Source organism: Sinohyriopsis cumingii, chromosome 11 (genome assembly GCF_028554795.1).
Source record: "Sinohyriopsis cumingii isolate HCF-2022 chromosome 11, ASM2855479v2, whole genome shotgun sequence".
Taxonomy (NCBI): Eukaryota; Metazoa; Mollusca; class Bivalvia; order Unionida; family Unionidae; genus Sinohyriopsis; species Sinohyriopsis cumingii.
Genome location: NC_142971.1, coordinates 70761757 through 70905935, shown reverse-complemented (window position 1 = coordinate 70905935; position 144179 = coordinate 70761757). Strand labels below are relative to the sequence as shown.

General features: G+C 35.0%; 4 protein-coding genes across 7 annotated transcripts; 2 read left to right on the top strand and 2 right to left on the bottom strand.

Moving 5' to 3' along the window:
* Nucleotides 1–29123: 29123 nt before the first annotated feature.
* LOC149788687 (lewis-type alpha-(1,3)-fucosyltransferase-like) lies at nt 29124–40243 on the bottom strand. Of its 2 annotated transcripts, XM_089974763.1 has the most exons (4): nt 39876–40243; nt 38737–39015; nt 33046–34629; nt 29124–31653 (listed from the first exon to the last, which is right to left on the bottom strand). In XM_089974763.1, exons 3-4 carry the CDS (start codon nt 34240–34242, stop codon nt 31594–31596), a joined length of 1257 nt encoding a protein of 418 aa, XP_089830889.1. In that variant the 5' UTR covers nt 34243–34629; nt 38737–39015; nt 39876–40243; the 3' UTR covers nt 29124–31593. The 2 variants fall into 2 exon arrangements, with proteins under 2 accessions (XP_089830889.1, XP_089830890.1); XM_089974764.1 differs by having other exon boundaries at nt 38737–40243.
* A 2227-nt stretch (nt 40244–42470) lies between these two features.
* Nucleotides 42471–46498, top strand: LOC149788686 (AAC-rich mRNA AAC4 protein-like). Its single transcript, XM_089974762.1, has 3 exons — nt 42471–42739; nt 43310–43472; nt 44763–46498. Exons 1-3 carry the CDS (start codon nt 42611–42613, stop codon nt 44951–44953), a joined length of 483 nt encoding a protein of 160 aa, XP_089830888.1. The 5' UTR covers nt 42471–42610; the 3' UTR covers nt 44954–46498.
* Nucleotides 46499–50465: 3967 nt separating this feature from the next.
* On the bottom strand, nt 50466–86052 carry LOC149788685 (T-complex protein 1 subunit alpha-like). Its single transcript, XM_089974760.1, has 12 exons — nt 85905–86052; nt 81368–81453; nt 78088–78216; nt 76712–76809; nt 75338–75448; nt 73823–74004; nt 71669–71795; nt 66105–66280; nt 65042–65165; nt 60946–61138; nt 58329–58492; nt 50466–52426 (listed from the first exon to the last, which is right to left on the bottom strand). Exons 1-12 carry the CDS (start codon nt 85975–85977, stop codon nt 52225–52227), a joined length of 1665 nt encoding a protein of 554 aa, XP_089830886.1. The 5' UTR covers nt 85978–86052; the 3' UTR covers nt 50466–52224.
* Nucleotides 86053–86236: 184 nt separating this feature from the next.
* LOC149788684 (uncharacterized) lies at nt 86237–117917 on the top strand. 3 transcript variants are annotated; one of them, XM_089974758.1, is made up of 7 exons: nt 86237–86390; nt 93488–93649; nt 102644–102741; nt 105813–105957; nt 110551–110700; nt 116129–116302; nt 117787–117917. In XM_089974758.1, the coding sequence occupies exons 1-7, from the start codon at nt 86309–86311 to the stop codon at nt 117855–117857; spliced, it is 882 nt and encodes a 293-aa protein (XP_089830884.1). In that variant the 5' UTR covers nt 86237–86308; the 3' UTR covers nt 117858–117917. The 3 variants fall into 3 exon arrangements, with proteins under 3 accessions (XP_089830884.1, XP_089830883.1, XP_089830885.1); XM_089974757.1 differs by lacking the exon at nt 102644–102741 and adding an exon at nt 100500–100597; XM_089974759.1 differs by lacking the exon at nt 102644–102741 and having other exon boundaries at nt 93488–93627.
* The last annotated feature ends 26262 nt before the right edge of the window (nt 117918–144179 follow it).

The window sequence follows — 144179 nt, the reverse complement described above, 5'->3', positions numbered from 1 at the left end:
ATGTGACGTTCATACACTACCCAAGGTTACTTTAATACACTACTAAAAGTTACTTTAATACACTACACAATGTGACGTTCCTACTGTATCCATGGTTACTTAAATACACTACTGCAAGTTACTTTAATGCACTAAACAATGTGACGTTCATACACTACCCATGGTTACTTAAATACACTAATAAAAGTTACTTTAATACACGACACAATGGGATGTTCATACACTACCCAACGTTACTTTAATACACTACTAAACGTTACTTTAATACACTACACAATGTGGCGTTCCTACTCTATCCATGGTTACTTTAATACACTACACAATGTTACGTTTATAAGCTACCCATGGTAACGGTAATACACTACTAAACGTTACTTTAATACACTACACAATGTGATGTTCCTGCTCTATCCATGGTTACTTTAATACGCTACACAATATGACGTTCATACACTACCCATGGTAACTTTAATACACTACTGAAAGTTACTTTCATACACTACTAAAAGTTACCTTAATACACTACACAATGTGACGCTCATACACTACCCATGGTTACTTTAATGTACTACACAATGTGACGTCCATACAATACCCATGTTTACTTTAATATACTACACCAGGTGACGTCCATACACTACCCATGGTTACTTTAATATACTAAACAAGGTGACGTCCATACACTACCCATGGTTACTTTAATATGCTACACAAGGTGACGTCCATACACTACCCATGGTTACTTTAATACACTACACAATGTGACGTTCATACACTACCCAAGGTTAATTTAATGCACTACTCAGAATTACATTAACTGGTTTCTAAAGGTTACTTTGTAGATAATTACTGCCTTTTCTTCGAAGAAATCTTGACAGGCTGCTGCTTGGAAATAGTAGCCTTGTTATTCAAGAACATATATTCTTTCAGAAATGCATTTTGTATCCATGTTAACCAAAATAGCCTTGTCATTTTGTGTCCAGGCTAACCAAAATAGCCTTGCCATTTTGTGTCCAGGCTAACCAAATAGCCTTGCCATTTCGTGTCCAGGCTAACCAAATAGCCTTGTCATTTTGTGTCCAGGCTAACCAAATAGCCTTGTCATTTTGTGTCCAGGCTAACCAAATAGCCTTGTCATTTTGTGTCCAGGCTAACCAAATAGCCTTGTCATTTTGTGTCCAGGCTAACCAAAATAGCCTTGTCATTCTGTGTCCAGGTTAATCAAATGAGCATTAGAGTAAAACCTAAATACGCAGACAGTACTACAACAGATTTCATTTGCTAAATCCTGACTCAGTTACTATATTCCTGAAATGCGTGTCAACTGATCAAAGTCATGACAGAAAAGGTCGGATTCGAGGTGATTATATCATATATTTATGGAGCACAAAATTAAATTTAAAATATTCCACTATTTTTTTTTAAAAAAAAAAACACCCCCGTCAAAACATCTCTCTGTCATGTTTTTGTTTTCTGTTTCTCTCTCCGCTTACTTTTAACAACTAATGACAGTAAAGGTGAGATTCTCTTTTGTAGATGAAGTCAATTGACTGTGAACGGAACTGAACATCAATAGATAAAGTAAACTATGACAATAACCTGGTCTAGTCCCAAGCCCTTAGCAGTTGTTCTTTAGAACAATAAATATTTATTGTTCAGTTCACACCACACAGAACCATAAATAAAATGATTAAATACTGACAAGAGAGGAATATTAAAAAAGTAGACCGCGTGGAGTCGGCATTTTTGTTATAGGTCAAATTATCTAGCATCATTCGTTTCCTCGGCACGTACGTAAGATGAAGCCAACGAAAAACAAATTCCTCAACAGAAAGAGAATTTTACCTTTTGATGTATCTTAAGGTATTGCTTACCATATAGTATATATTGGCCAATAGGATACTCGAGACTACGTCTCAAAGTGGATATCTACTCGCCATACAAAAAAATGTGTACTATCGAAGACAAGGTGTTGAATTAACCTTCACTGGTATAAACAAATATATTTCTAAAATTTCTGTTGTCAAACACTCGAATGCTCTACATTGCACGAATGTCTCTTGACGTACTGGCAACCAGCCATATGCTAAATACAATGCAAAAAATGACAGCCTTGTACCAAAATGTTGGTAAATCTATCTTCTTTAAGAGAAGTACTTAAATCGGTTTTACCGTAATTTTGAAGGGAAGTTTAGATTAGTTGAAATAGTTCGGTCTTCTGTTTCTTTGTGGCTGTGTATATTTAAGCAATCATCGCAAGTTTTTTTTCTTCTTCAAAAGGCTTTTATCCGTAGCTACCATCTGACTAGCGCATGACAAATTACTCCTTGAGTGCTGTAGGTCATATTTGATCATACCTTTGGACCCACTGAGAAAGTATGCAACAAAGTAAATTCACAAAGTTTGCCTCGTACATTTTTAAGATTAGACAGAATGTCTTTCAATGAGAGCTAGCGCTTTGAGATTTCCCATAAACTGTATTTATATAGGAAAGCCAAGTGTGTAGGACGAACATGATATTGCGATTTGTTTTCTTTTGGCCAATGAAAGTACGATTTCCTAGTGTGGAATGCAAATATTGTGTGTATTTACTCTAATAGTGTGAATACTATTGAAAAATATAAAGGTTCAAAGAAAAAAGGTGACTGCTCCGCTGTTTCGTGGTTAGATAGCCCGCCTTGGATGCGGGAGGTCGTGGGTTTGATCCCCAGTCGAGTCATACCAAAGACTTATAAAAATAAGTACTTACAGCTGCCTCGATTGGCGCTCAGCATTAAGAAGTTAGTGTTAGGACTGGTCGGCCTGGTATCTGGTTAATGTGACTGGACACTAGACATCTCTTTAAAACGACACACTGCAGACATCGTAGCGATAAGTATGAAAAATTGTTAAAGCTACGTTAAAAATCAAATTACACACACACACACACACACACACACACACACACAAAGAAAGAAGGGAAATGGTAAAGGTGGTAGGAAACAGCTTGATATTGATAGATGAACATAAAACCCCTTTGACAGCGTAAGAATATCCAGAAATTGTATTTTTCTGTTGTTTTTGCTGTTACATCTAATAAAATCTTAGTTATTATATGTAAACAGTTATTTACAAAGTTTACTTACTGAATATCCACAAAATATGAATAGCTCTCATTATTACAATTGAATCATTCACTCTAAAATGAAAGCAATTCCATTTTTTACCAAATCTTCTAACCAATGATTGTTCCATTACTAACATCCTAGTAAACCCGTACGCCAGAGTTCTTGGGGCGCCAAAACCATGGGCGCAGAAGATCTTGGGGCACCAAACCCCTTTCGGCCATCATCGTCACCCCAGGTACCCAATTACCCTTAGTACGCCTCTGTAATAAACTTACGAAATGTATCCATAAGCTGTGAAAAAGAATAAAGAAGCAACTTTTTACTAGTGTATCCTTATCTTAAATTATTTTTTGTTTCTTTGGTTTCGTGACATGTTTTTGATTATATGGAATCTGACTAACTGGGCAATAGAAATCCCGTTGCACTAAAACATTCTACGTTGGATTCAGATCTGAATAACGCTGCCTGTAAACACGGAATAACGTTTGATCGCTTGACTAAATAAGAGTATCATTGCAAATAAACATAATGGTAGTATCTTCTCAAAAAAAATTTTTAGTCCTTATTTACTGTGTATAAACAGATATGTATGGCATACAAATGCTTCTTAAATACTGTTTTTAAAAGTATGAAATTGAATACTGTGCAATTATGGGAGGGAATGGAAAATGGAAAGTAAGATTTCAAATGGAGAGAAAATGTATTTACTTGTAGTATAGATGAAGACAGTGTTCAGCATGTGTGCGTGTGTTTTTGTCTGCTATACACGAGTGCATACAACACCGATTGAGTAACATAATTTTTTGGTGATGTGTGCTTAGTCGTGAGGGAATATGGGCTCGTATGTGCAGGCAAGGTGATGGGTACCGTTTACCCGCGGACCTGGCTTCGAATCTCCATAGAATACGAATTAAAAATCTCTAACTTGTAAGATAGTTTTATTTGTATTAAAATATTAATTATTCCAACTATTATCAAGAATTCTTATATAGGAATCCAGGGATATCACTTTCCGTTCCGTCTGGTGTCTGGCCTGTTGAGTTTCCTTTTAATGAAAAATGTATACAGAGTGGTATATAATTGATACAGCGTACATACTATACGTATATTTTATTTATATCACATACACAAATGCACATACTTTCACTCTGAATAGAGTTACGATATGATCCGTGCTACTGTGTTATGACCGAGTGAATGAACTCACACCACTGCGAGTGTATCCGCTACAAAATGTAGTTCTACAAATTTTCTTGTTGTTCACAATCACATATGCAGAGTTTAATTAGTTGAAATTCTTAATCGTTTCCGTTTATTTCATTCTTGAATTTCACCAGAGAAGAAGACAGTGTTCTCACTGGTATAAAACATAATTTTCGAATAGTTTGAGATTAATTATGTATTTTTCCACCGAATGTTTTATTTTAATTCTATTTCTGTTTCGGTTTATTTGCCTCACAACTGCTTAGGTAATAACCCCACTGCATGCTGGGAATTCTATCACAGTGAAGTTGGCGAATGCATAGATTTCAAAATTAGATCAAGATTTATTGTTAAAGTAGTTAAGCATAAAGTCAACAAAACTAGAATTCGATCTTTAACTTAAGTTGTTTGTAGTTTTGGACATGAAACCCCTGTTTTAATATTTGCTCTCTGCAATACCAAATACCATATATCGGCTCTCAATTTTGCCAAGAAAAGTCCTAAGTTAAGTCTGGATTTAAAGACATATGATTGGTCAATTTTATATCAGACTGATATGCCGTCAGACTTAAACTTAAGCCAATCCGATAACTGGAGTCTAAACTCTTTGCGGTATATTCAGATCTGTTATAATTATCAGAATATACTAATAAAACACTGCCCTTCTTGAAAGGTGTGCCAATAATACTTTAGTTTACATGAGCTAACGCGTACTGGGTCCAGTAGTATGTAGTTGATTAGTAACCGTAAATCAATATCTTGATAACTGATGACATATGATAGAGTAAGTCACGCAAGTCTTGGACTAAGTTCAGATGCAGTCAGTCATGCAATCTAAATAGATGCTGTATGACTGTTAAGTAAATACATAAGTCTATGAAAAAATATAAGTTGAGACAGAAAGTCATCCCCTCGCATCCACCTTTGCAAACAAACCCTTCCCAACAACATAAGTATTGTAAAAACTTTATAAAGGTATCACAATTTTATATTTTAGAAACATGAACTCTATTAATTTTGGGGAGGGGTTTATAAAAGCTAAGAGTTACTATATGTCCACCTATTTTGAAAATTAGGTCAATTTATGTTCCCAGCGCCATCACCCCCTGCGATCGGGCAACCCACCATTTGCATAGTCCCAAATACAAGTGACTAATAAATGTCAGCTAACCTGTACTTAACACTTGGCGTAATCTAAGCAACTGAGAGAGAGAGAGAGAGAGAGAGAGAGAGAGAGAGAGAGAGAGAGAGAGAGAATCTATTTACATGATCATCAGAGGCTCGACATGAATTCATATTAAATTATATATTTCATATTTCGTGAAACCAAGGCGACTGAAACAAAAAAGTATCATCTAGTTTAACAAATTTTATACCCGAATATCATGGTCTATGTCTCTGTCTATGTGTCTGTCTGTATGGTATTATTATTTTGCTTAAAGAAAAAATAAAAAGAAATAATACCGAACATAGAAACAGACTACTGTGAACCTTTGACATCTTTAACCTTTGCCATAGGCTTCAATAGAGCATTATTTTGCTTAGTATACCAACATTGCGTTGCATAATCTCATACTAAGCAGGATTGTAGCACACCTCCTCTGTGTTCTGTAACGTGATCCTTCGTTATACAGTCTCTCTTGAACGCTCGAATGGTCTTGGATCTATTCAACTGGTTCAATTTTGATTCTTAATTAAATCTGCATTACCACTGAATTTACTTCCTGATTGTTGAGAACTAGTTAGAAATTGGCTTTGCGCTATAAAATACCTTATGTATGTGTTATGCACTAATTTTATGAAATTTTTTTGGAACTTATGACAGTGTATGATGAGTTCACTAAGCATGCAGGTGAATGACTGTAAGAACTAAAATGAAATGAATCAACCATTGTTTGAGTTGGAAGATTATAAAGAAACAAGAAAGATTATTCATCATGGATAACAGAGACATACCATATATATATATATATATATATATATATATATATATATATATATATATATATATATATATATATATATATATATATATATATATATATTGACACGTTATCCTACATGATTAGCTGCTAATTATAACCGAGACCATTCATGAATAAATTAAAATTCACGACGTGAGGTACATAATAAAGTCCATTTATAATGAACAGGCAGGTAAGTTCCAGGAACTGATTTCCCCCGTTTTTCGTTAGAAGTAGGAGAGTGCAGTTTTGTAAAGGAAATTGTCGGCGGGTGACAAGACAGATTTAATGAATGCGTGCAGTAGATATAAAGAATCTTAAATGGGTAATGATTTAATACTGAATTTATTACACGAATTGAATAATGTCCTGCTGGTTATTTCAATGGATTTTATTTAGAAAGAAAGAAGAACTAATCATTTTTTCATTCTGAGGCTCTGCGTCTTTCATGTGTTGTGCATACAAAATAGTCCCCAAAGAAGTTAAACAAGCATTAATGTAAAAAAAAAAATGCCTCTTTACACATTATAAAACAAAGAACAAGTGTCCTTCTGAATAATCAGAACATTTTACTCAACCAAAATCATTTTTCAACAGAGAATGTCCAATGCGTGTAATGTCACATTATTTGATACAGTACCGATTAGCGTGCAGTAGACGATCTATGTTTACCCTAAAGTATCACTTTCACAACTAAAACATTACATTGTTGGGCCATTCATGCGAAAGGAGGATTAACCGATGCAGAACTTATCATATTTACTGCAATGTATTTGTGACCGGATATTTGCATTATTTGAGATGGAAAAGTAGACTACAGATGTAAAAAAAATTTCACTGGAGTCGGAATTGCATCATATATTTACCTGGTATACAAATCACCCCTACCCCCACACTTTCTTACAACTGAACAATACCCTTAGTTTTATGTCTTGATATTGTTCTTTTCTTGGGGAAAATCTACATCCCAGTTATTTCCAAATTTTTGTTAGATCATCTCAGTTATAAGTAAACATGAACAAAATGTGTGAATGTACAAATTTCTCTTGCTTTACAATGTAGATCGGTCACGTACAAAGTGTGTACAGATTCCTCTTGTTTTAATATGCAGATCCGTCACGTACAGAATGCATTCATGTACAAATCCATGTTACTTAGATATTGTATTACGTCGGCCGCAATCGGCATTCGCATTTTGCAGCTTGTCCTTGCTTCAGGCGTGCACCTCTTAAAGAACTGCTAGCTCCCAATGGTAATTTTGAATTTCTGAGCTTAGAAATGTAAATTTTAAAAAAATTCGATTCGGTACAGCAAAGAATATCGACGCTTGAACGTCGTTGTAAACACCTAAATAAATCCCGTCAGGGTCTGCGACACCGAAATCCAAATTAATCATCCGAATGGAACACCAGATCTACCATGTAAGAGATAATGGTATTTAATAATGACGTACGGTGTTGATAATCGAACAAAGACAAGGATCTAAGTACATCAAGCTCTCTACCAAATAGTTTTGGAGTTAGATCATACAAAAGTTATTGCGCAGGCAGGAAAACGGGCGAGTGAGTCGATTATGACCTTTGATTCCGCTAAATATTGATTATAAATCCTGTTTGTCAATATCATCTGAAGTTTCATCAATACCAAGCCGCTTATAAAATATGGTTAAAATGCAATAATAATTTAGTTCGGTTTTATTCAGAAATTAAATCAAACGATAAATTTCTAAAAGATGCAGGAAATAGTCATGAAAACTCAGCAAAGATCTCAAGAAATCAAGCAGTATACCAAATTTTGGTACAACTTCAATTATAATTAACGGAGTTTTTGTACTGAAACGAAACTGGGTGAGTTTGACAAATCAGGGGCTATAATTAACTCATCTAACAAGCGAATCCGAGCACGCATAATCGATTTTATGGCAGGGTGTCATGAAAATCAAACATCACACCAAGTCTGGATGAAACCGAATAATTGATAATGGCGATATTTTGTAAAAAAAGAAAGAAGAGTACTTGGCTTGTACTCCACTCAACAATTGCCCAGAGTGTTGACAATATAACTTATCCAATGCTTCGGCAATTTTAAACTGGATTCCAATTTTGATTTAAATCCAACAGTAATCAAGCGATTATTGCACAGAAATAAAAGCGAGTGGGTCTGAAAAACGGGGGCTGATAAATCTGCTGAAATAATTACGCAGTTAGCTAACAATCATCCTCAGTCAATATAGCATCAACATCAAGCGGCAAGCTAAATTTGGTGAAATCGAATGTACTGTGGCTGAAATTTCTTTAAGCGAGTTATCCTGCAAAAATGAACAGAGAGTGGGTTCGACGGTCTCATCTAAAGGATGACGCATAATGATATTAGCTAAATAACTTTAAAACTCGTCAGAACTGCAGATATTTTGAACTTCTGATAGAGTGACAAGTGTAAGGTGAAGTTGCTTACATTTCAACATTCACAATGGAAAGAATGTTGGCATACAGCTCTATGTTACTTTCATGTACTGATGCTGACATTTCTTTGCATATTGTACTTGTGGAAACTGTAAATGATCTAAGAATACAGTTAATCAAAATCACTGCTTCCATGTGCTTGAAAACTCAGCCTGAATTAATATAAAGAACACTACTTTTAGCAGTTATTAAAATAGGGAAAATAAATCTTCCAGACTAGACGATACCAGATTCTGAAAGTGCAACGAATGAATTATCAAATGTAAAATGCTACAGAACGTTATCGGCTTTATTTTACAATTTACTTCGTAAGTCCGAGAAGTGAAAAAGACCAAGCGGTCTAAGCAAGTTTTGATAGATTCACATCTGAAGTAAGGTCAAGCTGTATACTCTATAACCCATAATACGCCAATCAATCATGCAACAAAATAATGGGATTTAACAGTTATGTTAATAATGCAAGGTCTTTTTATTACTAGCCAGCATAACCAGTGAGGAAAACAGGGGAAATCCTTTTTCTTTTAAAAATCTAACCCTACGCAAAATATGAAACTGTAGCGCCACCATAACCAAGAAAACGTATTGTGCAGACAAGTAAGGGGATGCATCCGAAAATCAGGGGCTATCACTCTGCTAAAACCTGACTCGGCTTAAGTGTCATTAATATCCAGCTGCAAACCAAATTAAGTTGAAATTCAATAAGTAAAAAAATTAAGGAAGTTCGTATCCGTAAACGGTGGTGGGCGAGTCTGATAATCAGGGGCTATAGTCCCTCTAAACAATACCTCAACATACAGACACTCCAATTATGACAAGATGTCACGAAACTAAAAATGGATGAAATCGAGAAAACAATTATAGATTTGTTGTGCGGAAATGAATCAAAGGCTAAAACCCCACTAAATGATGAAACGGAATTCTGACTATATAATTCATCCAATACCTCACAGATGCCAACCTGGAAACTAATTTTGGCTTCTTAAAAATATAGCATATTAATCAAGCGAAAATCGTGTATACAAGAAAGCGAGAGCGTCCAATAATCAGGGGCTATAACTCTGAGATGCAAAGACGGAAATATCATAATCAACCACGGTGAAGGTTTCGTCAATAGTAAGCCGCATCCCGTATGTAATTTGAAATTGAATAATAATCAAGGAAGTTATTTTGCTGAAAAGATAGAGGGTGGGTCCGACAACCAGTGGCACAAACACAACTAGGCAAACTTATATCACTCAATTTCAATTAAAATCAAATTAGAATGAAGCAGTATGCCAGATTTTGTGTAAATCCAACAAAGGCGGAATGCCAGATGTTGGTGTAAATCCAATAATGGTCATATGATCTACTGTGTTGGAGAGAAACTGGGTGAATCTGATCATCAGGTGCAATAACTAGGTCAAAAATTACGCAGAAAGCCTTTTAAAAAAAAAACTGATATATACTAATTTTGTTCCAATAATCATCAGGGAATTTACTGTACAGAAACGAATACGGATGGACTTGAAAATCATGGGATACAACTCCGCTAAACACTAAGGTAGAAGGTTGGCAATGAAACGCAGCAATGGGCTCATAAATCACAAGCGGCATTCCAAATTTGGTTGAAATGAATGTGCTGAGACGAAAATAGGACAGATAAAGGGATGGACAGACGGGGTCAATTTAGTACCCCCACACACCCGTATTTCGAAGCTATACAAAAACGATTACACTAATTTATGATGAATGATTAAGACCTACTTATTATGAAGTTTGGTTCAAATCCTGCCCATATTAGCTTCAGCCTGTTGCTGCGGTGTGGATCTTAGTCCCACTTATAAGACCTACTTATTATGAAGTTTAAAAGTGGCAAGGTTCCTATTGACTTAGTTAATGTGTTTGTTGTTTTGTGTTCAACGGCATATCAGCACATGAAAGGCTCTATATTGACAAGACAATGGGACTAAGATCCACACCGCAGCAACAGGCTGAAGCTAATATGGGCAGGATTTGAACCAGTAATATTTGACGTGCAATTCCGAAATGCTAATCACTGTGCCAGCGCTTGTTCCTCGCTCATTTTGTTGGGATATGTTGATGAGGATATAATATTAGAAAATAATAGTCTGGATCATACAACAATTTGCATATTAAGAGTTTGGGGAAACGGATGTCTACCGTGCAATATAATTCTTCCTGTTTTAGCTGAATACTGTTTACCCAAGTACACTTTACTGAACTTCTGGGATTTTATATAAACAGGTTTGATTGTGAAACAGATTTAGGTACTGTGTATACCCTAATATTTTGTTGTGACGTAAAGATGAAAGAAATGGTGATTTAATTGCAAACACATTTTCATAATGGATAAATTACTCCATTTTCCTAAAATAAGTCACTGTCACTGATCTACGATTTGTGGAAGAATTGTACCCAATCCCCCCATGACATAAAAAACAAAGTTGCCAAATCTTAAAATTCAAATAATTAATGAGAACCAGTCAGACAAACTTAAAGTCAGTACATCATGGATATAAATCAGTTTCGAAGACAATGTTTTGCACTCAACAGGCGGCATCCGAGTACAAAGATGGGTGACCCTGCCAACAACATTATCCAAGCGAAAAGAAAGAAAGGGAAGAAAAGAAAAAGAAAATAAACGAGAAACCGTAATATTGCTAACGGACAGACGGATAGACAGGCAGGGTTTACAGTAAATGGTTGTTTCACTTTTTTAACATGCTAAGAAACAATTCCAGGTTCACCAACGTAACTGTAAGGGGAGTAACTCATATCATGCTTGTATTGCAGGTGTTAAGGTTATCTCTCTTGCATTCTCAAACTCCTGCAAAGTTCACTCTAGGCACGGTAGCAATTTTATTTCCATATCAAACACCATGTCAAAAATTAAATAACTTTAAATTTCTGAGTGCCCATGATCAAACCTATATTTTCAGTCTATATATCCGTCCTGGATGACAACTTCTGTGTAGAGGAAAGGATATGAGCTGTTGTATTTTCTATTGCTACGTGTGTTAGAAATGGCCGGGCGATTTTCTGATTATTTGCTATCCATCAATCGGATCATTGCTCGGCCATTTTTGTAACGCCGCATCTGTGGCCAACACGGTTACAAAATTTATGCCATGCGTAAAGTAAACGTTACTGGTGATCAAACCTATCTGATCTAGCTCTAAAAACTTTAAGGTAATCTTTATTTTAAGATGTAAATTTTGGAAGATACTAAATTAACATTACTAAACATTCAGAGTGTACAAACATGATATCAACAGATCAGTAAATATTGATTTAACAGTAAAAAAAATTTCGAAAGGGAAACCATATGTCCACCTTGCTGGTACGGACTAAAATAATTTCTGGAATTCAGAAAGTCGTTAAGCATTTTCAACCAAACGTACTACCCTCTAACGTGCAGAACCGACTGACGTGAGTGAAGGGATAGGTAAAATAGCAATATATCTGAGAAAGTACAATTTGTGATAAACAATGATAATTAATACTAACTGACGCTCTGAATCAAAGAGAACTCCTCTTAACTACCCCTGACATTTTGCACCTGTCTTGCCTGAGCAATCCTTCCAGAGCGGTGTAAACCTGGACCGTTCTCTTAGGATGTAGCTACTTATAAATTTTACAAAAGCTACAAATATCTCCGCCTATTTTGTATCCTCTCTTCCATTCAAAATAAGAATTACAGCGTGTCATTTTCTGATACGGAAACAATGTATTCAGTTGCTGACTTCATGGAGTGGAAGTCGAATATGTTGATGTATGATCCGAGGTAAATTTCCAAGCCACAATGGGAACCCGATTTCTAGACAAGGCTAGCCAAAGGTTTTCTGAAATATAGTCATAGCTTTGAGCCTTCTCCTTACAATACTTTCCACCTTCAGCACCTGATGGTTAACACTTCACCTAATTCATCATTTGTAATCAAGTCTTATACTTCCATATCTTAAAGTACAAAATATATCAATAGGTTCAAATATATTCCTAAATCCACTCAGAGAGGGGTGGAGAAGGTATAATTATCTTCGAAAATCCACTGACCCTTCCCCCACGCGAGTCGGTGTCTTCCGTGATTATTTGTTTGACATCAGCCTGGTGTTAAAACTTCAACATTATATCTATGTGCTTGTATCAACATTCAATAATTACATGTCCATATGTTCTTGTGTTTAAGGTAATTTACAAATAATTACTTTCAACGTTTATTCCATACAGTCTTGCATCATTCTTTCTAACCGAAAGATGGACAGGAGTACCCAAAAATCTTGTAACCTGGATGCGGCGTTACATACAGTCTGTTCAAAATTTAGTTCATGGTTACCGTGCAAACGCAGTTCATCTTTCGTTCACGGTTCCAGCTTTAGCTTACGAAGCTTAATCGTAGAAATACCGTAAATACACTATTTTCAAATACGTTCCAACTAATGTTCGTGGATTTTGGTGGCTAGCATTAGTTATGAATATCTACATCTATAGATGCAGTAATATTAATGATTTGTTACCTTAATCAAATTGATTTACAATTTTCTCAAATCAGAAATCATGGAAGAAAAAATGAGTAGCAGGGAGGGCGAACAGACCTAAGGATTCCGACAAAAAATAAAGCTTCCATGGAAATCTAATCTGTAGAAAGGCTTTATTTTACCAAATTAAGGCTTCCTGGGAGGGTTTTATCGCTGTTGAACCCCAACCTGGGAATAAAATCCTATTCGAAAAGGTAGCTGCAAAATAAGGTTGTATATGTATTTATTTATTATCTGCTTACATTTTTGTCATAACTATTGGTATCGCCCTCCCTGCTGCTATAGTAATTTTAATTTTTTTGTTAAAATCATTTACATTAAAATATCCTATCTAGGCCGATTCGATATCTTATTCTAGGATCACATAAATTCACAGTAACGAATCCATATGGGGTAGATTGAGCTCGACGAAAGAAATTTTTAAATTTATTCAAATCCATATCTCCGCTACACCAAGTTTGATGAATATTTCTAAGTGTATGAACATCAAATCCGTTAAATACAGCTAACATATTACAATTATCTCTTATCACCTTTGGTATTTGTGTATATCTTTGAGTTACATAAATAACGTCTGTGTTTTATGCCGTCCGCGGAAAAATATTCTGGCTGGGTTAGACTGTTTATCCAGCATTACGTCATCATAAACAACCAAATTATTAATGGATCCATCCAGATCATCAACTGATGGTGCTTCTTAAACATCTGTTATAAAAATCAATTACATTTTCACCGTTATTTAACAAGGTTGCGTTTTCATTAAGCTCTTTAAGTATCCGATAGCATCATTGATCATCTATAGATGGTGCAACCAGATACAACTTGTCCCACTCCAACCATCTCATTATCAAATTTAACAGTAACTGTGTTTTACCTGACCCTGATGGTCCTATAATTATCATTCTAATTGAATTTGGTAACGCAGCGTGATGTTTCACTGGAATAGATTTTTTAGTAGCTGAAAAATCAATTACATTCATGATATAGTTATATTATGGATTTATATTGTGTGAAATGTAAAACGCGTACTCCAACGGTAAATCTAACTACGGTTATTACAAAAAATAATAGATCAGCTGTTACTGGTACATGTGAAATATGTGGCTCAAAAAAGTTTAGATTCTCTTCATCGGGTCAGAAATCAACCAAAACAAAAACGATTAAAAAAAACGAAGAAGATACGGAGGTGATATTACAGCAAAATTATCATCGTTACCAGGAACACCCTGGGCAAAATATCCTGGAGAAAAACATCTACCAGGATATAATTACTGCGGACCAGGAACACGACTCGATATCAGATTAAATGATCAGGATCAACCGAATCCTGGTGAGGATCCCATAAATGCAATTGATCATGCGTGTCTCATTCATGATGTCGCTTATAGAAGTAAAGATTTACAACAACGGCATTTAGCTGATGTAAATTTAATTCATACAGTAAATTCTATAAAAGATAAATCTCTCAAGGAAAGATTAGCTAGTTGGATAATTAATACTGCTATGAAAGGTAAATTAGTTCTAGGTGCTGGTAATTAATATTATGGAAGAAATTTATTATTCTCCTGTTGGATTTTGGAAAGGTAAATCAGCAATTAAAAAATTAGCAAAAGCTGCTAAGGTGAAACTATCAGTAGCTGCTGCATGGTTAGCTAAGCAGGCAATTTGGCAGATTTATTTACCACCACCTAAACGAATAGAATACGCACACTATGATGTCAGCGTACCAAATGAAGTTCATCAGGCTGATATAATGTTTCTACCACACGATACAGTTAACGATAAAACCTACAAGTATGTATTAACCGTTGTTGATATTGCTAGCAGATATAAAGAAGCTGAGCCGCTAATAACTAAAACAGCAACTGAGGTTGCTAACGCATTTGAGAAAATATATCAGCGAGGTCCATTAACGTGGCCAAGATTACTTCAGGTTGATCCAGGGAGAGAATTTCTTGGTGCTGTTACTTTTTTAATGAAACAGAATAATACAAAAATAAGACGTGGAAAGGTTAATATTCACAACGACCAGGCTATTGTTGAGCGATTTAATAAAACATTAGCTGAGCGACTATTTGGTTATCAGTATGCTATGGAATTTATTCAAAATAAAAGATCCAATGACTGGGTCACTAGGTTACCAAGTGTTATATCAGCTATAAATAATGAAACAACAAGAGCGATAAATATGAAACCAGCGGTTGCTATACAAAAAGATTTTATACCAATCCGTAGGAAAGATTTTTCAACTCGACCGGTACTAGGTGATGTTATTGTCAGATATTTATATAAACCAGGTGAGGCTGAGGGAGGCAGAAAAAGAGCAACATGTTCTATTTGGAGTGTAACAACACATAGAATAGTATCTGTAACGAGATCATCAGGTAGACCAGCAATTTACATGACTGATGTATTTGCTCCTCAACGTGGTTTTACACATAATGAATTACAAGTAATTCCGGTTGATACTCGGTTACCTCCTCAATCACTTAGATAATCAATTCAGCGTCGATTACATTCTAAACACGCCAGAGTAACATTTTCTCTATTATGGCCTAGATTATTATTTATTCTGCCTACGGTAAATTGTCTAGAATCATTTTTTTGATAACTCCACGTCATAATACAATTACAACCACTACAATGGTTACCCTGTTTCTCTTTCAGTGATAAAATGATATCTACATCCAAATCAAATTCATAATTATCTTTTTTATCAAATTGTTTATAGCTAAATAATTTTTTTCTTATCATGTACTCGTTTGTTTCGTCGTTGATAATCGATCTATCTAGAATAATTCTACCCAACTGAGATATTTTTCTCACTCTAGAAACAGCTAAATATACCAAATTGGACCACTCGATGTAGTCGTCGATAATCCAAACTCTGGTATCAGAGATAGTTAATCCCTGTGAAGAATGAATAGTCATAGTATACCCCAGGGTCCAGGGTGATTTTATCGCGTTTAGTGCTTCCTCAGCTAAATTAATATCGACGGTAACGATATCATTTAATACTAAATTTTGTTTTCCTCGTCCTGGTATATCAACATCACTATTTTGTAATCTGGTATCAGCTGGTCTATAACATAACGGAACAGGCATCAATGGAAATTTTTCTTGATGTAGCTTAAATAATTTTTGTTGAAGCACATCTCGAATTATTTTTCTGCTAGCTACTATCAGATCATTTGGAGTCCACGTTAATAAAACAAAATCTTTCATTGATGTTTCTGGAATTACTTCTCTCATCACATCACATTGAATTTTATTAGATTTTAATCGAATTAGTTTTTTAAATTCACTTAATCTACCGTCGAGTGATCTGTAATCGGTATCAACCTCTTCATAATAGTCAACAAAATTCTTTAGCCATTCATGAGGTGATTCTCCATCAATAGGATTTGGTTGACCGTGATCGCCGCACATTATTATAGCAACATTTTTTGTTAGCAACCAATATAAGAACATTTTTAATACACCAACAAATACAGTACAAATCTCATCCCAGATAATAACTTTATTTATATATTTTTCTCCCATTCGAGATGGACTCCATGCACCACCGTTGTGTTTGAAAAAACTGTGATACGTGCATGAATTAACTCCTCGCTGTTTCATCTCCCGCGCTAACCGATGTGTTGGCGTCAGCACAATTACATCAGAGTTTTTAAATAATTCTATCATTCTAGTTGTTTTACCTGATCCATCTGCTCCGTTTATGTAAACCATTTTATATCTCGCAGCAGGATCATATACATTTGGTGCTGTTGATGTTTCTAACACACTATCTGAGTAGTATTTTTCTTCAGCAACTACATTCAGCGTCTTCACAGTAATGTAAAATGCATTCATCTTTTATCCTCCATGTCCCCCATGAACCATTTCCTGTTAATTTTTCTAACTCTGGTAGGTATTTTTTATCAATATAAAATGAATCAGTAGCTACTCTGACTGTTGTATCAGTGAATCTGTTTATCATAGATAATAAATTTATACTTGCATAAGCTAACATTGATGATCTTAAATGAGTATACTGCGGTGACTCTCCCTCGAGATAGCTAACCACGGTACCTAATTTTGTTCCATCTGCGATATAAATATCTTCTCTGCTACAAAATATTCCTCTCTCAGCAGTATCAGCTATTGTAAAATCCAATTCGACCTCATCCATAATCAATCTACAATTGCGTCGATGATGATCATAAGCACCACCCTGAGTAAATTTACCAATAATTTTTCTACCTAAATCCTTTGCATCATCATGCTCCGTTGGTAGCCAAACATCAAATTGTTTCTGATATGAAATGATTGCTTCACTAACTGTTAACGACGTTAACATCGCAGAATCCAACATGTACCTCAATAGCACTATTGGAACCCATCTTTGTTCTGAGAAATGTTTACCAAACCAAACGTAGCATATTTTATGTAACCCTGCAGCAAATTCAAATGATGCAACTCTAGCAAATCCTGTTAAAATAAACTCTGGCAATGGACCGTTAATCGATACACTTGTCATCTCGTCGGTAGGATGACCATATTGAGTGAAATATTTATTGCACTCGCCGTATCCTAGAAAACTACCTGGATAGCATGCTATCATATCAAACGAAATCATATTAATAAAATTATAATCTGTGTTCCATAATCCTCCATGACCGTATTCAACACAACTCTGCTGAATATCTTTAATATATTCTTTTCTAGTTGGCTTCCATGAATTTTTCTCTCTTGCTACGTGAGCAACAACAGATGGAATGGTAAAGCAGTTGACTAACAATTCGTTATTTATTGAGTATTTTTCTGCTATTGCTGTCATTGAGTCGTGTAATTTTTCACTTCGATACATATCTCCGTTGGGTCTGACAAATTGATCGTATCGCTCATCACTAGAAAATAACCAAACAGATACTGGATCTGATTTACTCACTTCATAAATAAAATCAAACATATTTCCCTTCAGAATAAAATTTAATATTACGCTCTCGAGGAAAAATTGTTACTGATTTACTCCAAGCATGAGAATTATGATCAATTATTTCGATAGGAGCTCCTTTAGATTTATACGCAGAAGAGTATAATATCTCACCCGATAGCGTTTTTACTGTTATAGGGAATTTTAATTTCGCTGATAACGCAGCAACATCACTTACTGATGCACCATCAACAACTGATTCAGCCCAATTATTTATTTTTTCTCGTCGTAGATCTGTTAAGCCGTTTCCACGTCGTGCGTTTGTAAAGTGCTCTATCACTCGCTCAGCTACACAATTTATTTTCACTGACATTTTCATCTTAGCAAGATTCTCAACAATAGGTTTATTTAATCTATAAATGCCATAAACAACAGCTGCTACAGGATAAACTCGTACATGATATGGTTTATCAATGCCTGTTAGTAATCCTGGTCTAGAATTATTACTTACCGTTACAGATTTTTTTCCATTAATTACTGGATCACGTTTATCACGTGTAATCCATACATCATTTTCATTATTCACAATAAATTTTATTCTGAATATAAATTTATCATTACTGAGTGAATCAATTATTTTCTTAGCTCGCGTATCATTCATTGTATTACCAATATCAGCTGCTCTCCACGTTGACCACACATGAGCTGCTCCATCATCGTAGAACTCTTTTTTAGCTTGATCTACTTCAAGGATGATATACTCTGCCTCATCGAGATCGAATAACATTTATTATATTTTAAACAAGTATTTGTTTAAATAAATAATGAATCAATGTAAATGGCTCATGATCGGTTCACTAGCTTGTTGTGGTAGATCATGTCGAAAAGAATACTGTGGGATACACTTAGCTTATATACGACGAGGTGGAGTTGGTCCAACGAGATGTATCAGATGCAATATTGGAATTCGAGGAAAAACTAGAATCTGCGCAAAATGTGGTGGAAAAAAATATAGAGAGTTTAAAAGACATTATGATAAGAAATCTCCTGATAGTAGTACTGCTATTAGGTGTGAGGAGGATTATTTAAATAGGTTTCCAGACAAACTTCGATTTAAACAAATGGAATATTGTATATGAATCCCATATACAGGAAACATCCTGTCTACGATAACTACGAGGCATCAGCTGATGGTGTTATCAGAAACTGCAAAACGAAAAAACAAGTTGGCAACATTAGTAAAAGCGGTTATCTCCGATTTACCATCGGTGGTGATAAAAATTATTATAATCATCGATTGATATTTGAATGCTTTCATGGACCAATAAAAAATGGTTTAGTAGTTGATCATATCGACGGAGATAAACTAAATAATAATTTATCTAACCTTCAGGCTAAAACACAAAGTGGAAATACTGCAAAAGGTGATGCAGGTGGACGTAGAGTTTCTAAAGCTGTTAAATCAATAAATACAGAAACAAATGAAGAATTATATTTCCAATCTATGTATTCTGCTGGTAAATATTTTGGTATTGATCGAGCTGTAATACGTATGGTTGCAGAAGGAATAACTAAATCAACTTTTTCATATCGGTTTGGCTGTTGGATCAAATTTAGTTATTTTCCTCTTATATTAGATAACTAATTTATTTATAAACAATGAATCAGAAAAATATTGATGAAATAATTAAATCCATTGAAATACTAAAAATCAAAGAAATACCACTATCAGATGACCTAGATTCTGATAAAATTGCTGCGGATTTTGATACCATAATACAGAACAAACAGCAAGGCAGATACACTCTATCGTCCGAATACAGATTCATCAAAAAGATTCAATCTGCGATGTATAAATCACTTATTAACATCGATGAGGCTGAGATAGCAGATTTTTCTCCGTTAGCTCGTGCTGTTGAAAAGATTCGATCAGCGCTATCTGATGAATATGAATCTAAAAAAATGATAGATACACGTGCGCGACAACTGAGAAAGCTAATAGATAGTGAAAATCAGTAATTTTTATTTTTATTTTTATAAGAATTTTTTTGTTGTAAATTTCAGAAAATTTCTTGTTTTTTGACAGAAAATTTGACTATTTTGGTCGATTTTTGACTATTTTGGTCGATTTTGCCCATTAGATAAGTTGGGTAAAATTACCTGATTCTTTAAATGATTTTATTTGAATAAAAACATAAAACCAGTAAAAACCAGTAAATCGATAAGAAATTACATATTTTTTGAGCTAATTTTACTGGTTTTTGGTATTTTTTATCAATAAAATTGATATTTTACTGATGTTTATTGATTTTTGGTAATTTATTCAAATAAAATCAATTAGAGAATCAGGCAACTTTACCCAACCTATCTAATGGGCAAAATCGACCAAATCAGTCAAATTTGCTAATTTTTTCAAGAAATTTGCTAATTTTCACTAATTTTTTCAAGAAATTTATCAAAAAATAAGAAATTTACACCAAAAAAAAAATAAAATCAATAAAAAATTTTTTTACTTATCATTTTATCAATAAATTTATGCTCAGAGTCTCTCCACGCAGATCAAGTAAATGTCCATATTGATCAGTTAGTGAAAAATTTACTCGCTGCAGCAAATTATTATGACATCGAAGATAGACAGGATTAATTGGTTCTTGTATGATCAAAAATCCTGGTGGTTCTTTTGGTGAAAATGAATATAAAACGAACCCCTGTTTAGCTTGATCTGACACTGATGCATCAGCGACGTAGCTGTTTTCAACGATATCACAATTGAGATTAACCGCGATAACATTGGTTATATTAACTATCTCAGGTGAAATATGCCGTCCGGTACCGTCTTCAGCGTTATCACGTTTAAAAATATCTGGTGGTGGTAATTTTTCTTTCCATGCGGCGTGTAATTTAGGAAACATTTCATCAATGGTTTTAGTGAGAGATGTTTTCATTTCATCTACGTTGTATCCAGGTAATTTAAAATTTGGTAATGTTACTTCAGTTAATGAGTACGCGGCTAAAAATCTATCTTTACTTCTTCCCGTTACATCAGCACCATAAATTATCATCTGAATTAATCGTGTATTAAGACGTTCCATATCGAGCGCAATTTTATTCAGTATTTCTATGTATTTGATAATTTCATCACATGAGTTTGATACATCAAAAACACACTCAGTAAAAGTTGCATCTAACATTTTTAATTGTTGCTCATGAATTTGATTCAGATATTTAAATACCTCAATAACATCATCTGAAGTAACCGATATCACTGTCATTTTTCCAATTTTTTTATGCTCATCAGTAAAAGTCCATTGAAAGGTAGATTCATTTTTTGTATTTATAAAACTGTAAAAATCTCCATCAGATAAGTGTTTTATATAAAGTAAAATCTCATGATGATTTTTTGGGTGTGAAAGATCATGATAAGATCTTCTATCTGTAATAAAATCAGATTTGTTAGGTTCTGGTGGTGTTGGTGGTGGTGGTTTAATTTCTGGCCAACCTAGTACGGTTCTTATTGAACTCGCATAAATATCAATCTGATAATTTGAATTTATTTCAATGATTGATCTTTACGTTGGTTCATGCACAGATATCTTTATTCCAGGATCGGTTCCTGTTACATTTTTTATTCTATGCATGAGCTCGTCGTTGATTTCTTCGATCTGATAGCTACCTGTTGGTAATCCAACCACATTCCAATCCGGGGTGTTATCAGGTTTATTTTTATAAGCAAAAACAAAAGAATTATTTGATTGTAGCCCACCAAATGATTTTGATCTGATATTTGGCCAGCTGTAGTAGACGCGTAGCTGAGCTAATGCTATTTCGCTGATAGAAATAGGGGTAGGAAAAATAATACTAAATTCAGGTTTAGTTGAACTAGCTGACATCATTGCTGTTCTTGTCGCGTCGTGTTCGTCGCAATCTGTTGCAGTAGCTCTGTCATTATTTATATTGGTATCTTTAATCGTTTGATTATAAATTTTAGTTATTAATGTGAACTCTGCATCAGATATAACGCCGTCATTGAGACTTTCTGATAGCAGCGAAGATAATTTTGAATACGCTAACGGTGTTGTGTTTAGTTTATTTTTGTACTCGGTTAATTTTGTGTTGGTGTATGAGGATATTTTTTTAGTTATGATGTTAAATGCACCGGCCAGCGTAGTGGTTGCAGAAACAATTATGGTAATAACCACAGGAGCTGTCATGGTTACCGCAGATAATATTATTCCAGCACCAGCTATTACAGCTGAAACAGAATAAACGGTAACATCGATGATAACTAATCGTCGTTGATATTTTTTTTTTACCTGATAGACATCGATGATACTCTTCAACGACATCTGCCATGCACGAGCCTGATTATATATGTATTTATGCGCCATTTATTTATTAACTAGAAATTCTAACACGTATGAGTAAGTTGCTCCAAATAAAATATTATCAATTGGCTGTAATTCAAATGCTACTTCAGTATCTTTTTGTAATTCAACTGTTACTGGGTGAGGAGATTCAATTGATAATCCAGCTATAATTACTCTAAATTTCATTGGACTAATTACTGATAATCTGTATATGCCAGTAACAGCTGGAGTATATTTTATTGTATTATCTGCTCTTGTCCACGTTGCAGATGAAGATGATGCTACCACACGAGCCACATTATCAAGTAAATTTTTAATTTCTGCAAGTTTTATACTAACCACAGGTGGTTTTCCCAAAAATTCAATAGTTATTTTGTTTAGTTCTAATGTATTTCTTCTAAAACTTGTAAAAGCTGCATATGTGCCTAGATGCTGATCATATTCTTCTTGTAGACCACGTAATCTTAAATCTACATCATTGTTAGGTATTTAGATAAATCACCGGTATCTAATTTTTCTTTTTCTAACATTTTTTTTTATTGTTCTTGTTAGCAGAGATCTACCATAAATATCAACCATTATATTTATTCACCTGATTTAATTTATCTGACGTGTACTCATGAACAGCTTTATGATATGGTTTACTCGACTTAGATATCGCTGCAAGAATATTTATTGCTTCGCTACCACATATCGGAGGATCAGCTAGTGTTTGTGTTGGTAGCGTAGAATACCACGCTGGAGTATTTAACTGAGATATATAATTTAAAAATTCCTCAGGTAGAGCTAATCCATATGAGTCAGCGTAGATAATCTCACGTGGATTTATAGCGTAAGCTACCCAATGAGTACCGAGTCCGGTACTCTTATCAAGATTTATAATTCCTGTTTCATATTTATTTGGATGCGCTGGTAACTGATCTCGCATAAATACTCCTCTGAAAAACTTTGTTTTTAGTTTTTTAGCAGCCTTAATTAGATCATAATTTGACATCGGTGTCATTATTTTCTGTACCATTTTCTGTACCATGACGGGGGTGTTCCTGGTAGTCGAAGGCCTTTTCCGTACCATGACGGGGGTGTTCCTGGTAACCGGTAGCCTCGTCCTATTTTTTAGCTATATCTCCCACCAGTGATTTTTTTCGAAAACTTTTTTACCCGCCGCTCCAGTAGCACCTAACGCAGCAGCTTTTGCTAGAGCCGGTGCAGCAGCAGCTGATATCGCAGGTAACGCAGCAGCGTTTGCTGCAAGTAACGCTGGTATCGCAGGTAACAGTGGGAAAATACCACCTATTTTAACCATATCTTTTATAGCACTCGGAGACAAACTAATTTGTACTCCTATGTTGGATGATTTAGCTTTACTGAAATGTTTTTGTTGCGTTTTAGTTACCGATAATTTATTTGGTCCACCCTGAATCTGATCATGCTTCAACGTTAATCTTACCCCGCATTTTTTGTTGTTTCTGATTGTAGTTTTTTATCTGACCAGGAGTCAGAGTCACACTAACATGTTCATATGGCATTTTATAAATAACGTGATTGATTTAAATCACATTTTCTCCACAGGAGCATCAATGATTCTCATTCTGGCACTGATACCCTCAAGTATCATGGTTCTATCGCTGAGTATAACAGCAATAGCTCTGTAATTTACTTATTGTAGCTTTAAAATGTATATCAACGACAGATTGTTTTATCAGATCCATGTGTTCCATTAAAAAGTAATAAATTGGATAATAATCTCTAAAATCTAACTGTGATATTTGCAATCCGGTATCAATATTTTGATCTCGTCCTAAATAACTCCACAACCTGTGATATCCACGTGCTATTGAGTTATTTGCATAATCTAAATGAATTTCTTCAACTGGTTCCTGATGTCCATTTATTCTTAGTGATACATCACTGACTTCAATATCATCAAATATCATATGGCTGTGTTCTTGATTATTTAACCGAATAACATTTTGAAGAACAATAAAGATATGTCTGGGTGCAGAAACACCTTGTTGTGATGCTATATGCCAAGTATAATTACCTCTAACATTGGTAGGAGAAGAAACATCAGTAACAGTTGTTAACCAAGATAATATTGATTTACCACCGTGTTCCATGAAAGAAATTAATTTTTCTTCTTCAAGTAGTGATGGAGTCATTGATGGCATCCACAAAGTAAGCTTAGTTAACACAGCCTTAGCATCATCACCTGCACCAGCACCTGCTTCTCTCCAGGTAGCGTCGTTACTGTCAGGTTTTCGATAAAGGACAATGGTGTGTTTAACTCCAAAAATAACTTTTCTAAAATCTCTACAGAATCCAAAAATATGTGATAGCGGAATCACACACGAAAATCTTTTTTCATCATCTTTTAACGCACTTTTAAGCACAGCAAATCCAAGGTTATAATTATCATTTTTATTTATGATCATATCTTCAGTTTGAGCAGCAACTGGATTAGCAGCACGATCTACTGGTTGTCTTATAATAAATTGTTTGTGATCAGCGACATCAGAATTATCTTTTGCAAACATCATACTAGGACCAGCTGATCTGATAAAATCATCTGAGTATCTTGCTAGACCTATAATTGTTGTAGCAACATCAACGTTATCATTAATTGATTCAATTTCTTTTCCATCAACCATGTACGCGGCGCTCTTAAATAACGCCATAATACCGTTGTTGACGAATCCGATTTTAAAATTGTCACCTACAAATGATCTAACAATAGGAGGACCAGGAATAGGAGTAACTATTTCAATATGACCAACAACCTCAATAAATGCCTCACACGGCAAAAAATACCTGGTTGTGTCATGTACATGTAATTTAATCCTACCACTAGCATTTGGTTCTCTTGCATCATACGAGTAATATTGATAATCTTGTACTGATTTATCTTTTCTTACTGGCTCTTCCAGATTAAAGGCGTCATTAGATGCTGGTGAAAACATTATTATAATAAATTATTTATCTTCTAAAACGAAGACCACCTCCGTATGCGCTAGTATTAACTCGCTGCGGTTGTGTTGGTTGTTCTGCTGGTGATAGTTGTTCTAACACCAGCGTCGCTAGTATTTGATTAGCTGCGTTATTTATTATTTTACTAACATCACTGGGCATCTCAGTGGTACTCGGTAATTTAGCAGCAGGTTTTTTTCGTCTTATTAATCTTAATATTCTATCTTTGATGGCGTCATATGCCTTGCTGGTAGCAGCACCAACAGTATCTATAACCTTATCGCGAATAACACCTATTGCTTTCATTGAAAGCTGCTTAGCTATAGGGCCAACCTTAGGAGCTATTCGAGTAAATAATTCACCTAATCCTGATCCGTATTTGAATTTATATATAGGCAACCTTGAGTTTACAACACGAACCTGTACCGGTCTCTGATGACTTTATGCACAATCATTTTATTTTATAATTCAATTATTTAATCGCTGTGATGATCATCAACAAGCTCATTAATAAGATCACGGTAAATAGCTATATCGATAATATTTCCTTGAAACAGTCTTCTGCAGATATCAGTTGCTTCATTAATTATTTCATGTGAGTTGTTTCCAGCTCGTTTCCCCCCAGTAAGAACCTCCAATCGGGATACATCATTAACAACGCTATCAGGACAGATAGAATTATATCCACTAACTGTTGTTTCAGGTTCATCTTCTTCTGGTTGTTGAGATCCAAAAAAACTAGAAATACTTGGTAACCATGAACTACTTTTTGCCGGTGGAGATTGTTGTGCCGATGAGGGTTGCCTATACCTATATATTTCTTTTCTAAATTTTATATAATCTTTATTAGTAAGATCAATTTCAGTATTTTTCTGAGCAAAAAATATCGCAGAAATCCAATCATCTTCAGTAACTTTATTAATAATTTTTTTTTCAAATAATCACCTTTATTATCATATTCAAATGCAGCAATACGATATATTTTAGATGTATCAAAATCTTTTAAAGCATTAGCAAGACAAAATTCTCTGGGATTTATACCATGTATCGTTGATGGATCCTTTGGAATATCTACGGATTGAGATGATTCTGGAAAATCAGATTCTTCTTCTTCTGGTGATAATTTTTCTGATTCTACTTCTTTAACTAATTTTTTATAATCTGGATCATCTAGATCACGTTTTTTATTATAAAAAGCAAAATATAACGCAGGACTCCAGTCAGATTCTTTTACATAATCGACATAATCTTGAAATAAATATTTTTTTCTTTCATCATAATCATGTGCAGCTATTTCAACCACTCTTTTACGATCTTTAAATAATTTAGAAATATCTGGTTTAAACATTAATAAATCGGTTCTAGGTAATTGTTGTTGCGCAGGTTGAGATTTTAATTCTTTAACAAATTCGATGTAATCTGGATTTTTAAAATTCACTTTTAATCTTTTAGAAGCGAAATATAACGCAGTAGCCCAATCACCTGGTGAAATTTCATCAATATATTCAGGTTTCATATATTTATCTCTTTCATCATATTTTTTAGTAATTTCAATTAATTTATCTTTTTCTTTGATGATATTAGGAGTCTCTTCAGTAAATATTTCATGTGGTATATGTGGAGATTTAGGTTGTCGTTTAAATCTTTTTATTGCATTAAGATATGCAACATTTCCAGGATCACTAGCACCAGCTCGATCGACATTATAATATACATAATAAATCCATTAGTACCATTTTTCACGAGCCACGAGCTCATCAGCTTACTCAGGTTTTAAAATATTTTTTCGCTGAGAAAATAAATTAACAGCAACTCTAGCAAGAGCATTAACATCCCCGGCTGCTTTTATTGTTGTGATTCCATCATCGGTAAATTTATCAATAGCACGGATCCTAACAGCGGTTTGTTTTTCAATTCTTTTTAGCATAGGGAGGATACCTTGTTTCGCATCCTCAGGATCTTTCACATCACCTAAAAGAGCTTTTTCAGTTGTTTCAGTTACTGGTTTAAATAATTCTTGAGTTGTTTCACCAATCAATTTCTTTGCTTCCTGAGCAGCACGTATTTTTCTTTTAACTGATTCTCGTACTAGTAGATACTCTTCTATTGCTTTTAATCGCTCTCGTGATATTCTGCTTCTTAATGATTCTCCCACATCATTTATTATTATTTTCAATTTGTATCTTAAAATTAAAATTAAATTTTTCATTTAAACACGACAGCAGCAGGGAGGGCGCCACCGATAGTTGGTCGTATAAAATAAAAAATAAAAATAAATAAAATCGTATACAACCCTACTCCGCAGCTAGATCTTCGAATAGGGGTTTATTCACAGGCTGGGGTTCAACAGCGATAAAACCCTCCCAGGAAGCCTTAATTTGGTAAAATAAGCCTTTCTACGGATTAGATTTCCATGGAAGCTTTATTTTTTGTCGGAATCCTTAGGTCTGTTCGCCCTTCCTGCTGCTAAAAATGTGTACACAACATTTGTTCTTGTTTCCATGTAAAACCTTTTTGCAAAATTTACTTTTAATACTCTCGTTGCTGCACGCGGCCCAGCAGTATAACTTAAAAGCGGAACATCAAAGAACATTTTTCTTGATGATTTACCCAAGAATGCAATTTTACAGCCTATCTTCGGAATTAAATGGAATGTACAAAGTCAGGACTGCGAGTGCAACTTTGTCAAGAATGGGCCCATTTTCCATTCCTGTCTAGAAGCTTAAAGTTGTGAAAATCTCTCAAAATATTTGTGCAAATGTTGAACACGGCTTTAGTGTTTCCAGATTTGACTATGATTGAAATCCGCAATTCGTTATTCGGCTTTGAACGCCACTAAAGAGAAGTTATACACTTTCGGGTTTTCGCAAAAACGGACATTTTCGTCCGGATTGAAATTATTATTGCACGTTTCGTGGCACAGTTATATACGAGGGCTTTTATTCGTTTGAATTTAGACATGAACAGACAGGAATACTGACAAGACTCGTACATCATTTCAAATTATGGGTAAGTGTTATGCGTGTACAATACCTTAGCTTGATTTTATACTTTAAATAATGATGCTTAAAATTTACAGGTCCACAATAAAAAAATAATGAAAATGTAAAATATACAGTTATTTAATTAAAACGTCTAAACACGGGTATACTTTTGGGCAAACTTAGAAACCGACCATCTCATTTTCTGACATTGTTTGAAGAAATATAAAATTAAGATCGCCGAATATTTTGTTTCTTCTCTCTTTTAAATAAAAATAAGTCTGGCTTTGGTTTGTAATAGAAAAGAACCAAGTATATAATTGAAAAATGAATTGTCTTCAGAACGAAATTCCAAAATATTAATTTAGTCATAAATTCAAAGAGCACTCTCTAATTCCAAAGTTAATTTAAATACATAAATCCTCTAAAAATTAAAAACTGAACACAACTAAAAGCATGGTTCCATTTTGAAAAATAAGATAGAAATGAGGAATTTTCCTTGTAAAGCTAAGTCTCAATATGAGGAATAGGATAAAGAATAAACAATAATTTCTAGAACATTCTACGTTGTAAATAATATTAGGTTTATTACTAAAACGTAAGTAAAGAACATAAAAAGCACCAGGTACAGCAGTTTTTATTATTATTTTGTACTGCAAACAATTTCCTGAACTGAGATCCAAGTAAACATATCTACCTCCAAGTACTAATGATCTTAAAATATAATATAAAATTATATACAAGAACTAGCTATATAATACTGTGTTTACAGAACACATATTAGTCAGTTAGGCCAAAACTCCTACCTCAGTTATGGACAAAAGTTAATGACAATTAAATATACATAGGATAATCAAGGGATGTATTGTGCAGACAAAAAAGTGGGAGAGGCTGAAACTCAGTAAAGCTGACAATTACTAAACATTCTGAAATCTGTAGATCAGTCAATATTGATTGAAGACTGAAATCCGCAAAGCAGTCAATACCGATTGAAGACGGAATTCGCAAAGCAGTTAATACCGATTTAATACTGAAATCCGCAAAGCAGTCAATACAATTTAAGACTGAAATCTGTAAAGCATTCAATACTGATTGAATATGGAAATCCGCAAAGTAGTCAATACCGATTTAAGACTGAAATCTGTAAAGCAGTCAGTACCGATTTAAGACTGAAATCCGCAAAGCAGTCAATACGGATTGAAGACTGAAATCTGCAAATCAGTCAATACTGATTGAAGACGGAAATCCGCAAAGCAGTCAATACTGATTTAAGACTTAAGTCTGTAAAGCAGTCAATACCAATTTAAGACTGAAATCCGCAAAGCAGTCAATACCGATTGAAGACTGAAATCTGTAAATCAGTCAATACTGATTGAAGACGAAAATCCGCAAAGCAGTCAATCCTGATTTAAGACTGAAATCCGCAAAGCAATCAATGTCGATTGAACAGTGTCGTTTAGAAATGGAAACCTGATGTCCACCATATTTGTACTAACTATAATCACAAAGAAAGTTTTCTTTTCGTTGATAGTAAGACCAAATGGAACGTCATAACTACCTACAGCGAAGAAAAGTAGTAGACATCTTCTTTTTTTAAATTCCCTTCCCTCACCCACATTTTCCCCATATTTAAGTCAGTTTCGAAAATGAGAAGAAGAAAAAGAAATTATCGGGTGGTATCCTTTCCCCGCCTCCAACGTGTATATTTTCTTCTGGTAAATTATAAAAAGCACCGGTTCGGAATTCTAAAGATCGCCACCCCTAAACCAGTTGCAAGGACGTGCTATTAAAAAAAAAACACGAATATATAATTTCATAATCCTGTGCGCGTTTTAAAACAAAGATAATACAAGCATGATTTTTATTTGTAAATAGTGTGTATTTTATATCAAATGATGTTTCAAAATGTTTCATTACATACGTTATTGAAATCCTCACCTTATATCCATACAAACGCTTACATCCAAATACACCATTATATCCATACACGAGCTTACTCTTAAATCCATACACACTCTCACATCCATACAAACGCTTACATCCAAATGCACTATTATATCAATACACGCTCTCACATCCATACACACTCTCACATCCATACACACTCTCACAACCATACACACATTTGCATCCATACACACTCTCACATCCATACACACAGTTGCATCTATACACACTCTCACATCCATACACGCGCTTGCCTCCATACACACTCTCACATCCATACACACGGTTGCATCCATACACACTCTCACATCCATACACACGGTTGCATACATGCACACTCTCACATCCATACACGCGCTTACATCCATACATACTCTCACATCCATACACACGTTTACATCCATACACTCCCTTACATCCATACACACGGTTGCATCCATACACATTCTCACATCCATACACATGCTTGCATCCATATACTCCCTTACATCCATACACACGTTTGCATCCATACACACTCTCACATCCATACACACGGTTGCATCTATGCACACTCTCACATCCATACACACGGTTGCATACATGCACACTCTCACATCCATACACTCGCTTACATCCATACATACTCTCAAATCCATACACACGTTTGCATCCATACACTCCCTTACATCCATACACACGGTTGCATCCATACACACTCTCACATCCATACACATGCTTGCATCCATACACACTCTCACATACATACACACGTTTGCATCAATACACACTCACATCCATAGACACGTTTGCATCAATACACACTCTCACATCCATACACACGTTTGCATCAATACACACTCTCACATCCATACAATCCATACACACGTTTGCATCAATACACACTCTCACATCCATACAATCCATACACACGTTTGCATCAATACACACTCTTACATCCATACAAACGTTTGCATCAAAAACACACTCTCATCGGGGTCCATCGGAACTATCAGGCAACTCTTTATATCCCCATCATATAACCATCTGCATACATATTGGGCATGAAGAAAAAACAACAACAAAGGCAAAAGGACAAATGACATCACACTTAAGGGCAGTTCTTAACCATTTGTCCCGGAAATCTACATGGTAGACAATATTCCTTATCCAAGTCCTAGATTGTAGAGTATGCGGCTCAGGATCGTAGAGACCAACGTCTTTAGCTGAAATGAAATAAAAATAGTTTCACTCAAAACTCAGACTTCGATTCATATGTATTGACTTCCTAAAACTTATCTCATAACTGGCATCGAACGACGAGAATGTACGGATTTTCTTTACTTTGACCGAGCTGTATTCCAAAATTTACTAAAACTATTGTACAACTATGTACATTTTTTTCTTTTAATCTCGTTTCACTGTTGCTAACCCAATAGCTCATAACCCCAAATATGTTTTGATATTGATGGACGATTTGTGGCTATGATAGCATATATTCATAACACTGAGGAACAGTTTATATACAAACCTGTCTGCAACATATCGATGTACATTGTAGACACTTCCGGTATTGCTCGCAACTCTTGAGTTAGCGTCAGTTGAAGCGTTATTTTGGCGATATGTAAGTAACATTTCCGAATGAAAGCTTATGTTTTATCACTTTATAATGTAACCCTATGTATTATGGCCGTTTTGAATTTCGTGTCAGATATGTATGTTACCAAATACCAGTAAAGCTGTCTCAGCTGTCGGCAGGTGTGTTCCGGAAAAATCAGCATGCAGCAAAATTGTATTATTTAATGAATATGTAACATCATACCCAAAAAACGACCATCAGTATGGTAGGGGTCTATCGGAACCTATTCTGTTTCAAAAAGCACACACACACACACACACACACACACACACACACACACATATATATATATATATATATATATATATATATATATATATATATATATATATATATATATATATATATATATATATATATTGGTGATTTTCAGAGTTATCCAGTTTCCTTCACCACAAAGACGAGCTTAAGCCCATTGTGTATATGGAAATCCTAGCATTATGTCATCTCTAACCTCGCGCTACCACTGAGCAGCACCTAAATATAGAAACGTTCTCCTTCTCCTCCTGGTAAAGCGTCATACCCAAATATAGCCAGCCTACTTTTTAATCAGTGTTGATGCGGTTACCTTTGCCAGGAGGAGTCCATAGTACCCATGAAAATCTAACCTTTTGTCGCAGTCCTCTCCACCGTGTCTGCATTTAGGATCCAAAAACGTTATTGCCATCTACTCATTTTTGTGCAACATTACAAATATAGCCCTCTGAATCGATGTGCATGCAATTCCTATGAAAATATGATCTTTCACCTCCATCCCTCTTTCACTAGGGGCTGCATTCGAATCCCAGAACCTATGTTGTCAGTCACGTATCCTAGCTAGGTATCTTAAACCAAGAATACCCCCGTTTAAACTGCAGAACAGACAGGCATAACTGAGGGGGACATAACAAATAACAATATATCCGTTAATGTGTGGTATATAATAAACAAATATAATTAATCCAAATTGATGTGTTTACGTATAGAAAACTCTTCTTACCCCTGTCTTTTTACAGGTGTCTTGTCTGAGCCATCCTTCTAAATCGGTGTAAACCTGGGCCGGTCTCTTGGTATGTAGCTCCTTACACACTTTACAGAAGTTGCAAAGATCTCCGCCTATCTTGTACCCTCTCTTCCATTCAAAATAAGAATTATACAGCGTGTCATTTTTTGATACGGAAACAATGTATTCAGCTGCTGACTTCATGGAGGGGAAGTCGAATATGTTTATGTATGATCCAGGTGGCGCAATACCGACAGCAGGAAATTTCCAAGCCACAATGGGAACCTGATTTCGAGACAAAGATAACCAAAATTTTTCTGTAATATAGTCCCTACAAAAACTATTCTCAAATGCAATGTAAAATTTGTACTGACCTAGACGATCTTGCATACAGTTATAATTCAAGTTGGCATTTTTGAATTCCGTACAAATCTTTCCCAAACCACATTTTCCAAAAACCTCAGTTTCCAGACCATGTTTCTGTAATTCATATATTAGTCTGTATCTGTGTGCTTGGTCATAGCAATTGCTGATCAGCGTTACCGCCATTTTCTTTCGGTTCCTTCCAAATTCAAAACTTTGATGATAGAGGTTTCGTTTCTCTTCGTCCGTCATTTCACGCACTGTACCATATGGCATTTTGATGGTGGAATCTCTTCGAAAAGACATTGTCCAATTAAAAATGTTCGGTTTACTCTCTCCCCATAGGAAAATCGGAGGTTCCATGCTGTACCAAATCCAAACCTGATCACGTGACCTGTACCGAGGCATGTCGATATAGCTTTGATATAAATATGATGGAATCCCTTTATATTTCCATACATCATTCGGATGAAATAAAACTGCATCGCTTTCAGCAATTTTAAATTTGTCATTTGTAACTTCACATTTAAACGGGCAAGAATTATTTAAACAGGAGTTTCCATCATCGTACCATTCCCATGAATCAAAGAAAGTAGTCCAAACTAAAATCTTCTTTGTGGTCTTGTTCCGCCATACATCATCAGAAAATACTGTGATGAATCTATCACCGGATGTGACTTCAAAGGTAAGTAATGTTTCCTCATGGGAAGAAAGAACAAAGAGCAATAACGCTATTATCAACACAATTATTAATATTCTCCGAATTCTCCACAGTTTTCGAGAGCGAAATAAAGTTGGGCAGTTCAAAGCAATATCTCTGATCATTCTCATGCTATCTGAGGTTTATTCTTTTAGTTTGCCAAAAGGAACAAATATTTCTCCACTGTTGTCGTAGATGTGTCATATAGTTGTGTTCCGAAAATTTCTATACAGACATGTAAGATCACTGTGTGTAGAAATAACCAGTGCTTGATTCATTAAATCAGAGGATCGAATTAAACATATCTTTATCTCGATGTCGAGTCAATTTGTCCAAAATGAATTTTAGTATCACCAAATCCAATACGTCTCGTGCATTTAACTGATGTTGGTGATGTTTTAAATCATCCCCACTTCGTTTAGAACGGTGACTTCAAATTGGCAGTTCTTGATTATCACGATTGCTGCCTTCCAATAGCCACATTCCTTTAAATTCTGTATCTGAACTGTGCATTTTACCTACAAATGAGAAATAAAGAAGAATTGAAGGGTATAACGAGACACTTTCTGAAGTGTGATTAACGCATCCGAAATAACTATAGTGCAATACGGTTTATGTGGGTATCAGTGAATAGATCTGCCACTAAAGATAGGCCCCAGTAGTTTAGGTTTTCGTTCAAAGTCCCAGTACCCTGGCAATTCAAAGTCCCAGTGCAGTGGCAGTTCAGCTGCAATTAACGAACTACATGCTTCAAATACTGTGGATTCACTTTTGTTTAATTTCTGACAAGATTTATCAAACATGTATAATGTGCTCTTAGGGTGCATTAAACCGATTATAGACACGTATCGTTTGCTGTCAAGATGCATCACAGCATATGGACATGTAGACTATGCTGTCAGGGTGTATTAAACCGAGCATAGACATGTCTTGTTTGCTGTCAATATGCATCACACCGTATAAAGACATGTCGAGTGTGTTGTCAGGGTGTATAAAACCAACTATAGACATGTATAGCTTGCGGTTAAGATGCATCACACCGCATATAGGCATGCAGAGTGTGCTGTCGGTGTGCATTAAACCGAATATAGACATGTCTAGCTTGCTGTCAAGATGCATCAAAACTGCATATAGACATGTAGAGTGTGTTGTCAGGGTGTATTAAACATATTAGAGACATCGTTAGCTTGCTGTCAAGATACATCACAACACATATAGACATGTAGAATGTGTTGCCAGGGTGTATTATACCGAGTACAGACATGTATAGCTTACTATCAAGATACATCACACCACATATAGACATGTAAAGTGTGTTGTCAGGGTACAATAAACCGAGTATAGACACGTATTGCTTGCTGTCAAGATGCATCACACCACATATAGACATGTAAAGCGTGTTGTCAGGGTGCATTAAGCAGATTATAGACATGTGTAGCTTGCTGACAAGATTCATCACACCGCATTAAGACATGTAGAGTGTGTTATCAGGGTGCATTAAGCAGTGTGTGTGTGTGTGTGTGCGATTTGGATTTTAACGTAGCTTTAACAAATTTTCAGTCATATCGCTACGATGTCTGCAGTGTGACAGTTTAAAGTGATGTATAGCACTGGGGCATCATGCCGCAAACATGTAGCATGATGTCCCACCCAGTCACATTATCCTGACACCAGGCCGACCAGTCATAACACTGACCTCTTAGTACTGAGCGCCAAGCGAGGCAGCTGTTAGTACCATTTTTGTAAGTCTTTGGTATGACTCGGCCGGTGACCGAACCCACGACCTCCCTCATCCATGGCCGACGCTCTAACCACTAGGCCACCAAAGCGGTTGCATTAAGCAGAGTATAGACACGTACAGCTTCTGTCAAGAAGCACCACACCGTGTATAGACATGTAGAGTGTGTTGTCAGTGTGCATTAAACCGAGTATAGACATGTATAGATTGCTGTCAAGATGCATCACACCGCATAAAGACATGTAGAGTGTGTTGTCAGGGTGTATTTAACCAAGTTTAGTCATGTATAGCTTGCTGTCAAGATGCATCACACCGCATAAATACATGATGCAGAGTGTGTTGTCAGGCTGTATTAAAGCGAGTATGGACGTGTATAGCTTGCTGTCAACATGCATCACACCGCATATACACACGTAGAGTGTGTTGTCAGGGATTATTCAACTGAGTAAAAACATGTATAGCTTGTTTTCAAGATGCATCACACCGCATATAGACATGTAGAATGTGTTGTCAGGATGTATTAAACCAAGTATAGTCAAGTATAGCTTGCTGTCAAGATGCATCACACCGCATACATACATGATGTAGAGTGTGTTGTCAGAGTGTATAAAATCGAGTATGGACATGTACAGCTTGCTATCAAGATGCATAACACCGCATATAGTCATGTAGAGTGTGTTGTCATGGTGCATTTAACCGAGTATAGACATGTATAGCTTACTGTCAGGCATAGATGATAAAAATGTTTTTTTGGTTTTTTATTTTACCTCGTAAAACGCGTTTTTTTTACGTTTTTTATTTTTTGCGTTTTTTATATTTGGTACTTCCAATTTTTTTATCATCAGCCATACAGGCGGTCCTCTGTCATACTCTAGATAACAAATATCGATCAATAATGAATCTATGATGCTAGCCTACGATACTTTACGTAAACATGCTACAACATAATGCTGATGTCTGGTAGTGTAGGCCAGGCTTGTATACATTTGTATCACTGAAACTTTAAAACTGGTATGTAGCGTGTAAATAAGTAAAATATTGATTTTTGTGTTGCCTAAAAACTACTGGAACGTTTTTTTTTTTCGTTTTTTATTTATTGAGAAAAAAATGCGTTTTTTTAACGTTTTTTATTTTAATTTTAACGTTTTTAACATCAATGCTGTCAAGATGCATCACACAGCATATAGAGATGTAGAGTGTGTTGTCAGGGTATATTAAACCGAGAACAGACATGTCTAGCTTGCCGTCAATATACATCACACCACATAAAGACATGTAGAGTGTGTTGTCAGGGTGTATTAAACTGAGTATAAACATGTATAGCTTGCTGTCAATATGCATCACACTGCATATAGACATGTAGAGTGTGTTGTCAGATTGTATTAAACCGAGTATAGACATGTCTAGCTTGCTGTCAAGATGCATGTCACCACATAAAAACATGTAGACGGTGTTGTCACGGTGTATTAAAATGAGTATAGGCATGTATATCTTGCTGTCATGATGCATCACACCGCATAAAGACATGTAGAGTGTGTTGTCAGGGATTATTCAACCGAGTAAAAACATGTATAGCTTGCTGTCAAGATGCCTCACACCGCATAATGCCATGTAGTGTGTGTTGTCAGTGTGTATAAGACCGAGTATAGACATGTATAGCTTGCTGTCAAGATGCATCACACCGCATAAAGACATGTAAAGTGTGTTGTCAGGGTGTATTAAACTGATTATACACATGTATAGCTTGCTGTCAAGATGCGTCACACCGCATATATACATTTATATTGTGTTGTCAGTGTGTATTAAACCGAGTATAGACATGTCTAGCTTGCTGTCAAGATGCATCACACCGCATATAGTCATGTTGAGTGTGCTGTCAGGGTGTATTGTACCGAGTATAGATATGTATAGATTGCTGTCAAGATGCATCACACCGCATAAATACATGTAGAATGTGTTGTCAGGATGTATTTAACCAAGTATAGTCAAGTATAGCTTGCTGTCAAGATGCATCACACCGCATAAATACATGATGCAGAGTGTGTTGTCAGGGTGTATAAAATCTAGTATGGACATGTACAGCTTGCTGTCAAGATGCATAACACCGCATATAGACATGTAGAGTGTGTTGTCAGGATGCATTTAACCGAGTATAGACATGTATAGCTTACTGTCAAGATGCATCACACCGCATATAGAGATGTAGAGTGTGTTGTCAGGGTGTATTAAACCAAGAATAGACATGTCTAGCTTGCCGTCAATATACATCACACCACATAAAGACATGTAGAGTGTGTTGTCAGGGTGTATTAAACTGAGAATAAACATGTATAGCTTGCTGTCATGATGCATCACACTGCATATAGACATGTAGAATGTGTTGTCAGGGTGCATTAAACCGAGCATAAACATGTATAGCTTGCTGTCAAGATGCATCTCACCGAATATAGACATGTAGAGTGTGATGTCAGGGTGCATTAAACCTATTATATACATATATAGCTTGCTGTCAAGATGTATCACATCGAATAAAGATATGTGGAGTGAGCTCTCAAGGTGTATCAAACTGAATATAGACATGTAGAAATGTATGTTGCATAAAACAGACTATATACATTTAGAATGGGCAATCGAACTATATCAAATCGATTATAGTTACGTGTAATGGGCTGCCAAGGTGCATCAAACTAACGTTTTATCAATAAAGTACTATGCAATCTCTGACAATACGAAATCACCTTATCGGCACTGTAAATTAACACAAGGAGTGCAAGCCTGACGCTATCCATCTGCTCGATTCGACTTTTGTCATGCGTCTTTTATTGCTTCAGAATCGCAAGAAGACTGAACAAAGCTACACATATCGATTCAAAAGACAGTAACATACCAATGCATAACTCTCCGCCGACTATCGCATCAGTCTAATCCGGCGAATTAACCTTTCTTTTCACCATTGCGGTCACAAAGTCTTTCTACAGGACTCCATCAGGCGGCAGAGTAGAATCTATCCGAACTCTGTTGTCATTGACATGTAGATCGCGAGATTTATGTTGTCACGTGACTCGGAATACAAATGGAGAGTTCCACCTCAAATTTCATTTTCGCTGTAGTTACATCTAGTCTGTCAGTGGATTAAAGAATATAACGAATGCTATACTCGTAATTTCTGAAAAAATAAATCATATTCTATCGATTTCATACAGGTATATCTCGATGAAAGGTCGTTAAAGTTTGCTTGGCCGGCTAGTAAGCGACTACCCTATGCTGACTTTAAATGGTGTCGGCGAATTCCAACTTTTCGATATGCAGTGGACTCTAACCCTGCACCCCAACATAAATGCCCAAATATCGAAAATGGGGTGGCAAGGGTGAGAGGAAACTCAGACTACCGCCCGGGGTCCCCAGAAAAGTACTCCTTTGGGAAGGGGCATGACTTAGGGTCATAACTAATTGAACTATTTGCGTATAAATAATCAGAATAGGAGAAAACGAAAGAAAAAATATTGATGTACTGCCAGGCTTGGAAACGGACTCAAAAAGGAGGAACATAATCCAATACGTCATCGTAGAATGCTAGCCTTCCAGGAATCCAGGCTACCCCAAGCACGGCTAAACTAAAACAACACTATAACAGGCAAAAACGAATTATGTAATAGACTCTCTCTCTCTCTCTCTCTCTCTCTCTATATATATATATATATAGAGAGAGAGAGAGAGAGAGAGAGAGAGAGAGAAGCACTTCTATTTCTAACACTCGAAATATATTCCAACATAAATTATATAATTTGCAAATGCCTACGTTATACAATATTTTGTAATACGACTGATAAGTAGATAGTTCCATCTAACCCATGCACCCTTACTCCGATCCCATAAACCTTCTTCATTCCACACTGACGTACATTTGTTACGCTCTGTCACTCCTCCAGACGTTATCTGATGGTCGGATGGTTGGGGGTATAGTAGTATAATGAGAGAGAGAGAGAGAGAGAGAGAGAGAGAGAGAGCATTATAACAAAGATTTGCCTGTATTTATCCATGAATTGAAATTCTTTTTCTTTTCACCGCGTTTGTTACATCAACACGAATCGGAAAATCAGTAGGATTTCACAGTGGCGTGCCACACACTGGCAATCACCTTGTCATACCATAGTAACAAACAATTTTGCGCAGATCCGCGCTAGTTATTCAGCGCTCAGACTACTGACGCTAGAAAATTGTTCCTTCTTTTGTACAAGCTATAGAATCGGGTTACATTACTATTGCGATCTTAAATAACTTTCGTTGCGAAAGTTTGTCGAACTGTGTTAAATTCTGAATGGATTGTGATACTATACAACAGGCTTACAAGACAATGGCTTATCTAGAATCTAGATACATGCACGTTCTTGTTGACTGTGCTTATAATATTTATCTTCATGATCAATTACATGTTCAATACCCAAGGTCGTCTATCCAGTTATTTTAATGAAGACACTAAGTTTTGTATCATTCGGACTATCTTCAACTTTTTCCGTTAAGTCGAGATAAAAACCTCAGCGCTATTTAGAACTACTTGTATATTCCAAATTATGTTTCAAGTCACATCGGAATATTCAGTCTTTTCTGCTTGTATCTCTTCTATATATTCGGTACATTCCATCAGAATGAAATCACCCAATCAATCAAATTGATGTGTATTCCTACAACCATACAAGGTTATTTAAAATGATATATCGGAAATAGCTGAAAGATGGTCCGACTGACACATAGCTCTTGGAAACTACCTACAGTAGAACTTCGATTATCCGTCAGCCTATTTATTAACCGCTAGTTTCTGTTAACCGTCAGGACCGTGTACGTCAAATTATTAAAAACAGGTACATGTAGATATTATGATTTTTTGATGACCCGGTATATTGTATACTATTTTTAATGTACATATACTATTATCCGTCTATTCTCGTATCCGTCATGGTCTCGGTCCCGCATACTGACGGATAATCGAAGTTCCCCTGTATTTTTGAAAAAATAAAATACAGTAGGTACAAAATTAATAATCATACTTACATATATCTGACCAGTACAGTGAAAGCGGAAACACTTTGTCGGGAAACGCTGTCTTTATTGAATAACAGAAAGAGTTATACAGCAATTATTTCTGTTGAGTTATGAAGTATGAACGGACACAACTACAGTTTCGACTCTCATTCCCATAGTTTCATGCATGGAAACACACAATGTACATATGCATTGCATTGTGGGACTAGATAGAGTGACAGACGATGGTAGTGGGAGGAAAATATCACAGCATCGATCATTCATCCGTGTCAATGACATATCAAAGATGTCTGGAACAGGTCTTCTCAAATGTAAAATAAAATTAATCGGAGATACATCTCTCTCTCTCTCTCTCTCTCTCTCTCTCTCTGTGCGAAATACATTTCAGTATATGCTGAGATGAGATTCAAGTTTATTATTTCGTCATGTTCATGATGGTAAGCTAAGCAAAATCGAAACAGACCCGTACATTTGAAACCTATACTCAGATTTGGGACTTTTTATTACAAAGAGTTATTTTCATATGAATTTATCTTATACTGTAGTATTTACACATATCGGAACGTTAATCTATTGATATTGTGTAGTGTAAACAACTGTCAAAAATACTGACAAAGTCCAACCTAGTACAGGCAAGAAAGAAGAAATGTTGGCATCGGCGGTTGCTAAGGTGGTATTATTAACTCCTAATAGGATAAAAGATTAAACAGTAGCTATATCAAGCAGCAATCGAAATTTTACATTGATCACTGCAAACAAGCATATGTTGTGAAGTCCATCTCTGGTTGCTACCCGCTCCGCTCCCTGATTGTTTACATCACGGTATCGCCATTATGTCAGTTACACGATACCCCATTAAGGTTTACATTTTCTACCGGGCTGTCATGCATGCTGCATTGTGACTTGATCTAATTTTGGGAAAATTTCTGTTGATCATACTATGTTGGCTGATGTTAGCTTGTGCAATAGGAATACCTAACGTTTATAAATAGAAATGAATAACGTCATTGATCCCACGGTTCGGTGATCTTATTAGCGGATATTTTTATCACAATACATTAGCAGAATAACTTCTGGTTTGATTGGCTGAACCGAATTCTTAATTTAGTATATGACGGAATCCCTCTTTTGTTGTACTTGATATAAACCCGCGTTGCAACACCAGTTTTCACCACTGTAGAAGATTAATGTGAAATAAAATCGAAAAAATTTGTATCCGGGAAAAAGGAGTAAAGTAATCATATATTCTTTTCTGTACAATTTAATTCTGATGTGAATATTTGCAAGAGAAAAATACCCGAGCCCCCTAATGACGAACCAGCCGCCACATCGCAAGATGAATCGACGACGGTCACATCATCGACACAATCATCGTCATTTTTATCGACAGTCACAAAGTTACTCCTCACATCAGAGTTTTAAAAAGGAACAGCAGGTTTTCTCTCCGCGGCCCAGACCTCGGGTCTCACCTAACTGGCCTGTCAAGCAAGAGCGGGATCGAGGAATTCCCCTCTACCGTTCATGCAAAGAATGTTTCCACGCACGTATCCAATATCCAACAGACTTGCGAACAGCAGAAGCCACGACAAAATCCCTTCAACATCTATATTGGTGAAAATTTCACTGTCCGTTTGTACGACTGGTTTAGATTCACAAGTCTTATCAATGACAATAAAAACGGGGGTATATTTCACTGTGATTTTCGACCCCTGAAGAAGCCGATGGACATGAGTCTTTCGGCCGGTGCCCTAAATATTCTACAGGTCCCTAACGCAGGGGGAAACTCCATCGTGTCAGAGGTTCTGTCCTTTGAACTGTTACAGAGATGCTTCCAGGCCAAATTGTACAAGGTAAATAATTTCTTACATTCTTTTCCTCCCTCACCATCTCTTGTTACGCACGTAGCTGAAATAATGTCTGTCTGTACGTCTGTTGATCTATTAACGAAATTCAAAGCAGTTACAAAATACAGGACAAAAGACGGATGCATTAGTACAAATCATCCACCCCAATGAAAACTCTTTAAAATAATTCCAGAGAAGAACGGAACAATTTTTAGCAATAAATACCCCACCACCAGTGTTAAATTCATCATCACCTAGGACAGCCTTAAGCAGATTGGACTTATTTTGGCCCAATCGGGCACCGCACGTTACTAATTTAATATATATATATATATATATAGAGAGAGAGAGAGAGAGAGAGAGAGAGAGAGAGAGAGAGAGAGATTGATGTTAAAGCGATAGAAGAATATTTGAAGTTCAATATCATATAAAATGCGTTAAAAATTTATACTGCCATGTCCAGGGGAGGGGGGGGGGGGCGCAAAAACTGATCCAAATCGGGCCCCGCGTTTGCTAAGGCTGGTGTTGATTATTATCAAAACCTAAACATTATTATTATTATTATTATTATTGCAGACTGAAATGGAAGTTTCCTATTTCCCAGAGGGAGGATCAATCACGGACTATGTATGTGATATGTTTAATACCAAGATCGGAGTTTCTGTAACACGAGCCATCAAATTCCATGGAGACTACGTGCATGATGATGCCGAGCACCTGTTGACGAAGAAGTTGAAAGGTATCACACTACTACAATTCCTAATTTCTCCATCCTCACCTACAAACACTAGTCGTGTTGGATTGTGTCGTTCTATCTATTATAATTGTTGTTCTTCACAGTTGTTCACGTTTTGCTTAAAATTCCTTGCAGTAGAATTAAAATTTCCTAAACCACATGCGGTTTGAACATCCATTTTTGTTTACCATTTCACTTAGGTAAACAGGGTATAACAAGTTTTGATTATTATTATTATAACGACCCTAATGGGGCTAAATTTACTATTAAAACGACCCTAATGGGGTTAAATTTACTATCAGAACGAACCCTAATGGGGTTAAATTTACTATCAGAACGAACCCTAATGGGACTAAATGTACTAATAAAACGACCCTAATGGGGCTAAATTTACTAATAAAACGACCCTAATGGGGTTAAATTTACTATCAGAACGAACCCTAATGGGGCTAAATTTACTAATAAAACGACCCTAATGGGGCTAAATTTACTAATAAAACGACCCTAATGGAGTTAAATTTACTATCAGAACGAACCCTAATGGGGCTAAATTTACTATCAGAACGAACCCCAATGGGGTTAAATTTACTATCAGAACGAACCCTAATGGGGTTAAATTTACTATCAGAACGAACCCTAATGGGGCTAAATTTACTATTAAAAACGACCCTAATGGGGCTAAATTTACTATCAGAACCAACCCTAATGGGTTAAATTTACTATAAGAACTAAAACACTAATGAGGTCAAAATATGCGGCCGACTTGACAATGTTTTGCTGCTGAATCATCTTTATATTCATGTCCTTGGATAACGAAATATATTAGCAATGGATATCTGTAACTAAATACACCTGTATCGCACGTTTAAAAACTGTGGTTAGACACAACAGTACACAGTAATGACTTTTTAACTCGTCTACAAGGTGTTGTCAGATACACCAGTACACACAACTGACTTGCAACGCATGTTTATATGGCAGTGCTGGACACACCAGCACACGAAAGTGACCTGTAGCGAATGTTTTGATGGTGTTGTTAGACACACCAATACACAATAATGACTCGTAATGCATGTATAGATGTTAGAAACCAGTATACCATAACGATTTATAACGCATGTTCATCAGGTATTGTTAGATATACCTGTGCAAGATTTTAATTTTGCCTAAGATGACATCAACTTTCGTTTGGAAGTATTCCTAAATTAGGACTTTTCATTGCCACTTACAGTGATTACTGGATGGTCAAAATTAATCGACTGACAAATTGACTAATGTTTTATTTATTTCTAGGTATTGTACAGTCCAGCAGGAACAGTCTAGAAAAATGGGCCAAACAGATTTTGCATGTATGGGCACCAAATAAGCACACAGCAAATGTTATCACCCAGGTATACTACAAGCTGCCTAATGATGTCCAGTCCAATACTGTTGTAATTGTGACAACAACACAGGCATCAAACTTCATCTACAAGAACAGATGAGCAAATCTTTAGTTTTTATAGGTTAGAGAGATTACATACGCTTTCTAATGGCAAAAGTTTGGATGGTGTCTGGGTGACACTTACTGTCCAGTTGGTGAAGATTTGGACATTGTCTTGGTGACAGTTACTGTCCAGATGTTGAAGATTTGGACAGTGTCTTGGTGACACTTACTGTCCAGTTGGTGAAGATTTGGACAGTGTCTGGGTGACAGTTGCTGTCCACATGTTGAAGATTTGGACTGTCTGGGTGACACTTACTGTCTGGTTGGTGAAGATATGGACAGTCTGGGTGACACTTATTTATATCCATCTGGATCATATAAAACAGACAGAAAATGGGAAGCACATATATGTTACACCCAAAAGATGCAGAGCACAGACACAGGTCGTAATAAGAAAGCACAGACATGTCATATCCAGAAGATGACAAGCACATAATTGTCATATCCAGATGATATGAAACAAGACGTTACAGGAAACAAACACGTGCATCATAGCAAGAAGATGGAGCACAGACATACATCATAGCAAGAAGATGGAAAGTACAGAATGCAATATCCAGAAGATGGAAAGTAGACATGTAATATCCAGAAGATGGAAAGTACAGACATGCAATACCCAGAAGATGGAAAGCATAGACATGCAATATCCAGAAGATGGAAAGTACTGACATGCAATACCCAGAAGATGGAAAGCACAGACATGCAATATCCAGAAGATGGAAAGTACAGACATGCAATACCCAGAAGATGGAAAGCATAGACATGCAATATCCAGAAGATGGAAAGTACAGAATGCAATATCCAGAAGATGGAAAGTAGACATGTAATATCCAGAAGATGGAAAGTACAGACATGCAATACCCAGAAGATGGAAAGCATAGACATGCAATATCCAGAAGATAGAAAGTACTGACATGCAATACCCAGAAGATGGAAAGCACAGACATGCAATATCCAGAAGATACTGTTCAACTATTCTATGATCAATTTGGGTACAAAACTTAGGACCTACAAACATGATGGAATCATGCTAGGAAGGATTAGTTCCTTAACAAAATATTTTAAAAATAAAGTTTAAAGTTCTTATAGGCAAATGTATATTTTAATTGAAATTGCTAAAACATTTGAATCTAGTATCAATGGTGCCTTTTGTGATTTGCAGAAATCAATTTTTAGATCTTGCTTGGACTTGTATGTGGATTATCCCCAGTCAAGCATACTGCATGTACTTGGAGTATCCCCAGTCAAGCATACAGCCTGGACATGTATTTGGATTATTCTGACAAGCAAATTGCATGGACTTTATGTGGATTATCCCCAGTGAAGTATATTACAAACACTTCAATGTGGATTATTCCCAAACATATTTTAAGACTTGTAACAACTTGTATACAGTGCTGTAACTTTTCTTTCTGATTAAAATTCATTGTGGTTATCGAATGCACTACTTTTTCTGGAGTAAGACCCAACATTACAGAAAATGTTATACATTTAATCCTGTAAAAATGAATGCTTATTTAGCCAGAATAAAAATTCCAATATTTCTTCTTTCCATTATATTAATTTAGAGCTAGATCAAGTCAACATTTCCATTGTATTAATTTAGAGCTAGATCAAGTCAACATTTCCATTATATTAATTTAGTACTAGATCAAGTCAACATTTCCATTATATTAATTTAGAGCTAGATCAAGTCAACATTTCCATTATATTAATTTAGAGCTAGATCAAGTCAAAATTTCCATTATATTAATTTAGAGCTAGATCATGTCAACACTCCCAATGAAGTTCTGCAAAAGCACAAACTAATGCGACTTGAACATGATTTTGGGTCGGTTGTGACTAAAACAAGACAATGTTTGGATGCGACTAGAGTGCATCTTGTTTCTAGTTGTGACTAAAACAAGACAATTTCTGGATGTGACTCGAGTGCATCTTGTTTCTGGTTGTGACTAAAACAAGACAAAGTTTGGATGTGACTTGAGTGCATGTTGTTTCTGACTGTGACTAAAACAAGAAAATGTTTGGATGACACTAGAGTACATGTTGCTATTGGCTGGTTGTGATAAAAACAAAAATAAAGATTCCCCTCTGAGCGATATACATCGTTGAAATTTGTATGGTTACTTGAACAGGAAATTTATATAAGCAATGCTCTGGAAATGTTTGTACAAGCCCTCATCCTTGGGGCCAATGATGTGCAGTAGTCACTAGTCTACTGATCCTTGGGACCAACGATTTGCAATAGTCACTAGTCCACTGATCCTTGGGACCAACGATATACAGTAGTCAGTAGTCCACTCATCCTTGGGACCAACAATTTGCAATAGTCACTTGTCCACTGATCCTTGGGGCCAACGATTTGCAGTAGTCACTAGTCCACTGATCCTTGGGACAAACGATATGCAGTAGTCACTAGTCCACTGATCCTTGGGACCAACGATATGCAGTAGTCACTAGTCCACTGATCCTTGGGACCAATGATTTGCAAAAGTCACTAGCCCACTCATCCTTGGGACCAACGATTTGCAATAGTCACAAGTCCCTGTCCATGCCTAGGGGGCCCCGAATGGCCGAGTGGTCTAAAGCACTCTCCATTATGGTTCATTACCATCTCACCTCTGTCTGCACCGGTTCGAGTCTCGGATTCAGCCAAGGTGGGTATTTGAGAAAGCTTGCCAGTAGCTTCTGGTGGGTCAGTGGTTCTTTCTGGGGTCTTCCCAGGTTCTTCCTCCACCATTAATACTGGCCACCATGTATAGCCCATCGTGTGCTGAAAAATGGCATTAAACCCAACAACAAGAAGTCTTTGCCTAACACAGTAAACGTCTCCATTACATGGTTCAAGATTTCACTGGAGAATCACAGGTACACCATGCATGCATATATTAAAATGGGTCAAAGCCATGAAAATTGTGTTTTACTTCATAGCTACCGAGATAAACACATCATAAGCAATGAGGTTTTAACTTTAAAAGGTTGCAGTTATACATATAGCCCTTCACTTCATGGTGGTATTGACAGTCTTTCATCACTCCTACTTCTCAATATAACTCAATACAAAATAAGCATCTTAAAAAGAAAACCACCTTTTACAAAAGTAAAGGAACCTACTCGATACTAATGATATAAAGTGCAACAACTTGTCCAGAACTAATCAAGTGGGATGCCAACACCAATGTCAGAGCAACTGCGTAAGCCCTAAACACACTTTGATTACAAAAGCTATAAATAATGACACTACTGTGTGAAACATCTTGTATGCTGATACATTTTTTCCTTTAGATTGCATTCAGATCAAATTTCCCATTTCTCTTTTATCTGGTGATATTTTATTTCAATTTAGACTGGTCCACTATGTATATGTGTATCAAAATATAATGAATGTGACGTGAGTTAACATTGAAGAAAACATGTTTGAAGTTTTGTGTACAGTTACTATAAATAGAAAATAAGGAAATTATATGGATGTCTAATGATGGATAAATGCACAGCTGCCAATGGTCACATGACACAAGCCTCAAACTGTGACTGGTATTCTGTATTGCTTGCTCCTTAAGTCTTAGATGTGAACTAGGAAACACATTTGGTTTTTAAAATATTTTTTAACAGGTACCCCATTTCCCATTATATTACCTGGGTTATTAGCAATGTTAACCCATTAACAGCTTTTGTCAATCTGCTTTCAACCTGTTTAAGGATGAGTTCTGAGGTTCAAAAATGGGCTAAAAAGAGCATTTGTAATTAATGTTGGAATGAATTTTCTATAAAGAAAATCAATGATGCGCACCACTAATTTTATATTCACACAGTACTTAAACTATTAAAGGTAATATTGCCAACACTAATGTGAAAACCAGTATTGATGAGCACAATTTTACACAAACTATAAAGAATGACACTACTGTGTGAAACATCTCTGGTTAATGGGATTGAAAGACTTGAATGTACTATACTTTTTTGTTTGCCTATCTCTGCAATAAAAATACCCCAAAATCATTATTACTAAATATTTAAGTTCTTCCAAATTGATTACACATAAAACAATACTACATAAAAATGACTCATAAAAATTATTTTAACATTACACATGAATATATATATTAGCATTTATAACCGATTCTGATATAAAAATAAATGTACAAACTAGCATTGGTTTTTATGAAATCTGGCTAAATGTAACAAACAGGGTAGTGATACCATTGGCCAAAAGTGAAATTATGTCAGTTTTCTTTCAACATCTGGGCATCAATCTCGAATGTTTTAAAATTTGTTTTTGTTCAAAAAGAAAAGCAGTATCCATGTTTAATTTTGGGTTTTAATCCAAAATTTTGTGAATTTATGTTTTGATGTCGAGATTTTTTGTATCATAGCTGCCAACTCCCGAATAAAAAATGCTGACTTCTTGTAACAAAATACAGATTTTCAGGAACAAATACTGATTTTTAAAATTTTAATGTATATGTAACTATTTACAACATATACAACCATCAGTAAAGTAGGACAGTGCTTTACATAATTATTTAATGTCAAATATGCATGTGTTGTACAATATTCCATTCGGGTGCCCATTCAGAAGTGCACGAGTGCAACACACTCAGACACATACTTTTTATAGTAGCCTTTTCCACACCTTATTTTTTCCCCAATCATTATCAATTTGAATGTATCAACTTTCATTGATGATCTCAGTTCTGCGTGATTTTCTTATTTAACTGTTTTCGTTCTAGCATATGATTAATCCTTTGCGATTTTACTGTCGGGAAAACTTGTGCGAAATAAATCACCAGCAAAACCAGTAACTGAAAGAGGAAGGTTAATTTCCAAAGAAATTTAATAAACCGAATTTCGATCAAATTACATAAAGGTTCTCTCTGGTATTTATATACGTCGTAAGTTCAGGCTGAGTTGTGTATGATGAAGCAGCTAGCTGATGTTTATTAGCTTTTTTGTACTCTTTATTTCAAAGGTGCCCAATAGCGATATCACGTTACACAACTTGCAAACTGTAGAGTTTTCTCCTTTACTATATGGTTTCACAAATCTAAACAAGACGGCACAATTTTCCTTCTAGTTCTGTTGGTTTTTTTTGTCTTTCCTGGAGAAAATTCTGAATATTCTGCTTTCCTATTTAACATGACTATAAGTTGAATATTACGAAAATGAGATACAGTGACAGCGGTAACTGTTTATGCGAAATCCAATATGGCGGATAAAGACAGGCATTGTAGCCTTGATTTCGAATGAATGGAACCAAGTGCCCATTCTAAACTGAAAATTGCAAGGAACTTTTTGAATATTTAAAAAAAAAAATAAGAAACATATTTTTTGCAAAAAAAACGTGCACCCGTATTCAGGTATAAAATACAGGACAAATACAGAAAAAATGGGACAGTTGGCAGCTATCTGTATGCATATACATATTTTGCTCATGCCTTCCATTTTTTCTTGGCACATTAAAAGAGACAGTATAGGACATATCAGAAAATTACTCAGAAGTTCTGAAGGCATTTGGTTTTTTTTAATCTTTTTATTGGCAGTTATTAAATAAAAAGTACATGGCCATGACATAAGGCTTTATGCTTTTTTTCTTAATTTACAAAGAGACAGACAATTAATGGCACATTTCTGGCCAACTAATTCAAATATGCATGACAGTAGTAACAGCATCATTACCAGGAAAATGTCTTAATTGTAATATAACAGAACTGAAAAGATACAACTTTAACTATTTTATAATTCTGATCTTGGCTCAAGATCAAGATACTCGACACTGATATAGCAAGAAGCAGCATACATACACCTCTGCTGTAATTAACAAACTTGCCTAAAAGTTGCAAGTGACTGCGTATACCACGCACAAGTCGGATCCAAGCAAGCTGCATAGACCCAGAATAGTCAATACTTAATGAACTTGCCGATGAAGTTTGCTAGGAGTAACTGGTTGAACATAGAGAATGGACTCTGATCTGTTGCCAGGTAATTATGAGGCCAGTCAGGGTCAACACTGTTTGCAGTTGTACCCAACTTATAGGTATATATGGTATGAGTGAGGAAAATATAATCTACTAAAGGTAATTTAATTGGGATCTGGATTGTGGATTTTATTACATGTACGTGAATGAGACAACATTTATAGCAACTACAGATTTACAACATAATCTGCAATGCTAAGGGTAAGTGATAATCAAAACAATGTTGCGAGATAAATCAAAATTAGATTTGTCGATGGATGACATCTATTGAATCATTACCAGGGTTGGTATACTTCTACCCAAATTTAATTCAAAACCCAACTTTCTAGATGCACAGAAATAAACTTCCATGAACTCAAAATATAGACAGTAAGATCACATACAGAATTTCTGGGGAATCAATCTTTGTTAAACAAAGCTTGAACACCTGAGACGGGCAACACAATAGCAAGATTACTGATGAATCAATTGTGCCGATATTCCAGGACAGTACTGGAAAATAGCAAAAAATGACAGGAGGAAAAATTATTTCCAAAGACTTTTCAAGGACTTTAATATGAGAAGTACCAATCTGTTACTTTTAATGTTTTACAAGGCAGTGTGCAAACTGTGCATACTGACAAATAATGACCATCAATATCATGTATTGCTTATTGTTGCCCATCAGTTTTTTAAATTTTAACATTTTAAATGTCCACTACACATTCATCCTGCCATGGAAATAATGGATGCCATACCAATCAATAAACTGTAGTACCGATGAAAACGTCTTCTTTTATCAAACTAAGAGTATTGCTATTGTAGAACATCGTCTTTTGCCAAACTACAACTACCAGAGAAAATAAATGAAATCACAGCAATTCTGAAAGGCTAAATCAAGATCAGAGCACGTTTTAAAAGGTATATTAGCAAAACTTTGTAATGGCTACAACATACATAAAGATGCCGTACATGTGAACACATTTTATTGATCACAGACTGCAATTAGAATTAAACAGATGATTCAAAGAATCCATACAAGGATACACATACAAAAGTACTTCATATTTTGCCATCTCAAAAAATTATTCAGTTTTTCTCTCCGTGTCGATGATTAACATCAGTAAAATCATCATTAATAAGAATATCATCATTATTAAGAATTTTATTGTTCATATACAATACAAACAGGCAATGTTTACAGACATGATGCGTAAAAAAGAATGTCACATCAATATGGACTATAGATATAATGCCAAACCATCTGAATTTACACCATCTTTTAGTTAAAAAGTTGTGTTTTTTTCTAAGTCTCTTAAAGTTCATCATCTCTGTATGCATCCGCATATCCACGTTCTTTCTCTTCTGGAGCTAATTTGATCATATCGTCTATCCGCAATATTGTGATCGCAGCCTCGGTGGCAAACTTGAGAGATTTGATCTTTGATATGGCAGGTTCCAGGACTCCAGCTGCTCTGTTGTCCCTGACAATGCCTTCATTCAAATCTAGGCCAACCCTGTTGGAAGGAAACAGTGGTGTTATTACGATCTGATCTTTTGAAAGTACCATGCATTCTAAAGTATTTAAAGCTAATCGTAACGAGACTACATATGCTTCTGACAAATCATCTGGCTGCTATATTATCTAAGTGCAATGTACAATACGGCTCAGTTTATTCACATACATTTATAGAGAATTGCTAGAGATGCTTTACAATAAGGCTGAAAGTAGTTTAGAAAACTAATGCATGAATGTTTTTGTATGGAATACATGGATTAGATTGTCTTTGCAAGGCAAGTGTTGTCGATCCACGTAATGCCACATCAGACCCTTGGCATATGCAACTTGTCCATATAGTGTTTTGAATGAGTCCCCTTGATGATAATGAATTACCGTCTTTAACATGCTAACTAAATCAAACAATGAATGCATGCCCATTATATATTTAATCTGACTCAAATTTTGTGAACATTTCTCAAGTAAAAAAAAAAAAAATTGTTAATGATTTAAACTGTAAAAACTAAAATGTGGCATGTATCATTGGATGTAAAAGCAACATTGATGATGTATTATATTTTTGCGTAGATGTTAATAGCAACCAGATTTGATCAAGTATAGCTACGTATCTGCAAATAGCACTGAGGCAGAAATTGTTTTGCTTAGTTACACATGTCAAAAGGTTGACATGAAATGAAGTGCATTAATGACCTCTGACAAGTAAAGATGGAGTTAAACATGAGAAAGATTAGGCAAACATGTCAAACTACATCATAGGGGTAACTGGTGTTGCAAGGGCTGCTGCTGCAACAGAAACATTTCCACAGCAATGGTCAACAGACCTTGCATTTCAATGTGTCCCATCTGTATAACCTCCATCATCAAAAAAAACTGTGAAGGCAAAGTTATGGGAATAAGAGAATAAAGTAAACAAAAAGTATATATATCAATATGGTTTTAAACATACTAAGTACAAAAAATCAACAACCAAACGTTCAATAAGCTGTTCTTTTATGAATACTGACCAATACTGACAGTATTAGGTTTCTAATTTGTCAAGTTTTTAATGAAATTGGACACAATGATAAAATTACCACTGCTATCTAAATCAGATTTCAGCACAAAAATTTTTGTGAAAGAAAATAAAGATTGCACTCTAAACAATCATGAAAGAAACAGTTATTACAAATACAAGGCTTGTATTTTTGGATAACAAGTGTAGTTTTGAAGCATTAAACTAAGGTATACTGTTTACATAGCAACAACAAAAATTAGGTTGCAAGACCCGAGGTTGGTAAATTTCCCATCTTACTTGTAGTTTTGATCATTTTAACAGTTCTATGGCAAGTACAATTTCACATGTGAACAGTCAATATTAGTACAAAAGACTAGTGAAAGTTCAGCAGGACAAGTAAATTTCTCAATCTACTAGTCCTTCTGAAAGAAAAAAAGAAAGAGGTCAAATTCAAGGACTGGTTAGGCACTTTATCTAGCTTTCAACAAGCCAAAAACTGCACATGGAAGTAAAGCTGTTCTAAGAAGCACTTAATACGCCTACGAAATGAGGTGTCAATATAGATCAAGGGACATAACCCAATAAAATCTCAGGCCCCCAACCAATGGAGGTTTATGGTATATTGGTGAACCCAGGTCTTAATCCTACAACATGTATACATGTTGTAAACAGCATTTCTATAAATAGTTACAAAATATCTCCTATAGCATTAATTTGTTTCACAATTTAAAAAAATCTATTTCAATGTTGCTTACAAGAAATCACCAAATATTTGAAAATGTGTCTGCAGAGAAAAATTGTTATATTCTCAGCCTCTTGCACATCAATTATCCACAAGCGCTGAAATGCGAATTAGGACTTCTATGAGCATCTGCTGACAACATTTATGGCTCCCCCAGATATGAATTAATAATCATTCCATTTGTTGGGAGGTGGAGTTAGCAAGACCTTCCCATCCTAGTTGCCAGTGTAACAAGCATTGAGAAGATGGAAATTAAATAAGCCTATTTCATGTATCTTTGGCTCATGCAAATGAAATGTGTTTATAAAATTTGACTTCTAGTCCACTCTCTAATCTTGACCGGTCTTCTAGACATGCTGTGATACACAGTCCTGTATCGAAATTTAGACTATGTATACTTCTGACAAATCATCTGGCTGCTCTAAGTGCGATGTACAATACGGCTCAGTTTATTCATATATATTTATAGAGAATTGAGATGCTTTACAATAAGGCTGAAAGTAGTTTAGAAAACTAATGCATGAATGTTTTTGTATGGAATACATGGATTAGATTGTCTTTGCAAGGCATGTGTTGTCGATCCAATGCCACATCAGACCCTTGGCAAATGCAACTTGTCCATATAGTGTTTAGAATGAGTCCTCTTGCTCATAATGAATTACCGTCTTTAACATGTTAACTAAATCAAACAATGAATGCACGCCCATTATATATTTAATCTGGCTTGAATTGTGTGAACATTTCTCAAGTATAAAGAACCAAAAAACTGTAAATGATTTAAACTGCAAAAACTAAAATGTGGCATATATCATTGGCTGTGAAAGCAACATTAATGATTATCCACTATCTTTCTTCATATCCAATGCCACATCAGACCCTTGGCAAATGCAACTTGTCCATATAGTGTTTAGAATGAGTCCTCTTGCTCATAATGAATTACCGTCTTTAACATGTTAACTAAATCAAACAATGAATGCACGCCCATTATATATTTAATTTGGCTTGAATTGTGTGAACATTTCTCAAGTATAAAGAACCAAAAAACTGTAAATGATTTAAACTGCAAAAACTAAAATGTGGCATATATCATTGGCTGTGAAAGCAACATTAATGATTATCCACTATCTTTCTTCATATATGTAAATAGTAACCAGATTTGATTAAGTATAGCTATACGTATCTGCAAATCGCATTGAGGCAGACATTGTTTTGCTTAGTTACACATGTCAAAGGTTGATGTGAAATGAAGTGCATTAATGAAATTTGACAAGCAAAGATGGAGTAAAACATGAGAAAGATTAGGCAAACATGTCAAACTACATCATAAGGGAAACTGGTGTTGCAAGGGCTGCTGTTGCAATAGAAACATTTCCACAGCAATGGTCAACAGACCTTGCATTTCAATGTATCCCATCTGTATAACCTCCATCATAAAAAAAAACTGTGAAGGCAAAGTTATGGGAATAAGAGAATAAAGTAGAGTAAACAAAACTTAGGTATATCAATACGGTTTTATACACACTAACATACAAAATCAACAACCAAACGTTCAATAAGCTGTTCTTTTATGAATACTGACCAATACTGACAGTATTAGGTTTCGAATTTGTCAAGTTTTTAATGAAATTGGATACAATGATAAACTTACCAATGCTATCTAAATCAGATTTCAACACAAAATGTTTGTTAAAGAAAATAAAGATTGTACTCATAACAATCATGAAAGAAACAGTTATTACTAATACAAGGCTTATATTTGTGGATGATAAGTGTAGTTTTGATGCATTAAACTAAGGTATACTGTTTACATAGCAACAACAGTCCCAACCTCTTACTTATCAGACAAACCCAATGAATTAGGTTGCAAGACCTCAAAATTTGTAGTATTTATGTAGCCCAAGGTTGGAAAATTTCCCATCTTACTTGTAGTTCTTGTCATTTCAACAGTCCTATGGTAAGTACAGTTTCATGTGTGAATAGTCAATATGATTACAAAAGACTAGTGAAAGTTCAATCTACTAGCCTTTCTGAAGAAAAAAGCCTAAGTGGTTAGGCATTTAATCTAGCTTTCAACAAGCCAAAAATGTACACGGAAGTAAAGCTGTTTTAAGAAGCACTTAATACGCCCATGAAATTAGGTGTCAATATAGATCAAGGGACATAACCCAACAAAATATCAGGCCCCCAACCAGGAGTTTTATGGTATATGGTATATTGGTGAACTCTGGTTCTAATCCTACCTGAACATGTATACATATTGTAAACAGCATTTCTATAAATAGGTACAAAATATCTCCTAAAGCATTATTGTTTTTCACATGAAGTTTTTTTCTATTTCAATACTGTTTACAAGAAATCACCAAATATCTGAAAATGTTTCTGCTGAGAAAAATGGTTGAAATGTTATATTCTCAGCCTGTCATACAGCAATGATCCAGAATGGCTGACATACGAATTAGGGGTTCTATGAGCAGCTGCTGACAACATTTATGGCTACAATTCCACCACCCCCGACAATATTAATTAATAATCATTCCATTTGTTGGGAGGTGGAGTTATCAAGACCTTCCCATCCTAGTTGCCAATGTAACAATCATTGAGAAGATGAAATTAAATAAGCCTATTTCATGTATCTTTGGTTCATGCAAATGAAAAAGTTTCCCATTTTATGCAAACTTAACGAGACTTAAATCAATTGCAAGTTGTTATAAAATTTGACTTCTAGTCCACTCTCTAATCTTATTGTGCACTTTTGACTGGTTTTCTAGACATGCTACAATATGCATCACAATACACTGTCCTGTATCAAAACAAGCTGCCACAATTCTGCATATATATATATATACACATGATCCATTCTAACCAACCTGGGTCCTGACCCATGGACAGGAATGCTGAAGGAAGAAAGGGAATGTTGTGTATGTGACGTTGTTATGGCCCAATACAAGGCCATTTTCAAACAAAACCCTAAATACTAGACCCTTTTTCAAACAAGTCCTCAAGGACTGTTGTACTTTTTTAAAAAAATATGCCATGCTTTCATTGTAATGATTCAACTTCTCCAAGCTAAAGTACTCTCGGACTGATCACTCAGTTTCTGATACATGTTCCTGAAATACTTCTGCTTAGAGCTAAGAAATCTATAATGAATCACCTGTCAAATTAAAATTGCCGAAGTATACTGGAAAGAGTGCACTGTAGACAGGATAGGTTTCAAAGTTTTCAAAGTTGTTATAGGGTTTAACGCCATTTTTCAGCATACGTTAGATTTATGTAAAAGCTGACAGCATGCTAAGCCATGATTTCATGTATGTGACTGAGGTTTATTTATAAAATTAAAAAAAGAGAAACCTTGAGTTGCAGTTTTCCTGTTCATCTACAAAAATGTTGTGGTTTGATCCCATTTTCTAGAATTACATTTTGAGAAGACTACAATTTCTATTTCAGCATCTGTCATGTGCAGTGGTATTCTTGTAGTATAATATATACATTTCCTTGCTTATGGCTGTTAAACCATTCTTGCGAGAGATTGGATTTATCAAACATGGAAGAGGTCTGATCTTGTTGCAGAAAGGCAAGCATTTCTAATACTGAATGTAGACTAAAATTCACTGGCAATAATAAAGAAACCAAGAACAGTCATTTTCAATGTCTGTACAACTTGTGAGTCAAATGTAAATTAATTAATACAATGTCCTCAATTTATGTTTATGTGAAAAAATTATGCACATTCTTAGGGCTGTTCCAGAACAACATACCTGGGACCTAGGAAAGGCACCTTTAATGTTGGGTACTCACCCATACATGCAATTTCGAATTTTCTAATAATTTGAATCGTAACTTAACAAAATCAAATTACCCTGGCATTTTTTTTAAAAAACTCCCTTCCCTGGGTACCATGTATCTTTATATGGAACAGCTCTTATTAAGAATGAGTTAGAAAGTTCACATTTTGTTAAAATTTGTATTGCTTGTGAATTTGATTTTCCTTGCTGCTTTGACAATCATACAAACCGACATGAAGTCCATTTTCCTCGACAATCATACAAACCGACATAAAGTCAATTTTCATGACAATCATACAAACCGACATGTAAACACTTTAATTTCATGCATTGTGAAATGTACATAACAATATTAAAACAAATCTAGGAGAGAACTTACCATCTTAGTTCCTTGTTTTCATGTTTAGTCTGTGCCATGTTATGGTAAGCTCTCAACTTGGCCACCAGATCTGTCGAGTCTTTAGCAGCATTCACGGCAAGCTGCTTTGGTATTACCAACAATGCCCGGGCAAACTCTGCTATTGCAAGTTGTTCCCTTGAACCCTACGGTTGGCAGTAATTGAAAAATCTCAATTATATAAATGCAAGGCTCTGCAGAAATAACGCTGTTATCTTTATCTTGATGGTCTATTTGATAAATTGTAGTGGATGATAAAATCTTACACAATTCTCTTTATTCATCCTAAACTGACATCATATGAATAAAAAAAAAAATTTGCTCCAAGAATATTAATGTCCAATGCTGGGTTGCTTGTCCCACTTTGAATCTGATCAATATGCAATGGACAGACAAATCTGAGAATGTGGAGACAAAAAATGTAGTGATGTTTATGACACCGTGTGTACTAAGATTAATTTAAAATTAAAATTAATAATGAAAACAAAGCATTCCATTAAAGTATACTGGTCAGTAAGAAATAACAATTTAGCTGTATAGAAGGCAAGTGTCTTTATGACATTCACAGTATGACATCACAATCACTTTTTCTTGAGGGATGAAATCAAAATCTATTCCCATGATACAACGCAACTGCAGAGGGGTGCAATCACTTTCTTAAGGGATGAGATTAAAATGTATCCACTTGATCCAATGCAACTGCAGTGGGGGTGAGGTGTAATCACTTTTTGCAACAGATAAGATGCAAACCAACTGCAATGTAATCACTATCTCATGAGATCAAAATTTATCCTCCTGAAACAGCAACAGTTTATGCAAACTAATTTCTGCCTATTCTCTATGGAGATTCCATTTATGCAGACTAATATCTGCCTATTCTCTATGGAGATTCTGTTTGTGCACACTAATATCTGCCTATTCTCTATGGAGATTCTGTTTGTGCAGACTAATATCTGCCTATTCTCTATGGAGATTCTGTTTGTGCCGACTAATATCTGCCTATTCTCTATGGAGATTCAGTTTGTGCAGACTAATATCTGCCTATTCTCTAAGGAGATTCAGTTTGTGCCTATTCTCTATTGAGATTCAGTTTGTGCAAACTAATATCTGCCTATTCTCTATGGAGATTCTGTTTGTGCAGACTAATATCTGCCTATTCTCTATGGAGATTCAGTTTCTGCAGACTAATATCTGCCTATTCTCTAAGGAGATTCAGTTTGTGCCTATTCTCTATTGAGATTCAGTTTGTGCAAACTAATATCTGCCTATTCTCTATGGAGATTCTGTTTGTGCAGACTAATATCTGCCTATTCTCTATGGAGATTCAGTTTGTGCAGACTAATATCTGCCAATTCTCTATGGAGATTCTGTTTGTGCAGACTAATATCTGCCTATTCTCTATGAAGATTCTGTTTGTGCAGACTAATATCTGCCTATTCTCTTTTGAGATTCAGTTTATGCAGACTAATATCTGCCTATTCTCTATGGAGACTCTGTTTGTGCAGACTAATATCTGCCTATTCTCTATGGAGATTCTGTTTGTGCAGACTAATATCTGCCTATTCTCTATGGAGATTCAGTTTCTGCAGACTAATATCTGCCTATTCTCTAAGGAGATTCAGTTTGTGCCTATTCTCTATTGAGATTCAGTTTGTGCAAACTAATATCTGCCTATTCTCTATGGAGATTCTGTTTGTGCCGACTAATATCTGCCTATTCTCTAAGGAGATTCAGTTTGTGCCTATTCTCTATGGAGATTCAGTTTGTGCAGACTAATATCTGCCTATTCTCTATTGAGATTCTGTTTGTGCAGACTAATATCTGCCTATTCTCTATGGAGATTCAGTTTGTGCAGACTAATATCTGCCTATTCTCTATGGAGATTCAGTTTGTGCAGACTAATATCTGCCTATTCTCTATGGAGATTCAGTTTGTGCAGACTAATATCTGCCTATTCTCTATGGAGATTCTGTTTGTGCAGACTAATATCTGCCTATTCTCTATGGAGATTCTGTTTGTGCAGACTAATATCTGCCTATTCTCTATTGAGATTCAGTTTGGGCCTGCAGAGCCTAATGCATATCCCACAACAGTGCACGCAAGCCTGACCTAATTTAAACACTTAACTACATTTATGGTATGCTATAGAAAGAAAAAAAATTTAAAAAATAATAAAACAGTAAATAAACTTATATTCATAAGAGTTCAAAAAAATAGCACACAGCATACTGAGTATGAATTGGGTGACATGAGACAGTTTTCCATTCACCCCTTTACCTCATGCAAGCGCCTTTGAACGCCTCTCAGACTGTATATCTCAAGTGTGAACTGGAGAACGAGATGGTTTTACATTTAAGAGAAAAATGTAAATTCTTAACAGCAGAAAGGGGTTCATCTTCTTTTAACTGATATCTTCTTCTAAATTCATATGGCAATGGTAAAAAAAAAAAGTCTTTGTAACCATACCATCCAAATTTACTTTGAGCAATTGCATTCCCATCATTCCCCTCCCCTTTAAATTCTTAACAGTCTCTATATTAAATGAAAGAATAGTAATAATAAAAACTTTGTCAGAAAACGAGAGAGAAGGAAAACATACCAAAGAGGTAGCAAAGTTTTCTAGGTATATGGACAAGGCTGCTTCCACTGCTCCACCCCCAGGGACCACCTGCTGCGATTCCAGAACCCTCTTGACCACACAGATGGCATCATGAACAGATCGCTCCATTTCATCACACATGAAGTCATTAGCTCCACGTAGGATGATAGATGCAGCTGTCCTGGCCTTTGGACTGGAAAAATACATTGGCACTTTCTTTACAAATACAAAGGTACCAATTTTTTTTAAAAAAAAGACAATGCAGACATGCCAACCCATAAGTCATACTCATTAGTGCAATCAATGTTTCTTCAAGGTGGACCAATTTTCAGTAAGATGTAACAAAATGATTTTGTTGCCCTTAAAATCATGCATTCAAAAAGCAATTTTATGTGGCGGCAGTACTCAAATTAACATTACTGGTCACCCAAAAATGTAAATGTTGACTTTCCTGCCCTTTATCAATCACGGCCAAATATCTGAATATTCCTTTTTTAGAATTTTGTGCAGGCTGCTTAGAAGCTAATTACAACTTTTCCCATTGGTTTGTTTTTCTTTAATTTCCAGATAATGCTATAACTTAAAAGCAAAAGCTTGATCATGTTGGTATTTTGTATGAAAATTACATGATCAGATTAAAGGTACGTCTATGAAGTTAGTCTGGTTCCCTAAATGATTCTAATTCCTTTTTTGGTGGACATGTACAATTTTTAAAAATTATTTTTTTCCCCAATATTTCACAATACAAACATAAAACATTCTGCTGTGAAAAGCGTTGATGATAAGTTATTATAAACTTTTTTCAAGGTTGCCATTTTTTAAATAAAACAATTCCAGTAAAGCAAAATAAAGAAAGCCTTAATACATGTATAAACATTAACACTGACATGGTTATAATAACAAGAAATGAGAAGACATACAAATATTAATCTAAGTAATTGCTATTCTGAACTTTCCACACCCACTTCTCTCTATTATTGCCAAGTTTGCCTATTCTGGCTGGAGAGGTAATTCCATCCAGTAACTAATAAGTACACTTGAAAGCAATGGAAACCTTTTATATGATCCATGATTATCACGACTTCTGGTGTGAAAAAAATGAAAGATCAAGGAATGGATATAAATGAAATGAGAGACAAGACTTCTGACTAACAAGAAATTTACTAAATGGTGGATTGGGTTATTTTAAAATAAAATTCTGGCACTGCCAACTGGGGCCCTAATTTATATAGCAGTCATTTTTGAAACAGGTTTAATTCATTTTCAGATTTTAAAAAAGGTACTAATATAGAGATCACAATTTTTTTTTATTCTTCAATTTCATGAGGTATTTAATGCAGAAGGGTATGGCTTTCATAACATCCAAGAGATTATGTGACAAAGCATTGAAACCAGCAAAAAACATAAGTCTGATCACTTTCCTTATTTAAAATGACCCTCCACCCCCAATTTTTGGGGTGCAATCCATGCTCTGGGACAACACAAAACAACCATTTTAGCAAGGCATTCTGCATTCTATCACATTTCTGAGGAATAAAGCAACTATCAGTTGTTATGCAGGTAAATATGGGGAATTATAAGTCTTTTGATTCTTATCTTAGAACATTCCAACACATCATTCAACAATGACGCACATGCATTATTATGTAGGAATTCAAGTCTGAATGCAGCAGGATTAGCATTCTCAATGTTATTAATGTTGATCTTAAAATAGCTTCAACTTGGAGTATAATGACAACCTCAATTAAACTCTGACTTAGCTCACTTTAACATATTGTTGTCTATTTTGTTCATGCAAGTGGCAGACAAGAGTCCTTTCAAGAGACTGATGAAATAAATTTCCAGTTATTCAAGAGAAGTTTGTTTCTTTTGTTTGAATGCTGAATACTGAAACCATCTCTAATAAACGTGTGCACTCCAACAGATCAAATCTGATATCAATCAACATGTTCATTATGTACCTCAGTTGTCTCCCTTTGATTAATAAACCTGTTAACAAAGAAAGGAGATCAATTTCCAGAAATATTAACTAACTAGTGTAAATTATATAAATCCATTTATGCGCTTACTCAGCCTGGAAACCCCAAGGTTGAGACCTTTAACCTTAATATCAGTGTCAGAATGCTATCAAACTGTTTCAATGAAGTACAAAACTCTGGTAAAAATTTACTTGTCACCATGCTTTAAGGTTCAAAATTCCATCTGATGACCTCCGACTTGACCTCAAGGTCAATTTGGTCTGATTGTCAAAATGACATTCACAAATTTTGTGGGTATGCAGCAGGTGGGGTGGGTGGGATGGGTGGTGGCAGATTTACATCATTTTCATACAGAAACAATTAAACACTGCAAGAAACATTTTAGTGAAAATCCCATGTTTGTCCCAAGTTTTATGTTGAAGTACTAGTGATAGCAAGATTTTCAGGATGGTTCTAGTGCCAGGTTAGAGGTCGGATAAGCAAAATTTCATTTAGAACTAGCTACATGATGTTGATGTTTAAGTGAAAATTCCATGCTGAAACAAGAATTGGTTCAGGAAAAGTATCCAATCAAGATTTTCAGGATGTCTGTCAAGGCAGCTATTTAGTTATATCAGCCTCATTTTAATATTAATAAAACAAAAGTTATCCAGTGATACATTGTGACTGTCATAAAAAAGCTTCCAGATGATCACTATGGACTTTTAACATGGTAGCTATATACATATCTGGGTCAAGAAAAGATAAGATCTAATCATAACAAAATACAGGGTAGCAAAATTTCTTTACAAAAAGCTGAGCTTTTATTGTGACATCACAGCATAATCTGATTTGTCTATTTTTAGGTTAACTTTGTCCAAAAATGTTGGGATAGTGTAACACTGACTTTGCCATATTTCTTTCTCGGGGCATAGATATGACATTTCAGTGAATATGGATGCATGAGAACTGAAACTTATGTGCAATCAACTTCTAGAAAATTACGGAGATAGTCAGTACTAAATGCCTAAGTGATATCGATGACTTGTACTATAGTGATAACAAGATTTTCAAGAGGTCAATCATGTTTGGAGGTCTGATCTACACCATTTTCATTTAGGACCAACAAGCTATCGTAGGAAGTCTTTAATGAAAACAGAGAAAGCAATGATGGCCATTATTGTCGGCACATTTCAAGTCAGATTGGCAGCCTGATTTAAATCTTTAATTGAAAACCTCATGTTGATATGGCTACGCATTCATCAACAAAATCATCTTAATTTCCACTATAGATATAAAACAAATGTCAGTAAGCAGTTTCATCGCTGATGAGCTAGACATCACAAAATGTCTTTCAATCAAAGACCCCATGTCAGTATGTCCAAGCAGAAGTAGCTATAACAAGATTTGTAAGACGGTTACCATGGTATTCCCATCTGTGATTTGTACATCAGATCAATATTAGGATAACCAAAGTTTTGGTGGGAACCCAATGCAACTGTGACCATACATTTAAAAGAACTAATACCAAGATTTGGCATCCATGATGGAGGCAAGACTGGCACCCTTTTCCTTTGGTACCAAGTAAACATCACACATGTTTTAGTGATACTACCTTCCATTCAGCAGGAGTACTGATAACAAGATTTTTAAGGGGACCACCTTGGTGGACATACTGTATGTCTTAGCGGCACCATTGTCATTTAAGAGCAACTAGACAATGTAACAAGTTCTTTGGTGAAAAGCCACATTTAAACTTTCACATCATTCCTTCAAGTATACGAGTAATAGTGATAGGAAAACTTGTGCTAACAGATGCTTTAAGTCTGGGATACCAACCTTTGGAAATTGCACAGCTATCATGGCCTGTGACTGGTTCAGCTAACAAGAAAAATTTGGTTTTCTAAATTATGTTGCAAATTGCTTTTTTAACGAAAAGATTTTCTTGTGCTGTTCTAGAATCTCTTTTCGGAGAAAGGTGCTCCATTTTATAAATTATTTCCATTGAATATTTACCTCTTAATTAGGATAAGTCCACTGAATATTTATCCTTTATGAGAAGTCCATATAATATTTACCCTTTTATGAGAAGTCCAGTAAATATTTACCCCTTTATGAGAAGTCTATTGAATATTTACCCCTTTATGAGGAGAAGTTCGTCATCACATATTCTCTCTTGTACCACCTCTTCTGCATGACCAAGCATGGATGCATCGAAGGACTCTTCGCCTTCTAGGTTGGCTAGGGTCATTAGTAAAGTACCTGCAAATAAAACAATTTTTTTAAAATTTACTTAAGAAATGTAAATCTTTTGATATGCTTCACAAAAGTACTGAACTGTCATAGAAGCCTTTACAAAAACTAATTCATACTTATTATCTGTAACAATCATTCAAGTAGTCAACACTATAAATTTTCTTTCCCTAAATCTGGCAGGGAACCAGCCCCAAAAAAACCTCAGCATATATTTTTAAAAATCCCGTAAGTTTTCATGCATCATCTGTTGGGCACTTGAAATGATTTCTTACTGAAGTGGTCAAATTTAGTGAAGACCATGTATTTTCCTATTTCAATGAATTTAAATTCTGCAGAAGCCATGAAATTATTTCAAATGATCTGGAGTGTGTGGGACATAACTTGAAATGCACAAAGAAATAAACCATGAACAATTCCTGTGTGCAAGGTTTACTTCTGGTATATGGTGTCTTTATGTTTTGTTACTTTCTTTCCCACTTAAATTATATCCAGGAGAAAAGATTCAGATTAAAACAAAAACAGAAAAAAGTCCACTGGAAGTTTTAACATAGACAAAAAATGGTCTGCATAAAAAAGAAAAAAAAAATTCCTACTAAAACCGAAAAGGTTCCATCCATACTATACTTTAATAATTCGTTAACATTTATTAGCTGTAAAGATCATAAGATATGCACAAACCAAAATTACCCCCTGTAGCCTTGGCAATTCATAAACCAAAATTACCCCCTGTAGCCTTGGCAATTCATAAACCAAAATTACCCCCCTGTAGCATTAGTAATTCATAAACCAAAATTACCCGCTGTAGCCTTGGCAATTCATAAACCAAAATTACCCGCTGTAGCCTTGGCAATTCATAAACCAAAATTACCCCTCACACCGTAGCATTGACAATTCATAAACCAAAATTACATCCTGTTGCCTTAGCAATTCATAAACCAAAATTACCCCCTGTAGCCTTGGCAATTCGCTTCAGATCAGCCTTCTTGCAGCGTCTTACTGCCATGGCACCAGCCTCAACAAAGTACTTGAGACAAAGATCATCAATTCCTCCCGTGGTTAGGATGACATTTGCCCCTGTGGCCATAATCTTCTCTATTCTTTCTTTTGTAATATCAAACTCCCTGAAAGGTAAGACACTTTTATGACTAATCTTGCAACATGCAATATCCAATGCTATACCTAAAATTACACATTCTCCAGACGCTTATTGTTAATATCCAATGCTATACTTAAAATTACACATTCTCCAGATGCTTAATGATAACTGAATTTGTGGTTCTAAAACTTGTACTCCCAGTCCAGACAGAAACATGTGGTTCAAGTGGGCTCAAAATCATCTGCCTGACATCTGCCAAACACATGTCAATGAAACACTTTCGGTGGAATTGCTTCCCCCACCCCGTGATACTGATAAAAACAACTGTACAACTATTCTTTACAGTCTGTATCTTCATACGGCATATCAGCATCAATTATCCAATACTTAATGGCCATTATGCCATTGTTCTTTATTATTTTGTCAAAGTTGGTCAAAATCTGTTATGTGGGTTTATAGATAAAACTGCTTCAATGTTTCTATATTGTAGGAACAGTGGCCACATTTGATTGCAGATGAGCACCATTTAAAATAAATTTGAAAGGTCTTCAAGCTATAATAATAATTTCTGTCAAATATCATCAAATTCTGTTCAGCAGGTTTTGGGATTTTGTTTCTCCATGCTTAGTAATATCAATCATATTTGATAGTGGACCAGCATCATTTGTATGAACTTGAAAACTCTTCATGTCTTGACAATTTTAAAGGATATTCCATTTTTTTGTAATGGTGACCAGATTTTTGGCCAACTGACATTATTTGTAAAAGCTGGTAAGCCATTTAAGGCTAAATTCTTTTTGTCAAATTTGGCTAAATTATTGTTTGATATAGTATGGATTTAAACTTTTTTCAAATGTAGCTTTTAACATTTTCAGTTATATCACTATGATCATTGGGTTTGGCAGTGATGTCTAGCACAGGGTCATCAAGCAGCAGACATGTAGCATCATGTCCCGCCGACCAGTCCTAACACTAAGCTCTTAATGCTCAGCGCCAAAGAAGGTAGTTGCCATTTTTTAATGATTTTTTGGTATGATTCGGCCAGGGTTTGAACCTGCAACCTCCTGCATCTGAGGCGAACACTCTAACCATGATGACCTGAGAAGTTGAAGTTCATGGAAGGTGTTTCTATTCTGATTAACAGAAGCCAGATTAAATGGAGATCTGTATCATTCTACAAATTTGTGATCGGCTTTTCATGATGTCAAATCGGCAGAGTTGTTTCTGAAAGAAAACTGTTTAAAGTTTAAGTGAAAGTAACCATATTCATGCATGCCATGGACAGAAATAAGCATAATTGTTACTAATATAATCTGAGCATAAAAAAAGTACCCTTTATATTGCATGCCATAATTATAGGGAACTGTATGAAAAATCTATATTTAGTTTTGCTACAAAGCGACAGTTGGTTAAAATATTTATCATGTAGATTAGTTCTAGTACACAAACACAAAATATAATAACAAATTCTTACTTTAATCTACACATCTAAGCTTAACAAAATGGTCCACAAATTCTTCAATAAGCTTGTTGATGTGCTCAATCGCTGCATCACATCACTCTCATATTCCAAATTTACAAAGCACTATTGGTTTGTTCTTATTCTGACATGTTTGAGATTTTTTTCAAAATCCATCTCCTTTAACATGTTTTAAAACTGTGCTAGACATCTCTTTTATTCTAAATATGTCAATTACAGTTGCTATAAATAAGAAATAAGTACAGTATATGCAGGCTGATGATGGATAAATGTAATCTTACGTTGTAGTCTTTCTTTTCTTAGAATACACACCAATTTAGAGGACATGTTGGACTAAAGAGATGATAATAAAAATGACAATCTTTGAATGCTTAATTTCTTTTATTTACCAAAAAAGCATCTTCTATATACAGGTGAGCATAAGATGCAAGTAGCTGGAAAAAATGTTAATGATTTAAGCCAACAGCTTAATGGTTGGCATGTATGGGTAATTGATGGCAAACAGGAAAGCATTTAGTATAGTGGCTTTAAAAAAATGTTGTCTAGATGATTAAATTTTTTTAGGAACAGCCATAATTGCTTGCATTTTTACAGTAGCCAGGGTTATCAATACCAATTCTGGATTTTCGCAATGCACCAGTTATCAACAATTGCTTGACTACTATTTATCCTTTATTGCCACTCACCCCCCCCCTCCAAATAATCAATATGAAATGGGGAGAGCCAACAGGTCAGTGATGTCATGTTCAGGTGGACATAACTTAATCCAGGTTTATGATAGAGGAGACAGGGTGTTGTTAAGTAATAAAGGGGCAAAACATGGTTCAAGACGGCATCCAAGTCTTTTAATAAAAGCTGGATGACCTTTGACTTTTTGTATTGTTCAATTAATATTGCATCACTCAAGAAGTTTACAGAACACATTTATGGAAGTCAATAACTGGTTAAGTTTAGTTCAATGTAGAATCGCAGAAACATGAGTATGTTTTCGCCCAATACCTGATAATTAAATAAATATGAAATTTGGAAATACATCTCTGAAACTATCTCCTAAGGATGAACTTGGTTTGGGAGTATTGGAGAGTCATCAGCAACTTTATTACACATACGTTCTTTCAATGATGCCAAGTTTCACTCATTATCTCCAATATCTTGAATACAATAGAATGGAAGGAAAAGTGATGGAATGTAAAATACACCTTGGACCATGACCTTGATGATAGCAACCTCAGTGCAGAATTTGACACATTCTAATTATGTCATGTTATGATGTTGAATGGAATGTATGATAGAAGAGACAGCTTTATAGAAAACTGGAAATATTTAGTTGCAATCGTCACTCTGAAAATAGGACTCCCAATGTTTGTGCTTCATCTCTTCTTCATTATAGCTTTAAAGTTCATGAGAGGAAATCAAAGTACAGTGTATGGTTATAATACATATATATATATATATATATATATATATATATATATATACACACACACACACATCAATTCTGTGCCATAACCAAAAATACTGAAAACTGCAACGAATACCTTCCAAAATAAGTTACAAGTTCATTAATCTTAAAATGGTTTTAAAATCATAGAGAAGGAAAGCATGATGGATGAAAACAATGATACTATGCTGCCAGTTTGACTTCAAAAAATGTCCAAATCAGATTAGAAGCACTAATCAGTAGAGTATATTTTCAAAATTATTTTTTGAATTTGCAAGAGCAAACATTATGCGTAAAATGGGGCACAACCCGGTCAAAATCTGATCAACAATTTCATATATTCACTTCAATGCACACTTTGGTTCAGATCTTCTAAGGAAAAATTACACTGACAATATTAAAGCTGTCAGCTGGTACCCAGCTAAAACAAAATATAGGGAACCAGGCAGCCTGTCCAGGTTCAGATCAAATACATCAGGAGCAAGCAAGACTAACGATTACAGTTCAAGGCTCGTGTGCGACAACTGGTTGTTGCACATTTATTCATTGTTATAATGCTAATTTTCTTATTTTTTTGTTTATAGTAATTGTTCATGAAACAGTTTCAAGAAAACAGACAGGTTTCTTAAATGTGAAACCAAGTGTCACATGTTCATTATAGTTTGATAATAGACCAGTCAAAATAGAAAGAAAAGAATGGTGCCAAATATTATGAGGAATGGGTTTTATCAATGTGACTCGTGGATGTTACATGACTGAGAAAAAGAATGTCAGAAAAGAGAATTTGTTAAACTTAAAAACATGCTCAAACTGGAAATGGACAAAGAGCACTTTGCAAATTTTTTGACAAGAATTCAACAGTGATGTAATACAGCATTCACTGTGAACTTCATGACCATCTGCAGAAATGTAGATCCAGGTAAGTATCAAACATAAATGTGCGATTTAATTATGGCATGTAATATATAGATTGCTTTTTAGATTATTCTTTTTTTTACTACTTTTATTGGTAATAATTATGCTCATACCTTGTGGGGTTGGAAGTTGGCATGTACACCTACAACAAAGTGGTTCAGCTTGATATTTAACATAATTTCCCTTTGACCATGTACCCAGGTAATTGATCATTAGGATCGACATGTACCCATCTGACTTTTCTTAAAATTTTCACATCTTTAGTCAGCATGTATACCCTCAAAAGTGAATGGTGTGTTCATAGCAAAACAAGGGTGAAAGGATTAGTGATGTATAAATACCACACCAGATGCTGCTAACAGGCTGTAATATAATGGACTTGTATATCACCAGTCTGCTAACAGGCTGTAATATAATGGACTTGTATATCACCAGTCTGCTTACACAGGCACTAATCATAAATATTACATAATTTATAAGAAATATTTGATAAGGAGTACAAATATGCAAACCAGTTACATAAAATGCTTATTGCACCTATGAAACATTGAATTTTCAAATTCTGTGCATATTTTTTAATACACATAGGCACCAGAATATCTAACACTATCAGTATGTTTTAACAAGACTATGACCACTAGATGGTCATGCCAGGTTTCACAGACCTGCATAAACTTACCAATGTATCCCCTGACTATCAAACAGCCTTATCACAAGCAAACAACACAGTGGTGCAAAAATGTCACACACACTATCTTAGAGGGATAGTCTACAAAACCTGCCATACTCAGTCATAATCTTGTTACAACATACTGATAAACAAACTGGTTTTCACAGTTCCAAAAACAATGCAGCCTGCATATAGTCAACTCTGCTTATATGCATTGCATCGGGACAGGACCCAAGCTATGCATATAAACGAAGTATGCATTTAAGCGGAATTCATGTATTTTTACAATGTAAAATAGAACCATACTTTCAATATGCACTTTAGCGATATGCATTTAACTTGTCTCTGACTTGATGGTAAACAGGAACAAAATACTGTAGTATCACAAAGTCCATTTCACCCACACTGTGTGCCATATGCATGTGTTTTTTCTTTCTCTGTAGATTATATTTATTATCCCTAGATTATCTGATAACCAGAAATGTTTGATTGTAAGGTGACCTTGGGATGGTTCCAAGCCCCATTGGTCAACCTATTATGGGGTTAATAAAAAAGAAAGAAAAAAAAGATATGCATTTAAGTGGAGCCAACTGTATATATAGTTGCTTATCTAAAACTTGGCCATATTGCTTGTTCTATCATAATTCCTATATTATTAGCTTAACACCTGGCAGCTAAGGTAAATCTCTATTTTCTAAAAAAATTGAATTTGTTTTGGAATTAAAGAACACATTTACCTTTGCTTTTGTAATTGAGCCATTACACAAATCCAGACCCTCAATTACAAATACAAGCACATCATAGTGGTGATGTTCAATCACAATTACAGTGTAACCGTAATTAATTACTCAATTACACTATAACTGAACCCAAGTCTGGAGAGATGACTCAAAAACATTAAACTGACCTCTGTCTTATAGAATCCAGATGATTTGGATCTGTAATCATAACCTGGACTCCCATTTTCATCTTAGTCTTTTGTAAACTGAAGTCAAGGCAGGCAATCTTGGCTCCTACAACCTTTTTAAGCATTGCTGAAAGGGAAATGTACTAAATTATGTACCTGGATAATGAAAATCAATTCTACAACTCATGCATGAAGATGGGCATAAATTTACACTGCTAATAGTAACAATTCTAAATGTCTAAAGCATAAAAAACACACAAACCCAGAGTTGCCAACCCTCCAGACTAGCAATCAGAGAAAAGAGGGATAAAATGGGTGAATTTTGAACACAGTTAGTGAAACATTATACCCTGACATTAGCTCTATCCATTTTGATGGTCAATACTGCATTATTTGAAAATCCCAAACTAAAAATAAAACATTATTTACATTGCTTACATGTGCTACTTTATCTGCAGCCAAATTTACTGATATACACAAACTTTACGCTAATTGTCATGACATGATGCTGTGGCAGACTTGAACTTCCTCAATCAGGCCTGCTTGTTAATCTTGGTGACTAAAACTGTTGCAAATTTTCAGCACTAAGGTCATATTTTTCTCAATAGTAAGAAATCGTCTAAAAGAAAACTCTCAAACAATACTCCAGCATTGGTAGTTTGCAGGTCTTGAGCATGTGGCTTAATATCCATATGCCTTTTGCTAGCAGTGTGCTTTTTCAAATCATTATGCCAATATGGGCTTGTATCGTTGCTTGCAATTTATGCCATACCTCTATTATATAATATTATTATTATATAATGCATGGTTGACAGGTAAATCGTAAGCAGAAGTACGAGCCCCAGTGCACATTCCAAATTCAAAAATTCAGGGCAATACATATCTTTTTCCTTGGGGGTGAAAACATTTTAAGTGTAGTGTAGCTTATTTTTAAAATGGTATTAATCCAAAAGATGAAACATCGAATGGTTACTGATTAGTGGTGTTGGCGCATCTGCAGAAAAATATTAACTCAAGCAAATTATGATATACGATAACCTTTCAATATTTCAAAAGATTCCCACACTTGAAAAAGCTGTCCTCATTTAGTGTGTGTTTAAAAAAAAAAAAAATTGAAGTTGCTATGAGTATGAATATGTGACATTTAAAAAAACAGACCAGATAGTCCCCAGTTTTCTTCAGGAGTATTTGTAAAACTTTTGTTCTAAATATAGGTTATATACTTTACAATGCTTGCTACATGGCAAACTGTAACAACTGAATCTAGTTCTACAATAAGATCCTGACAAGCAATACAGGACTGTTTAGTGGCATCAGTGACCACTGTTGCTATCATGACTTTTACCTAATGGGATTTAAGCCAATTAAGAATTTGGGGCTTTTTTTTTGCATGCGACATGAAGCCATGAATCACAAATCGTGAAATTCACGACAAAATTGTGAAGTTTGGCTGGTCTGCAACTTACATCCTAATAAAACAAACAAATAAAACCAGACATATGAGGTTTTGAGAAATAACAAATTCAGACATAAACAAAATCACCATGTTATTATCTCTTGTTTATTATCTTGTCTGAGAACAAGATTTGAAAGCAGGCCATGTCAGTATTATTTAGCAAAGTGTTATATTCTAGTTTTATATGCACTCTCCACATAATAACAAAAGTAATATGCATAAGAAAAACTTTTTTAATGGAACGCAAGTTGTTAGGATTGATTGTACATGTTCCCTTACATCACCTTAATCTGTTTTGCAATCCTGCTCTCACATATTATACACAAAGACAGCCACATGCAAAAATAGCCTTTGTTTGCTGCTGCTGCTTTAAAAAAGCAAAATTTGGTATCTTTAGCCAAAAATGAATGTCATTAGTACAATAATACAAGTGTAAGAAAATCATCTACCATACTTTGGCAATAAGGTGAACTTTGTCTTAAACTCATCATTTCTCTTTTTAACTTTGGCTACATATTTTCACAGCAATTTATATAGGCGAGATTTGGAATTTTTTTATGCAAAATGTCATCTGTATATAAAACACTTTGCAAGTAAAATCTAGAGGTTAATAAGATTCTTACTAAGACATCTTTTTTAAAATTTTGGGTGTAAGTTTGGATTCATTCATCAAGAAATTTCCAAAAGTGTTTTCTAACCTTGCGATGCTACAGTACAGTTGAGGGCATACCCTTGAACCAGCATGCTTTCCTTTGAGCTACGGCCATGTGCCTTCAAAATGTTCACAGCTTTGATTGGATAGCGGTACCCTCCTTTGCCATCTGTAACTCTTACAGCCATTGCTGCATCGACAACCATGTTGGCAAAGAAGTCTGCTTCTCTAAACATTGTTAAGTACAACACAATTGGGAGATGAACAAAAGAGAACATCTGTCCGACCCATAATTATACTGAAGTTATGAATCCACTAATTCCAAGGCAGAAAGATCAAAGTACTGAAAATATTGATGGTTTTGGTGGAACTGAAGTGTTACGAACTCCAAGGATACAGCTTAGAACACTGAAAGATTGCCATTTCTGGGATACTGCACAGACGCTGATACTACTATTACAGTATTATAATGATCATTCTCTAAATTTCTTTTATAATGCTTTGCTACAATATTGTTTCTCTGTCACATCACTATCCAAAACATTAGTTAAGGAATTTTTGTGATTTCCTTTCAACTGCATTTTCTTGTACAGCTCCGTGTATTACAATGTGGGGGAAACAACATCCAAGGGAGATAATTATAATGTGGTTCAATTTCCTTTACTAAGTCTGAATTGATGCCCGTCACACATAAAACTGACATGAATGGCCACTGTATCTATACTTTGTAGCAATTTTAGAAAAATCATTTAATGTTTGCTACTAACACCAACAATACTGGAACAAGAGAATGGTCATTATGCCATAAGGACCGGAAGCGGGAACATTACTACCGAATGTGATTTTGATTTTTAACATAGCTTTTACAATTTTTCAGTCATATTGTTATGATGTGTGCAGCGTGGCAGTTTATAGGCTTGTCTAGCACTGAGGCATTATTCCACAGACATCTAGCATGATGTCCCACCCAGTCACATTATCCTGACACCAGAATGAACAGTCCTAATGCTAACCTCTTAATGTGGAGCGATTAATGAGGCAGCTGTTAGTACCATTTGTGTTAAGTCTTTGGTATGAATTAACCAGGGGTCGAACCCTAGATCCCATCATCCGAGGTGGATGCTCTAACCATTAGGCCACCCTACCACTTGTGAATTGTGTAACGAGTCATCAGACAAATAAAGCAATTAGCAGTTTTTAAATTAAATGCATTAGATCACAAGCTTAATGGCGAATGATACAAATGTAGGATGACAATAGTAGAGGTGCACATCAAATATCCAGTCATACTACCATACCTCTTTCTCTTGAAGATGAGAATCTTTCCTAATTAAAAGACATCAGAGAAATTGATTCTGTCAAGATACAAGACTGAATTACCTCCATTATACTACAGCTAATTTTTTTCCCTGTCTCGCTGCCTTCTATACATGGGATTAATTTGCTGTGAAAGACATTTGTCGTTCTGAATATTCTTTTTATTTCTCATTCGGTTTACATTATTAAAACTTTGACTTCAAAATCAAAGTTATGATTTAATGACTATTACTGAAAAGGATACGATCCAATAATTTTACTGGAAATGCTGGACTTGGCACAATTAACAATGCATTCCTTTCCAAGTTCCTCTATATTTATGGTCAAATGCTCCTGTATGAATTTGCATGCTTCCCTGTAAAATTGAAGAAAAATGGCATTAGAAAACATAAAAAATAAAGGAAGAAAAGGAGAAAAAAAATCTAACAGAATAAAGCACGTACAATCACAGTTTTGTGAATAAGGTTAGCCAAGTTCTACATTGTATAACCAACAAGGAATCCACAGATGTTTAAATTACCTTTAATCCACTAAATCAGCCATTACCGATTTTGACGGTAGATCACTACCAATGGAGCCATCTCTAAGGCAAAACAAAATAACAAGTTTTTCCGGTTGCAGTGGTTTTAAAAGTAGGACAGGTAGGTCATATTAAAATAAAAAAGGATATATTTAATGATTTCTTTTATTTACCAATGGAACCGAAAACAAATATGCTTGGGTTAGCATTAAGAAACAGGGTCAGTTGGTCAACTGGACACATATTTTGTTCTCCTGCATAAACTGGAATTACTTGTATTGTGGATTCAATGTATTTGATGAGATTCGCAGGTGAGTACATGGTGCTGAAACTCTGTTCATGATATACATTAGACATGTATACATAAACAGTATACACATATGTACCAATGTGTGGTTCTCTAAATAAACTATTATATATGCCTTCTGTTTTCACTACAGATGTATTTCTCATTTAATATCAATGATTTAAGATGGTAACTGTGCCAGTGAAGCATATATTTTTGCACCTACATTTATTACCCCTCCCCCCATAAATTGTTTGGGGTACATGCATCATTTTCTTCAGCTGACCTGGTTGCCTATAACACAGTTTGGTCTATAACCTGGTCAGGTTCTATGGCTCCCAACTACCGCGTTAAAGCAGGGTCACAATGTACTTACAAAATTTAGAACAGCAGATTTAGAATGGAAATAAGGAACAGAAAGCCGGATATCATATACAAAGTACTTTGTGTATAATAAGTGCTCTAATATCCAAAAAAACCTATAATAAAATTTCAATATGGATACAAACATGCCACCCAATTGAATTTCTCTATACTGAATGGTTTTCAGTCTCACATAGTACACATGTATGAACAGATGGACAAGAGCAAATAAAGATGCCTTGGCAGGAAACTGCAGATTCATGACCCCCTTCCAAGAAAATTTGTATATACCCTTACCAGGGATCCAAATCAAAAATATTGACTGATCCAAATATCCACCTGGCTAACAAGATTAGATATTCATACCATAAATTAAGTCTAATTTGCAATTCAGTAACAGAGAATTTCAGTGTGGTTGTTGCTGAAGAGGATAATTTAAAAATACTTACTTGCAAGCTAATCTGTAGCCACTTATAACTGACGTCGGATGGATTTTGCATTTAACTAGCTCATCTGCATTCTTCAGCAACTCTGCTGCAATTATAACCTGAAAGAATGTTTCAGAACATGATCTTTACACTTTTTTCCTTAAAACTTGGATTGAAAATTGCATCATTAACTGAAAAGAATTTGGTGTTTGTAAATACCCAAGTACTTCAAATGTGAAAATCGACAGCCAGGTATGAGCCTCTTGGATGGGTCTTCTAGGGTAAACAGTCATTAGGGCAGATATAAGCTTGGTGTGCTTCTCATATCAAGTAAATAAATGCAGTTAATATTAAGATTAGAACCATGAGATATTAATCTCTAACTCATACTGATCTTAATATCAGAAGGCTTAAGTTGACTAAAACAAAGAAAATAATTATTGATGCAAATCTTACCCAAGAACCTACTCAAACGTATTAAGAGAAACCACTGGTACAAATGTCTCAAATGAACTATTTTGCCATCCCAAAAAATATACATAATATGTCTGTTACAAGTCAAATTAGCTGAACTGTGATATTTCAGTCCAACTAAAATAAATTCCTTGTAACATTTTGCTGTATCCCACTGTATATACTACCAAGTAACATTATAAAAACTTGGAAGCAAGTTGCATGGGAACAACTTCTTGTAACTGAATTATACATGTACATGATTGTGTCAGTGCTATGGAACCAACTCAAAACTGTGCCTAGTATGTAGGAAAAAGCAAGTTGAGATGCAGTGCATGACTGTACAAATATATGTTTGTCTGACCCCAAAATCAAGGGTAGCGTGATAGCTCTCCTCTACTTTGAAGGAGCCAATAGAGACCTGCCAACTCTGACAAGACGGTCTCGGTAAGGCAGTTGATTTTTTGACCAGTTTTCAGTAAGATGTAACATAATATCAAATATTTCTACTGGGTCAATTTTGTAAGCTTATGGCAAAATTGTAAGGGTTGGCAGGTCTCCCAATAGCAAAGGCATGAATAAACTGCAATTCAATGTCAACAAAATAAACAACAATCATGACAATGGAAGGTTGCTTTATATGGGGAGAAGAGAATGTATTCATACCTTACATTATTCATATGTAAGAATATTCTAAATAAATAAAGATATATACTGTATGACAAATATGTACGTCCTTGGGTGCAAGTCAGATCCAAGTGTAAACTGTACAGACCCAAGTGTGACAATGCACAATGTGCCATCTGATCTGGGTCTATGTTGTTTACAGTTGGACCCTACTTATATGTGAGTATATACGGTAACAATGTACAGCTAGTGGTAATGGAGCAATGACATGCAGATGTTTGGACTAGACATAATAATGTATCGTGGTGTAGACTCACAACAGAGGTGGTACCATCTCCGACTTCTTGGTCCTGCAGCTCTGCCAACTCTACCAAAATTTTGGCAGCTGGGTGATCAACTTCTAAAAGCTTAAGGATTGTTGCACCATCATTTGTAATAGTAACATCCTGAAATACCAAAGTGAAAATTAATTATTTATACATGGCATCCAAGTGAGACCCAATTAAAACCGCCATCCTTTCTGCCTAAATAAGATTTGAAAAATAAATACAACAGTACAATTCCAAACCCCTACAAGCATTGATGCAACAGGCATTTTTGTAATAACTGCACAACACTCAGATGATTATGGTTCAAATCTTCTCAAAATCTTTTTCTTAAAAAAATGTCTGACCCAACTTTATAAGAGTGCAGAAAAGTGCTTAAAAATGTAAAAATGAGTCAGTAAAAACAGTTTTTAGCTTTTTGGTTAGATTTGTGATGAAAATGCCCCCACCCCAAAAACATGAGGTGAAAGTTACATTGGAGTAGTGATATTGGAGTTTCAGTACCTCAAGCTTGTGAGATTTCATCTTAACAAGAATTTGCAGCCTCGAACCATTTAAATACCATACACGAACCAAGATTAATTAATTTTTCAGCAGAGCCCACATTATATACCACTTTCATTCTTTAGGACCAATTTTTAATGCATTTAACAGTTTGCTGCTACCGTATTAATTTTGAATTAGTATTTTGATGCCTATGCCATTTGTTTTCAGCCCTTTTTAAAAAAAATCTAATTCTTGTTTATATATACAGCATAGTTTAAAGCCAGTATTTGCAGTTTCTTTTGGTGGGACTGGAGATGCCATTATACTTGCTGAGAAAACTTCACTGCATTCTAAATAATCAGTCTTTGTTACTGTTGTTAATTTTACTGAAGTACTTTTCTGGTTTTGTATTGTTAGCATTGGGATAAAAGCATTATGTTTACATATACATGGTTTAAATTTTAACATTTATTGAAAAATATTTTCTCTTTAGTGGCAGGTGGTAAGAATTTTAATCCAGATATGTAACAAAACAATGATGATGCATTTTTTTTGTTTTCCTTTCTATCCTTCTGAAAGTGCGGGAATCCCAAGTTTATGCTAGGGAATCTCAGAAATAGGCTGGGGACAAGTTAGTCCAGGACTTCCCATTCAGAAACTCTACATTATCCTGACACCAGGCTGACAAGTCCTAACACAAACCTCTTAATGCTTGGCACTCAGCATTAAGAGGTTAGTGTTAGGACTGGTCGGCCTGGTGTCAGGATAATGTGACTGGGGGGGACATGATGCTACATATCTGCGGCAAGATGCCACAGTGCTAGACATCATTATAAACTGTCAAACTGCAGACATCGTAGTGATATGACTGAAAAATTGTTAAAGCTACTTAAAAATCCAAAATCACACAGTTTAAAGCCCGACACCAAAGAAATGATATAAATTAAGACAAATTGTTATGACAGCATTTTAAATATTTTACTGGCACAAGAAGTATCCACAGCAATTATCTAAACTGAGAAGTTACAAATAAAAAAAGTCATTAACTGTATCAGTGTTTCCTTTTACACACATTTGTGCACCAGGGACGCCCAGTGCAGAAAATTGACGCATGCAAAGGATTTTCATAAATGATCAGGATGTATTTAATACCCAATGCATTGGACGATGGATGGCATTGTATATACTTCGAGTATAGGCATGGACTGGTTTCCCGCTTTGTTTGCTCCCTGCCTTGCGCTCCTCTATTCGTATAGCAAAGTGCAATGCAGGGAACATATAAAATAATGAACCAGACTAGCATGGGCAATGTTATGACGGAGTAGCTTCCCCATATCTCACGATTTATATCGAGTTCAACAAGCTGTCGTCTAGATGCTTAACCTCAAGGCTTGTTGCACTAGAAAGTGATCTCCAGATTAAATCGTCATGCACTAAAAAGCATTAGCGAAGAAAGTGAAAGAAGAAGAACACAAAAGATTAACTGTGGATCTAACTTTAATGAAAAATGGAGAAAATAATTCCCTTGACTAGAATACGGCACATTCATTATGATTACTGGTGTGACTTCTGAATGTGTGATTGCAAAAGTGAATAATCCTTTCGTGACAGGATTTTATAATTTTAAAAAATCTGCCCTCGTTCGCCATAAGATATCTGGAGAACACATTATAACCGAAGACATTATTTCACAACAAAGAAATCAGTAAACTTGCAGATAAATGCGTTTATTTGGATTACAAAGTCAGTGGGTCATTGCAGATTTTGTTGGTTTTTAACTTTTGCTGCAATAAAAGAAAGATCTTCAAGTTCAAGTGTACCTTATTAGAAAGATGATGAATCGTTATCCTCCTTGATATTTGGATAAATGTGTTCTAGGACGAAGTACAATGAAACCTATGATAGTACACATTTTATTAAAGACAGTATATTAATTCCCATTTGGTTAAAAATATTTATTTGGCTTTTATACTGGCGTTATTGTAATGTGTTGGGCTATAATATTGCTTGAGGAGACTGTTAAAAGTACAATTTTAAAATAAAAATTAATAAAATTATTCTTTGAATGGACAAAGCATTTGTTTGTTACTTGTGGATATTGGTTTATTTGTATGTTTTGAGAGAGTATCTTGTGCAAGTTGCAATATCCTATTTTCAAGCTGAAAAAGTATGAGTTGTGTGAAAATTTGGCTATATTTTTGACCCCGTATATTTTTTTTTGTACCCTCAATTTTACACCCCTGGGGGATACACCAACTGAATGTAGATCAAGAAAGGAAAAATGTTATGCAATCAAGAATTTTGTTAACCCTCAGTCCTGTTCTTTCATAAGGTGTAACAGTTGGCCATTTACCTATCCATGATTTCTGTATGGCTTGTATGATTTACCTATCCATGATTTCTGTATGGCTTGTATGATTTACCTATCCATGATGATTTCTGTACGGCTTGTATGATTTACCTATCCATGATGATTTCTGTATGGCATGTAAGCCAAGTATGCAGCTGGGACAGCGTTTAAGTGCAAAAAATCAGTTTATGCTTGATGACTAGGAAAAATCAAGAAAGTTTTTGGAAACTTTTAGTGACTGAAGAAATAATACTAAAAGACTATCTGATGACCAAATTAAGGTTTACTATCAAATTAAGACCAACAGCATTTAGTTGCCACGGCAATCCATATTCTGAAACTCTACATCAAATGTTCCAGTTTACTTTAAATGCTAACAAATGAAGGGCAAGTCTGAAGAATAGAAACATTTGTATTTTATAATTATATTTTTACCCCAATATCATCTACCAGCATCTTGTCCAGTCCAAGTGGTCCCAAGCTGCTTTTGACAATATTGGCGATGGAACAAGCTGCCAACACTGAAATGAAAACATCATACTTTTACTGGAGACAGAAGCCATCACAATATCTGAAAACATTTTTATTTTAGACTACAATCCCCTATGAAATACTGGTGTCGGACCAGTGATGGCCAATTTGGAATGTGTTTTTGATCCGTTTAGTCTTTTAAATACAGATATGAAACACACTATAATATTAACTTAGTAATATGGATAATATTTTACGATTGAATTCAGTCTTCAGTGTCAGATTCACGACCAGCAATGGCCAATGCTATACCTACTGAAAATATCCATACACATCATAAACTTCTGGCAAATTTGGGCGTTACCTACTTTATCAATTAACGATTTAACAAATTATATCGTAAAATTACACATAAACATGTTATACCTGCAGCATATACATTTCTCTTTCAAAACATTACAATATGGTCATTGCATGAGCTTTTTACCAGGACAAAATTTTGCAAAGAGGGTATGCAAAGGGGGTACTCAAGTTATTGTGCACAAAATGAAACATTCCATGAATATTTATTTTACTTAGATCTTACATCACCATTGTGTACTGAAGCACTGATAACAAAAAAAAAAAAGGTCATGCTTCATAAAATCACATAATTCATGGACAATTAGCAATTTATTGCAAATAATTCTTTAAATAGTTGTTTGGTGGGGTAATTTAGTAAATATTATTGATTTCCTAAGAAACAATTTTAGCTTTTTAGATTGGAAATATACAAGATTCTCTTTGAATATGGTTTATATCATATCTGCATTATATGAAACTGTAGATGTTCTTTTTATTCAAAGATTCAAGTTTTTACAAGATGTTTTCCTAGACAAGTATTTTTTAAACAAGATTTTATAAGTCAATGATTGGTGAAGGACAGAGAGATGTACAGGCGTGTGTGTGTGTGTTTTGTATGTGAATGTGTGCAGTGATGTTAGATTTGCAAGAACTAAAATGATTTATTTTTATTTCATTCAGACAACCTATACATAAAATATTAATGGAAGGGACAGAAGGAGATATATTATCATGATTTAAATAAAGTTGTATTGTTCTTGCATAGCTGCCAACTTTCCAGGCTCACAATTAGTTGTTATAGGGTTTAGTGCCATTTTTCAGCAAAAGATAGGCTATACATGGCGGCCAGTATTAATGGTGGAGGAAGAACCCGGGAAAACCCCAGAAAGAACCACTGATCCACGAGAAGTTACTGGCGAGCTTTCTCACATATCCACACTGGCCGATCCCAAGAATCAAACCCACGCAGACAGAGGTGAGATGGCAGTGATCCGTGATGGTGAGTGCTTTAGACCACTCGGGGCCTCCTCGCAATTAGTGAAAACAGGGATAAAAGGTAGTGATTAGCTCCATCAACTCTGACCGTCAATGCTACACTATATCAAGATCGCAATATAAAACTAAAACACTACATACATGCAGAAATATGTCTGCATTTATATTTATTATGGTATTCATAAACTTCACTTGTTCTTGTGGTTATTTATCAAGACATGATACTATGGCTGACTTGAACTTCCTCAACTGCTTGATCGTATCTTTGTTTTTTTTTTAATAGTTCAGACTTTTTGCCTGCTGGTTGATCTTGGTTACTAAAATTGCTGACAAATTTTCTGCAGCTAAGGAGGTCCTAAAGTCTGTCTTATTTTTCCTCACTAGAGAAAATACTCTTTCACTGTCACTGTTGCTATGAGGAATGCACAGGAGCTGCAGCACTTTTGGTACTGCCGTAGGAAAAATTGGAAACGATTTTCGAGTCTGGGAACATTTGTCAGAACAAATGTTTAACATGGTTTCCAGGTGATAAGGTAGATTGTGTTCAACAAGAAAACTCAAATAATCTTCAGAGTTGGTAGCTTGCAGGTCTTCCGTCAATGGCTTAAAATATTCCAGAGCTGAAATGTTTATTACATCACTGCTTTTTGTTTTCTTGACGAGTCTGGTTCCTGTAGTGGGGTTTAACATTATCCTGCCAAATCAGAAGTCCCCAGAGCAGGGAACTAGAATAACTTTTGATACACTGCCCAAAAAGATTATTTTCAAAATCACGTGACATTCATTTGGCAATAGTATGCGTAGGGCAAAAAATTTTTGTAGTGTATCCCCTAGGGGTGCAAGACTGAGTCAAAAATCACCTTAAAAACAAACTTGGTACTAAAAATGGGGGTCAAGTTAAAAATCTGGGGGGTCTCTGAAGCATAAATGGAAACACTGTCTTGACATGTCCAAGTTGGGTTTTGAAAAGGGACAATACTCAGTTTCAAATAATGAAAAAGTCTATTGCACAGAAAAGATGCAGTTGGTATAGGCAGAAAACATGTTATAGAAGCAGACAACATGACAATATGTGATATTGGAATTTATAAGATAGAAAAGAAACAAATGTCATTATTTATTTCAGGATATGGCACGAGTGAAGGTAAGATATTTACAAATGTTATATCATTCAATGTGACAACAGGAAATATATACTGACTAGCCGTGTCAAAGGTCATAACCCCTCAATGACAGGATATATACACAGAGAATAGTGTTAATTTCTTTTGTTTTTCAGCATACTTGTTGAATTTGGAGCATGTATTTCTAACAAGTACCAGTCGGAAGTGACGTAATGTGCGCACTCATGGAAAAAAAAGATATTGACCATCAGTAGACTGATACCCTAAACTGGGATCTGGCACTAGTCCTACATGCAAGATGTATCACGTGTTATTTATGTTCTGGTGCTACATCTTACTACCCAAATAACAGCCTTGTATAATGTGTTTCGATGTCGGTTGACATCGGACCAAATAGTCAAAGTTTCAGGAAAATATCACACTTGGCAGCCCCATATGGACACTCTTCCACAAATTGATATGTAATTAATATACTTACTGTGCTGTTTTAATCCTGGTTGAATCAAAATTTGACACTTGCAAATGGATGCATTTTCATGTTCCATCAAAATTTTAATTTAAATGAAATGTTGCTCGCAATTCAAATAGACATATTTTTTATTTGTTTCGCTAAAGAATATTTCAACTAAACCAGATTTTGGCTTTCCTCACTTTCCAGCCAACTGAAATGTAGGCTAACGAAACTTGAAGACGGGTCCATTTCTTTAGTGAGAATTTGAATTATTGGAGAAAAGATATCAGAGTAAGTAAAGTCTGACTAAAACATAACGAGTACTTTATAAAAAAAAGCATTGTAGATGGTTGCCAGTTGTGAGATATTCCTGAAAATTTTACTTTCGTTACAATGTTAGTGGATATGAAAACACGTTACACAGTGCCTTTAGTTAGGTCGTAAGACCCTTACGCTCAAAACATGAACATCATCATCGAGGTCTTACAACTACCACTAGTCCTACCTGTATGACCCGACGCTGATATTTATGTTGTGGGCATCAGGGTCTTACAGCCTAACTAATGGCGCTGTGTAGTGTGTTTTGATGTCAACTAACATCATTACGAAAGTAAAATTTTCAGGAATATTTCACACAACTGACAATTAAAATAATGACACTTTTCTACAAAGTAAAGTTATAATGTTTTAGTCAGACTTTACTTAATAATATGCCTTTTCTCTAATAAATTTAAATTCTCACAAAAGAAATGGACCTGTTTTCAAGTTTCTCTGGTCTACTTTTCAGTTGGCTGGAAAGCGATGAAACCCAAGAATGCCAAAATCGGATGAAGTTGAAACATTTTTACGAAACGAATAAAAAATATATTATGCCTATTGGAACTGTAAGCAACGGTTCGTTTCGTTCAAGAAACATCCCAAACATCAACCTACCTGAGCTTACTTCGGCATAATTCGACTACCGTCACATTGCAACAAATTCAAATGTATGTCAATGAAACGTGAAAATGCATCCATTTGCTAGTGTCATATTTTCATTCCAGCAGGATAAAGACAGCACAGTAAGTATATTAATTACACATAAATTAGTGAAAAAATGTTGATAAAGGCTGCCAAATGTGAGATGTTCCTGAAACTTTGATTACTCATTCCGATGTCAACAACATCGGAACACACTATACAAGGCCGTTATTTGGATCGTAAGACATAGCACCTCAACAAAATCAAAATATGCTATGTCTTACATGTAGGACTAGACTACCACTGGCGCATGCCACCCCCACCCCCATATACCATGGAAAAGGAAAACAAAGATAAGCAGGTTTATAAACACAGCACCTCCCTTTTTGTTATATTTTAATAGTCTCTTGATATATCCCGCCCAAATATTCATTTACCCATACTCTTACATTCATTTATAACGTGCGAGTCCCTTATGGAACTTTCCAGAGACTTAACCATGTGACGGTCATGCCGCTTTTGTTTGTTACAATAATCCATGTAAGTACTGGATATTTGTTGACATATATGGTGATAATGTGATATATGGTATCTTCTTCAAGCAAATAATATGTCCATATCATTTTACCATTCTGTGCTCTGACGGACTGTCCCGTTGTTCTATCTCCACCAACAGTTAACGTTACGCTGGTATCCGCCATGACTAAACATGCCGCATTAATTATAGTCTGGAAGCCAAACCGTTATTATTAAACATACACTGGGAGGGGAACCTTAGTCATCAATAGTTCATTCATAATATTAAATTTAAACACATGTTAAAAATGTGTTAAACAATTATTACATTCATTATGCATTTCTCAAGATTCTTTTTGCAAGGTTATAATAAGTTTGAGATTATATATAAACAAAATTAGTTTGGGTTACGAACAAGGTTACACTGGTTCTCGGCCCTTAAGTAGCTACTGCCACTTATACACAGAAATCACAAGGCACCAGTCTAGCGAGCAGTAAACCTGACTTGTCAAAAATATGATTCGGCACCGTACAAAAGCTAGTGGGAGGTTATTTTCTCTTGCATTGAAAAGCATGTTTTCTTCCACGACCGCTGAGAGTATGATATATCTTTATTATCTTACTAATGGCAATATAATAAACTGAGTTCTTAAATAGTTGACAGTTTCAGGTACCCAAACCAATTATAGGTGTAAAAGTGAAATAATAATTTTAATTTTTAATCCTGGATGTATTATTGTCGCGCTGCTACCAAATGCTAAACCAACATTTAAAAAGAAAGAAACGTGCAATATTAGACTTTAATAAGTTTGGCAAAATTAGTTGAGTTATTACAGTAGTTCATAGCTCTGTGTGTGCTGCATGATTTTTAAAAAAATCTTCTTTTATTTATATGGCCTTTTAGTATTATCAGATACATGAATCTGTATGCCATCTGTCGATCATTTGTAGTAACAGTTTTGTTATTAGGAAGTACTTGATAATAAATAATAAAGTTTTTTAATAATATTTTTTTTAAATTATAAAAATGAATTGAATGAATGAAGTCTAAGAACTGTAATAAATGGTATTGAGACAATTCAAACCAACCGAAAATAAGACCGACTTGAAAGACAATTCAGCTCATCTGAACAATACATGAATAGTACAATAGTTTTATTACAATAGTTCTGTTAAAAATATAAATATATATCTGTATGATATATTGAATGTAATATACAAAGTATATAAACATTTTCCAAAAATATTTTGTCCTTGCTAACTTATATATATATATCTCTAGATATGTCATTGTGTGTTTTCTCTCTCTCAAAAATGTTTATATACTTTGTATATTACATTCAAAATTATAGAATTTGGTAACATAACCATGTAGAATTATGATTATTTTCTTCATTTTGTCTTTTGGGATATAGTGTGTGTAATGTAGGAAACAAAGGGACATCACCTTTTCCTTTCAAGGTTAAATTTTGTCTTTCAAAGAGAGAATTATTATTAGTAATATACAATAATTTGTTCCTCCTGCACTGGTTTGAGTTTCACTCTTAGTTTAATTAGGTTGTAAAATATAATTGGTTTTAGAAAGAAGAAAAAAAGATTAAAACAAACCTAACTAGCTTGATGTTCTAAATTTAATTTATGCAAAATGTTTTCTTCAGTAAAATTGATTTTATAAAGGAACAATTAAATGATCATGCAAGCAAAAAAAATATATATTTGTTATAATATCTTATGGATGGTTTTAAACTGCTCCAGTGGCCTAGTGGTTAGAGCGTCCGCCTCGGATGCAGGAGGTCGTGGGTTCGATCCCTGGCCGAGTCATACCAAAGACTTACAAAAATGGTACTAACAGCTGCCTCGCTTGGCGCTCAGCATTAAGAGGTTAGTGTTAGGATTGGTCGGCCCGGTGTCAGGATAATGTGACTGGGTGGGACATCATGCTACATGTCTGCGGCATGATGCCCCAGTGCTAGACATCACTATAAACTGCCACACTGCAGGCATCGTAGCGATATGACTGAAAAATTGTTAAAGCTACGTTAAAAATCCAAATCACATCACATCACATGGATGGTTTTACCAATCTTAGAAAAATGTTTAATATTCTGTAGAATATTGTGTTAATCTATTAGAATATGTAGTATGTTGTTGTTGTTGTAGGGTTTAACACCATTTTTCAGCACACGATAGGCTATACATGGTGGCCAGTATTACTGGTGGAGGAAGAATCCGGGAAAAACCTGGAAAGAACCACTGACCCACGAGAAGCTACTGGCAAGCTTTCTCACATACCCACATTGGCTGAATCCGTGACTTGAACCCATGCAGACAGAGGTGAGATGGCAATGATCCGTAACGGAGAGCGCTTTAGACCACTCGGCCACTCGGGGCCCCAGAATATGTATTAAGTATTGTAATTATTAATACATATTAAGTATAACATACATATAATTATTGTTAATATGTATTAAGTATTATTGTAATTATTAATACATATTAAGTATTATTGTTGCATAAATTTATTGGTAATTTAGCATAAAAATAAATGTATAAAAGTATCTTAATTAGAATGTGCAAGATATGTCATTGTGTGTTTTCTCTCAAAATATGTCATTGTGTGTTTTCTCTCAAGATATATCATTGTGTTTTCTCTCAAGATATGTCATTGTGTGTTTTCTCTCAAGATATGTCACTGTTTTCTCTCAAGATATGTCATTGTGTGTTTTCTCTCAAGATCTGTCATTGTGTGTTTGATCTCAAGATATGTCATTGTGTGTTTTCTCTCATATCTGTGTACATTATGAGGTATTAATACCTTTTTTGAAAATATCATGACAGTTTAATTTTTTATATATATATATATATATATAGTCTGGCCAGATTGTTTTTTGAGTTGGGCTGAATTGTCTTGCAAGCTGGGCCAAATGGTCTTATGTTCAGTGCAAGTTTTGCCAAATTTTCTTGGGCTAAATAGTCTGATCTGAATTGTCTATTAACCAAAGAAAATTGCACAAAGATACTACTACTTTGTTTCTTTACCCCAAATATCAGACCCCTAGCATGATTGCTTTCTTCCAAAAATATGGTCGATGGGAATTTTGAAATATTGATGTTGTCCCAGAATGTTGCAATTGTTTTTGAGTCTTTGTATGGATATAATTAATAATATGCCAAAAATGAATCATTGAAATTATACCTGTAAAATGTATTACTTAATATACTACAATGTAGGCTGCAATACAAAAAATAAATAATAGTAATTAAATCTAATAATTTACAAAGATGGCAAAATCGAGTGATAGAAAAATTGAACAAGATGTTTCCGAATGCATCGTATCTTCATTTTAGATGTACATAATCTTTCTAATAACATGACCTTTAAAAAAAGGCAAGTAGCAACCAAATCATATCCAAAATCGAAGACAAAATTCTGCACAGAATTCATTCTGTAAGTAGAAGAAAAAAGATACCGAAAAATAGCAGGTGCCTTCAGACTAACATGATAACAATATACATGTATAATGAATGTGCAAGTCTCAAAGAACATAAATTCGTTTAACCAAACAATCTTAGTAATTGAAATGTGATGTATGTTTGCACTGACTTGTATTCACTATGCTGCTGAAGTCTTGAAGAGAAAGTATATATAATCAAGTATAAATATTATCTCTTTGTAAATAAACTCATCAAGTATTGCAAATATGTAAGTACTTTTAAAATTCATAATATAATTATCCTGCTTCAGATGGTGATTTGGCTTGTTGTTAGTGACATTGTATTCATTCATCATACAGTAATTATATCATACAGTAATTATATCATTTGCCATGAGAATAAAACAAAACTATTTTGTCTGGCAATGTAAATATAGCTTGTTCCAATGGATACTGTTTATTTCAAAATTTGAATCATTTACAATATTTGCTTAATACAGCATAGGAGATGGATGATAAAAAAACAGTAAGGCTACTGGTACTTTTGTTAGTGGGGCTCCGATTGGCTGAGTGGACTAAATCGCTCACTGTTATGGATCACTGCCATCTCACCTCCTTCTGTAAGGGTTCGAGTCTTGGATTCGGCCAATGTGGGTATGTGAGAAAGCTTGCCAGAACCTTCTCATGGGTCGGTGGTTCTTTCAGGGGCTTTTCCCCGAATTCATCTTCCACCATTTAAAATGGTCACCATGTATTGCCTATCTTGTGCTGAAAAATGGTGTTAAACCCTACAACAACAACAACATTCATTGGCAGGTAAATTGTAATTTATTTGTGATTCATTTCTTGCACAGTACTATGAAAATATGGCAGGATGGGTTACTGTTGAAAAAGTTCAATTTGTCATGTGAAAATTCATATCACTGCCCGATTTCTGCAAGTTATCCATTAATGATAAAACATACACACTTGTGTTTTGAAACTTAATCAATAGTATGTAAATAGCAGTTTGTGTTTTAAGAAGAAAATAGGTCATCTAAATATTTTAACTGCTGCATGTACATTATTTCTTTCATAAAATCAGTTGTAAACTAAGTGAACATGTGGTAGGGAAATAATAATAATAATAGAGACATCGCTATGTCTGGGAAGTACTACTTTATTAGATTGTCTGTTTTCATAAACCATGGGGCAGATATATTACGAAAAATATACAATTCAGTATACAATGTCTAAATATTACATTATTGAAGATTAGTCTAAAAAGTAGGTTATAAATAAATGCTACATTGTGGAACTTCTGTAAGGTCAAAAGTTGTTTTCTGACTTCACTCATTTGTGTGAAAATATGAAGAGAAAAAAAGCAGTTAAGTGAATACTGTTGAACCAATGCCTAATGTTACTACAAACATGTATTTAGACAAATAATAAAACCATGCAATCATATCAATGGACAGTTGTTGTTGTAGGGTTTAACGCCATTTTTCAGCACACGATAGGCTATACATGGCAGCCAGTATTAATGGTGGAGGAAGAACCCGGGAAAACGCCGGAAAGAACCACCGACCCTCGAGAAGCTACTGGCAAGCTTTCTCACATACCCACATTGGCTGAATCTGAGACTCGAACCTACGCAGACAGAGGTGAGATGGCAGTGATCCGTAACAGAGAGTGCTTTAGACCACTCTGCCACTCGGGGCTCCAAATGGACAGTTGTAACGAAGCTAGAAAGTGACTGGTTACATTAACAACCCCTCCTACAAAAATAGATGCATTCACATGTTGGCTGTGTGGATTCAGTTGGAAAGACAGGTTTAGTTTATTCATATATCAATTTTAATGCCTCGTTGTGTTGTCTTTAAACAGTTACATTAATGTTCTATCAGCACTACAGAAAATAGGATGAATAGTACTGTCTTAAAATATGTATGCAGGTTGTGAACAGAGGTTGTTTCAAACAAGTTTAGAAATCTTTTCAACTGACATTTCTTTCAGCACATTAAAAAGAAAATTCTTGGTTAAACATAGTTAATTGATCATTTTTACTAACTTGCAATTACAATTGTGTAATCTAGTTACTCTTATCAGTTACAATTCATTAAAATGTATAGCTTCTACTGTGTTCCTTTAAAGTCATGTGGCCAAAATACATAGCATGTGAATAAGATGATATTTATTCACATGCCAATATATAATTATATATTATAATATACATACAACTGAGAAAATTGTCTGCTTAAAAATAAAGTATTGCTTAAAACCCATGTTAAATTCATACTGGGAAATAAAGGGCATAATTTAAATAGGAGAATGAAAACACACACGTATTTTTGTTTCTTGCTTCAATGCATCCACTTTCAGCTTTAATTTCTTTCTGTTCTGTACAAAAGGACAAGTCACTTCTCCCTAAAATTGAAGTCTTGTTGACAGACTATTTCCTCGTTATAATACCATGGAATATACTGCGTTATGATGAAATACATAATACAGTCTTCCCTTGTTATAATACCATGAATGAGAACCATAAAGTATACCATCTTATGAAACTGTCTTATAATGAAATTCATGATAGTGTACCCCAATTAAAGTCCTTTAAGTTGGAACCATAGAGTATACCATCTTATGAAACTGTCTTATAATGAAATTCATGATAGTGTACCCCAATTAAAGTCCTTTTAGTTGGAACCATAGAGTATACCATCTGATAGTGAGACTCTTTACTGCCAAATAATAAAAGTTGATTGATGACCATAATCACCTAATAACAGGAACAATACACTGGTGTGACAAAATAATTAATTATTTTCATGTAGATTGGTACCCCAAGTTAAACATAATTATACAGTTGTGTATATTTCTATTTAGATGTGGTTGTTGATTGGTACCCCAAGTTTAACATAATTATACAGTTGTGTATATTTCTACTGTTTAGATGTGGTTGTTGATTGGTACCTCAAGTTTAACATAATTATACAGTTGTGTATATTTCTACTGTTTAGATGTGGTTGTTGATTGGTACCCCAAGTTTAACATAATTATACAGTTGTGTATATTTCTACTGTTTAGATGTGGTTGTTGATTGGTATCCCAAGTTTTGCATAATTATACAGTTTGTGGATATTTCTACTGTTTAGATGTGGTTGTAGATTGGTACCCCAAGTTAAACATAATTATACTGTTGTGTATATTTCTACTGTTTAGATTGTTGATAGATGGCCAGACAGAGGGTAGCGCAGCGTCCCGGACGCGTATTAAAATGCAAGGGAATATTTGACGACATCTGATTTATAACCATCATAAGACATCTGATTGGCTAATATAACATCAATTACCAAATGTCAAAACATTGTTTTAAGTCTCATTGCAAGTACATTGGCAATGTTTATGTAATCTTTGGGCCAGGATTTATAGCTAGAGATAAGCATTTTATTTGTATAATTTACACAGCACTGCATACATAAATTTGTTAATTATTTAAAAATTATGCAGAACAGTAATTTACAGGGCACAGACTGGACCAGAGATTTTTAAAGCCACACTCTCTGATGTAAATTAATGGATCAGGTGACGGGCTGCCTGCAGGCTGTACTTTGCCCATCCTTAATCTTGATGATAGAACTTGGTTTTTTACCATCAGCTCTTCAAAAACTTGTCGTTTGTTGTTGTTTTTTAGGGTTTAATGCCATTTTTCAGCACAAGACAGGCTATACATGGCGGCCAGTATTAATGGTGGAGAAAGAACCCGGGAAATCCCCGGAAAGAACCACCAACCCACGAGAAGCTACCAGCAAGCTTTCTCACATATCCACATTGGCCAAGCCCAAGACTCGAACCTATGCAGACAGCGGTGAGATGGCAGTGATCTATGACAGAGAGTGCTTTAGACCACTTGGCCACTCGGGGCCTCGCAAAAAAAATATGTCTTTTTGAAATTTAAAAAAATGTAATAAGTTCAGAGCCACAGTCAGACACCCAATTTAAGAAATTCTTATCCACAATTCCTATTTCTTATCATTTATAGTTGCATCAAATTAATTATTTAAATTTATTTATATGTTTACATATAAGTTACATTCAGCTGTAAGCTGCATCGATCAAGATCTGCCAGCACAATTCACGAGTAGATCTGAATCTTTGAATTTTGTTAGAACAACCAACATAGACCTTCAGTTGCTACTACATTTTTACAGCAGATCTGGGTCGATGTTGTGTGCAGTTGGGCCCAACATGTAAGTGAGTAAATATTGTACATACATTGCAGGGACAGTTGAAGTAGAGAAGGTTGGGAAGATTGTATTGATTGGAATCAACAGGCCAGAGAAAAGAAATGCTGTAAACCCAGAAACAGCAGAGCAGCTCCACAAAGCGTTCAAACAGTTTGATGAAGACAAAGACAGCCTGGTAGCTATATTGCATGGAAAAGGTATTGTTGTTAGTACTTATGGACAGTAGATGGTGTGTTTCAGTAACAGCAGTGTCCTGTATCTCCGACAGGAGGTTGGGGGAACAGTGTTGCCATCAAGGTTCTTTTTGCATACAGACACCAACAACTGCAGAACAGCCATGTTTCTTAGGAATTGCACATCTTTGTTCCTGTGATACTTTAGCATGGTCCTATGATACTATAAGATGGTCTTGATACTGTAGTATGGTCCTATGATACTGTAGGATGGTCTTGAGAATGTAAGTCTTAAAAGCAATATCAGCAATATTCAGGCACACAAACTGTCCTTAACAATTAAGTGTTTCTAAGTTCAAAGGTCAATTAAATGAGTCCTCAAAATTGTCTATGTACCTCACTCTTAAGACACCTTAGTACATAATATTTTTCTAAGATAAACATGGACATGGCCCAGGATCCAGCATTTATCCATGATATATATTACATTGGCATAGCCATGGATCAAACATTTATCCATGATATATATTACGTTGGCATAGCCATGGATCAAACATTTATCCATGATACACACTGGCATAGCCATGGATCAAACATTTATCCATGATATACATTGGCATAGCCTTGGATCAAACATTTATCCATGATATACATTGGCATACCATTGGATCAAACATTTATCCATGATATACATTGGCATAGCCATGGATCAAACATTTATCCATGATATACATTGGCATAGCCATGGATCAAACATTTATCCATGATATACATTGGCATAGCCATGGATCAAACATTTATCCATGATATACCTTGGCATACCATTGGATCAAACATTTATCCATGATATACATTGGCATAGCCATGGATCAAACATTTATCCATGATATACCTTGGCATACCCTTGGATCAAACATTTATCCATGATATACATTGGCATAGCCATGGATCAAACATTTATCCATGATGTACATTTGCATACCATTGGATCAAACATTTATCCATGATATACATTGGCATAGCCATGGATCAAACATTTACTCATGATATACATTGGCATAGCCATGGATTCAACATTTATCAATGATATACCATTATCATGGCAATGAATCCAACATTTATCCATGATATACATGGACATAACCATGGATCCAATAGGATCAGTTTGATTTTGCTTTTTAAATTCCTACTAATTTTTTTCACTTATTTAGTGCTTATTGTAACTCATGATAGTTTGATTTCTCATAGCAAATACTGGTCCAAAATGTGACTTTGCTTACAACATATCAGTCATTATAAAGCATTACCCATTTATTTTGACATACTCATGACCGAGGTAATATTGACGACGTAAGCAGATGTTGAGAAAAAAATTAGGGGTGGGCAGGAAAAAAATCAAAATTTAGCAGACAAGTGAAATTCATCTTTAATGGGTAACTTGTCATCAGTGTTTAAGATTTACACTTTGAGAAACTAAACAATAAAAAATTTGATTAATTGAAGAGAAAACCAGTTTGAAGTACACTGTCTTGTATAATGACAACTTACATTTGTGTTATTTTTCTGTTATACAATGCATAATGTGTAAAATACACAGTACATGCAAATGAAAAAGCCAAGTATTTGGGTATAGGTCGCATCTGAGAAAATTACTGTATCAGTCACATCCCATTAGGAATATATACAGTGTACAAACACATCTATTTAAAACAAAAAAATGGTAGTCCTCTTTTTCTCAGCTGTCATACTCCACTGCTACAACTTCGTTTGTTTTTAACAAACTGCCATCACATGATACTCACCAGTCAATCCATTTATGCTACGATGGACCCTCATTAATTGCTTTAAATGACCACTCCTTGGCTCTCCACACTACATTGTGCTCTAGACTAAACAAACTGGGACTACATTCATCATTACCTAAATGTAAACAGATGCGAAAAAAGAAACGTTTCAAAGCTGGTCAGAATAGAACAGGAAGAAGAATTCCATTTATCTCCCTTATGCCCTTTCTGGTTCAACAATTTAAAAATTCGACCATTAATTTAGATAATCTAATTCTTATCCCTATTAATTCGTCAACCTTTTTGTCAACATCCAAGAGATACCTCTGCGTATTGCATTATTCAATGCCCATTCAGTAGGACCACCGGAAAAGCGCACAGGAATAGTTAATTTTGTCAACAATCAGAATATTGACATCTTTTTCCTGACAGAAACATGGCTAAAAACATCAGGCGATACCCAGGTGTGTGGATCTAACACCCACTGGTTACTCCATCAAGTCGTTCCCCTGTTGCTCTCGCGGAGGTGGAATTGCTGTAATCACAAAGAACTCCATGATCCAACGTCTTATCCACACCACAGCATTCAATTTCGACCACACATTGTTTGAACTAGTCCAAACCACACTCACAATGGAACAAAGGTCAGTCCATTTTTTCTGCCAATAGCCCCCTCCTCCTAGTAAAAAAAACAAGCTGACTGAATCTCTATTTTTGGAGCAGTTTCCATATCTCCTGGAATATGGAAATTTGATAGCTTTCACTTTGGCTGTCCTGGAAACCCAAACACATAAAAACTCCTAGATTCCATTAATGTTTTCAACCTCAAACAGTCAGTTAACCAACCCACCCATAAACAGTCACATTTTAGACTGGTTTCTTCATAGACCTGATGATAACATTATATGGTCCTCCCTGGTATCCCATGAACTTGCATAAGATCACCTCTGCATTATATGCCATCTTGACATATCAGTCCCAAATCCTCCACCTTTGTCTGCTACTAAGAGAAATCTCCATGTGATAAATAGAACCAAACTAATGCATGACATCCAAGCAAACCTAACAACTCGATAACTGCCTGCGTTCACTGGTCAACAAACATGCCCCAGCTACCAAGTGCAGAGTATCAATTCAAAACAGTTCTCCATGGTATAGCAGTGTTAGGGACCAGCTTTGCACTGCTAAAAGAGACTGCCGTAAAGCTGAGAGGCTCTGGCTTTCCACCAGACTCACTATTCATAAGCAAATCTATGAAGCCACTAAGAAGAATGTCATAAATATAATCCATGCAGTGAAATCAGCCCACTACGCTACTAAGATCATGGAAAATACTAGCTGCAAAGAGCTGTTTGAGATTACTAATGTCAAGGAACAAATGTACACCACTTGCAGCTACCTTCTGTCCAGTCGACCTTCCGGACATGTTTGCATATTTCTTTCGTGACAAGGTACAAACTATTAGAGATAAGCTTGACACCACAATTTCAATTGACTTGTCATCACCATACAGTTGGGCCACAGAATTTGAGTGGACACCATTAGCAGTATTTGAACCTGTCTCTATGGATTTCGTACGTACAATCCTGATGAAGAGTGTACTAAAGTCATGTAAACTTGATCCAATTCCAACATCACTGCTGCTTGAGTGCTTAGATCCAGTATTGCCTTCACTAACGGATGTTATTAATACCTCTCTCTCATCAGGGGAATTCCCATCAATTTTCAAAACCGCCATTGTAAAGCCTCTACTGAAGAAACCAACACTAGACAATAACGATTTAAAGAACTACCGTCCAGTTTCTAATCCCCCATTCATATCAAAAATCTTAGAAAAGGTCCTATCACAGCTTGTATCTCATCTGAATTCAATCAGTCTTTTTAGCAATGTACAATCTGCATATTGCCCTTACCACAGTACTGAAACTACTCTTCTGAAAGTAGCAAATCATTAATTGACATTCTCTTTGCTTTGGATAGCGGAAAGATTACAGTCCTCACCCTCCTTGATTTGTCTGCAGCATTTGACACAATAGACCATGATATATTACTTCAGCGCTTTCAGCATCTCTTTGGCATTCATGATACAGCCTTACTGTGCTTCAAGTCCTACTTGGTCAACAGGACACAAATTGTGTCTGCAAATGGAATACACTTCAACCAAGTTGATCTATGTTGTGGTGTTCCACTGGGGTCTGTTCTTAGACCTGTTCTTTTCATTCTCTACACTCAGCTGCTCTCAAGTGTCATAGATCATCATTCAGTATCTCACCAATTGTACGCTGATGACACCCAAAAATACAAATCTAGCCACCCAACTGAAGTTGATGCTACCATCCAAGGTGTAGAGAGGTGCATTTCTGATGTGAAATCATGGATGACATGTAATAAGCTGCACATGAATGGTGATAAAACTGAGGTCATTCTGATCACAACACAAAGACTTTCTCATTCACATCCTTTACATCTAACAATAAATAACAGCAACACCAACATTAAATTCATACAATCAATACGAAACCTAGGTGTTACTCTAGACAGTACTCTCACATTGCACCAACATGTCATGAACATATGCAAGGCTGCATATCTTGAGCTGAGACGCATCAACTCCATTCGCAAATATCTTTCAGTTGATGCCACTAAAGCACTTGTGTTCATTAGTACTTTCAAGACTGGACTATTTTAACTCAGTTCTGTCTCGTTCATCTCAATATCTATTCCAGAAACTTCAAAACGTTCAAAACACAGCTGCTCGGATCATACTTAGAGTACCACGATCAGAGCACACACCCCTGCTGCTCTGCACCCTACATTGGCTATCCATTCGATCCAGAATTAAACACAAAATTTGTTCTCTGTGCTACGTTTCACTGACGGACTCTAGTCCAACATACCTATCCGACCTCACCCATGTGTACACACCAGCAAGATACTTGCGCTCCTCTTCTGACAGTTGTATACTCATTATTCCCACTATAAAAGCAAAGTGATATGGACAGCATTCTTTTGCATACCAGAGCCCAGCGACATGGAATCAATTGCCCACTGAACTTAGACACAAAGACACAGTGATCCCATTCAAGAGTGCTCTCAAAACTCCCTTATTTCGACTGCAAGAACAAACTTAAAGACCTAATAATGTTTCCTACCATAAATATTCTCAGCATATTTTTTATGTTTTCCTATTTCATGGTGTTTGTTTTTTTAATCATATCATATATGTTTTTTATCTTTTAGGTGTTGTCTAATGTTGTAAAGAGCTTAGAGCTTTTAAAGATTAGGTGCTATACTAAGTCCTCATTATTATTATTATTATTATGTACCGTATATGCAGTGTCACCAGTAGCTATTTAGTTGTTATTTACAGTTGTTCTTGTAAGAGATTGTAAATTATTTTGTGTTTTATACCGCCATTGATAGCCATTGTGATCATAAAGAAAGTATCTTTTTCCCTTTTTAAAAATGAAACTTGCACGACATAATAAATTTGTTCTGATCAACGTCAACTTTGGAAAATGCAACAATTGATCAGATTTCATTGCCATTGAACACATTTGATGCTGACTCCTTTTTCTGAGTAAGGATGCAATGTTTTTATGAGCCAAAGGGCCACATGCTATTGAAGTCACATAAAAAAACAACTTCTGAGGATGAGGACCTGTTTCCATTTGTTAAATCAACAGCAGCATTAAATCTTGGCAGCAACATCAGATAACTGGTAGCTTGTCAACAGAAAATGATAAGATAACAAAGAGTTGTTCAAGTTGGGGGGCCCAGAGTGGTCTAAAGCACTCTCCATTACGGATCACTGCAATCTCACCTCTACGTGGGTTCAAGTCTCAGATTCGGCTAATGTGGGCATGTGAGAAAACGTGTCAGTAACTTCTCGTGGGTCGGTGGTTCTTTCCGGGGTTTACCCGGGTTTGTCCTCCATCATTAATACTGGTTGCCATGTATAGCCTATCATGTGCTGAAAAATGGCATTATACCCTGCAACAACAACACTTTTGTCTTGGGCAAGTTTTGGCATGAGTACATTTTGGTTTAGGTACATTTTGTCTTGGGTACGTTTTCAAGATGCTTCATCAGCATCAAGTTGGGACCATGGGCTCCTGTTGATATGTACAATTATTTTTTATCATGACATCAACATAAAGCTTGACAAATTTGGTAGTAAATAAAAGACCATGGTCCCAGGACTTTGTATTTTTGTCAGCATAGGTGACTTGTTGACATAAGCAATGTCGATATAAGTAGGTAGGACTGTACTGATTGTTTTGTTATGTACCATATATGAGGTGGTATATCCTAAAACATGTAACGTTTTTATTGTTTCCTATAATAGTGTTATTATTAAGAACCATGATCATGTAAACTAATAATGCATTAAAAGGAAATCAAGATGTAATGCTAAGCTTCATAGAATTTTCTCTCAAAACATGATGTCATACATTTGATGTACCAGTTCATGTACAGAGTATTTATGCCATAGAGGTCATAACAGTACATGTACTGTGTTATATCCCAAATCATGTTATAATGGTGAGCGTTATAACAAGGTAGAGCTCTATGTATCTAAAGTGTGCATGGAGTTTGTTTAAACTAAATACATGTACATGTATAATGGTCATTCTTTATGTTGCTGTCAGTAATGTCACAAAAGTGACCCACATTATTAAGTGAATATAATATTGGTATATGTTTCAGCAAGGCTGTTCACTAGATTAAAACATCAGATGGAATGTAATTTGAAGTCACCCCTTACTTGGTTCTTATTTCTTATTAGTCAAAAAGATAAATAAATGTACAATGTTTAAACATAATTTGAGAAATGTAACGTGACCCATGACTGTACTTGCATTACTAGATTGGCAGCATTAAAGTGAGGGTTGTTACAGTGAGGTACCACTGTATTTAGTACATTTGTTTAAATTCCAGTGCAGTATTAGTATCCTTTAAGTATTCGGTAAAAAAATCCACGCATACCAAAGTTTTACAATACAGACTCTCCCTTGTTATCTGTAACCTTACTATTATTTATTATTGAAATGTGCAGCTTGTAAATAGACAATCTAATTCTGCTGAAGGTGGCAGTTTCTGTGCTGGTTTGGATCTAGGGAGGGTGGCCACGTCAGTAGAGGGATACCTACGAGGGGATCCCCAGCAATCGGATATTGGACCAATGGTATGCTTGAGCCAGGATTTTATTTACTGCATGCTTCATCTAACAAATTCAAATCAAATTTATATTCCAGAGCTGTTTTGTCTTATGTTGCCATAAGAGGAACTTACCAAGCCTTGATTTTGAACCATAGATTTTATTCAAAAGTGATCAGATTTTCAACCCAAAACAATGAAGTCTGACCCAGTTTGCATCACATTATTAAAACTAAATATCCCAGTGTGGCTGTTTTGTAACAAAAGTGTGGTGTTGTTTATCAGTAACAACATGTTTGTTGTCATTCATTTTAATTATTTCATGATAAGGTGCATATCATTGGTCACTGTAAAGTATATATCTATATTATATATATATATGTGGAAATATTTTGAGTCTCAATGCTCAAAGAACATTTTTCTTAGACACAGGCCTGGGCTGCTGACTTAAATAAACTCACAAGCCCTGACTGAAATTCCATAAGCCAGTATTCCCAAGTTCCACACACACCTTTTTTAATTTTGTCACACAACATTGCAATAGCTACAATTCATATATAAATTCAATAGGGTTCAGAGGGGTTTGAAGGTAATGCAAGTGTCATTAGTGTTCATCACTACACTGGCATACTTCACGAAGTAAAACTCTGTCATCCAAGAGTTCTGAAATTTATTTTTATTGGACTTTGCTGATAGTTAACCTATATTGGCTTTAAAAACGAATTACACTTGAACACTATTCCGACAACTGAAATGACCATGCTTTGCACTCTATATATGCAGTAAAATCTAAAATCTGACTTCAAAGAAATGTTGCTGCTGTTTACAAACTTGTCAAAAATATAATACATATGGCTTAAACATTCTAATTCAAATAAATATTATTTAATAACTTTTGTTCTTGTACACACATCTAATATCTCTTCGAGACTTAAAAAATGGTACAAACAGCTGCCTCGCTTGGCATTCAGCATTAAGAGGTTAGTGTTAGGACTGGTCAGCCTGGTGTCAGGATAATGTAACTGGGTGGGACATCATGCTACATGTCTGTGGCATGATGCTCCAGTGCTAGACATCACTATAAACTGCCACATTGCAGACATCGTAGCGATATGACTGAAAAATTGTTAAAGCTACGTTAAAAATCAAAATCACATCACATATCTCTTCGATTTACTTATAATAGCTGTTTACTTCCTGATCCTACCTATGCAAATTAGCACAATGGGCTCACCCACTACAGCCTTCAAACACATCTCACTACCTTTTGTCAGCCAATTAAGTAATATGTGAAGTGGTGGTTTATACCTGACCTCTTTGCCTATAATTGCCAGTATTTAAACTGCCCAGGGGATTCCTGACCCTACCTTTGCAAATTAGCACAATGGGCTCACCCACTGAAGCCTTCAAACATATCACACTACTCATTGTGAGCCAATTAAGTAATACGTGAAATGGTGGTTTATACCCGACCTCTTTGCCTATAATTGCCAGTATTTAAATTGCCCAAGGGATAGTTTTATATTAGCTCCAATCATGACTGTTTACCGTTTATACATACTACATTTAATGGGCATATAGCCTGATGCCCGATGTTTTGAGCTACGAGTCTAAATTAATTGCTGATTAGTTTTTAGACCCTCTGATATTTCATACATGGAACATATGGGCTCCAAAAAGGATCTCATCAAGGCTGATTTTATGTATTTTACAAAATACCATGCATGAAATAAGTGTTACATCATAACAGTGTAAGCTTTACCTCACTGCAAGGTTTTTAAATTGTAACAATGTATAGTCCTCCCCCTTTATAAGGCCCGTCTTCAAAATTTACAACACTGCCTCGCAATATAAGCTTTACCTCACTAAGAGGCATTTAATTATAAAAATATACAGTCCTACCTCTTTGTAAAGCTTGTCATCAAACAATATGCAATACTACCTTATTATAAGACCCTTCATAATAGCACTACCTCATTACAAGGAATTTAATACAGTACTCCCTCTTTATAAGGCTACTTATTATAACTGTTGTAATGAGGGAGTGTTGAATTATTCCATTCTTGTACTTCAGGTGGGAATTTTTGTGCAGGGTTTGACCTTGAGGCCTTGACCACATCTCCAGAGAAATGTGTTCATGGAGATCCTCAACAGTCTGATATTGGACCAATGGTATGCATGTTATTGTAGCCCATAACATCATATGCACTGCCACTTGTAACTAATTTAAAAACAAATGATCTTATCCGATGAGCGTGCATCCATCCATCTTCTCTTGTTTGGTGTAGGTTGTCCAGCAACCCTTTTTGGTTATTGATATGCATCCAGCCATCTTCTGTTGTTTGGCGTAGGTTGCCTAACATCCTATTTTGGTCGTTGCTATTTATCATGTATCTGTCCACCTTCTGTTAGGCCACTCTGGTGGCCTGATTGTTTAGAACGTCCACCTGGGATGCGGGAGGTTGCAGGTTCAAACCCTGAGTCATAACAAGGACTCATACAAAAACTGTACCAGCAGCTGTCTCGATTGGTGCTCATCATTAAGAAGTTAGTGTTAGGACTTGTCAGCCTGGTGTCAGGATAATGTGACTAGGTGGGACATAATGCCACATGTCTATGGCATGATTCCTCAGTGCTAGATATCACTATAAACTGCCACACTGCAGATGCCATAGTAATATGACTCAAATTGTTATAGCTATCTGCTATTGTCTGGTGTAGGTTGCCTAGCAATACATCACACACAATTTATGTTGTCCTTTGTTGGTTACCTAGCATCGCATTTTGGTAATTGCTACTCTCTTTATGTGTAAACTACTTGGAGGTATTTTTGAAAGACTAGGTTCACCATTTTGTTTTGAGGTCTGGTTGGTCCTGTATGACAGGGGTGTCCTACTGGCATCCTTTTATGGCCATTACAGTAATTATATTGAAAATCCCACCGATACACATGAAGAAAAAAAAATGAGATAATTGGATTCATATTTTTAAATAAAACAATTTTTATGGTGATTGTCCTTGGTCCTAAATGACCATTTGGCCTTTAACTCTGACATAATGGCAGCCATCTTGAAATAATTCATTTGGACCACCTTGGCTACTTCTGTGAGAAGGAAATTATTCCTTAGATTCATGTTGGCACAGTGATTTACAGAAAAGTCATGCATTTGTTTCACTGAAAATATTTTATCGAAAGAGCAACTGCAATCTGTTCAGATCACCTTGGCTATTTCTCAGTTTGAAAATGAAACAATTGTTTAATGCATTTAACTTTTTGGTCAGTGCTTATTTTGTTCATAGCAGAGGTGATTCAAATGGCAGCTTTGTTCTGTAGGACTGACCTTATAGTAGCAAATGGAAAAAGTTTATGTATACTCCTCCTTTTTGGCTGAAAATAGTGGTGGTCTGAGTTCTCAGACCACTATAATTTCTGGTGTAAAACCATTCAATGTATTGCAGGTACAAAATTTGTATGGCTTAGACTTTGAGAGTTCTGATAAATTGATAACTGTTCAGCAGCATGTACACTGTCAAATGTTGAACAAATGCACTAGTTTCTAAATAGAGCACATGAAGATGTTTTATAATACTGTAATATTTGGACACCCAGTCTGATCTAATTGTCTTGTACTACCTGATACCCAGTCAGCTCCAAGTGTCTCACACCACCTGTTATGTAGTCTGTTATAATTGTTTCACATCACCTGATATGCAGTCTGTTCTAATTGTTTCACACCACCTGATATGATGTCTGTTCAAACTGTTTCACACCACCTGACATTTTGTCTGTTCTAATTGTTTCACACCACCGGATATGCAGTCTGTTCTAATTATTTCACACCACCTGAGTGAGTGATCAAGATGGCTAGGAATGATCAAGACAGTATTGTCAACTAAAAGAGTGATCCAAGACAGCAATTACAGTCTGATTAATAATCAAGACAGCAATGTCAGTTAGATGAGTGATCAAGACAGCAGTATCAGTCAGATAAATGATCAAGACAGCACTGTCAGCTAGAGGAATGATCAAAACAGCAATGTCAGCTAGAAGAGTGATCAAGACAGCAATGTAGGCATGAGGAATGATCAAAACAGCAATGTCAGCTAGAAGAGTGATCAAGACAGCAATGTCAGCTAGATGAGTGATCAGGACAGCAATGTCAGCTAGAAGAGTGATCAAGACAGCAATGTCAGCTAGATGAGTGATCAATACAGCAATGTCAGCTAGATGAGTGATCAATACAGCAATGTCAGCTAGATGAGTGATCAAGACAGCAATGTCATCTAGATGAGTGATCAATAGAGCAATGTCAGCTAGAAGAGTGATCAAGACAGCAATGTCAGCTAGATGAGTGATCAAAACAGCAATGTCAGCTAGATGAGTGATTAAGACAGCAATGTCAGCTAGATGAGTCATCAAGACAGCAGTATCTGTCAGATAAGTGATCAAAACCTCAGTGTCAGTTACAGATGAGTGATCTCAATCCAGTTTAGGTCTCTTGTTGCTACTCATGTGGAAGACATTATCATCTTGGAATTGTCACTGAAAGATTTCATAGACATAATGGTTGCAGTGATTCGGTGGTTAGCATGACATGAGTATCACTGAAGGGTTTGGGTTCAGATTTAAATCATACCATCAGATCACCTTAAATAACCAAACCTAAATGAAAAGGATGAAATCCAGACCTGCAGTATGTATACTAATGAATTATGACTTGATTTCAAATTTGGCTTTGAACAATAATATGGAAGGAGTTAAGAAATTGACTTTTTTGGATCCCACCAGTTTGTGGGGGTGGGGGAGGGCAATCGGTAAGGTGGGACTCTTGTTTTGTAAATTTGGGATATTCTGCTTCAATTTATTCTTGAGGTAACTTGATGTAGTAATCCTTTGCAGAATTCAACATAATTCTTGACCACAGTGTTTTTCTACATGGTATGTCATGCATTTCTTCCTGTACCATTTATTGGTTTGCAATCAGCAATTACTTAATGTCTTTTTCATGAATATTTGTGCATTTTTATAGGTTCACTAGCAGCTTGAAATAAGTATGGTATGGTTATGTTTGAATTAAAAGGTCAAGGTTATGTGACAGAACTGCATAAAACTGTAGACTGAATTTTCATATCTTGTGTGTGTGTGTGTGTGTGTTACAGTATATAATGAAATGAATTTACTATCAATTTCTAGCATAAAAATTCCAAGCAGTACAGGTAGCCATTATCTGATTTTATTTAAGGGTCCCTCTCGACTTCTGACATCCAAGCCAATCATTGCTGCTGTGTCTGGATATGCAGTTGCTGGAGGCATGGAACTGGCATTGATGTGTGACCTCAGGGTCATGGAGGAGTCGGCCATAATGGGCATTTTCTGCAGGAGGTTTGGTATGAACAGTTATCCAGATCTTGGTTATCATAGGCTAATGTTCAGGTGTAGAATGTCATGTGAAAATGTCTGTGTATGGGCATTTTACATTATATGTCACTGTTTTAGAATGTCATGTGGCAATGTCTGTGTATGGGCATTTAACATTATATGCCACCATTGTAGGATGTCATATGGCAATGACTGTGTATGGGCATTAAAAAATAAATGCCACACTTTTAGAATTTCATGTGGCAATGTCTCTGTATGGGCATTTAACATATGCCACCATCTTAGGATGTCATGTGGCAATGACAGTGTATGGGCATTTAAAAATATATGCCACATTTTTAGAATTTCATGTGGCAATGTCTGTGTATGGGCATTTAACATTATGTGCCACAGTTTTAGAAGGTCATGTGACAATAAGTGTATGGGAATTTAACATTATATACCACATATTTAGAATGTCATGTGGCAATGATAGTGTATGGTCATTTAACATTATATGCCACAGGAACAAGCATCCTTTATTAGTAGTGTTATTTGTCATTGATCCAGTGTATGGAGTGAGACCAAGTAAGTAGGAATCTTGCTGGAGGCATGGAACTAGCATTGTTGTGTGATCTCAGGGTTATGGAGGAGTCAGCTGTAATGGGCATTTTCTGCAGGAGGTTTGGTATGGGTAGTTATTCAAATCTCTGTTATCATAGGCTAATGTCCCATTTTTGAAGGTCATCTGGCAATGACAGATTATGTGCATTTAACATTATGTGCCAGAGATTTAGAAGGTCATGTTGCAGTTCTCTGTGTGGGCATTTAATATTGTATGCCACAGGAACAAGCATCCTTTGTTGATAGTCTTATTTGTCATTGACCAAATGTATGGAATGATTAATGGGGAACTTGCTGGAAGAGGTGCTTGCATGAAAAAGAAGGGTATGTTTTCTACTAACTTAATATCATCAAATACAGGGTAGCAAACAAACAGTGTATCCCATTTATCTCCATCTTAGACCCTAGCTTCATTTCAAATGACATTTCTTCTATCATTTTCATATGGTGATGATCCAGTTTTTAACAGCTTGATGACAAGAAATGTTGCCATTCAAAGGACTGTCACAATCATCAGGTTCCAAGGTTATAAATAAGTCTTAGACTCTGACTCATCTCAAAATTTTAACTTTTGATTGGTTGGTGATTGGACATTAGCGAAGCAAATTCTGTGATATCATATCAGGTAATCAATGCATGACATCTCAGTTTTCAGGGTTTTCATAACAGACCTTCAAACTCTATCATTTGATTTGTCATTAATTTTGATGCCATTCAGCGTAACTATTCCTGAAACTTGGTATGCATTTGTATCATGATAAGTGTTTTGTCCCATGAAACTTGGTACGTAGTTGTATCATGATAAGTGTTTTGTCCCATGAAACTTGGTATGCAGTTGTATCATGTTAATTGTTTTGTCCCATTAAACTTGGTATGCAGTTGTATCATGACAAGTGTTTTGTCCCATGAAACTTGGTATGCAGTTGTATCATGTTAAGTGTTTTGTCCCATTAAACTTGGTATGCAGTTGTATCTTGACAAGTGTTTTGTCCCATGAAACTTGGTATGTAGTTGTATCATGACAAGTGTTTTGTCCCATGAAACTTGGTATGCAGTTGATCATGATAAGTGCTTTTGTCCCATGAAACTTGGTATGCATTTTTATCATGATAAGTGCTTGTGTCCCATGAAACTTGGTATGCATTTTTATCATGATAAGTGCTTGTGTCCCAGACTCGTTATATAATCATACCATGACAAGTCTTGGTACAGTATGTAGTTTTATTATTACAAGTATTTGTGTCTCGTGAAATGTACTTGCATCTTGACAAGTCTTTCCATCTCACATGATGGGGCCCCAAGTGGTCTAATGCGCTGTCCGTCACGGATCACTGCCATCTCAGTTTGGCCAATGTGGCTATGTGAGAAAGCTTGCTAGTAGCTTCTCGTGGGTCGGTGCTTCTTTCCGGGGTTTTCCCAGGTTCTTCCTCCATCATTAATACTGGTCGCCATATATAGCCTATCTTGTGCTGAAAAATGGCGTTAAACCCTATAACAACAACAACAATCTCACATAACATCCAGTTTTGTCAGATTTGTATGGTGTGGTAATGCTTACTGACTAATCAAATTACATATATTGATAAATTATATTGATAGATTATATTGATAGATTATTTATTATGATTTATTGATTAATTATTTATTATGATTTATTGGTTAATTATTTATTATTAATTTTGGATAGATTATGTAGTATTCTTTATTGTGAATATATTAAGATTCATTAATGTTTTTTATAATTAAAAAGAATGGAACCCTGCATATCCATCTACAAATATAAGTCCTGGTAAAAGTGTTACTCATAAAAATCTCTTCTTAGTCTTATGTTCACACGGTTACATATGTTGACATAATTTAGCATGGGGATCTCACACTCGCACTATGTAAAATTTGGCAGCCATATTTCTTGATTGATGGGGTTGCAAAATAAAAAAATTGTTATTTATTTCCATGCCAAATAAAATAGCTTTAATTATGGTAGCATGTACTTTACGGATGCTAGTTCAAAAAAACGTTATCCATCCATCATGGTAGCATGTACTTTAAGGATGCTATTTCAAAAAAAGTATTCCATCCACCATGGTAGCATGTACTGAAGTATGTTAGTTCCAAAGTAATCCAGAAAGAATAATCATTGAAACAACTTAAGGACATCCAGTGTGACTTCATTTCCCTTTTGTAAGCTGAAGAATAGTCTCATTATTTAAATATGAAATGTTATATAAATAGTATTAAACAATGCAGTCTGTCTTCATTTGCAATCTATAAATTACTGAAAAGTCAAATAAAATTTTTTATTTGTTTTCCTGTATTGTTGTGTATGAGGAAAAAGTCAGGTTTTGTACATATTTTAGCAGGAATTTTGAATTTTGATTATGACGATGAGAACCTAATGATGGAAATATGAAAATGGATTTTGTAAATATTTTGTACATATATTGACATATGTGTAAACTATGTATTTTTACCAACATACAATGCCTTACTTATAAACCTTATTGCCATTGGTCAGTAGATGATGATTCAATGAATCAAAAGCATGTTTACATAACCAATCAAGAATCATGTACTGTGGTCATTAGCTTCCACTGCATAAAGCTCATTGCCATTGGTCAGTAAGTGATGATTCAGTGAATCAAAAGCAAGTTTACATAACCAATCAAGAATCATGTACTCTGGTCATTGCATCTGCTCGTGAATCATGATGATTAATGAGAAATTGAATACCAGGCAGTCTGTCTGAAGTCCCCACTACCAAAATTAGTAAATAATCAGAGGTCTCAATAGGATTTTAAAATGAGGAGTCCAGGACTCCTATTTTGGTAAAAATAGGAATCCCACCAGCAAAAGTTGAAGCCCCATCCCAGGAAACTATGCAGATTAGAAGAACTATTGGTTGCCATTGAGCTTAATTTCTACATTCTTTATAACACAGACTTATAATACATTTTGTCCATTAGAATCAGACTTAATTTTGTAAGGACTTATTCCAGGTACTAAGCTAGGCATAACACACTTTCTTACACTAGGCTACTGTCTCATCTGAAGTATCAATTCTAGCAACTTTAGCACTCTTCTTCATCTCATTATAGTCTTTGTTAGTTTGCTGTTTAACCTAACAATACTTAACCAAATATGCGAATGGTGTTTTGTCCAAGTCTCAACATGTCTTGATTTTGAGGTCACATGCACTGCTTTTTCCACTACACTCAGAAATGAACACAATAATGAAAGCTAAAGTTGTTTAGTTGATGTACTCTTACAAATGATCACATGTACATCTCTGGGTCTTTCTGTCTCTGAATTATATCACTTTAAATATCAGTACATTTTCCCACCTAGCTGCCAGTCAGTCTTTGAACTTGCCATCCAGCTATTGCATCAGTGTTCCTTTTATTTACTCTTATAATGGCAACATGTACATCAAGAGGTCTTTCAGCCACTGAATTCTGTCGTTGCAAATATCAACACAGCTAATTGATCAACACATTTCCCACTAAGCAGATGGCTGAAGCAGAACGCGTGATTAAGCGTTTTCGAGACCTCTGATAATGTTAACAAATCAGTCGATCTTTCTAAAGTTTCTGCTGAAAAGTTGTCGGTTTAAACAGTAAGCAAAAATGACATTGTCCATCATACAAGCTACTTAACCATTTCCAAGTATGCAATAATTATATAGTCCATGAAAGATATAGAAAATATCTTGAGCCAATTCAAATCAGTGATTCATTGCTTACGTTACATGAGTGATAATTCTTTTAAACAATTTCATTGCTAACACTACCAACAAAACAGATGCCACGATGTGCTTAACAGATTCATGATCAAAAGGGTGTAGGATTGAATTATATGATTGCATCAGCCTGTGTGGTGTGACCTTGGGCACAGCACTTTATTCCAGTTGCCTAGAAATAAAATTGTTTGTGTTTCTAAACTATAAAACAAAACACCAAGCCAATCAATGGAAAATATGTCGTTATTCTTTTATGTTACAGGTGTGCCCCTCATAGATGGAGGCACTGTCAGACTTCCCAAGCTGATAGGACTGTCTCGTGCCCTTGACCTAATCCTGACTGGCAGGCCAGTTGGGGCAAAAGAAGCACTTGAAATGGGACTAGCCAATAGAGTTGTTGCTACAGGAACAGGTTGGCATATATTTGTAATGCAGTAAAACACTTTCTAGCAAAGATGTTGAGACACCAAAATGCTCTCTGAGGGCTTGGGGATGTAGTCAAGAGCCATGGCAGCTCATTGGTTAGTGTATCATACTCACTATATACTTTTGTGATTCATGACTTCCCAATGGTACCAGACTCACTGTATGCTTCAGTGATTCATGACCTTTTAATGGTACCAATCTCACTATATGATTCAGTGATTCATGACCCTGCAATTTTACCAGTCTTACTGTATGATTGATTTACTTGTGACCCTCTGATGGTACCAGTCTCATGATATGTATCAGTGACTCAGAACCCTGTAATGGTACCAGTCTCACTATAAGCCTCAGTGATTCATGACCCTATAATTGGACCAGATTCACTATATGCTTCATTGATATGACCCTCTAATGGTACTGGAGTCATTATATGCTTCAGTGATTCATGACCCTGTAATGATACCTCTGTCACTATATGCTTCAGTGATTCATGACCCTCTAATGATACCTCTGTCACTATATGCTTCAGTGATTCATGACCCTCTAATGGCACAAGACTCACTATATGCTTCAGTAAATATGCTTCAGTAATTCATGACCCTCTAATGGCACAAGACTCACTATATGCTTCAGTAATTCATGACCTTCTAATGGTACCAGACTCACTATATGATTAATTGACTTGTGACCCTCTAATGGTTTGGGGACATACAATAGTTGCAACTAATGGCAGCTGTTGTGGTGTGTCCTTTGGGCAGAACACTTTACACCAATTGCCTTCGGTCTAAATAACCTACTTGTGTTGCTGTGCTTTAAGACATCAAATGACACCAAAAGTAGTTTGGTATCTCCACAGCTCCTTATATCTCTGTTGTTGGTGTCTCCACAACTCTTTATATCCCTATCCTTGATGTTGGTGTCTCCACAACTCATTATATTGCTGTTATGTAGGCATCTCCACAAATCATTATATCCCTATTACTGTAAAACCTGTCCTAGTGGTCAGCCATACCCAACAGTGAAATGTTCACAATGGCCATTCTGATTTTCAGGATGGCAAATTTCCTACATAAATGTTCGTTATTTAACATTCATCATCCTTGTGTGGTGAGTAGCAAGGTGCTTCCTAATCAAACAATGATTTCTCCTTGCCTTTAGTTGTCAGTAAAACATATCTACATTCACTATTCATTCACACAAACTGAATTTTTGCTTCACGAGAAAGGCATTATTTAGATAAGGAATTATCATGTAGATTGATGTGAAAACAGTTCTTTTCTCGCTTATACTCATAACTCCAGTCATGTAGACACTAACTCAGAGGCATCAATATGCAAACTTTGAAAGCAAAGTACACGTCTCTCTCAATAACTAACACACAGCAGGGTCCAAAAACATCAACCGCGCTATAATTGAGGCACGAGTTATCGAGGGACCTATAAAAAATAGCCAAAACTAATAAAGGAATCAACATAATGGCAAAATGGGGGTGGGTGGGTGGGCAGGTTATAGTGCTAAATACTCAGTTTATAATCATGCTGAGATTAACTGTCAATAAATATCTCTTCATAACGGTGTACTTTGTTTATTTTTTCCACATGGGTTTGTGACACGCTTGACAAATATAGGGTGCTGTCTGGCATTTCACGCTGTTAAGGTTTCTGTCTCCAATTTTGAAGTAAAATGGATACCGAATTCGACCGATTAATGAAAATAAAATACAGCAATGCTTACCATTTGAAAAGAGGCAATTGTCACCTTTAGATTCTTTTCAAAATAATATTAATATTGGACACAGGGGATACCTGCTTTCCTGACTCGCAATATGTCGGCCTATTCTGCACACAGCATTGAAAAGATGTAATGTTTATAATGTTTATCCATCGGGCTATAGATATGAAATACATTACTTTGGACTGTTTCTGTCAGCAGTTCAGTCAAGTAATTAGCTCAGGTTTATAGCTAGTTTTACAAAATTCGAGGTAAAAATGCCAATAAATGGCAAGAGATATTAAGCAAACTAAACCAATCTTGTAAAAAAAAAGTTAGTAAAGTTCAACATTTAATTAAAAAATAAGCTATTATGTGGAAGAGAAACAACATTGAATAGGATGTAATGTGTTTACAACGTCTTATTGATGGTGAAAAAATTACTAAAGAATTTAGTTGACACGTTGGGTAGCAGACGATTTTGTACGTGTGGGACAACTTCTTGCAAAATTGGAAACTTGGATTATAATGCAGTATTGTTTTATTGTATACATTTACCTCTTTTATATAATATATTTATTTGTATGATTCTAAAATATACATAGTAAATTGGATTTTCTGGGTTACCAGTTCAAGAAGGTCATAGAGTGGGTCTTCATGTTGACATTTAGGAATCACATTTTCATATTTATTTTGAGTCAAAATGTGGGATATTTTTGTACACTATGAATATCACTTTCCTTAATTAAAGTATGATCATTCTTTCTTGATACAAAATAACACGTGATTCGTCGTTTACAGAAATGACATATTGTTGCGCAGAATTAGCCAACATGGTGGTAGCTTCGCGTTTTGAAAAAAAATCAGTTAATTTTTTTGTTACTCATTGATTTCTCTGCTGCCGAGAAAAATCCCTCAGATTTCTCAACTGTATGATCTTTACATAGTCAACATTTTGTGTCCCAAGCCACTGTAAAAATATGTGAAACCATTTTCAATTGGTCAAATAAAATGAATTTTGATAATGGTTGTGACCACAATAACTTATGCTCAGATTTGCATGCCTTTGAATTTTTTTGTTATATCTCCCTTGCTTGATTTGATACAAAAGACGTATTCAAAGTGATTAAACAACACTAGTCTCTTTAATAGATTTTTTTAATGCAACAGACTTCCCCAAGTTGTTGATCAAAACAAAGCTGGCATGTAATTAGGTTCTCACAGAAGTTCTTATGGGTTTCATTGTGATGGTCGATTGACTCTTTTCATGTTTTCATACAACAGAATTTGTTGCAATTATAATGTTCACTCTGAAACAGAATTAACACATTAACCCCTTGCAACGACTTAACTTTTACCCTTCTGCTCATGAACGAGTCAAATAGCCAATGAAAAACAATGTTTCTAACACAACTAGGCAGTATGTTATTGAAAGATGACCAAGGATTTGGTGTTTTCGAGTTTATTCAGAAATAGCTTTCAAAATGTGTTTCCTACTCAATTTTCAGGCAAAACTGACAAAAAGCTCCAGGGGTTAATGTGTTAAACAGTGGATTTTGATGACGTCATCAAATTTGAATATTCCTTGCGTATTTAATCACTTGTGCATCAACATTGCACATAAATTACAAATTTAGCAATTCCTTGACGATTTGTAAAAAAAATAAAAAATCCTTGTTAACACATTAACCCCTAGCAACGACTTAACAGGGCAGGAGGTAGTGGCCTACTGCTGAGCTCTGCAGCGTCATGGTCAGGCTTGATACACTAAAGTGGGTAGTATTATAGAAAGGTAGACAGATGTAGCTCTACAATGATACCAAACAATCTGGAATATCTAGTTGCACTACAAAATACAGATAAAAAAAACTCATTTTTTGGACCCGACTTTTTCTACCCAAAATTCGCCCGTGGTTGGAATCAGATTTTGTGTCTGGAATTTAGACTCTTTGGTCTCAGATCTAAGGCAAACTGGTATGAACTGCAAACAAACAGATGAGCCTTTGCAAAAAATAGGATAAGATGGGCATTTGGAATAATGAGTGCTCTTCATACAAAAATAATGGCTCCGTTTAGCAAGGAAAAAAAAGAAAGAAAAAAAACAGAACTCCAACTTTTGCCCTTATGCTCATGCTTGAGTCAAAAAGCCAATGAAAAACGATGTTTCTAACACAAATAGGCAGTATGTTATTGAAAGATGACCGTGAATTTTGTTTTCCAGTCTATTCAGAAATAGCTTTCAAAATGTGTTTCCTACTCGATTTTCAGGTGAAAATGACAAAAAGCTCCAGTGGTTAATGTGTTAAAGGATTAAAACATGACTTTCACATAGCAACACATTTAATTGGTGTTTATTTCATGCTCTGTTGTCACCTCGTATCATTGACCAGAAGTTTTTATTGATCGCTATTTCACTAGACTGTTTATTTACAGTGTATTGACAACCATTTATCATAAAAAACTTGTATAATATATATAATCCTATTTAGTACTTGCATATTTCACAATATGGATTCTATTTTACGGGCATTAATCACAATTTTTGATAATAAAACAATTGATGGATCAAGGGTATATTTACCAATTCTCATCGTAATTTGTTCACGTTCAACATATTTTAAAGACATTTAAAATATATTTTTGTTGCAAAAAAATCAGGAGCCACCCCAGACACCATGTTATATGTGGGATTGTGAGTTATCTGGGCGTGAGTTATTGAGGGAGTGGTGTAGTCTGTAGCAATTGACTAATGCAGCTAATGTTTTTATAGCGTAAACAAACTAAGATCATGGTGTTTATTTTTAAGTCAGTTTCATTTCATTTCTAGCATGGATTAATGTGAGCAAGGTAAAGTAATCATGTGTGGAACTTAAACCTGAGAGAGAACAATATATACCTGTAATTATGATTTTGTTTTACAGCACAAATAAATAAATCTTGATAATAAAAAGATTATAGTAATGACTGATATTCTATGCATGGTATTTGTTCAGAAATCATTTTTAATGGTCAAACTATATACAGTAGTCACCTATGTGCAACAGCTATTTGTTCCATTTCCCATGAGCGATCGCAATACATTGGTACATGTGAAATTGAAAGTCTAATGCAGCATTTCAGAGTTATCTCCCTTAGCCTAACAAACTATTTACATATAAATTTCTGTCTTGTTTATTTATACATTTTTGTTATCTATATATCTTGTTGGCGAAAGTTTGTCCCTTATGACTATAATTAAGAACTAAATTTATTTTCTTCTTTCAGCTGTCTTTAAGAGATATACCATGGTAGCAACTCTAAGGCCAGAAATGATCTGGTCATTTCTGAGTTTCATCAGATTGTTGTTGTTGTAGGGTTTAACGCCATTTTTGAGCACAAGATAGGCTATACATGGCGGCCAGTATTAATGGTAGAGGAAGAACCTGGAAAGAACCACCGACCCATGAGAAGCTACTGGCAAGCTTTCTCACATAACCACATTAGCCGAATCCAGCTGTATGAGTGTATGGGTGAAGTTCCCGTTTTCAATATAAAAAAACAACAATTGTTTCAGCTTCCAGAAAGTTTACTTGTTTATGTGTTCACATTAGTTGTAGCCATGATACCCACTGGTAACTAATTTTCCCAGATGATTATTATACTGTATGAAATATTTAGTTTTTGGCTAGTGCTATTTTATTTTCATTGTCCCTTTTTAATCACAGCTCTCGGACAGTCCCTTCAGCTAGCACAAGAGATAGCTAAATTTCCACAGCAGTGTATGAATGTAGACAGGAGGTCGGCCTACTATTCATCCTTTGATGCAGAGTCGTGGGATGCAGCTCTGCAATATGAATTTAAAAATGGCATGAAAGTGATCCAAGATGAAGCTGTGCCAGGTATTGTGTCAAATTTCTAAGAATCCAATGTTGTCTGCACTGCAATTGTTTGTAAACTTTATGATATATATTTTTTAAGGTATATAAATATTAATAAATAAAAGTATTTTTGATTTTCAACTTATTGCTCTGTATCAGAATTTGTAAAGTTATAAATCCACATTAATAATATTAATAATGTATGAAAATAATGATGGATACAGAAATAAATTACAAACAGTACAGTACAGAATAATTGCTTGCATAATGTGTGTCCCCAGATTAGAGCATCAATGACCCAAATCTGACAGTGCATTTTAGCCCAAATGAATGTAATGTTCAGGTCACATCAACAGAGATATATCATGGATATGAAGTGTTATAATACATATTAATAGATTTGTGTGTTATGATACACAATACATTTTAAGTGTTATGATGCTTATTGATGTATTTTAAGTATTATGATACATACTTATAGATTTTATGTGTTATGATACTTATTCATGTATTTTAGGTATCATGATACATACTGATACATTTTATGTGTTGTGATACTTATTGATAAATGGTACAGTTGTATATTTTTCTTGTTATCTTCACTCACCACCCTAACTAACCTAGCAGCATGGTCACATGCATTCTTTGCTATGAACTATCAAGTAATATCCCATGTCTATCATTTAAGGAATAACTATTAATTCTACCTATGAAACAATCCTGATTTTCAACTATCAAGCAATGTCCCATGTCTAACATCTAGGGAATAAATGTTAATTCTATCTGTGAAATATTCATGATTTTCAACTATCAAGTAATGTCCCATTTCTAACATATAGGGAATAAATATTAATTCTAACTGTGATACATAACTGATATTCAACTATCAAGTAATGTCCCATGTCTAACATCTAGGGAATAAATATTAATTCTAACTGTGAAACATTCATGATATTCAACTATCAAGTAATGTCCCATGTCTAACATCTAGGGAATAAATATTAATTCTAACTGTGAAACATTCATGATATTCAACTATTATGAAATATATTATGACTGTTAGCTTGAACTCATAAATGCAATGAATAACATTCACCCTGATCTGCTGGTACCTAATCAGCTTGCAGATCTAGACCTACAGCACTAGCTTTAACTCATAAATGAAGCAAAATAACATACAGAGTCAGACCTACTGGTGCATAGAGAACTTACAGATACAGCTGTACACAGATAATTTCAACTCGTATGTACCACAAATAACATAGACCCTGATTGGTTGGTGGATAATGAGCCTTCAGATCCAGATCTACATTGACATCTTGAAATCATACGTATAAGTTTACGTGGGAAAATTGTACTTTAGCGAAATAAACATATTTGATTTAGATTACTGCAGTATTCCAGCATGCATACAAGTTAACATTGATTTATTATTGACAGAATGCTAGAATTTGTGGCAGTAAATGATACATGACATTTTTAACACCATTTTTTCCTTCTTTTAGGTGCAGCATCATTTGTGAAAGGCATTGGAAAACATGGATCATTCAACATAAATAAACCATCAAAATTGTAAAATTTTGGTCTTGTAAATTTTTTGTTCTTAAAATTCAATTAAATATAACTTATTATACTATCTAATATCTCTATAATTGTATTATTTTGTTATCTTTGTTATCCAACAATTTTGACACTTCATTTCTACACTGATAACAAATGCCTGTTGAAAATGATTGGGTGCTAGCTTGCATGTGAACATGGTTTACCAGCAAGAGCTTAACAATTTAGGTAAAGATAAAAGTCATTGGGATGTAGTTTGCACGTGATCAGTGCCTTAGGACATGAATTAAATTGTGTATCAAAGATGACATATCATGAATAGCACCAGGTATTTTTTCAGAAAACATTTTAAACTTTTTCTCACATGCTGGATCAATAAGACTTATCTCAAGATCTTGAATGATTTCTATTAACCAAATATACAAAATGTTTGTGAATGCTGGAGATCTTGTCAAACTTGTCGAATGGTAAGAAAACCCAATCGGTTTGTACCTAAGGCTCAACTGCCTCCAATTCTTGCATTTGACAAAAGATTTAGCATCCTAATGGTAGAGTGTGTCAGTCTTTTTCTTACGACCAAGTCAGGAAACCATACTTGTTGACCATGATGTGTGCTTCTACAAGATTCCCAGAAACACTTATTTTGAGAAATATTAAATCTGAAACTATTGTAAAAGATTTGATAAAGTTATTTCAGCAATGTGGTCTTCCAAAAATCTGTCCAGTCCAATCATGGGTCAAACTTTATGTCTGGAATTTTTCAGCAAATTAAGCATGAATTTGGCATCCAGCAATTCATTTCATCTGCCTATCACCCTTAAAGTCAAAGAACTTTATAAATGTTTCATCAAACTTTACAAAATATTATTCAGTCATATTGTTTTCATATGGGAAATGATTGAGACAGAGGTATTCATTTAATGTTTGTCATTATGGAATCATTACAAGACTTGTTAGCATTTTTAATATCTTTGAACTAGTATTCGAACACACTGTTTTTGGATTCTTCAAGTTTTCAAAAGACTAACGTCTTTCCAATGAAAAGCTCGAAATAACCTTCTTGACTATGTTTCTAATTTTAAATATAAGTTATCAAAGTATTGTTAAGTTGCCTGAATTAGATTTTATTCTGTTCAGTAAAAAATGAAATTAAGGTACAAATGTACAAATGAAAAGCGTTTTTAGCATTTTGGGAGGCTTTTGGCTCACTTGGCCACACATCGAATCCTCTTCAGGCTAAGCACTAAGTTCCTTAGACATTTGAAAATAAAGTAAGTGACTTAAAATATATGATCAACTGCCCTGAAAGGCGATAACAAAAAACAACTTTGCAGTATCTCAAATGTAAATGACACAATAAATATTATGTTGTTTGTTTAAGCAGGTGAGACAGCTGTTGTTTTTTTTTTTTGTATATTAGAATAAACACTTTAGACTTAATGTTATGATATCTTGACGTTTCACTTAAATCCTTTGATTCTCTTTCTTGTAGCACGTGTTCGATTCTCCGCAATTACTCGTAATATAAGTTTACATCAGCATTGACATCGATCTGATAATAATCATTCATTATCTCTTTAGCTTACATATCAACATGTAAACTTTATCCTTTTGTCATCCTTAGCGTGATGATTGCAAGAATTCAGCTTGCATAGAAAACACTTTATTTTTCCTCAGAGTGCGTGTATTGTAGTTAAATGTCCTGCTTGACATCTGAATCTTGATATGCATTTTGAATGCCAGTATCAAGGAATCTAAAACAGTAAAACATCTGCCTTTTGTCATCCAGGATGTTTTAAAGAATGCTGCTTGTAAAGAAAATATACTATGATTTCTTCGTGTGCATTTTATTTATATGTTGTACTTTACATCTGAATCGTGATTTGCAGAATGAGTGTAAATGCGTCATAGCGAGGAGAAAGTAAATGTATCATTGAATACATGACATAAGAATATACGTGCTTTCAAGACGTTGGTGTGATTACAAATATACGATTGTACTTAATGTATCAAGTTATAAGGAATGATTATTTTGTATTAGATAGGAGCTCATATTTAATGCAATTTTTGCCCATGACATTTAGTCAGGTAATACATATACAATCACGTAATATGATCGGAAATAATTTCAAGATAACCCTCAGTAGGTCTGACCTACCTCTAAAAAAAGCCATTGATCAGTTGCATCAGCCCTTATATCCAAGGTGGTTATATCTGCTGTTTTGAGTTCAGCAAATCCTCGTTCAAGCCCTAGTCTGGCAGCCAATTTATATTCGTGACATATTCTATCAATTCATTGCTCAGTGTTGCAATTACGGAAAAATAATAACATACAGGCAGTTAAATAACAATGAAATTTAACAAACTCACAATGATGATAATAGTAATAATATTAATAATAACAATAATTATTATTATTATTATTATTATTATTATGCGCTAACATCACTGTAATCACTGTCATCATCAACAACAATTTATCGTTCACGTTTTCACGATCAACCTCATCAAATTCATATATTTATATATGGAGCGGAAACCTACCCACTCATATTTAAAATGTGAAAGTAATTAACATAATCTATTTTAGGTGACGTAACCTACCCACTCATTTAAAATGTGAAAGTAATTAACATAATCTATTTTAGGTGACGTAACCTACCCACTCATTTAAAATGTGAAAGTAATTAACATAATCTTTTTTATGTGACGTAACCTACCCACTCATTTAAAATGTGAAAGTAATTAACAAAATCTATTTTAGGTGACGTAACCTACCCACTCATTTAAAATGTGAAAGTAATTAACATAATCTATTTTAGGTGACGTAACCTACCCACTCATTTAAAATGTGAAAGTAATTAACATAATCTATTTTAGGTGACGTAACCTACCCACTCATTTAAAATGTGAAAGTAATTAACAAAATCTATTTTAGGTGACGTAACCTACCCACTCATTTAAAATGTGAAAGTAATTAACAAAATCTATTTTAGGGGACGTAACCTACCCACTCATTTAAAATGTGAAAGTAATTAACAAAATCTATTTTAGGTGACGTAACCTACCCACTCATTTAAAATGTGAAAGTAATTAACAAAATCTTTTTTAGGTGACGTAACCTACCCACTCATATTTAAAATGTGAAAGTAATTAACATAATTTATTTTAGGTGACATAATCTGATTAATACTTACTGACATTTTCAAAGTGAATGCTTCCGTGTAAAAAATTAAAATACTGTGTATACATGTATTTAAATATTTGCGATTACAAGGAGGGTGTTAATATTTAGGTAAATAACACTGAATTAAACTGCGATATGAGAGCCTTGATAATCTTGTACTGTAGAAAATTATATTTCAACAGTTATGTTAATTTGTTTATTCACACAGTGTAGGTCTGTGAGGAAAACTGGTACTTTAGATACAAAGTTACCCTACCCAAGTTGGAAGAACCCGTTAGGTGTCAGGTTGAAATCTCATGACTGGTTCAGAACTATATTCCTACTCATTTATCTTCATTTTAATTGATAAATATGTAGTTTTTCTCTGTGTAGCATTATATCCTGGCTCTTGTCATAGTCTGAAAGGCTACATGTACCTTTCACTTGCAGTAAACAAAACAAAACCAAATTCCAGTCTTTTTATTGTTAGCACTCATGCCACCATTCGTTATGATATGGCCTTAGTGCAAATGGAATCGATGAACACGTCGCGTTCATTGCCACCAAACTACCATTTAGATCAGCAGTGCTTGATTGCAAAAGAGTATCCTGATTCAGCCTGACAGTTAGTTGGTAGCCTACATTTATTGTACAGATCTTAGCAGCATCCCAAATTATTATTTAAGGCTCTATATACCTAAAAATAGAACTTTGTATCTTTTTCCTGACCGAGTTCCTGGCCTTGATTGAGAATCAAGTAAACTTCTTTCTTTGTAATTCATTTTTAGTGTGTGAATGATAATAGTGAAATCGAGGTTGTAATGGAATACGTGACCTTACACATGTAAATAACTTCTAAACCATTCTGGAATGTGATCACCTGACCCTCATTCGGGCATCTGTTTTGCACAGTAGTCAGGTCGTATACCGATGTCTATAGAGAATTTAGTTAGTTTGGGATTTTACTTTGGACACTGGAAAGTGTTTCGTTTTGACCAATTTGGAGTTACATTTTAATTTTTATTCAAATTTTTTTTTGATTCTTAAAGATTACTTCTTTTTCCTGGAAATATTTGAGTGCTCATACAGAATTCTTGGACAAAGACATTTTTAAAATTTTATTCGGAATTCAAACACCAGAATATTATTTTCTGTGGTTCACAAAGAACTGTAAAATCATCAGCTCTATACTGACTACAGTATACTTAAATGCCTTATATTTTGGATTTGTCTTCGGGATGCGAACTTGAAGTCATTAGAACATTTCATCACTAGGACTTCTAAAATTTAATTCGTGGATTACTCTTGGATTATTTTTGGATTTAATTTTTAAAACCTTAAGTTCTTATTGTTTCATTTTTACATTTTATTTCTTTCTTTTTTCAGGGAAATAGATTATTTGTTAAATTTTAAAAAGCTTGTTGCTTTCACTTTTTCTTTGTTACTGTTTATTAGAGATTAAAAACGTAACACTACATAATATTGGATTTACTTCAAGACACCGGTTTATATTTCAAGCCAATGTACTATACAACTCATTCACTCTCCCTTTGATCTGTTTTACGAACCTATCACCCAATACACAAAAATCAAATCAATGAGTCTAGTTTGCAGCATGATCTTTATATGTTTGTACTGTCTGCCTACAATAGGACAACACGATGCTATTGTTCCTTTCTATTGCATGTTTTATTCAAGGTTGATTTTGATCTATATATATAACAAGGTGTTTTCGTTTCTTTGTAAAAGCATGTTTATATCAAAAGTAATTTTGATCTATGACAATTAGCCACCATGACAATTTCATTTCTTTTTAACTTGATGTTTTCTTTTCATCAAGGCTTATTTGGATCTATTGTGCTATTCTGATACTAAACCAGATATACCTTGTCCAAAGATACATGGTGCATTTCATGCAGGCTTGGACTTTAGAGTCCAATGACATAAGGTTTATTTGATCCAGACTTGGACTTCATAGTCTAACGTTACGATATGTATTTGATTCAGACATGGACTTGAGAGTCAAACGTTACGATGTGTATTTGATTCAGACATGGACTTGAGAGTCAAATATTACGATGTGTATTTGATTTAGGTTTGGGAATCAGAGGTCCCGTTTACAGGGTGGTGATTTATTTGTAATCTCAATGCGAGGCATAGCGTTATTTATTTATCTCTAATTTGAAAAGGGAAATGTTATTCATTTTCAGTACAGTTTGTTTTTGTGTTTTTAGAAGATTTATTTTGACAATACTTTGGAAATGGGCCACGTACTTACTATGCATTGTCTATAATTATGTTGACTTTGTACAATGACAAAGCGATCACTAGATAATCCCCGTATTGTGATTGTGTTGACTTTGTACAATGACAAAGCGATCCAAAGATAATGCCCTCATTGTCTGTGATCATGTTGACTTTGTACAATCACAGAGTAATCCATATATAATGCTGTCATTGTCTGTGATTATGTTGATTTTGTACAATGACAAAGCAATCCATAGATAATGCCCTCATTGTCTGCGATTATGTTGACTTTGTACAATGACAAAGCAATCCATAGATAATGCCGTCATTGTCTGTGATTATGCTGACTTTGTACAATGACAAAGCAATCCATAGATAATGCTCTCATTGCCTGTGATTATGTTGACTTTGTACAATGACAAAGCAATCCATAGATAATGCCCTCATTGTCTGCGATTATGTTGACTTTGTACAATGACAAAGCAATCCATAGATAATGCCGTCATTGTCTGTGATTATGCTGACTTTGTACAATGACAAAGCAATCCATAGATAATGCTCTCATTGCCTGTGATTATGCTGACTTTGTACAATGACAAAGCAATCCATAGATAATGCCCTCATTGTCTGCGATTATGTTGACTTTGTACAATGACAAAGCAATCCATAGATAATGCCGTCATTGTCTGTGATTATGCTGACTTTGTACAATGACAAAGCAATCCATAGATAATGCTCTCATTGCCTGTGATTATGTTGACTTTGTACAATGACAAAGCAGCCCATAGATATGCCCTTAGACTATGCACATTGTAATTGTACTTGCGAATATAATAATTAACGGACATGACCGGTGTTCCATGCCGATTTCAAAATATTAGAACAGAACATATATGTTGTGCCAAATATGTACAAAAATGTAAAAGTAGTGGAGTAGAAATAACAATATTATTATAATCGTTGTCATAATATCACCACCACAGTCATCATGACCAAGCTAACCGACATGACTGCCACAGCCAATAAAGGTCTAAATTGACAAATCTGTAATAGTCCTCTTTACGAAGCACAGCGGGATCAATGTCAACAACGTTGTAATGGCCCACATCAGCAATCACACTGGGGCAAGGTGTACAACTCTGTGATGGCCCACGTCAGCAAACACACTGGGGCAATGTGTACAACTCTGTGATGGCCCACATCAGCAAACACACTGGGGCAAAGTGTACAACTCTGTGATGGCTCAGGTCAGCAAATGCACTGGGGCAATGTGTACAACTCTGTGATGGCCCACGTCAGCAAACAACTGGGGCAATGTGTACAACTCTGTGATGGCCCACATTAACAAACATAACAGGGTCAATGTCTGCAACACTGTAATGGCCCACTCGAACAACAAAGCAATGGCAGCAACTCTGGTGATTGTATTGGTGGATTTAATATATTGTTTAGGTTTTCTAATACATCACCTAGAATCTTTAGCGGCTGTGCTGGTGTCAGCAGCACAAAGAACAGTAACAACGTAGAGGAGCAAATAGAAACAGTTGCATGTTTATGAATATCTATGAGGAGTTAATAGCATTAGCAGGCAGAGAGAGAGATTGTATAAAACATAGCATATGCTTAATTTATTAGGAAAACGACATTAACAGTAGTGGTTGTTCTGATCATACTCTTTGATGAGATGCTGAATGCTGATTTGATTTTTTTTGGTAGCGACAGCGTGCTAGTTTTAGTGTTAGCTGCAGTGGTGTTAGGTAATGATGTAGGCATGGTGGTGATGGTAATATTACCATTAGTAGGAGAAGGAAAAGAAATCAAAATGAGGAGGTGGGTTTCAAGCCACAGTATAAGTAGCTGGCAGAATGAAAACTAGATAGATAGATAGAGAGATAGATGTGTGCAAATATTCGAGTTACTAAATTCAAATAAACAGACCGACTTGTATGCAAACGTTGAAGTTTTGTTCTCATAATACGATCCTTTCTCATTATTTCATGTTATTTTATTTTATTTTAACTGCCTGTCATAGTTTCAGCAACACACGTGAATGAGGGATAGAAATCCTTCAAATGTCCTTGAGCTAATAGTTCCAAACAGTATAAACCAGCCAGGTATGGTGTTAACTATTCATTACCTGGCTTGTTGCTTCATCCTTCAGAAATTCTCTTCGTTGAATCATGGGTTTGTCTATAGAGTCGCAACTTTGCCCGGGAAGGTAAAAAGAAAATACATGGAAAAAATACATGTCAAAAATGACATTCCAGGTATTTCAAGAAGCGTACATTTGAGGGAAATAGCATTAAGCCCCATAACAACAACAACAACAACAAATATCAGCCTGACTACACAAATACACATTCATATTGCCCGTGTTCACAATTACAGAAATGTATAAACTGTTATTGGAATGATATTACTTTCAAAGGTATTTATTATCCAGTATTCACATACATATCATAGTTGAGTTCAGACAACGATCTATAAATTCCCAGTCGTTTCGTAGAGACTTGAGTGTGGGAAGGTAGTTATCCCAAGAAGGATTCTGGTGTATGCATTTTTGAAATGCCATTAATTTTCTAAGATTTGATATTGTGAAAACGAAAAGGAGTAACAGAGTAAGAATATGTAGTTTGGTATGTTTCTTCTAGTTTGAAACAGCTAGATACTATTAACTGGTTTTACAATGGATAAAATAAATACATAAATAAGTAAACAATAAAACCTATGATACATCACATTCATTATGCAGGTGTTTAAATATATGTTTTTTTACATTATAATGTTATTGTTTGCAAATATACGAACTGAATTCAAATTCTGACATAGGACACGTTTCATTGGCATCATTGTGCTAGAGGTTCTATTAAATATCGTGTACGACAGAATCATTGGTAAAAATGTGGCACAGTTTCTAGTGACTAACGTGTACGACACATTTCACTGATAGCAATGTGTTCAGTTTCTAGTGACTATTGTGTACGACATGTCATCGACAGTAACATGCCACAGTTTCGAGTGACATGAACAACTACTGGCTTGCTTTCACTATTCATATGCCTGCGATATGTGAGAAGATTGTGCATGTTCAGAATTGTGTTTCCTCTGACCACTCTCATCATCATCTTCGGAAGCCAAAGTTCCGATACGTTAGCTGATCTACACCTAGATGGATAGATCAAATATTCAAGTGCATTGCAATAGACATGAAAGAGACATATATTGGCATTACGAGTTTCTTCCCTTAGTATGCAATGCCAACTAACCAACAGCGTGTAAAAGCTGCGGCTGCAGATGGTGTAGGAAAATGACGTCAAATGGATACTTTGTGGGTTTTAATATCGAACGCCTGACTAATACCAGAAAGAAGCCATTGCAGGCGTATTTGAGGAAAACGACGTATTTATACACACACGGACTGCAGTTGCAAATCGTTTATTTACGAATTCCTTCCAGTTGTGTGCACCCTTTGTCTTGATCATGGAGGAACATTATTCAAAGTCGAACAACTTGATTTTCATTGGATGCTGTGGGTTGTTATTGCATCTACTGAAATTCACAGACTTAAACCTGTGAAATATCTGATTGATCCGTCCAGGTGTAGATAGGCTAATATATCTGAACCTTGATTTACGATGTAGATCTCATCCCATGTTGGATCTAAGGGTTGTAAAATTATTATTGTTGACTCACCCCATAATAACTGTCAAAACTACTAGTATCCAACACGGGATAGGATGTAGAAGATGCCAGAGAAACTCACACACAGGATAGGAAAGTCAGAGGAACACCGACAGGGGAAAATATGTCAGAGGATCTCAACCCATGATAAATTGAACTCAGCTGTTGTTAACCTGATTATTATGTTCAAGATATTATCGGATGCTGTATCATAATTCAGTTTCTTCATCGCGTTCACATCAAAATAATTCTGCCATATAGGGTGGAAGTGTACAGACTTGAAAGTAATGTGTTCCATTGCCAGTGTCTACCAGCAGGACGCCCAGTCCAGTCGATGTCCGCTCTTGAGGAGATATGGATGATTCCGGTGGCTTAGGTGTTCTAAAGTTTGCAAGTGGAGCTTGAATTCCACATCTTTTACCTAAGACAAAGAACGTGATGAATATATATATATATATATATATATATATATATATATATATATATATATATATATAAGGAAAAACTTACTTATAATAACTGATGCGTAAATGGACGAAAGACTTTGTAGTCGTCTGTAGGGCGGATGCATACATGTGTGTTTTGGTTGCACTATAGGTATAGGTGTAAACACAATTTTCAACCGAATGAACTATATTTCTATAAACTGACTAATTCTGACTCATTGTTGCATGGTTCCCCACCCAGTCACATTATCTTTACACCAGGCCGACTATTCATATCAATAACCTCTAATTGCTTAGCGCCAAGCAAGGCAGTTGTTAGTACCATTTTAATAAGTCTTTGGTATGATTCGCCGGGGTTCGAACCCACGACCTCCCGCATCTGAAGCGGACGCTCTAACCACTAGGCCACTGGAGCGGTCATTTACTTACAGAAAAGATTAAAATACGCAAATACACAAGTTGTCATTTAATTCATGATTTATTATTTTGAAAAGATACGCAAGTAGAAAAGCACGGGTATTCATTATAATAAATGCTGGTGGCAAGGAGTGAACACCAAAGTTTGATGACAACAGGATCCATAATGGAAATTTCCCTGCTACAGCTCATTTTAGGTTTGCCAGATATTAAATTTTGTTAAAAGTTCCGTGAGTTACTTGAGCATGTGATACAATGTTCAATTTAATAAAGTAAATGTCCAACGAAGATATGATAATATGGAGCAGACGTAAAAGTTAAGGTTGCAAAGCCATCAAATTGGAATGTATCGAATAAGCAAGACATCATTATTGACATGATATATACTTTACATACATAATGAAGCTCAAGTGCTTGAAATTTTGGGCTCCGACCGTCAGAGAGGGCCATACACATCCAGCGTTCTCTGTGTGGCCCAAAATGGAAAAATAAAAGGAAAAAAAAGGAGAAGACCTGCAATAATCAAGCAAGGCAAACAAACATGGAACGAAAAGAAAGCATAATAATCAGATACTGCCGAATTGTGCACACCATATCGTTAAATGGTTGTATTACATTTCGCAGAACCCCACTGGAAGAATGTGTTGCAAGATGGTCACGCCTTCAATGAACCCATCTAAAGTAAGGTATGGGCAGCCGTCGCCGCCAAAATTACATTAATCAAATGATCTAGTATGAAATCAAATGATTTAACCTAGCAAATGAAATGATCAATCCAGATTCCAAATGATGTGGTGTCACATGAAATGATTTAACGAACAAAACCGAATGATGCATTTAGATTTCAAATGACGTGGTATTAAATGAAATGATGTAGAGTGAAATGAAATGATTTAACCCACCAAACGGAATGATGAATTCAGATTCCAAATGATGTTGTGTGATATGAAATGATGTAGCATGAAATGAAATGATTGAACCCCAAAAATGAAATAATGAATTCAGATTTCAAATGATGTGGCGTTAAATTAAATGATCTGGTATTAAATAAAATGATTTAAAGAACAAAACGGAATGATGATATCTGCTTCCAAATGACGTGCTATTAAATAAAATGATGTAGTCTAAAATGAAATGATTTAACTCAACAAATGAAATCATGAATTTAAATTCCAAATGATCTGGTATTAAATAAAATGATTTAAAGAACAAAACGGATTGATGAAATCTGCTTACAAATGACATATTATTAAATGAAATTACTAAGTATGAAATGATGTTGTTGTTGTAGTTGTTGTTGTAGGGGTTTAACGCCATTTTTCAGCACACGATAGGCTATACATGGCGGCCAGTATTAATGGTGGAGGAAGAACTAGGGAAAACCCCGGAAAGAACCACCGACCCACGAGAAGCTACTGGCAAGCTTTCTCACATACCCACAAGTATGAAATGAAATGATTCAACTCAACAAATGAAATGATGAATTCAGATTCCAAATGATGTGGTATTAAATTAAATGATTTAAAGAACAACACGGATTGATGAAATCTGCTTCCAAATGACGTAGTATTAAATGAAATTATGTGGTCTAGAATTAAATGATTTAACCTAACACATGAAATGATATGATCAGATTCCAAATGATCTGGCATTAGTTGAAATGGTCTGAAGAACAGAATGGAATGATCAGCTCATATTCCAAACGATGTGGTATTAAATGAAATGTATGGAATGTAAACGGTCTGATCAAAGTGTAAATCAGCTAGCGTAAATCCAAACAAACACAGGGGGGCGCTGTTATCTATGACGTATGATGTCAGCACGCCGAAACATAATCGACGGGCGTATTTACAGCATTCGGCTGAGATTTTTGCAGACGACAGTTGGACAGCAAAGCAAAGGTAAGTGTTTCTTTTCGTATTTTATAAACAAGAAGTGTTTTCCAATCAGCATAAAGTGATTTTATCCACATTAATGAATGTGCGTGTATTTTTTTTTTCAAGTTCTGCCCTGTACTGCGCGAATTTCTTAGGCTTCAACAAAGCGAGATCTATCAACTAAAGAGATTAAATCTTGATTTTATTTGATTAATATTAATTACCATGTTTAATGACCTTACACACTAAGCCAAAAATGTGTTTCCCGTCAATTTTGGTATATTTTACATTACCGGCCCTACGTGCACACGCATTATTCGTCAAAGGTCTATATGTTATCAATTCTTTTTCCGCTATTGAATCCAGTTTGCAGCGACATATTAGTGCTTTTTTTCTTCTTTTATATTTCCTCTTTGATATCGAATATCATTTTTCTTTGAATCCCTTATTCACGACTCTTAGTGCACTTCAAACACGCTACTCTCCTTTCCAAACGTATTGAAAATTGGGGGGGGGGGGAGGGAACTTAGTCATATATTTTGAAAGAATAATACGTGAACAAAAAACAGTTACCTCCTTTGGAGTGTTTTACGGCGAAGAAGAAGCATAGATCATGTTTGAATAAGCCCACAATTTAGCAAATGATGTATGAAAATAACAAGGAAAGGCCATGGATTCTATCAGATTTTTAAAAAAAAACAAACAGCATCAGCGATTTGTAAGTGATACCACGTAGCCCTTATGGTAAACACGTTCTCTCTCTCTCTCTCTCTCTCTCTCTCTCTCTCCAATAGAACGGTCGAAGTTTGTACTTTCGTACTTTCTGCTGACTGCTGGACCAATGCTAGATTTTACCTGATATTCATCGATTTAAGTAGTGTCTATTTGGTATGTATTTGTACTTAGCTCAATTGCCTGTTTCAACATTTTAAAAAAATCTCAAAAAGTAAACAAAAAAAAATAATAATAATGGGATGAGCAAATTTTAAAAAAAATTGAATTAAAAAATACAAAAAGGTGTTTAAAAAATTGCGACCTCTTGTTTGGCAGCCTGACACATAGAAAGATAAATGTAGGTATCAATATAAAAGAGCCATTCATTTTCAAGATAAAAAAATTTGAAAAAGTAAAATTGGGATGAGCGAATTTGAAAGAAATGCCAAAAAAGGTATTTGCAAAAAAATTGGGATGCCACAGCGAGTTTCGAACTCTCGACATCTTGTTTTACTCAAGCGAGGCATATTTTATCACTTTTCTACTTTGATGTCATTGGCAGTGCCAACAAGAACAAAATATCAAAATTAATAATAATAATAATAATAATAATAATAATTACATGTCATGTCAAAAGTAACAAATTGTCACTGCCACAAGAGCAATGTTTGTTTTAAAGCATAAATACATTCTAACTTTGCATGCAAGCATTGGCGTCCTAAAGGTAAATGGCGTCGGGACGACGATGATAGCCAAAGGGGTTTTTGGCGCCACAACACCTCTGGCACCCATCTCATGGTTTTGGTGCCCCAATGCCACTAGCGTACGGAGCAAACACTCCGTCCGTACCCCAAACCCTCCTTTACAACACTATTGCATGCAAGTTTATATTATCTACTTCCTTCTCCTGACATCATATTAGACCTAAAATCAACGTTTCTTAATCGTATGCTTCCAAATATAAGTCAAGCCCTATAGCTCAGTTGAGCCCACCCCCACCCCCACCCACCCCAGGTTTGATCTTTTTGTTTTGCCACTTAATATCAGATAAAACGAATGAGCGATATTAGTTTATTACTAAAATAATACATTTTAGTCAGAAGAGATTCAATCTTAGAATTAAAATAGGACATTATCATCGTTGTGTATTCCGAGACGATGAAACATAAGGTAGCTAGGGTAAATCACCCTTAGCTGATGATGTGATAATCTGTGGAAGTGAGGAAAAAAATTGACACGTTTGTGTAATTGTGTCACAGACACACAAATATAAAAACCAATTCCACAAAAGCACTGTACCTCTTCATCAAATATTTAAGTCCAGTTTTCATCGGTTCCCAAACGTGTTTTAACAGAACAGTTTTTTTAGATGATCACAAATATATACAATCAGGTTAAAAATAATATATACAATCAGGTTAAAAATAATGTTGAAGCAAAAAGTAAGCAGCCTCCAGCTCATCATCATTACCATTAGCAGCACTATCATCATTGTTGTCATCACCATACCATTATATCAGTTTAGATAATTCATTTTCTTTTTGTTCTTGCTCTTCTTCTTCTTCTTCTTATAATAATAATAATAATAGGAAGAAGAAGAAATATATTTATTTATTTATTTATTGTCATGGTAGCTTATAACTTTTCAGTACTGACTAATTTTAAGATCAACCAATAACAGCGTTCTCTCCAAAATTGTATAATCCTGTCAGTTTTACAGGCTTCCACATATCAAGAAACTCGGTGTATATGTTGCTTTATTTCTTATATATTGGTCACTATAAAGGAGGATGTACTTTAGGCATGACATTGTTTTTGGGCTATATTTTAAATGTATTACCAGTAAACGGTAATACTATATGGCTATATGTATATTAGAAGTAACACTGAAGAAACTATGGCTATTAAAATATTAAATCAAAATAAATAATTTAAAATAATAATAAAAATTAAATTAAAATAAAGGTTTTGAAAAGATATCAACATGGAAGTTTATAAATGTTTATGATTAAAATTTACACGAACCTTGTGCATGCAACATTTGTGCAACAAGTTTTATCAATTTGCATAATAATTAAATAGTTATTCTTTTGTAGCTTCTATTTCTGTCCACATTTCATCTATTTTCATAAGCCCAAGTTTTAGTCTTTTATCTTCCAATACATGTAAAACCTAGTATCAAAATAATAACTTTGTATTTTATAAGAATATCTCGTTTGAATTAATTATTAATGTCATGTAGTTTCATAATTCCATTCCAGTTTCCATCTGCACATTATTTCTGGTGCGTCTACATTTGTTTTATAAAAGCGAAGATGGAACCTTCATGGTAATATATGGTTTTGTAAAGTTCCTTGAAAAATTGTGAAAACAGAAAATATTTTACAAGAATCATAGAGACATGATCCTGGGATAATTCGGAAAGAAGAAAAGAAATTGATTCCATTGCTGTCTTTCTTTCGATATATGTTTCAACACTACAAGGACTTCCATATTTGTAAAGTGGTATGTGATAAGCCCTTAGAAAGACAAACTGTTTACATCTCCAAATGTATCAAACAAATCCACATGGAACGTGTATCAACAATTAGCATCTCTTGATATTTTAAGTCTGGGTCTGTATGAAGTGTCACAACTTTATGGTGTTAAACTAAGTAACAGAAACAAGCGAAACCGTAAAGTTTAAGAAAATCTAACTTTGTGCACAATCAACAGATTTATTATGTCAAGTAAATTTTTCTTCTTCTTCTTCTTCTTCTTCTTCTTATTATTATTATTATTGAACATGATATTTGTGCTGCTGGTGTCTTTAATTTATTCTCTTTATATTATTTTATTGTGGTGCTGTACACACCTACAAGCACTTCTCCGCATTTTTCTGACATGACTGGAGGCGCCACCAGTTATTGGTCTAAGTGGTGCTAAATAGTGATGGTGATTGTAATGTTTTGTTATTGAAGAATAACTCCAGTAGCGGTCTATAACTTTTCTCATAGATTTTATTCAATAAAATATGTATATATATCAGCAGTATCACATGCGCAGGCGCGCACTGAGAAAATATATTATGAAAAGGAGAGCGATAGATGCATTCCAATCAATATGTGTGTACAGCAAGTATGACTTAGAACGAGATGAGAATAATGATAGCGTATGACATGAAATTAATATTACGTATAAATATGAGTGACAAAATCATACGTGGTAATTTTTCTAAAAGAAATTTGTTCACAGTATAAAGGCTTAGTTCCTAATGATTCGACGCCAAACTATATAAACAATAAGTTCAGTAAAAGGACAAATAATGTCAATACAGTTTCTGGTCTATCGATACTACGCTCTATGCCAAATTATAACTTTCTTCTTTCTAAGCCCGAAATGGAATTGTGTAAAAAATAGTTTGAGTCCAATCATTTGGAACTGTCTACCTATAGATGTTAAACAAGAACCATCAGAGCATTCCTTTCGTCACAGGCGTTTGAAATGGATACAATCTAAATAATGTCTATAACCGGTTATGGTCAGCTTCCCCCCCCCCCTCTCTCTCTCTCTGTGTGTGTGTGTGTGTGTGTGAATGAAAAGTTTTCAATCATGCATGTTGGTGTACACAATGCTTTCTGTGCTATATCAACATTTAATTGTTCCTGTGTATATCAATAATTAAACCTTTTCTGTACGATGTTTGTTTCTCAACTGTATTTTATATATTTGCCTCTACATATGTAGATAATAAAGTGCCAAAAGTGAGGTTAGTTTCGGTACTAATTGAGTTACCATCATGTATAAGACTATTATTATTATTATTATGCAAAGAGAAATTAACATTGAACCAAAGGTGGAAAACAAAGAGAAACGCGTGAAATTAATATGTAAAACTCAGGCGTGGATATGAGTTACGCGATCAGTGAAGTATGCATTGATAATAATAATAATAACCTATCTTTAATGAGGATAACACATTTGGTAATGGCTGACCCATCTGCCGTCTGGTCCTCAGTTTTTTCAATCGGCTATGTTACAATTTTTTTTTAAATATTTAAAACAAATTAAGAAATTTAAAAAATGCACAAAATAAAAATATAAGATCATGCACATAACCAGGTATCGTCGCACTCATTCTGACTATGTGTGACTATACTGGGAAACATTCAACTATGAACAATATTCAATACACAGGTACATACATTTCAGCATAAGTCTTACTTTATATATATATATATATATATATATATATATATATATATATATATATATATATATATATATATATATATATATATATATCGAATAAGATCTGGATATATCAATCATGGATATGATTATAAAGTTTTCTATTCAGAGCTTTTAGTATGTCATTCCAGCTGGTCTAGAAAAAATTTCGTTAATGATATTTTAAAAGAAGCAAGGGAAGTTGAATTACATATCCTCATTGATAAGGAATTCCATACAGTAGGTGCTGATACAAAAAATGAGCTTTTGTAATGCTTGGTTTTCGACCGAGGAATCTGGAGATCGTTGTTAGTCGTCGATCGGAGATTACGCTCAGTATTCGATGATCTTAGTTCAATTATGTTAGAGACATAATCTGGAGAAAGGCCGTTGAAAGACTTGTATGTCATGATTCCTTTAAAATAAAGAATACGTTTTTGTATAAGTAGCCATTTCATACGTGAAAACAAAACATTTGAGGGTGTCATAACAGAATGTTTCAGTATTATTTGGGCTGCCCTTTTCTGGAGTCTATCAATTCTGGACAGATTATAATTTTTGATGTGTTTCCCCATATGGTACAGCCGTAATCTATCAGTGGTAGTATATAACCCGAAAAATAAATTTCAAGTGATTGTGGAGGTAGAAAATTCGAAAGCAATTTTAACAGTTATTCTTTTGACTACCACTGCACATAGGTTATCGATATGCGCATTCCAGCTGAGGTGTTGATCAATGTAGATACCAAGAAGTTTCTGATTTTTGACAATATATACGTCTAAGCCATTTGGGGTTAGAAGTAAATCCATGTTAGTAGATAGACGCTGCCTTTTTCCAATTGTCATACATTTCGTTTTAGATATGTTAATATGCATTTTATTTTGATGACACCAAACTGATATATTGTTGAGGTCGATTTGAAGTTTATTTTTAATGGAGTCTAGAGATTTACCAGATAAATGCAATGTAGAATCATTGAATGAACGATGGGATATAGAATATGAGGGCGATTATTAACTGGGAAGGTAAGGTACAGTGTGAAAGAGGTAAAGTATGTGGTGGGGAATTATGATTTGTTATAGGCTGCTATCAATTACTAGTTCGAAGTTATAAATGAAACAGAATATTCCAGGTGAGCATCATTTATCAATGAAGGGTGAACTAGACTCAATTGGTAAAAGACGGCTTTTATTCTGCATACCAACCTGGATGGTGAAAAGGATAACAGTGCATTACTGGATATTTGCTTCCTTATGATAATATGAACTAATAGGTTTAATCTATATGGCGTATTTGTATTAAACGCATACTAATTATTTATTAATTACAAGACACCGGTAAAGCTGCGGAGACACGATTGCCCTCAAACTATTTTTCTCATTGATCTTAAACCCTGTGAGGGCATAACATCAACCAGCTGTTGATGTAAATCAGTTCTAGTCCAGTGTAGAATGTCTGATTAATTTCTTTGTCAAAAACTGTTGAGTGATATTTAAAGCTAGTTAGAATTAGGCTAACGCTACATCTGAAATCCTGCGTATGTTAACATTTAAAATGAAACGTGACCTGGTTCTATCTCTCATGTGGGTTTCACGGTCTTCCCAAACGTGTGAAATACCAAGTTTGCTTGATAGATGCTGATTTGCTTTCATCAAGAGTCAAGTATCAGGGTTTTTAAAAAATCACTCGGACGAGCTCTGATACTGTGGTAGGCATGAGCATTAAATGTCTATAGTTTTCCGATTTCTTCAGTTTCTTTAAATCTTGCCATTTTCTGCTGCAAGTTTTCTGGTGCTGGTGGTAAAGTAGCTAGTAATTTTATAAATAGATTTAAAATTTTAAAAGCAGTTCCCGATATGGCATGGGAAGCCATATACATATATTGGTTTGGCTTGCTCATGAGACACAGAAAGGATATATATACAAATAATAAATTAAGTAGACTTTTAGAAACACCGCGAAAATTGAGAGAAATTAGGGAAGTTTTAATTAAATATAGAGACAAAGTAGATTTATGGGGTATTGGAAAGGAAAAAACATACGGGTGGATTAGGGAAAACGCAACAGAAAAAGTAATGAGCCAAGTAAAGTTGGAAAATAGATACGCAAATTGGAAACTAGCATGAGGGAATTGGATTAAGTTAGGATCTTTAAAAATGCAGAGTCTATGCTTTAAATACAAGCAAAATGTGTGGTTAACAGGAGAGGTTGTAGTGCGGCGGCATATGATCAGAGTATCGTCTAAATGCTCACTGTGTAAAAAATATAACTTCAGCAGTAAGACACATACAATACTACAGTGTGAACAAAGACAAACTAAAAGACAAAAAGTAATCGACGAGATTAGAAAGACAACTACATATAAGACACAAAATCTGCTATACTTGGACGGGAATTTTGACAAAAAAAACTTTATATACAGTGACGGATTACATAGTGGACACAATGAGATCATGTGGACAAATAATAAAACTTGGGAAAGACTAACGGACGCTTTCCTGACAGAACACTCTTTCCTTTCTATAAAAAAATTAAAAATTTCCTATGCTAATTTTAAATGCTTACTATTCTTCTACCTTGCTTTGTTTCCTTCCACTCTTTCATCAAAAAATGTCTCGGAAATTTTGGCTAATAAATAAATACAAGATAACCTGCTCGAGATGAGAGAAATACACCAAATAAATAAAGTATGGACCCCATCTCGAGCACAGTTACTTATCTCTGATATATATATATATATATATATATATACACACACACACACACACACACACACACACACATATATATATATATATATATATATATATATATATATATATAGCGGTATATATAACACACACCCAAACCACGAAGGTTTTAAACTTACAGAGTAACACACCGCATTCTCGACAAAATTCAAAAACAAAACAAAAATCCCATCAAGGGAGAAATAGAACAACTGGGTTATAAAGATGACTTAGAGCTAAGTCCCAACACGTAAACAAATATAGCAAACAAAACAAATAGCACCAACATATAGCACTCATGGGACAGGGGACCTGTAGCAAAGGTCACTTAAAAAGAACTAAGGGAGGAAATCCGGAAAAGGTGACAGAAACCTTATTCGGACGTACAACCTTATAGATACACTAGGGCCATTTTAGAAATACCCCGATCAAAATTTCTAAATTCAAACTTTGGTTTTAAAGTTTAAATTCCTTCAAAAACAATAACAGATACAACACATCTATGGGGGTAAACACAAACAATTTCCTGTTTGGTTAAGTGGGGGGTGGGCTTCTGTCTGGTGACCCCCCCCCCAAAATAAAGTAATTTTCTTCTGATCAGTAGTAACTCAGCAGGGCAGTATCCATTCAGTAATGGTGTTGCACGATAATGTCAAAATAGTTTTGTAAGGATCGTCTGTCTTTTTTCAGCATTCTTGTCATTATTTGTATATGTGTTGTACATACATTCATACATACATACATACATACATACATACATACATACATGTAGAGTGTGTTGATTTCTTTCAATACCAACTTGTTTACAAGGAACAATTTGCCATAATTTAATAAATAAGAAAAATATAATTAACAGGGCTATTAATTAAACTTTCATTACTAAGTGAAGGATAATATTCACGACTTTCTTATGTATGCGATTTACTGTATGCAGTTGACCAACACTCTTTCTTATAAAGTTTAAATCCTTCGTGTCCACGTCTAATTATGCATAATTTCAGCATCAAGACCCGACTAACATGTTTTATAGGAAGAATCTCAGTAAAACAAATCAAAAGTCGCCGATGCCTTTACTCTGTGCATTGTATCAGACAAAGCTACAAGTTGTCCGCATCATTACATTATGCCTCAGAAGCTATATTCATTATGTAAAGCATTTATATCCTGGTCTCCTCAATCGTCGAAAGTCGATGCCATTTTGTTCACTACAGTAACTCCAGAGTTACCTACAGATTCCCCACTTCCAAAACCTCACGTTTCTAGCCATGAGCACTCCGTTTTTGACACTTTTTCTACACTATTCTACGTATTTGCTATCCGATTTGTTAGACAGGACGCTACACACACACACACACACACACACACACACACACACACACACACACACATGCGCACATGCATACATACATAGGTACATACATTATTACGACTCTGTCGTTTTATACATGTAATAGAAAAGTCTGAGAAGCAACAGAATGTGAAAAAGTCAACAAAGATTTTATTTCCCTTGATTACAAAGTGAAAATAAAGAGAAAGAAATTATGGTATTGCGAATTAAATCCCAAAATAATCATAGAACTGCAGACAAAAGTTCCGATGATAAGAGGTATGAATAAACTTTAGTGGAAATCCAAATTAAATCCAACGCTGAAAAGGTTGATGTGCCTGCGATGGCATGTAAAGTGTTGTTTTGGCAAGTCTTTTGTTGGATTACAATAATACAAACAGAGATTATATCCTTTTTTGTATTTCACAATAAATCCAAGTCTCTATTTCCAAGAATGTTATCAGAGCACGTTTGTATTTCCAGGGAAGAAATAATTGGAATAACTAAAATTCCAGCCCATATGAACTATTGGTCACAACAATAATACAGAATAATTCTACTAAGATTTTAAATCACAAATGAATAATTTTTCCAGTGACAATATTATATAGTCCACTACTTGACCTCCGGTCACAATTAGCATTTTGTCAACAAACCCTTACAGAAAGCTCTAATGTTTACAAAATAAAATCTTAGTTGTAATTATGTATAACTATTTCTAAAATTATAATACAAAATGTAGTAAACAACAGGAAAACGTGGCAATTTATGGGGGATTTCCAAAAAACTAGACCCAGACCCAAATAGACATGTCTACTTCTATTGATAGTGATTTTAATTTCAACCCCATACACAAAGATAATATTTTAGCCATATATTACGTGTTCACAGTCTTTAAAATAAAATCAGTAATTAAAGTCGAATATAAAATGAACTTGAATTTTTACAGGGTTAAGTCCAACATACAATATTACATGACAATAGTATAAAGTGAAATAAAAATTTTAAAACAAAACTAGCAAGCAAATAATGCAAATTTAAACATACATACATTCATACACACATGCATACACACACACACACACACACACACACACACAAACGTATTCCTCATTGTGACAACCAATTCATTGATATTACAGAACAGAAAACGATTCATACAAGCAGCTTGCACGCAAGTACTGTTTATGGCGTTCCATAACTATTACCAATTTTGTTCTTAATTCAGACATGAGAACAAACCTTGATGATGCCATATCTATCTTGAGGAGGGTCGCAGACCAGATTTCCTCCACCTCATCATCACTTACATCCTCTGCATCTGGTTCATCTGCGAGTCAGACATCATCTTCATCGGTATCGGAGGAACACAGATGCTTGTTTAGTAGAACAATGGTATATAATTCCAACAGACTTCTCCTTTTTGCACTGTTTAATTCCATGAGCTATATCATTGTCATCACGGTGTTTCGTCTTTCTGTCTGTCATCCTGAGTTGTTGATGCCACGAAGATTTTAAAATTGAATTTTAACAATTTTATGCAACTGTCCCATTTAATCAATTTAATTAAGTTTAGTGGATTCAACAGCCACTAAACTGAATTAAATGCTATGCGAAAAACAATGAAACTATTAACACCAACTAATTTATAGTTTTGCCTTTCCGTAACTTGCTAATGTCCTATTGCTAATGTGTAAACATATAATATCCGCTAAGCTTTAATTAAAAGTTATGATTCATAAAGTGTGTTTCCATACACATAAGCCCTATAACATTCATAGAAGCCTAGTGTATCAAATAGGTCTTCTTTCAATAGAAGAGTAAACGAATATCACCATGAAATGTTATTGATTTCCCCCAAAATATAATGACCTAGGCATCATCTTTTGTTATATGAGAAAAACCCACATCATCTTTTTTTCTCTACATTTAGACTTGTCACATGTTCTTTTTGTTTTGCACAGAGATTAAATCCATGTAGGTCAAGAACTGGTAGGACTGATAACAATTTGGTCAGGATTGATGGGAGAAGAAAAGGTACCCTTCATTATCACTATATATCACTATTTTATATAGTCGTTTTATTTCTGTTTTGTTTTGTTTTTTGCCATATTAAGCACCCAAGACAACACTTATGAATGGAAAAATACATTTCATACAATTGATCAGATTGAACGTGTACACACAGACACACAAATACTCTCACACAGATAGGTTATCCCATATATATATAGTCAATATATAGCCTTTATTGTCTTGATGTGAAACCAGCACCACATCACTTCAACATTCAAGTTAACCACTAGAACAAGGCACAGTGTTTGTTTCTTTTTAAATATTCTGTACTAGTATTATTTTGAATATAAAATAAGTACCCCAACTATTGTATTGACTGTCTGCGTGATGTGTGTCTTTCTTACGATGCACAAATGTTAATATGTGTTTGTTTCTCCCCTCTTATGTTGTTGTTGTTTTTGTTCTGCTATGTCTTTTCGTTAGTGTTTTTGACGATTCACAAATTTACATTGTTCGATTTTGATGAAATGCCTACATTTAAAATTTACAAAATGGAATTTATCAAATTTTTTCACACACAATTGCAACAGAGAATATGAAACCTAAGTATGATTTATAAATACATGCATATTTATTTCTTACTTGAATTTTTGTTCAACAGGAACGTGTGGGCATCCATGTCTCACAAACACATGCCTGTCTGCTTCACTCATGCAACATAAACTTATATAAAGTTTTAGGAAATATTGCTCATTTTTATGTCCTGATTCTAGTCACCAAAACAAGTAAACTGCGTTGATACATATTTCTATTTTAGGTCGCACTATTACTCGATGTTTTGTTGTCTGAGTTCCAATACTTCTACTACTATTCCATCTCTGGAAGAAAGGAGAATCCTACGTAAAAATGGCCTTGGGGAAAAGAAAGTTATTATTCCTGCTGATGCTTTGCATGACCAAGTGAGACAGGCCATACTAAGGTAATTATGCTTTAGACAAAGTAATGAAAGGTGATAGGCAAATTTTTGGAATGAAGGAAACGAGTGAAGTGCATGCTTGTATGTTACGTTCTAAATCTATAGAGAATGAACTGTAAAAAATAAAAAAGCAACAGCAGGTAGGCACTATGCAGCTCGGTTTCCGCCTCTAGGCTGCTCATCTAGTTACAGTTGAAGTCATAATAGAGAAGATACACCATCGCTTGTTGATGTGAGTTATATCTACTGTTTTTCTTGATGCAAATGTCTCTTTCAAATTGTATCTCTGTGTGCACTTCTATTTCACAATATACAGATTTGTTGAGTCATAGAACTTAACTTCCTCTCAACAATGCGAACATGTACAAAGTCCCATCTTCAAGTTGTTCCAAGCCTCAGCATGAAAAGAATATTCCAGCTGGAAATGTTTTTCTCTAATGTTTACTTAGAATACTGTTTCTTGGTAAATCAAACAATTAAGTACTTATTGCTAAACCATCAAGCTTATGTGTGAGTGGGAGTGGTGGAAGCTAATATATGTTGGTCCATAAATTATGCGTTAAGCTCCTATTGCATTTTTAAATAGAATATTCCACAAAATAAAAGTTCAGAAACACTATGTAAAATTTGAAATGTACAGATTCAGTAGATATTGTCTATTTTATTTATAGACTTAACTGTGTCCCTTTTTGCGATTAGTTTTAATACTGTACTTGTAAGACCTGGTGTTTTTCTTAATGTTTATGCGGACAAGTAAGATTTGGTTGAACAAGCTATGTCCTACGGTTTACTTGTCAAAATCAAGTAAAAGTATAAACCAAATTTTAGATACGTTCACAAAACAATATTATCTGAGTAAAAATAATTGAATGCTATTCAAGAAATTAATGAAATATAAGACTCGATGACGATTCCTCTCAGTACTCAACATCATCCATTCAATATTTCCAGCTTGAACCAACCTTCTAAATAAATTTAACCATATCTTTATTCCTGAAATCCTAATGCCAAACAAAAACATTACATAATTGTCTTAAAATTGAGTTTAAAAGTGTACATTGATATAAAACTGTTATCCGTACTCGAAAATAAAAAAATGTAATATTCATTATCTGTTTTCCAGCTCTTTTCCGGCTTTAGATCAGTGTGGTGGTTTTGAGCTGTTAACGTTAAAAAGCAACTCCAACAAAGTTTTAACCACATTAAGTCACGGAAGATGCAGTGCAGAAGACATTAGGGAGTTCGGTACAGGTCGCATATACATCAGGCCGATTCAGAAGAGTATCGCTATAAGTGACATAGAAGACTCCTTTGAGGAGCAAGAAAAGTGTTTGTCTTGTTCAAGCATGATACCTATAAAGGACCTGAGAGAACACATGCAAGGTAAGGTAGTCTGACTATCAATTAATTGTATCAGGTATTTTGCTCATGTTAAAGCTTTAACATTAATCCAACAGTATGTTACCTCCGTTTATATACAATTCATGTATATTAGACAAAAGTGCAATTTCTAAGGGCTGTCATCTTCGCAAGGCAAGGTTCCGATATGATAACCTATCACCGCCTCGGCGTATCGGGCAGATATTTCTGTGTTTCATGTCTATGAATTTCACTGGATGCAACGGCAAGCCATCGCATCAAATCAAAATTAAGTTGTTCAAATGTGAACACTGTTCCTACATGATTGGGACAAGGGGAGCACACAGCTAGAATGGACTGATAAGTAAGCAATTTTCTAGTCCCAGTCCGTGTTTACACAATTTCCTTTCTCTCAAATACACCTGTAATGGCTTCACTCTGGTACATAGTCATACTTTCGAGGTCAAACATCCAAAGTATCCTTTTAGGTCAATTGCCTCCATTATTTTCGGCCAATGTAGAATGCACCACGCTATTGGTTACTTGGCATTATGTACGATGGGAGGCAGTTCAGTAAATCCAATAGATGTCGCTAGGACAAAACACCAGTATATATGTTCGATCCGCCAAGGTGTAGATAGGATTATCATATTTGAAGCTTGGCTAGCGAAGATGAAGTGCTGTGTAAATGAAGTTTTGCTTTGCTTTTCTGTTCAGAGTATTTTTTTACAAACTTTACTGATACCTAGACAGAATCAAAGGGTATGCATTTCGTTTGGTTAGAAAGTGCCTGTTGTTTAGATCACTAAATTTATGCGATGGTATCATGTGTGCAGAGTATTTACGTAATGTTGGGGATTGAGAGTGTTATTGCTAAAAACGTACCCACATATTTTTATGATTTTCAGAAATCAGGAGAAGATGCAGATTTCATTGAAATTTTCAAGTAAGTTGTATGTCTTTGAACCTAGGTTTTAGATCTACTTGACTCAGGACTAGAGAATTTGTGTGACGGTCTTCTGTCCATCCTTCAATACTTGATTATTTGCCTTAAATGATTCATATTTGTGTAGAGTGTGTAACTAACTCCCTGTACATTTGATAAATGAGTCATATTTGTGTAGAGTATAGTATAGTTGCGTGTACAACTGATACATGATTTACATTCGTACAG

Excerpts from the sequence above, each read along its gene's own strand:
- LOC149788685 (XM_089974760.1), bottom strand. The coding sequence starts at position 85,977 with ATGGCGGATACCAGCGTAACGTTAACTGTTGGTGGAGATAGAACAACG. Across the intron at positions 76,810-78,087 it reads GAGATGGTACCACCTCTGTT|GTTATAATTGCAGCAGAGTT; the intron begins GTGAGTCTACAC and ends ACATTCTTTCAG. Across the intron at positions 71,796-73,822 it reads CTGTACTGTAGCATCGCAAG|CAATGCTTAAAAAGGTTGTA; the intron begins GTTAGAAAACAC and ends TTTCCCTTTCAG.
- LOC149788684 (XM_089974758.1), top strand. The coding sequence starts at position 86,309 with ATGATTCGGCACCGTACAAAAGCTAGTGGGAGGTTATTTTCTCTTGCA. Across the intron at positions 102,742-105,812 it reads AGTCTGATATTGGACCAATG|GGTCCCTCTCGACTTCTGAC; the intron begins GTATGCATGTTA and ends ATTTTATTTAAG. Across the intron at positions 116,303-117,786 it reads CCAAGATGAAGCTGTGCCAG|GTGCAGCATCATTTGTGAAA; the intron begins GTATTGTGTCAA and ends TCCTTCTTTTAG.
- LOC149788687 (XM_089974764.1), bottom strand. The coding sequence starts at position 34,242 with ATGAGAATGATCAGAGATATTGCTTTGAACTGCCCAACTTTATTTCGC. Across the intron at positions 31,654-33,045 it reads ACACCTGTAAAAAGACAGGG|CTAAAGACGTTGGTCTCTAC; the intron begins GTAAGAAGAGTT and ends ATTTCATTTCAG.
- LOC149788686 (XM_089974762.1), top strand. The coding sequence starts at position 42,611 with ATGGACATGAGTCTTTCGGCCGGTGCCCTAAATATTCTACAGGTCCCT. Across the intron at positions 42,740-43,309 it reads TCCAGGCCAAATTGTACAAG|ACTGAAATGGAAGTTTCCTA; the intron begins GTAAATAATTTC and ends TTATTATTGCAG. Across the intron at positions 43,473-44,762 it reads GTTGACGAAGAAGTTGAAAG|GTATTGTACAGTCCAGCAGG; the intron begins GTATCACACTAC and ends ATTTATTTCTAG.